Source organism: Ranitomeya imitator, chromosome 5 (genome assembly GCF_032444005.1).
Source record: "Ranitomeya imitator isolate aRanImi1 chromosome 5, aRanImi1.pri, whole genome shotgun sequence".
In the NCBI taxonomy this organism is placed as follows: Eukaryota; Metazoa; Chordata; class Amphibia; order Anura; family Dendrobatidae; genus Ranitomeya; species Ranitomeya imitator.
Genome location: NC_091286.1, coordinates 493,211,639 through 493,325,102, shown reverse-complemented (window position 1 = coordinate 493,325,102; position 113,464 = coordinate 493,211,639). Strand labels below are relative to the sequence as shown.

Below are 113,464 nucleotides of genomic sequence, written 5' to 3'. Positions count from 1 at the left end.
GACCGCCAGTACGGCGCCGTGCACTTCCTCTGTGCTTTCCTTACCAAAGCCTGGGTGGTTAGTGGCGTTCGTCAGTGCGGCACCGCATGCACTCTTGTGCCTTAAAATCGTTATCTAGTTTCCTTACACACCCAGTTGCGGTGTTATGCCAGCAAGGGTCTAATCGGACTTCAATCCTAGTTGGGGTTGAGTTCGCTGACTACTTGCTCGCGCTCTATGTGCGGTACCGCGGTCCTGTGACGCAACAGGATCGCTTCCTTCACGTTGGGTGAAGTTTAACCCACGTGTGTATACTTATCAGTACCGCCATATAGTCCGTCGTTACTTGGCAGCAGGTTCCATCTCTGCACGGTGGACCCCGGGCTGCGAACGCACCATACTCTATCTGTCTTAATATTTGGTGCGTTCCGCTAGCCCTAACAACATTTACCTTAGGATAGGTCATCAAGGTAATATCTGCAGGATTTTGGTGCCCTGCACCTCCAATAGTCATCTATTAGCAGCTTTGGGGTTGGTCCCATATAATCAGTGTACGGAGAAGAATACCGCAGCTCACTACATTGGTACAGTAAATCAGCTCCGATTGAAAATAATAGAATTGATATGTAGTACCTGGCACCGGTCAATGTTCATATCTGCCGACACCAGAGGTGATAGCAGCTCATCATGGGGATGGCGGTTCGGATCCCAGTCGATCTTATATATATGACATATCACAAGGATAGGTCTCTATCAGGAGTATAATATCACTGGAAAACCTCTTTAATCTAATTTTCATTGCTTTACCTTTTTTAACTTTCTACTTGGTCTGTTGATATGACTAGAGGAAATCAACAGTTGATATTTGTCTTCCTAAGGCTGGCTGATCCTTGAGAAATTGGAAGTGTCAGGTCATCACATACAGATATTGGAGACATCTCTTCTTGACCCAATTTTCAGGATTGCTGCCAGGATAGTCCAAAAATTATACCACATGTAACGAGATTGTGTGCTGTGGGACAATCACATGTGTGCTTCACCATAAATGAATTTTGAACATATTCATTAGACTTTATTTTTATAGTGACCTATTACTTTGCCTTATCTGTAGCAGTGGTTTCATGTTTTAGCCTTGGCTAAAGGATTTCCATGTTTTACGACAGAGAAATCCCTTCGAGTTAGAAATTACTTCAGCACACATTCATATCTGTCTGGCAGTAATGATCATGAGCTTCTGATTTTAAATTTGTTGACAATGAATTTTTAATAAACTCAGTAAAATTAACCAGTGCAGCCCAGGAGATCAGCTGTAGGCTAATGGGCTATAAGCAGCCCCTCTATATTTCTTTGGGGCCTAGGGAAGAATATCAGTGTTAAAGGAAGTCTCTTGGTTCTTGTTTATCTAGTCTATTAGACTAAGGAAAAGAAACATAGAAATGAAAACCAGCATCTTTTGCAGTATTAGTGGGCTTCTGCCAATGTAAACTGGCAATTTGGCTAGTATTAGAAAGCTCTCTGCATTTTTACATGACGAACTGCATGTCTCTTCACTACAGACGCTTTTTTATTAGGAATTTTGCACTGATGTTTTGTTGGCAGATCATGGCAACACAGTTTCCAATATACTCATATTAATAATAATTTCATTTTGTATTTCATAATCTATAATCTCTTTGCCACATGCGCCTTCATTTGGTGACACTTCGCTGTTTACCAGTACTGACATGGCTTGTAAATCGTATTTTACAATTTTTGACATGGGCCCACAAATTTTAAAATGTTAAGTGTATGACATCACACACACACACACACACACGCATATATATATCTACTATATGAAGCTGAATGTGTGTATGTCCGGGATTGCCATCTGCACCGTCGCAGCTACAGCCACAAAATTTTGCACAGTCACACGTCTGGACCCCGAGAGCGTCATAGGCTATGTTGTAAGGCGAAATTTTAACCCCGCGCGTTCCAATTCACCAAACAATTTTACCCCTATCTACATAATGGGGAAAAAAGTGAAAGGAAAAGTGTTGGAGGTGTCGAAGCTACAGCCACAAAATTTTGCACAGTCACACGTCTGGACCTCGAGAGCGTCATAGGCTATGTTATGAGGTGAAATTTTAACCCCGCGCTTTCCAATTCACCAAACAATTTTGCCCCTATCTACATAATGGGAAAAAATGAAAGGAAAAGTGTAGGAGGCAAATTGACAGCTGCCAGATGTGAACAAGGGGGACTTAAAGAATGAGAGCGATGGCGCCAAAGAGTATATACCGTACAGTTGCTAAGGTGGGGCCCCGATATGGGATACTCACCACACACGGGGATATGAACACACACAAAATGCGCCACACACTACCACGTGCTTGAACACATATTACCCTCAGCACACATTTCACCACAAATACACCAACCTCGCCACATAAAAGTTGAAACACAAAAGTCGCCACTCAAAACTCGCCACGCGCAGAACTCGCCACATGCAAAAACTAGGCTCTTGCAAAACCCGCCACAAGTGCAAAACTCACCTCATGGAAAACTCGCCACACGCAAAACTTGCACACGCGGAAAAATTGCCACATGCACAAAAGTTGCAACACATGCAAAAGTTGCCTCACACAAAACTTGCACATACTCAAAAGGCACCACACATAAAACTCGCCACGCGCAAAACTCACCATGCGCAAAACTTGCTGCACACAACTTGCTACACTAACCTGTCACATGCAACTCGACACACAAAAAGTTGCTACACGCATGTTGCCACACAAAACTCATCTCACAAAAGTCGCTACATGCATGTCGCCACACGCAACTCAACACACACAACTTGACAAACGAAACTCGCCCTAAAACACACACAAGTCTGGTATTATCCTTCAAAAATAAAAATCTGATTAATAAGCAGACAAACTACAACAACTGTACCATATAGGAAATACGGCAGCTGTCAGTCACATGACCTGTCTATTATGTGTATGTGTGAGCTAATATATACTGCCAGGGGGAGGGCTTCCTGTTGGCTGGGGATTTATCAGGCTGCCAATTTAGCTTACAAATACTGAGGTAAAAATACTGAGCAAAAAACGTCTGAACGAGGTCTAATACAGGAGGAGATGACACACAGGTATATACTATATACAGGGGAGATGACACACAGATATATACTATATACAGGAGAGATGACACACAGGTACATACAGTGGGGCAAAAAAGTATTTAGTCAGTCAGCAATAGTGCAAGTTCCACCACTTAAAAAGATGAGAGGCGTCTGTAATTTACATCATAGGTAGACCTCAACTATGGGAGACAAACTGAGAAAAAAAAATCCAGAAAATCACATTGTCTGTTTTTTTAACATTTTATTTGCATATTATGGTGGAAAATAAGTATTTGGTCAGAAACAAACAATCAAGATTTCTGGCTCTCACAGACCTGTAACTTCTTCTTTAAGAGTCTCCTCTTTCCTCCACTCATTACCTGTAGTAATGGCACCTGTTTAAACTTGTTATCAGTATAAAAAGACACCTGTGCACATCCTCAAACAGTCTAACTCCAAACTCCACTATGGTGAAGACCAAAGAGCTGTCAAAGGACACCAGAAACAAAATTGTAGCCCTGCACCAGGCTGGGAAGACTGAATCTGCAATAGCCAACCAGCCTGGAGTGAAGAAATCAACAGTGGGAGCAATAATTAGAAAATGGAAGACATACAAGACCACTGATAATCTCCCTCGATCTGGGGCTCCACACATAATCCCACCCCGTGGGGTCAGAATGATCGCAAGAACGGTGAGCAAAAATCCCAGAACCACGCGGGGGGACCTAGTGAATGAACTGCAGAGAGCTGGGACCAATGTAACAAGGCCTACCATAAGTAACACACTATGCCACCATGGACTCAGATCCTGCAGTGCCAGACGTGTCCCACTGCTTAAGCCAGTACATGTCTGGGCCCGTCTGAAGTTTGCTAGAGAGCATTTGGATGATCCAGAGGAGTTTTGGGAGAATGTCCTATGGTCTGATGAAACCAAACTGGAACTGTTTGGTAGAAACACAACTTGTCGTGTTTGGAGGAAAAAGAATACTGAGTTGCATCCATCAAACACCATACCTACTGTAAAGCATGGTGGTGGAAACATCATGCTTTGGGGCTGTTTCTCTGCAAAGGGGCCAGGATGACTGATCCGGGTACATGAAAGAATGAATGGGGCCATGTATCGTGAGATTTTGAGTGCAAACCTCCTTCCATCAGCAAGGGCATTGAAGATGAAACGTGGCTGGGTCTTTCAACATGACAATGATCCAAAGCACACTGCCAGGGCAACGAAGAAGTGGCTTCGTAAGAAGCATTTCAAGGTCCTGGAGTGGCCTAGCCAGTCTCCAGATCTCAACCCTATAGAAAACCTTTGGAGGGAGTTGAAAGTCCGTGTTGCCAAGCGAAAAGCCAAAAACATCACTGCTCTAGAGGAGATCTGCATGGAGGAATGGGCCAACATACCAACAACAGTGTGTGGCAACCTTGTGAAGACTTACAGAAAACGTTTGACCTCTGTCATTGCCAACAAAGGAAATATTACAAAGTATTGAGATGAAATTTTGTTTCTGACCAAATACTTATTTTCCACCATAATATGCAAATAAAATGTTAAAAAAACAGACAATGTGATTTTCTGGATTTTTTTTTTCTCAGTTTGTCTCCCATAGTTGAGGTCTACCAATGATGTAAATTACAGACGCCTCTCATCTTTTTAAGTGGTGGAACCTGCACTATTGCTGACTGACTAAATACTTTTTTGCCCCACTGTATATATATACAGGAAGATATGACATACAGGTATATGCTATATATAGAAGATGACATGTAGGTATATACTATATACAGGAGGAGATGACACACAGATATATACTATATACAGGAGAGATGACACACAGGTAGATACTATATACAGGAGGAGATGACATACAGGTATATGCTATATATAGAAGATGACATGCAGGTATATACTATATACAGGAGGAGATGACACACAGATATATACTATATACAGGGGAGATGACACACAGGTATATACTATATACAGGAGGAGATGACAGGTATATGCTATATATAGAAGATGACATGCAGGTATATACTATATACAGGAGATGACACACAGATATATACTATATAAAGGGGAGATGACACAGGTATATACTATATACAGGAGGAGATGACATACAGGTATATACTATATATAGAAGGAGATGACATTCAGGTATATACTATATATAGGGGAGATGACACACAGCAGGTATATACTATATGCAGGGGAGATGACATACAGGTATATACTATATACAGGAGATGACATACAGATGTATACTATATATAAGGGAGATGACAAACATGTATATACTGAGGTAATGAGGTGAAAATGAGAGGTGTGAGGTGAAAATGAAAAGGTGTGAGTGCAAAATGAGAGGATTGAGGAAAAATAGTGGAGTGATCAGAAAATGACAGATGTGAGGTTGAAATGACAAGTGTTAGGGGGGAATGAGAGGAGTGAGGGAGAAAATGAGAGGAGTGAGGGAGAAAATGAGAGATGTGAGGGGGAAAATGAGAGGCGTGATGGGAAAATAAGAGAAGTGAGGTGCTATAACTAACCACAGATATTTACTATGCCCAGGCAACGCCGGGCTCTTCAGCTAGTATATATATATATATATATATATATATATATATACACAGGGTGGTCCAAAAGTATGTGGACAGTATGTGTAATGGGGTTATGAAGGGGGAGATTTATCAAACATGTTTTTTGGGGTTCAAAGTTCTCACTACACATCTAGATAAGTTTCTTGGGGGTCTAGTTTCCAAAATGGGGTTGATTGTGAGGGGTTTCTACTGTTTAGGTACATCAGGGACTTTGCCAACGCAACATGATGCCCGCAGACCATTCCATCAAAGTCTGCATTCCAAAACGTCACTACTTCTCTTCCGAGCTCCAACGTGTGCCCAAACAGTAGTCCCCCCTTCCCCACATATGGGTTATTGGAGTACTCAGGACAAACTGGAAAACAACTTTTGGGATCCACTTTCTCCTTTGACCCTTGGGAAAATAAAAAAATTGTTGCTAAAAGATCATATTTGTGACTAAAAAGTTAAATGTTCATTTTTTTCTTCCATTTTGCTTTCTGCTGCTGTGAAACACCTGAAGGGTTAATAAACTTCTTGAATGTGGTTTTGAGCACCTTGAGGGGTGCAGTTTTTAGAATGGTGTCACTTTTGGGTATTTTCAGCCACATAGAACCCTAAAATTTACTTCAAATGTGATGTCCCTAAAAAATGGTTTTGTAAATTTTGTTGTAAAAATGAGAAATTGCTGGTCACATTTTAACCCTCCGGGCCCGTCTGAAGTTTGCTAGAGAGCATTTGGATGATCCAGAGGAGTTTTGGGAGAATGTCCTATGGTCTGATGAAACCAAACTGGAACTGTTAGGTAGAAACACAACTTGTCGTGTTTGGAGGAAAAAGAATACTGAGTTGCATCCATCAAACACCATACCTACTGTAAAGCATGGTGGTGGAAACATCATGCTTTGGGGCTGTTTCTCTGCAAAGGGGCCAGGACGACTGATCCGGGTACATGAAAGAATGAATGGGGCCATGTATCGTGAGATTTTGAGTGCAAACCTCCTTCCATCAGCAAGGGCATTGAAGATGAAACGTGGCTGGGCCTTTCAACATGACAATGATCCAAAGCAACGAAGGAGTGGCTTCGTAAGAAGCATTTCAAGGTCCTGGAGTGGCCTAGCCAGTCTCCAGATCTCAACCCTATAGAAAACCTTTGGAGGGAGTTGAAAGTCCGTGTTGCCAAGCGAAAAGCCAAAAACATCACTGCTCTAGAGGAGATCTGCATGGAGGAATGGGCCAACATACCAACAACAGTGTGTGGCAACCTTGTGAAGACTTACAGAAAACGTTTGACCTCTGTCATTGCCAACAAAGGATATATTACAAAGTATTGAGATGAAATTTTGTTTCTGACCAAATACTTATTTTCCACCATAATATGCAAATAAAATGTTAAAAAAACAGACAATGTGATTTTCTGGATTTTTTTTTCTCAGTTTGTCTCCCATAGTTGAGGTCTACCTATGATGTAAATTACAGACGCCTCTCATCTTTTTAAGTGGTGGAACTTGCACTATTGCTGACTGACTAAATACTTTTTTGCCCTACTGTATATACTAGATGGTGGCCCGATTCATGCACATCGGGTATTCTAGAATATGTATGTAGTTTACAGCCACGTAGTATGTAGCACAATCACGTAGTATATAGCACAGCCACGTAGTATATTGCCCAGCCACGTTTTATATTGCACAGCCACGTATATAGCACAGACACATAGTATATTGCACAGCCACGTATATAGCACAGCCACGTAGTATATTGCACAGCCACGTATATAACACAGCCACGTAGTACAGTATAAAGCACTGAGACGTAGTATATAACACAGCCCATGCAGTATATAACCCAGGCCACGTAGTATAGAGCACAGCGATGTAGTATATTGGCCAGCCACGTAATATATACCACAGCCATGTAGTTTATAGCACAGCCCATATAGTATATAGCACAGAGATGTAGTATATAACACAGCCCACGCAGTATGTAACACAGTCCACGCAGTATCTAACAGAGCCCACGTAGTATATAGCAATGTGGGCACCATATCCTTGTTTAAAAAAAAATTAAAATAAAAAATAGTTATATACTCACCTTCCGGAGCCCCCGGATCCAGCCGAGGCGTTTACCGATGCTCTTCGCGACACTCCGGTCCCAAGAGTGCATTGAGGTCTCGCGAGATGATGACGTAGCTCGCGAGACCGCTACATCATCATCTCGCGAGACCGCAGTGCATGGACCGGTGACTGGAACGTCGCGAGGAGTGGAAAAGGCCTCGGCTGGATCAAGGGGCCCACGGAAGGTGAGTATATAATGATTTTTAATTTTTTTAATTATTTTTAACATTAGATCTTTTTACTATTGATGCCGCATTGTTACATTTACAATGGTAACCACGGTAAACATCGGGTTACTAAGCGCGGCCCTGCGCTTAGTAACCCTATGTTTACCCTGGTTACCCGGGGACTTCGGCATCGTTGGTCGCTGGAGAGCTGTCGGTGTGACAGCTCTCCAGCAACCACACAACGACTAAACAGCGACGCTGCAGCGATCGGCATCGTTGTCTATATCGCTGCAGCGTCGCCTAATGTGACGGTACCTTTAATGCTCTGTCAGTGTTTGTTCTGACTCTACACTGTTATCGCAATACTTACATATGGCGATAACTAGGCAATCGGACAAGCACACAGTTCAGCAAAGTGAGAACTGTGATTAAGAGAGCTTCTCTGGAAGCTCCTGATTCTCAGTGTCATGGATTGTGATTATGCAGGACTGATGAGAGCTCTACCAAAAGCGGAGAGGGAGGTGATCAGCTAACTTTCGCTTAGAAATCCATGGGCTGGAGAGATCTGACTGGGATATTACAAGTTAGCTCCTCACCTAGAATGGAACTACTGCACACTTGGCCATGCACAGGTGGTTGAACTCCTTGGCAACAAGCTGTACACTATGTAAGACAAAAGCTCCCATTGCAGGAAAATGAAAGCAGAAAAGGCAAGTCAGTTACAAACTTGCTTATTTTCCTGCTGTCTAACCAAAAAAACAATTTAGTAACATAAAAATGCCCCTTTAACATATTGAAAACTGTTATTATTTTATTAAATTATGATAATCAAGGTACATTTTTACCCCAGTTGAGCTGGGTGCTGCCATTCTCCACAATTCCATTTATGTATTGATAATTTAATTTCTCTGGGAACACTTTTTTATTCTACCTCCATATTCTAACTTGTTTTGTGTATGAACTCTTGCACACTGTTAATTTAATTTCATATACATGTAGTCTAGATAAAGAATGTTTTGTAAACAAGTATTTGGATAATTAATTATAATCACTTATCACCATTGTATTACATAATATTCTTATAGGTGGGTGAGACTTTGGAGTAAGAATGAAAATCTTTTCTCTAGTTTGAGACAGCTGCTTCAAGAGGTTTTGCCTTTTTCTACGTGAAAACTATGACACTATATAGATTAATGTTGGCCTTTCTTGGCCCAACTCTTATTATAGTTTTATGAATATTTTCAGTCTTTCTCTGCACTCACTTTTTTAATTAACGATCGTATCTAGTACAAGGGTTCTACAATCCCCATTGACATAATGGCATGCCTATAGTGACTCCTATTGTAGAACGCATAGTAAGCGATATCTATTTTTTGTGAAGCAGGTCATCTGTAGGACTAGGAGAAGGCAGAGTAGTGAATAGAAGAGCAGGGAGGAGTGCATTAGCATAGCCTCAGATTTCATCTTAATTTGTATTACCTTTAAAAGACTTGCCCAATCATTGGATGTTGTCGTCCACTCTGTAATCCATTGGTTCAAATAAGTATGACGGAAGCAATCAAATACAATTACTTCTTGGTAAATTCCATGATGGATATTCCAATGTTCCTTTCAAAAACTGTATTCATGGTAAAAAGCAAAGACATAAGGTAAGACATACTGATGCTGCTGCTAAAGCCTTATTTTCTATCTAGTTTTCTAGTTTGTATGCTGTTGACTGATTTACAATTTGTTAGCAATAATATAGCATTGTAATAGACGCTGCTCTTGCTGCATCTAAAACGTCTTCATTTCACACAATGTAATCCGTGACCAGCAAGTCTGAGCACAGTATTCAATAAGAACACTCAGACCTTGACTGCAGGACTGGGAGATGTGAATACATCACAGGTTCTCCGACGGACACTCATCCTTGTGACTGATCTCAATAGAAGCACTCGTAGTACGTACACATGTACCATCATAGCATGTGTCTGAGCTACTATAGAATCCTTCCATTTATGAGTATCTCTTCACTAGGACATCGATTAGCTACGTCACCACAAAGATCTTCACTTCCGACTTTCTACATTAGAAATAATTATTTATCAAACGTGAATGGTGAACGCTTAACCTTTGATATGAAAAAATAAGTGTAAATTGCGCCAAGATAAAAAGTTATTACATAAGTGGGGCCTTTATAAGAAGTTACTAGAATCGTTGTGTTATATCGTACTTAGTAGGTAAAAAAAAGTAAGGGGATTGTAAGGATTTTGTCCAACCTGAAGACTGATACTGTATCAATAGCTCCTAAATATCTAATACGCTGTGAGAGTCATTATGCTAATTTTTCACATCCCGCATTCTATTAGCGTCTTAGTGACTTGGAGTCCCACAGGACCATACATGGTAGACCCGGCGTCCACAGACATTAACACTTGTCTATTATTTTAGCTCAGGTCTAGAAATTTTTATTACCTAGAAGTCACATGCAAAATTAACAAAGGAAATACAGTATTTAACAAGATTATTAGAAATATTTTGTTATTGTGATGATTGAAATGCGTTTTTACTGTAGGTTCAGATAAAAAAAAAAGGTTCAAAGTTTTTGACTGCAGATTTTTGAGGACATTATTATTATTTTAATACTGAAGTGAGCTGTGTAATATAAAGTCGGATGTGTTAATAAAGCCGTGCTTGTACTATTGCAGTACGTCGGCGCTTCCAAACAATAGCCTCTTTTTAATTTTCAGCTGGTATGTGCCTAGCGTTTTGGTAATGGACCGGCTGTGAGCAGCTTCTTTTAAACTGATACTTTGTCCTATTAAGTCTCAGAGTCCATAACCTTGGTAATTACCTGAGAAGCACATCATTTACAATGACAGGAATTGTTCTCAAGCCTTTCAGGGAGTTTGAAGAAAAAAAAAAGATGTACGGTAACTTCTAAAAGCAAAAAGTCAATGGGACAGGTTTCATTTTGTGATCCATCTGGGTCTTTAACTTTTGGAGAATGATACTCTACTGAACTGTTCTCAGATCCTGCTGACTTCTGAGTCACCCTGATCTCTGGAGAACGGACTGGCAGAGGCTTATCACAGCGTGTTCACTGCTGTAATATTGATCTGGAACACCATGCTTATTTGTTCATGTAAATGAAGGAACATTGTGTATCTTCAAAAGGACTGAAGTTCAAGAGTCTGTCATACCCAATGGATGTCTATTGGAAAATAAAGTTGTGCAGTTCTAATCATTGTAATATTTGTAGTAAAAGTACTTAACCTTCGTCAGGCTGCATAATTTTACAATGTTAACAGGCTGCAGAGGTACAATTGTACCTTCATATATATTTTATTGAAATTTGGCCAATATATTCTGGACCAAAACTGCAGAGATGTCACGAAATTTCAGCCCTCTACGGCTTTTCGAAAAAAAAAATTATTGCAATTTTAAAACGGAATAGTTACAATTGTACCTACTCAGCCGGACGAAGGTTAAAGACAACATTTCCGTCACCTAAGATAACATGTTATAACTTGGCTGGGGAAGGGGTATGTAGGCTACAATGGGTGAAGGTGTACAATAGAAGTAGTATACAATGAACATAGGAACATTGTTTTATTGTACTATCATAAGTCATCTCTAGCTTAAGAGCTAAAGACGTGTCATCGGACAGGAGTGTAGCGGGCTTCACACTGTTTCATTACTGAGGTATTATTGTATATGAAAATAAAGCTAGAAAGTTTTAACCTTGGCTCTGGATTATCTTTGATTTCACCCACCAGAGTGCAATCCATGCTGTGAGATGAGCTAGTGTTTTCTCTTCAGCTCAGCACTAAACAAATCAAAAATATATGGGCAATATACAAGCCCCAAAATAGACTGTAAAAATAATATTCATGATTAATAATAGGCTATGATACTATTAATTTTAAGTTTTTTTTATGCAATTATGAAATAATTATTTTTAGAAGAAATATCAACCTTTATCCTCTATTCATGGACATTTATAGAAATCAGTAAAAGGCTGCTGCTTATAAACTGCTGAAAGGCTATGAAGCCAATTGTTTTACATTATATTAGCTTTTGTTTTAGTGCCCTTTCTTTTACTATGACTAGTAATTGCCAAATATTTGAAAAAAAATATAACTGTAACAAAGCTGATATATATGTACTGAAAGAAGAAAAAAAATACTCCTGGTGTGTAGGAATGTCATAGTTTTCTTGATGTAAAAGATGTATTTGCTTTCAGACGTGCAGTAAGACTTACAGTATAGCATTTAGTTCATTATAATTGCTAGCTAGTATAATTGTGCTGCCAACATGGCCTGTAGCATGGTACTCAAATCACAAGCATTCCATTGAGTTACAATCCCTAATTAGGTTCACAAAATTGTTTTCCTTATCTAAAAAACATCAAAAATCCATAATACACCAATTGATCTAACCGTATGTTTTCAAAGTTCAGATGCAAATTGTCTCTTCAGAGAGGAAGAGGACTAGAACTCTAGTGCCACCTATTGGAAGTAGCAATCCTAACAGTCAATGTCGACCCTTTAACGAGCCTTGTCACATGACTTAGGATAATATACTTCTTGGATCCCGGTCAGACGCCTCTCAATCAGCCAAACCAGATCTCCACTTTGCACTGACGAGAGGCAGTACCCTGAAACACAGTGTCTGCAAATTGAGATTCTGGTTTGGCTATTCCTAAGTCATGTGTCAAGGCTCATTAAAGGGTCGACATTGACTGTTAGGATTGCTACTTCCAATAGGTGGCACTAGAGTTATAGTCCTCTTCCTCTCTGAAGAGACCATTTGCATATTTCTCAGAGGAGCATTGCGGCTTTAAGTCTCCTCACCTCGACATGCTTATCATGTTACTCTCCGCAAGGAGAAACGATACTTCTTGGATCAAAGTTCAGATGAAAACATGCGCACCCATAGGAAACCCGCGCAGGCAAGAAGAAAAATTGCAAACAGTATTAAGATGACACCACTGGGTAGATTGAAAACCCATGTGAAAGAAAGACATTTTAGAAACCTTTAGGGCTTGTGCATAGCATTCCATATTTTGACAGCTCTAAGGGCACGTTCACATGTTGCGTATTTGTTCAGTATTTTACATCAGCATTTGTAAACCAAAACCAGGAATGGTAAAAAATGCAAAAGTAGTGAACATTAAAGCGAACCTGTCAGCAGGAGTTTGCCAAGTAAACTACAGGCATGGCATTGTCAGGTTGGAAGTGTTAAACTGATTAAAATGATACCTCTGGTGAAGAAATCCGTCTTATGGTTCTTGTGTAATCAGTGTTAGAAGTTTTCAGTTAATGATATGCCTGTAATCTGGGGAGGGACTGTAAGCAGAGTCTTATCTTACTGCTCTAATCCAGAGAAACCAAGGAAAGACCTGCTCCGAAGCACAAACATGATGAGGAACATGTTTGTGCCTTGAGGCGGGCTTGTGGGCAGGCCTTTTCTTGGCCATACCAACCCTAACCCATCTCTTCAACCTATCACTAACAACTGGTGTCTTACCCTCATGCTTAAACATGCTTCGATCACACCCATCTTCAAAAAGACCTCCCTTGACCCATCCTCTGTGTCTAGCTATTGCCCCATATCACTTCTCCCTTTTGCCTCAAAACTACTGTAACACCATCTCTATGTGGAACTGTCCTCTCACATCTCCTCGTGCTCCCTCTTTGACCGCTTTCATTCTGGCTTCCGACTGCATCATTCAACTGAAACTGCACTGACTAAAGCCGCCAATGACCTAATAACCAATCCAAGCGACAATACCTTGTCTTCCTCCTGGATCTGTCTTGTGCCTTTGACACAGTGGTCCATTCTCTCTTACTGCAGATTCTCCCATGTCTTGGCATCACATACCTAGCCCTATCTTAGATTTCTTCACACCTAACAGACTGGACATTTAATGTCTTCAACTCATACACCACCTTTTCATCTCGCCCCCTATCTATCGTTGTTACCCAAGGTTCAGTTTTAGGATCCTGCTCTTCTTAATCTACACCTTCGGCCTATCATAGCTCATAGAGTCCCACGGTTTTCAGTATCATCTCTATGCTGATAACAAAACAGATCTACTTCTTTGGACCTGATATCACCTCTTTTCTAACCAAATCCCACAATTTCTGTCAGCTATTTCATCAAAATTTCTAAAACTTAACAAGGATAAACAGAATTAATCATTTTTCTCCCATCTCGCTCAACCCCCCAACAGACTTATCCATCAAAGTCAATGGCTTCTCACTCTCCCTAGTCCCATAAGCTTGTGCCTCGGGGTAACCCTTGACTCTAATCTCTCCTTCAAACCACATATCCTAGCCCTTTCTATTTCCTGCCAACTCCAACTTAAATCAAGAATCTGCAAAAACACTAGTACATGCCCTCATCATCTCCCACCTCGACTACTCAACTAGCAACCTCCTGCTCTGTTGCCTACCTTCCAACACTCTCACACCCCTCCAATTTATCCTAAACTCTGCTGCCTGGCTAATCCACCTGAACCTGAAGACGTACCTCTTTTGACAAGCCTATAACTTGCAGTAACCTTGTTCCACAATACTGCTGCATGACCAGCTCTACCCTCACCTCCTGTATACTACACCTAGGGCCACCTCCAGGTTTTTGTGGGCCCCGGGTCAAAGAGTCTCAGGGGGTCCCTTTAAAACATACCACTATTCATGATGCACATGTAAGAAGGAAAAGCGGGCTGTGGGTACCTGTACTGAGTCGGGACTGGAACTATCGAGGCTGCGTCCCATGTTGCCTGGGGGAAGGAATAGAGAACCGGACAGGTCACATGACCCAGGAAGAAGGTGTGTGTTTAAGCTGGAGACAGAGCAAAAAGCGCATGAAGTGATAGTTAATTTCCCACCGGCAAAGACTGAGGCAGACGGGGTGCGTGCGCAGTGTGCTCCGGTCCTCGGGGAGCAGAGTCGCAACGGGCTGCAGCTGACCTCCCGTGTGCATGGCATCGGAACTGTGAGCAGAGACAGGCCCGCAGGCTCAGTTAAGTTTAGGACCGTGCGTGTGCATTGAAGCGTGGGCTGTGTACAGGACTCAGCACTGTCGTCCCCCTTTCTGAACTTCATGTCAGACACTTCACCTGATACTGGGATTGTTGTAGCATCTGTGAATTTAACTGCACGAGGTCAAGGACTATGTGCCCAACGGGTGAGACCACCTGTTGCCGCCAGGAGCTGGACCATGAGCTGAGCATCCCCATCTGAGGATATTTTGTCTACTGTCACCAAGGAATACAACCCTCAGCTGGACATCTGCGGCTGAGGAGACCCCGGGCACGATAAGTTTGCTGAATTAACTGTTGCTAACTTTTTCTTGCTTTTTGTGACAATACCCTGTATCCATCCCCAGTTTAACTGTTTATCTCCCTGTGAGGAGTATTTTTACTATTAATTAAATTGTTAACCCTTGCTCTGCCTTCCTTGCATCACTGCATCCCGTAACCTGCTTACACACAGATACGGGAGTGAAATATAGCTATAGTACAATGACAAAGATTGCACTTACTTCTTACATTACATGAGTAATATCTATTATAAATTCTACAGTAGCTAAAAAAATGGCGAATCCTCACAGCGCACAGTGCGTGGCCTGAGGGGATTAGAGACTTTTCATTTTAGACCAGACAGTATAGTCCTCCATACAGTATTATGGTTACCATACAGTATTATGGTTACCACATAGTCTTCCATACAGTATTATGGGCATCACATAGTCCTCCATACAGTATTATGGGCACCACATAGTCCTCCATACAGTATAATTAGTCCGATATATTGCTTCATACAGAATAATAGGCCTCATATAATGCTCCATACAGAATAATGGGCCTAATATAATGCTCCATACAGAATAACGGGCCTCATATAATGCTCCATACAGAATAATGGACCCCATATCATGCTCCATACAGAATAATGGACCCCATGTAATACTCCATACAGAATGGGCCCCATATAATGCTCCATACATAATGTACCCCATATATTGCTCCATACAGTATGGGCCTTATATATTGCTCATGGACCCCATATAATGCTCATTGCAGAATAATGGACCCCATACTGTATAATGCTCCATACAGAATAATGGACCCCATATAGTGCTCCATACAGTTTAATGGACCCCATATAATGTTCCATACAGAATAATGGACCCCATATATTGTTCCATACTGTATGGGCCTCATAGATTGCTCCATACAGTATTGGCCCCATATATTGCTCCACACAGAAAAATGGACTCCATATAATGCTCCATACAGAATAATGGACCCCATGTAATGCTCCATACAGAATAATGGACCCCATATAATGCTCCATACAGAATGGGCCCCATATAATGCTCCATACAGAATGGACTCCATATATTGCTCCATACAGAATGGACCCCATATAATGCTCCATACAGTAATGGCTCCATATAATGCTCCATAAAGTATGAGCCCCATATAATGCTCCATACAGTATGAGCCCCATATAATGCTCCATACCGAATGGACCCTGTTATGATCCGGTGACCTTGGAGCTGCATGAGAACTTTCACTGGAGAAGGTGGCCCCTATACTGACCGCAATCCTGAACTTAACACCGCAACTAGAACTAGCCGTGGAGTGTACCTAACACACCTGTACCTAACACACCTAGATACCTCATCACAGCTGGAGGACTAAATACCCCTAAAGATGGAAATTGGAATACTATCTTGCTTCAGAGAAAATCCCCAAAAGATAGACAGCCCCCCACAAATATTGGCGGTGAGTCGGAGAGGAAAAAACATACACAGGCAGAAAAACAGGATTTAGCACAGGAGGCCACTCTAGCTAGATAGGACAGGATAGGACAGAGTTCTGTGCGGTCAGTACTAAAACCCTTCAAAACATCCACAGCAGAATATACAAAAAACTTCCTACATCTAACTAAAAGATGTAGGAGCGTAAATCTGCAACTCCAGTGAAACCTACAATCAGAGCAGGAATAAAACTGAAACAAGCACACAGCCGTGTGCCACAGATACAAAAACCAAAACACTTATCTTTGCTGAATTTGACAGCAAGCAGGAGAAGCCAGAAAGTGATCCAACACTTCACAAGGAACATTGACAACTGGAAAGGGCTAAAGGATCCTGCACACCTAAATATCCCAGTCAGAATTGTAATCATCCGATACACCTGGCCAGGACTGCGAGTCAAAGACAACAGCATTCCCACCTACAACCACTGGAGGGAACCCAAGAGCAGAATTCACAACAGGACCCAATGTATTTCTCCATACGGTATGGGACCAATATATTGCTCCACACATAAAAAATATGAAATACTCACCTCTCCTCACTGACCACAGGTTCAGACTCCTCAGCCTCACTGTCTTCCGGCTCTCTCCACTGTGACTGCTCAAAGCAGAGGGTGCACAGTAATGACTTAATCGGGCCCTCTGCCCTGAGACGTCACAGAGTCAGGAGACATGAAAGATACCGGAGCTGCGCAGGAAGAGGGAGAGGTGCAGGAACAGGGAGAGGTAAGTATTGCAAGTGGCGGAGCCGTGAGCAAGCTGGGAAGCCATTCATGGCTCCCCAGACTCACGGGTCCCATAGTGTACCGGTGTCATGCCCTCAACTGCAGGTCTGGTCTCTGCTGCGAAGGGACACCTTTCACGCAGCTCCATTGGTACTACTCACCCTGTCCGTGGCTCCAGACGATCAGCGGCTCCTTTCTCTGCTAAGAACCTGCATCCTCTTGGCAGGTCTCCTGGAAATGCTCTTCGGAGGCGCGCCCCGCTTCCTGCACATACTTAAAACAGCAGAGCACCTGTTCTCTATTAAGGCTCCCTGTGCTATGATGCTCTGTGCATAAAAGGCATCCTCCCATTATGGGAGGTGCCTGGGCGATGTGTTCATTCTGTTGTTTGTGGCCTTCTGCTCAGGCCACACTCTGCTGTGCTCTGCTCTGCAAAGTGTAGTTTGTTACTTTTGGTTTTCTAATCCCTCTGTCTCCTCAGTATCCTCTGCTTGCAGTTCCCTATTCTGGATCCTTCAGGACTCTCTGGTTTCCACTCCAGACTGACTAAGCTGCTCCTCACAGAACCTTCCAGATATTGCTGCCGGCTGGATCAGCCTTTCCAAAACTACACAGAGCTTCCAGGATTCTCTTCACTGTTAGAGCTTGAATACCACTCTCTTGTTATTACGGTCTGTATGGGTCGTCTCTCTGGTCACGGGTACTGCAGCATTTAGGCCATCTGGTGTTGTGATGTGGGAATCCCTGTATAGGGGTACACCTTGCCTGGTGCTCCACTACGTGGTTCAGTGTTGTGGCCCAGAGGGTTCTTCTCTCAGGCACCTCTTTCTGTTTGTTTAAGCTTCATTTAAATAAATAGCATTGCTTTTGGAAGCCATTCTCCTGTTTCTTGTGTACTGGGTATACAGCTACCACTGCTCCATCAGTGGTCTAGTGAGTCCACTATATTTCCCCACGCCCTGTGGGTGTAACAACTGGTCTCGCTGACAGAGAGTGGGACCCCTGTTTGATCAGGGTCCCGGCACTTGCCAGGGTTCGTAGAGTGGTGATGGCGGCCCTGTCCTCACCCATTCCTTTCAGATGTAGACTGTGAGCCGTCGCGGGCAGGGTCCTCTCTCCTCCTGTACCAGTCGGTGACTTCTTTTTTTTATTATGCATATCACTTTTCACATGTAAAGCGCCATGGAGTAAATGGTGCTAAAATTTAAAAAAATTAGGAAGTGGTGAAGTGTTTCTATTACTGTATTTTGTGGTTTATAAGACACTCCGGATTATAAGACGCATCCCAAATTTTGAGGAGAAAAATAGAAAAAAAAACTTTTTTTTAATAAAATGGTGGTGCTTCTTACAATCCAGGTGTCTTATTGCTTACCGGGGGGTGGTGGCTGCAGTGAAGCAGGGTCCCAGGGTTGCTGCTGGTGTTTGGTGGTGCAGGCCGCAGTGGAACTGGGTCCCAGTGTTGCTGCTGGAGGAGACAAGAGTGACGCTGCTGGTATCCGGTCGTGCGGGGGCTCTGCCAACATTTTGTGAAAGCCCAGAGCCCCTGAACTGTTTACTATGCAGTGGAATCCAGGAAAATGGCTGCTGGGGTGGTCCATGCGCAGATGGAGATCTTGGTGCCGAGATCTCCATCTGCACCTTTGCCGCATCTGCAGCAATTTTCCTGGAGACATTGCGTAGAGGCAGGCATGAATGGAGATATCGGCTTTCCTCCATCTGCGCCTAACCCTGGAAGAAGAATGGCAGCCGCAATATGCCACTGCTGCAGGGCTACTGCTTACCGCCGTACCACCACTGCTCGCCGCCGTAACATCACTGCAGGACTACTGCTTGCCACTGTACCACTGCCACACACCGCAGGACCACAGCACCGCCACCCCAACAGTCCCAGCTCCGGGCCCGCAGCATCGGTAAGAACAGTGTTCTGTGTATAAGACTCACCCCCATTTTCCCCGTAATTATGGGGATCATAAAAGTGCGTCTTATAATCCCAAAAATACGGTATACTTTTCCTCTGGTTTTGTTTTACAAATGCTGAGGTAAAATACTGACCAAACACTCAACCTGTGAACGTGGCCTTACAGCAGTCAAAATATGGAATGCCTTAACGAAATCCATGGAAATCAACAATCAATTTCTCTGTTTTTCTACAGAGAAATTACTTAGACAGTAAGGCTAGGTTCACATTACGTTATGCGAACCCGTTTAACGGACTTCGTTACACCGCGGCATAACACGGTGTAACGTAGTCCGTTAATGCCGCCATTGTTTGTAATGGCGAACGCATCGCTAGCGCATGCCCACATTGGGCGTGCGCTAGCGATGTGCCGTCATTTGAGTGACAGACCGCGAACGCGGGGATCTGCGCTAGTGGGATCGGCAAACGCGATCCCTTTTGGGACATTGCGTTAGCGCAGTCCGTAGCGCTATGCGCTAAACGGACTGCCCTAACGCAATGTGAACCTAGCCTTATACATAATTTATCATAAATTATATATAATTGATCTGAGAAAAGTTGAACTTGAAGGTCATGTGTCTGTTATCACCTAAATAACTATACAGCTAGGACACATAGCTTTTATGTAGCAGACCATGTAGAATTATGGCAACTATATATAATCCTAAAGGTCCTACAAATAATTATATAAATGGTTGATCTTTTACACTTGAGGTAACCAAATATTTGGTTCTTGTATAACTGGATGCTGATGACTTTTTCAGACTCTGATAGGAATCAAAGTGAAAAGAAATCTATTAGAAAGAAAAGGAAAAAAAATGATTGACACTGCTCTATAAAATGAGAGGAGACGTTTGCTGAAGGCAGGAATTATGGAACATAATTCACTGATACTGAAACATGCAGTGTTTCACCCATGGCTCTGATATGAAGCTAATGTTTTTCAATTTTGATACGTGAAATAGAATGATTATTTCTGCTCCCACTGGAATGAATACTGCATCTCAAAACTGAGCTAGGAAGGGTCACCGCATTCGCCTCTGCATTTTCGTACTGTGAGCGTCGTTCCATCTGGTTTCCATTTGCCATATTTGGATTATGCATCTTATGTTATTTCGACTATATTAAAGATTCTTAATAAAACAAAATGAATCATGTATGATGCATGACCCAAGCGTGAAAAATGTAAATTCTATTGCAAAACACATTTTGCATAAGAGGCTGCAAGAAATGCAGACGATACAGCAAGTGCTAATTTCATGAACACAGAAATAAATGTATTTGGACTGTTTTAAAAATGAAATGAGGAGCCATGGATATGGATCAGCGCTAGAACTATAAATAAGTGGGACATCATACTGAGGAGTTCAATATGTATAATGTAGAAGTAAGTCATTTGTAATATAAGAAAGATACAATGCAGCATAAAGTTTATACATTGTTTATGTCTTTAAATGTTTTTGATTTATATACAATAGTGTGTGTAGGTTTGTGAACCCTTCCGAATTTTACATACACTGTATGCAGAATTATTAGGCAAGTATTTTGACCATATCATCATTTTTATACATCTTATCCAACTTTAAGCTATATAAACTTGAATTCTTATTGGATGAAGCTGATCAGGTGATGTGTATTTTGGCAATAAGGGAGATGTGGTCTTAGGATACAACACTCTTTATCAAGGTGTGCAGAATTATTAGGCGCCTCCTCAGTCAAAATGGGCCAAAAAAGAGATTTAACGGAGTTTGAAACTTCAAAAATTGTTACGAGTCTTACAGAGCGATGCAGCACTTTTGAAATTGCTAAGATATTGGGTTGTGATCACAGAGTTATAAAATATTTTAGTGCAAATAGTCGACAGGTTCGCGAAAAAAACATGTTGAGATAAAGACGCACATTAATGGGATCCTATCACTATGAAGTGCAGTCCAAACTGAAGGCGCCATGTTAAAAAGCAGTAGGAGCTGAGTAGATCAAAATAATTTTGGGAGAAAATATTCAGCATAACCTGTGATTAAATCCTTTGATCTTTCTGAGAATTTCAATCCAGTGGGCCATGAGTGACAGCTATTTCTACATGCACTCTTATACAAAGAAAGCTGTCAGTCACTGCTGTCAGTCACTGATAGGACCATCCAGTGGATCGAAAATCCCAGAAAGAGTGGAGTATTTCATAATTAAGGCACAGGATATAGCGAATATTTTCTAACAAATTATTTACAGTGGGGGAAATAAGTATTTGATCCCTTGCGCTTCCTGTCTTAGCAGTGGACACTGCAAACTCCGGCACAGCGCGCTGCCACACGGATCTCCTCTATCCAGATGACCGATGAAGGTTAAGTATTGACCAAAACGTCTCATTTATTTCTGGAATTTCTTCACTCAATGAATAAGTTCTTGAACACACCCATACGAGTGCCAAGTATTTCTACATCACTGCCCACTGACAAAGACATGAACAGTCTATAATTTGCAGGGTAGGTTAATTTTAACATTGTGAGATAGAATATCAAAAATAGAATCCAGAAAAATCACTTTTTATAAATGATATAAATTTATTTTCATCTTGCCGTGAGAAATAAGTATTTGATCCCCTACCAAACATTAAAGTTCTGGCTCCTACAGACCAGTTAGACGCTCCTAATCAACTCACTCTCTGCATTAAAGACAGCTGTCTTACATCACCCTTTATAAAAGACTCCTGTCCACAGACTCAATCAGTCAGACTTTAACCTCTACAACATGGGCAAGACCAAAGAGCTTTATAAGGATGTCAGGGATAAGATCATAGATCTGCACAAAGCTGGAATGGGCTACAAAACCATAAGTAAGACACTGAGTGAGAAGGCAACAACTGTTGATGCAATAGTAAGAACATGGAAGAAATACAAAATGACTGTCAATTGACATCGATCTGGGGCACCATGCAAAATCTCACCTCGTGGGGCATTCTTGATCATGAGGAAGGTGAGAAATCAGCCTAAAACTACACAGGGGGAACAACTTGTTAATGATCTCAAGGCGGCTGGATTCACAGTCACGAAGAAAGCCAATGGTAAATGTGCCTGCTCAAGAAGGCACATGTGCAGGCCCATCTAAAGTTTGCCAATGAACACCTGGATGATTCTGTGAGTGATTGGGAGAATGTGCTGTGGTCAGATGAGACAAAAATTGTGGTATTTGGCATTAATTCAACTTGCCATGTTTGGAGGAAGAGAAGTGCTGCCTATGACCAAAAGAACACCATCCCCACTGTTAGTCATGGAGGTGGAAACATTATGTATTTGGGGGTGTTCAATGCTAATGGCACAGGATTACTTCACCACATCAAATGGAGAATGGATGGAGCCGTGTACCGTAAAATCCTGCGTGACAAAACCTTCCCTGAGCCAGGACATTAAAAATGGGTTGTGGCTGGGTCTTCCAGCTAGACAAGGACCCAAAACATACAGCCAAAGCAAAAAAAGAGTGGCTCAAAAAGAAGCACATTAAGGTTATGGAGTGGCCTACCCAGTCTCAAGACCTTAATCCCATAGAAAACTTATGGAGGGAGTTGAAGCTCCAAGTTGCCAATTGACAGCCTCAAAATCTTAATGATTTAGATATGATCTGCAAAGAGGAGTGGACCAAAATTCCTCCTGACGTGTGTGCAAACCTCATCATCAACTACAAAAAATATCTGACTGCTGTTCTTGCCAACAAGGCTTTTGCCACCAAGTATTAAGTCTTGTTTGCCAGAGGGATCAAATACTTATTTCTCACTGCAAAGTGCAAATAAATGTATATAATTTATAGAATGTGATTTTCTGGATTTTATTTTTGATATTCTATCTCTCAATGTTAAAATTAACCTACTCTTAAAATTATAGACTGTTCATGTCTTTGTCAGTTGACACACTTACAAAATCGGCAAGGGATTAAATATTTATTTCCTCCATTGTATCAATATACTCAGATTCTTCTGCTGTATAACATGGTACCTACAGATTGGATCGCATTTCTATGGTGACAGGTTCCATATAAAGCAATCCAAGTAGAAAAATTTACGGTTTTCATTTAGTTGCCCAATAATTTTGCACACATAGATATTCTTCTAAGAAAGACAAAACCGCACTTTTATGTTCTTAAATACTCATGTGTCTAACTTATTAACATTTGGATTTACCGACAGCACAATAGTTATTCAATAATAAAATTAATCCAACACAAATTGCCTAAGATTTGTGCCCACAGTGTATTTCTGCAGGAATTTGACCTACAATAATATTGGATTTTCACAAAAGTTCTAGAATTAGATAAAGAGAAGCAAATCAAACAAGAGTCAAAACTGTTAGATTTTTTTTTTTTTTTTTTAGGAAAATCATCCAATATCACATGTCCATGAGTGTCACAAGTAGGAGAACTTATAGGGTCAGCAGATACTTTGAAGGTGAAATTAAAGGCTGGTGTTTTCAATCAATGAGATAACACTCAAGTGTGATAGAGCAACCAATTTTATTTTAAGAACAGAGATCTATTGAAGTAGCATCTTCACAACACGTTTAGATCAAATGTATGCAGAAATAAGAACAATTCTGAATGGTTCATAAACTTTAATGTACTTAAAGCAGTTGTCTGGGCAAAATTAAAATGTTCACGGAGGTTTGGTAAATTCAAAAATAAGAAACTTACTGAAACTCAGTTCTTGGCACTTACTGTATCTGGAAACAGATTGAGTGACGGACCCTGGGACGCGGACTGCAGCGTTTCCGGGTCTGTCACTGCTAGCGCAGATAGATCATCTGCTCTCTCTATCTGCGCTAGCGCGATGACATATCGGCACTTGCGTTAACAGCAGCCCGTTAATGCATGTGTTGAACGGGCTGCTGTTAACGCAATGTGAACCCAGGCTAACTGACAGGGCTGGCTCAGCAGCCACAAATGAAGCAGGAAGCTCAGGCTTCCAGGGAGAGCCCAGGCAGGACTGCCTGAGGTAGGATGTGTGTCCCATCTGGGACAGAAGGGACCCTCATCTGGGGAATACATGTGTCCCTTTTGGGATGGAACAGACCTTAGGGTTTGGCAGTGAGTCCGTAATGGTGTGGGATGGCATTTTTTTGGAGGGCCGCACAGCCCTCGATGTGCACAACAGAGATAGCCTGACTGCCATTAGGTACCGTGATGAGATCCTCAGGCCCCTTGTGAGACCATATGCTGGTGCGGTTGGCCCTGGGTCCCTCCTAATGCAGGACAATGCCAGACTTCATGGGGCTAGAGTGTGTCAGCAGTTCCTGCAAGATGACGGCATTGAAGCTATGTAAAGGCCCGCCCGTTCCGCAGACCTGAATCCGATTGAACACATCTGGGACATCATGTCTCGCACCTTCCACCAATGTCACGTTGCACCACAGACTGCCCAGGAGTTTTCGGATGCTTTGGTCCAGGTCTGGGAGGAGATCCCTCAGGAGACCATCCGCCGCCTCATCAAGAGCATGCCCAGGCATTGTAGGGAGGTCATACAGGCACTTGGTGGCCACACACACTACTGAGCATAATTTCCTTGTCTTGATGCATTTCCACTGAAGTTGGATCAGCCTGTAATTTGATTTTCCACTTTTATTTTCATTCCAAATTCAAACCTTTATGGGATATTAATTTTGATTTCCATTGATGATTTTTGTGTGATTTTGCACATTCAACTTTGTACAGAACAAAGTATTCAGTGAGAATATTTCATTCATTCATTCAGATCTAGGATGTGTTATTTGAGATTTCCCTTTATTTTTTTGAGCAGTATATATATATATATATATATATATATATATATATATATATATATACTGTATATGAAATGCAATTATCAGTGTGCATGCGTTCATACACAAAACAAGTTAGAATCTATCTATCTATCTATCCATCCATCCATCCATCCATCCATCCATCCATCCATCCATCCATCCATCCATCCATCCATCCATCTATCTATCTTTATATACATACCTATACACACACATAATAAGAGCAGATACTGAGAATTGCACCATGTATACAGGGCAGTATATATATATATATATATATATAAGAAGTATACACAGCTCCACAATATATACTGTGCTAAGGATTAAAGAGCAGAGCTGTGTATATGGTATACTGTATAACGTAGAGATGAGACGGTGTATATAGTGTGGATTCCACAATATATACTATATACACAGCAACATACTATATAAACATATGTACGTTATATACTATATATATATATATATATATATATATATAATTAAAGAAGATTTGGCAGCACTACCATATATATGCACAACTCTACATTATACACTACATTAAGACAGCATTATACTATATACTATAATATATTATCACCTATACAATGTATATACAGCAGAGTCACAGTATCACCTATATACTGTAATGGATATTAACTGCTGTATATACATTATATAGGTGATACTGTGATTATACACAGATTTAGCATTCAGTATCACCTATACATTGTATACACAGCGGTCTACATACATTATACAGGTGGTACTGCAAGTGCTGTGTGTACAGAAAACAAAGTTTTCATATTGGGACTCACCCAGGTCCCTAAGATGGGGGGAGGATGAAGAGCTGAGGTGCATCCATTGCCGGCCAAGCACAGGAGCGGATCCTTGGCTGGGGCTGGTGGTGAGTACAGCAGGAGACAAAAAAAAGCTGCACTGACGCTGGTACCGACCAGTGTCAGACAGAAGAGCTCTGCATGCGCCATGGTAGCCCTTTCAAAGTTATGACTGAAGGCCCTGTGTGCGCTCACTCTCATACTTGCACGCACTGACAGAGGCCACAGCCACGTGCATGCGCAAGCTGATGAGGGCCTCCGTGGTGAGTATGTACGGACAAGTGCCACAGCGGCCCTTGTCAATGCGTGCAAGCAACAGAGCGCGTCCACATAGGGCCATTAGTAAGATGTGTTAAAGGATCAGTGGTACATTTTGTATTACAAAGCCGCCAGCCCACCGGGCATCTGCCTGGCTCGGCAGATTAGCAATCTGGGCCTGTCTGGTATTATGATCTAGTCATTTATTGATTTTGAAGATTTTAGGTTTCGGAATTCATGATGAACTGCCTAGCTAAGATACTAAGTGATTTAAAATAGAGAAGAAAGGCTCAAAGTGGTTTAATGGAAGGCAAGGTCATCTGAGTGGAGGTTCAGAAATGTGAAGCTAGGATATGTGGTCATCATTTCTAAGGAGGTAGTATAAGACTAAGTCTGCACTTGAGAGTAACATTGCTTATTTTACTTGCAGACTGGCACAAGTAAAATCCCCAGTGAAATAAGATAGCAGGCAAAAAGATGAGACTTTACAAACCTCCTGCAAATATTGCTGAATTTCTGACCTGCAGTGCTAATATTGCATGCAGTGTTGCATTGGGGTGACAAAGGCCCACCAGTAACCAATTCCAGGACCCCACTTTTCAGCTACATGCAGATGTGACATTAGCAACAATCACAAATTTATATAACAATGAGCTGGGTAGATTTTTACATGAATAATAAGCCGGCCTTATCTGTAAATAGTGATCCAAGTATATTGTGCCAAGTACTGCTCAAATAAGAGCGTGGTGGCACACTCTTATACAGAGGCCGACCAGAGGAATCTCCTATTCTCCTGTGGGCCAGTCCAAGCCTGGTTGCATGGTACAAATATATTGACCAAACAATAGGTTTCAAAGCTACAGTGTGAATGTCAAAGTCACATCTGATCTGAGTCCAAGTCTGTGTTGTTACATACAGATCTAAGATGATAATGTTTGGAAATCCTTAGTCTCCATAGTCTTCTTCTCTTAACTATGTAAAGCCAACAAATACACTTACATTCAGAAAAATCTTCACCCGCCTCTGTTCCCTATCTAACCTCTCTAACTCACCTCTTCCTCTTTCTGACCACAATCTACTCACATTCTCTTCCCTCTGCACTCCTTGTCTACAATCCCCACCCCACAAACTTGCACACCCTCGCAGAAATCTTAAACACCTTGAGCTACACTCACTCTCTGAATCCCTCCTCCCTCTCACAGATATGTTCCTTACACAATGCAGATGACGCTGCCACTCTATATAACACCACAATAGCTGTAGCTTTGGAATCTCTAGCCCCTCTCACACATACCAAAGCTCGCAAAATCAACAGACAGCCCTGGCACATCAGCCTGATCAAAGAACTGAGGCGAGCTTCGAGGGCTGCTGAGCGCAGATGGAAAAGATTCCACTCCAATGAGCCCTTCATCACATTCAAACAGTCCCTCGCTACTTTCAAGACCACACTCGCCACAGCAAAACAAAACTACTTCTCATCTCTCATATCCTCTCTGTCTCACAACCCTTAACAGTTATTCAACACCTTCAATTCTCTCCACCGTCCCCAGCACCTCCTCCCTCCCCACTCATCTCAGCTGAAGACTTTGCCTCATTTTTCAAGCAGAAGATTGAGAACATCAGAGACAATTTTAGTGAACAACCCCCAGAGACCTTTCTCCCAACTACCCAGCCCTCCACCTCCAAAACCCATCCCACTTCATCCCAAACCTCGCAACAGTCTTGATCCCAACCCTAACCCATCTCTTCAACCTATCACTAACAACTGGTGTTTTCCCCTCAAGCTTTAAACACGCCTCAATCACACCTATCCTCACAAAGCCCTTTCTTGACCCATCCTCTGTATCTAGCTATCGCCCTATATTACTTCTCCCCTATGCCTCAAAACTACTGGATCAACACGTCCATCTTGAACTGTCTTCCCATTTATCTTCCTGCTCCCTCTTTGACTGCTTACAATCAGGCTTCTGGTCACACCACTCCACTGAAACTGCCTTAACTAAGGTCACCAATGACCTATTAACCAAGAGCAAGTGACACTACTCTATCCTCCTCCTCCTGGACCTATCCTCTGCCTGTGACACAGTGGACCATTCCCTGTTGCTGCAGACCCTCTCGTCCCCTGGCATCACAGACTTGGCCCTATCCTGGATCTCGTCATACTTAACTGACCAGACATTCAGCGTCTCCCATTCACACACCACCTCCTCACCTCGCCCCCTATCTGTCGGAGTCCTGCAGGGTTCAGTTCTAGGGCCCCTGCTCTTCCCATCTACACCTTTGGCCTGGGACAGCTCATAGAATCTCACGGTTTTCAGTATCATCTCTATGCTGATGACACACAGATTTACATCTCTGGACCAGATATCACACCACCCTACTAACCAGAATCCCTCAATGTCTGTCTCTATTTCATCCTTCTTCTCCGCTAGATTTCTAAAACGTAACATGGACAAAACAGAATTCATCATCTTTTCCCCATCTCACTCGACCCCCCCCAACGAACCTATCCATTACAGTAAACGGCTGCCCACTCTCCCCAGTCCCACAAGCTTGCTGTCTTGGGGTAATCCTTGACACTGATCTCTCCTTCAAACCACATATCCAAGCCCTTTCCACTTCCTGCTGCCTTCAACTCAAAAAATTTCACGGATCCGTACATTCCTAAACCAAGAATCTGCAAAAACCCTAGTCCATGCTCTCATCATCTCCCACCTCGACTACTGTAACCTCCTGATCTGTGGCCTCCCCTCTAACACTCTCACACCCCTCCAATCTATTCTAAACTCTGCTGCCTGACTAATCCACCTGTCCCCAGCAATTCCCTGGCCTCTCCCCTCTGTCAATCCCTTCACTGGCTCCCCATTACCCAGAGACTCCAGTACAAAAGCCTAATCATGACATACAAAGCCATCCACAACCTGTCTCCTTCATACATCTGTGACCTCGCCTCCCGGTACATTCCTGCAACCTCCGATCCTCACAAGATCTCCTTCTCTACTCCCCTCTTATCTCCTCTTCCCACAATCGCATACAAGATTTCTCTCGCGCATCACCCATACTCTGGAACTCTCTACCACAAGACATCAGACTCTCGTCTACCATCGAAACCTTCAAAAAGAACCTGAAGACCCACCTCTTCCAACAAACCTACAACCTGCAGTAACCACCGATCGACCAAACCGCTGCACGACCAGCTCTACCCTCACCTACTGTATCCTCACCCATCCCTTGTAGATTGTGAGCCATCGTGGGCAGGGTCCTCTCTCCTCCTGTACCAGTTGTGACTTGTATTGTTCAAGATTATTGTACTTGTTTTTATTATGGTAACCCCTCCCCACATGTAAAGCTGCATGGAATAAATGGTGCTATAATAATAAATAATAATAATAAAAAACAATTGTTCCTTTATTTAAAATAAAGATCACACAAGAAAAATAAAATCAATTAAAAACTTATACTTGTTTGAACTTATTATCTGTATAAAAGACACTTGCCCACACAATCAATCACATTCAAACTTATCCACCAAGGCCAAGACCAAAGAGCTGTCTAAGGACAACAGGGACAAAATTGAAGACCTGCACAAAGCTTGTATGGGCTACAGGACAATAGGCAAGCAGCTTTGTGAGAAGGCAACAACTGTTGGCACAATTATTACAAAATGGAAGAAACACAAGATGAGTGTCAATCTTCCATCGGTCTGGGACGCCCTACAAGAACTTGCCTCGTGGAGTAAGGATAATTCTGAGAAAGGTTAGGAGTCAGCCAAGAACTACACAGGAAGACCTGAACTATGACCTTAAGAGAGCTGGGACCACAGTCTCAAAGATTACCGTTAGTAACAGACTATGTTGTCTTGGATTAAAATCCTGCATGGCACGCAAGGTACCCCTGCTCATGCCAGCACATGTCCAGGCTAGTTTGAAGTTAGCTAATAATCATCTGGATGATCCAGAGGAGGCATTAGGAGAAAGTCACGTGGTCAAATGAGACCAAAATAGAACCTTTTGATATTAAATCCACTCGCCGTGTTTGGAGGAAGAAAAAAGATGAGTACTGCCCCCAAAACACTGTTCCAACTAGGAAGCATGGTGGGAAACATCACACATTGGAGGGTGCTTTTCTGCAAAGGGGACAGGATGACTGCATTGTATTGAAGGGAGGATGGATGGGGTCATGTATCCCAAGATTTTGGCCAACAACTCCTTCCTTCAGTAAGAGCATTGAAGATGGGTCATGGCTGGGTTTTCCAGCATGAAAATGATCTGAAACACACAGCCAGGGCAACTAAGGAGTGTCTCCATAAGAAGCATTTCAAGGTCCTAGAGAGGCCTAGCAAGTTTCCAGACCCTAGCCCAATTGGGGGGAGCTGAAACTCAATGTTGCTCAGCAACAGCCTCGAAATCTGAAAGATCTGGAGAAAATCTGTATGGAGGACTGGGCCAAAATCTCTGCTGCATTGTGTGCAAACTTGGTGAAAAACTACAGTAAATGTCTGACCTCTGTAATTGCAATAAAAGGTTTCTGTACCAAATATTAAGTTCTGTTTTTGTATTGTATCAAATACTTATTTCATGCAATAGAATGCATGTGATTTTATGGATTTTTTTTTTTAAAGATTCTGTCTCTCACAGTTGAAGTGTAACTATGATAAAAATTACAGACCTCTCCATTCTTTGCAGGTGAGAAACTTGCAAAATCGTCAGTGTATCTAATACTTTCCCCACTGTATATGGAAGCAAAATAAGATGCAACAGTTGCAATAAAACTACCAATAATATTGATGACTACAGGGGTATATTTGCATACCCCTGCGGTGCGGCATCACCCTTTACTTGGGTGCTGTATTATTGGAGCCATGTGGGTATATAACAGATTTTTGTGACATAGTCTAAGTTGGATCTTTTGGTTAGATGGGACGTTTTACGGCAACTGTTACATCTACTTATTTTCCAGACATTGTATATCTCATGTTGATTTACCTGTTTACACTATATAGCAAAATAATTGCAGCAAATGTACCCCTGTGGCCATGTTTATTATCAATCCAGCAAGGTTTCCAGTATGGTCTTTTTCTATCCTGATATCCCCTGGTACTTTCATTGCCTCTTTATTCCATTTTCTATTTATTTGTTATATTTATTGTGTTCAAGTCTATTTATTAATAATAAATATGGTATTGATTTTATTGGCTTGCATTTTTTAATATTGGTGTTCTTCAGTCACACTCGGGCTCAGCATCTTGGAGCCAAAGTCTTATAGTCTCTTGGATATATAGTCATCTTACTACAATGTATTAGTACACATACTGTATAAACAGTCAATTGCATAAATAATATCAATTCTCTTTTCCCCCCTTACATGTTCTAATCTGTCTTTATAAACATGGCACAGAGGGCAGAACGAGGGCATTAGTAGTTGACGGTGTCGCCTGACTTTACATTATGCATTAGAAATGCTAAACCAAGAAAATGCTGATTTTGCCTGTGTTACATTTTTATGAAAATGTTCTTTCTACTCTTAACTGTTTGTATAAGGCTATGTGCCCACGTAGCAGAAAGTATGAAGAATTTCAGGAAAGCAGGAAATCCGCTTGCGTTTTTTGTGCGTTTAAACCATGTTTTTTGCATGTATGTGTCGAGTTTTTTTCTCGGTTTTATCGCGGATTTTTAGCGTTTTTTTCCAATGGTCCAAATACAATTCTATAGCGGCAAAACCGCCAATTTTCCGCAAAATTAATGAACATGCTGCGTTTTTTTTCCCGCAATACTTTTCCGCTGCGGAAAAAAACACAGCATGGGCACAAAAATTGAGGAATGCATTAAAATGATGAGATGCTTGATGTAAGCATTTTTTAAGCATTTCAGCAGCGGAAAACCGGTGCAAAAACGCTTAAAAAACGCTAAAAACCTGGAACGTGGGCACATAGCCTAAAGAGTATAATGTTGTCTTATTCATTATGTCAGGTGAGAAGGAAAAGTCATGTATTTTTTCTTGTCAAACCAACAATTGCACATTATTGTATATAGGATATAATGTATACAAATTCAGAACAAACCTTTTAAATATTATTGCTTACTATAAATGTTTATACTGAGATTTTCATGCCCTCCCATGTAGATAGTTTTCTTATCTTGTCTGCAGATTAGAAGCAGTCTTTCAGAGAGGGTTTAATGGTAGGATTCGGTACATTTTCAGCATTACTGTAATTCTAACTCGGGACATTTGTCAACGTCGGCCTAACTTCTTAGCACCATACATGCTGCAGTACAATAAGAGGCCTAGTTGGAAATGTCAGCCTGGAGATCACAGACAGGATCGGCATAAAGACCTTGCATATTGTATACACTTTTTAAATCTAGTTTCCATAATACCATATTGTTAAGAGAAACCCATAGAAATATTGCCACCTGGTATGAATAATGCATTTGTCTCTTTTTTTTGACAGATACAAAAATGGGACGCTTATCTTGGCCCACAGCTACTTTTATAACTGTCGTCGCTACTGTTTATTTGGAAGCAAAAACTACTCCGCCAGCAAAGTACACTAAAAAAGTCTATAATATTGAGATTGCCAATGCTTTTGAGACTTCATTTGCGCCACCAACAGAGGAGACTGTCTTCACCGAGTTATCTGAGACAAGTGACACCACCACTGAGCCGCCCACTTTACACCCTGATTTTAGAACTGCCACCACCCTATACCCTTTTGATAATTTTACTCTTGAAACAGCAGATTTCTTCTTTAACTGCTGTGATTGCTGTACACCTATGGCTGGACCAAAGGGGGAATCTGGACCCATGGGACTCCCAGGTAAACCAATCTATATGCAACTGAAAGCAAAGTATGGATTCCATTAATGCAGCACATGCCAATGAACATATACGAGTATGAGAACTGGTCTCAGGTATTAAAGACTATACCAAATAATTTAGTTCAATTAGTCCTTATTCCTTTACAAAAATAGAGTGAATAGCTCATGGTTGAGTTAAAAAGTTATCTTCATTTTAATTTCTCTCATTTAGCAATAGCACACGAGAAAATAATAAAGTTCTGTAATTGCGCATTTAGGATTTAGCAGAGATTGTTTCGTTCAAAGCGCAAGATTGCGAGTTAACATGCAAGATCTCGCACTTACTCTGTGAGAAGGGCAGCAGTGGACGGAAAAAATGAACATTTAACTTTTTTTGCAAACATTTGACTTCAGAACCGTTTTTTTTATTTTCACAAGTGCAAAAACAGAAATTTAACCATAAACTTTGTTGTGCAATTTCTCCTGAATACGCCGATACCCCATATGTGGGGGTAAACCACTTTTTGGGCGCACCACAGAGCTTGGAAGAGAAGGAGTGCCATTTGACTTTTTCAATGTCGAATTGGCTTGAATTGAGATCGGACGCCATGTCGCGTTTGGAGAGCCCCTGATGTGCCTAAACAGTGGAAACCCCCCACAAGTGACACCATTTTGGAAACTAGACCCCTTAAGGAACTTATCTAGATTTGTGGTGAGCACTTTGAACCCCCAAGTGCTTCAGAGAAGTTTATAACGTAGAGCTGTGAAAATAAAAAATCGCATTTGTTTACACAAAAATGATCTTTTTGCCCACAAATTCTTATTTTCACAAGGGTAACAGGAGAAATTAGACCACAAAAGTTGTTGTGCAATTTCTCCTGAGTACGTCAATACCCCATATGTGAGGGTAAACCACTGTTTGGGCGCACCGCAGAGCTTGGAAGATAAGGAGTGCCGTTTTACTTTTTCAATGTAGAATTGGCTGGAATTGAAATTGTACACCGTGTCGCGTTTGGAGAGCCCCTGATGAGGCTAAACAGTAGAAACCCCGCACAAGTGACCCCATTTTGGAAACTAGACCCCTTAAGGAACTTATCTAGATGTGTGGTGAGCACTTTAAACCCCCAAGTGCTTCACAGAAATTGATAAAGTAGAGCCGTGAAAATAAAAAATCCTTTTTTTTTTCCTCAAAAATGATTTTTTTAGCCTGCAATTTTTTATTTTCTCAAGGGTAACAGGAGACATTGGACTCCAAAATCTGTTGACCAGTTTGTCCTAAGTATGCTGATACCCCATATGTGGGGGGGGGCACTGTTTGGGCACCCATCGGGGCTCGGAAGAGAAGGAGCGCCGCTTGAAATGCAGACTTTGATGGGATGGTCTGCGGACGCCATAAACAGTGGAAACCCCCAAGTGACCCCATTTTGGAAATTATACCCCCCAAAGAGCTTATCTAGATGTGTGGTGAGCACTATGAACCCCCAACTTCTTCACATAAGTTTATAATGTAGAGCCATGAAAAAAAAATAATATTTTTTCCACAAAAATGATCTTTTCACCCCCAAATTTCACAAGGGTAACAGGATGTGAATACTTTTCTGCCCCATGATGACAGAAGTATTCTAGGAGTGATAGCTTTATTGGCTAATCAGAAAATAATATGTTTGCAAGCTTTCAGAGCACAGGGGCTCCTTCTTCAGGCAAGATTACAAATAGATTAATAAGAAAAATGCACAATATTTAAAGAATAGTACAGCAGGACATTTGTTAGGGGGTGGGAAGTGTGATGCCACTACTCGCTCAGCTCTATATCACTGCCCCGGTAGGCTTCCATAGGCATGATATGCACGTCCTTTGGCACCACCCTTTTCATCTCGGTCCCGTCCACTGGCTCAATCACGCCCTCTTATCTGAGTGATACTTGGCCTGGCTATTTGCTACCATTTCCTTGGTTATATCTATAAGCGATGTTACATATAATTTTTTGACCTATACTTCAGGTGAACCCTGTCTGTTTATTTATTTGTATTTTTCTTGTATATACTTTAGTTATTTTTGTACAGGTTGTACTTCCTTTTTGTTATTTCATTTCTTTTTTTATGTTGTAGCGACTGATGAAAGTCCCAAGGGACTGAAACGTTTCTTGTGCTACTAATAAATCGTTTTCACGGTTACAACTGTTTCTACGGTTACTGAAGTTGAGTGCTAGACTTTTATATTACACTCCTAGAAAACTTCTGTCATCATTGGGCAGAAAAGTATTCACATTGATTTTTCTGGCTAACATGGTATCACAATTCAATTTGTTATTGTACATCAAGGGTAACAGGAGAAATTGGACCTCAAAATTTATTGTGCAATTTATGCTGAGTAGGCTGATACCCCATATGTGGGAGGACCACTGTTTGGGCGCATGGCAGAGCTCGGAAGGGAAGGAGCGCCATTTTCGAATACAGACTTTGATAGAATGGTCTGCGGGCGTTATGTTGCTTTTGCAGAGCTCCTTTGAACTTTGAATGCCCAAGTGCTTCACAGAAGTTTATAATGCAGAGTCATGAAAATAAAAAATATTTTTTTTCCCACAAAAAAGATTTTTTAGCCCCCAAGATTTTGTTTTCACAAGGGTAACAAGAGAAATTGGACCCCAAAAGTTGTCCAATTTATCCTGAGTATGCTGGTACCCCATGTGTGGGGGGACCACTGTTTGGGCGCACGGCAGAGCTCGGAAGGGAAGGAGTGCCGTTTTGGAATGCAGACTTTGATAGAATGGTCTGCGGTCATTATGTTGCGTTTGCAGAGCCCCTGATGTACCTAAGCAGTAAAACCCCCCCCACAAGTGACCCCATTTTGGAAACTAGACCCCCCATGGAACTTATCTAGATGTGTCGTGAGAACTTTGAATACCCAAGTGCTTCACAGAAGTTTATCATGCAGAGTCTTGAAAATAAAAAATATTTTTTTTTCCACAAAAAAGATTTTTTAGCCCCCAAGTTTTATTTTCACAAGGGTAACAGGAGAAATTGGACCCAAAAGTTGTTGTCCAATTTATCCCGAGTACGCTGATGTCCCATATGTGGGGATAAACCAGTGTTTGGGCGCATGGCATAGCTCAGAAGGGAGGGAGCACCATTTGACTATTTGAGCGCAAAATTGGCTGTCGTGTTTGGAGACCCCCTGATGTACCTAAACAGTGGAAACCCCCCAATTCTAACTCCAACCCTAACCCCGACACACCCCTAACCCTAATCCCAACCTGATCCATAATCCTAATCACAACCCTAACGATAATCACAACCCCAACCCCAAAACAACCCTAATCTCAACCCTAAACATAACCCTAATCAAAACCCTAAATCCAAAACACCCCTAATCCTAATCTCAACCCTAACCTCAAACCTAATCCTAATCCCAATACACCCATAACCTTAATCCCAACCCTAACCTTAACCCTCAATCCCAAACCTAACCCTAATCCCAAACGTAACCCTAATGCCAACCCTAACCCTAATACCAACCCTAATCCAAACCCTAACTCTAATCCCAACTCTAACCCTAACTTTAGCAGCAACCCTAGCCCTAACTTTAGCCCCAACCCTAGCCCTAACTTTAGCCCCAACCCTAACCCTAGCCCTAACTCTAACTTTAGCCCCACCCCTAACCCTAGCCCTAACCCTACATTTAGCCCCAACCCTAACCCTAACCCTAGCCCTAACTTTAGCCCCAACCCTAACCCTAGCCCTAACCCTAGCCCAACCCTAACCCTAGCCCTATCTTTAGCCCCAACCCTAACCCTAACCCTAGCCCTAAGGCTACTTTCACACTTGCGTCATGTGGCATCCATCGCAATCTGTCGTTTTGGACAAAAAATGGATCCTGCAAATGTGCCTGCAGGATGCGTTTTTTGCCCATAGACTTATGTTGCCAATGGATCGTGACGGATGGCCACACGTCGTGTCCATCGTGCACTGGATCCGTTGTGTTTTGGCAGACCGTTGTCACGAAAAAAGTTCAATGTTACGGTTTTTTGTACGACGCGTCCGACATTTTCAACCGAGGAAGCGTGGCCATAACTCCACCCCCTCCTCCCCAGGACATAGACTGGGCAGCGGATGCGTTGAAAACCTGCATCCACTGCCCACATTGTGCACAATTTTTACAACATGCGTCGGTACGTTGGGCCGATGCATTGCGACGGCCCCATACCGACTCAAGTGTGAAAGAAGCCTAATCCTAGCCCTAACCCTAAACCTAGCCCTAACCCTAACCCTAAATTTAGCCCCAACCCTAACCCTAACCCTAAATTTAGCCTCAACCCTAACCCCAACCCTAACCCTAAATGTAGCCCCAACTCCTCTAGCTGCCGGCCGGCAGATCATGGCGGGTGCACTGCGTATGCGCCTGTCATTTTCTTACCAGATGAAGAAGCCGGCGGGCAGAAGGGGACGCAGCAGGACCCAGGGACACCGGTAAGTATAACAGGGTCCCCGAATCTCCCTATTTCTCTGTCCTCTGATGTGCGATCACATCAGAGGACAGAGAATGACACATCGCTTTTTTTTTTTCTTTTGTGGCCACCGGTAAACAGTTAACTACCGGTGATCACAAAACAGATGGCAGCCGAGACCCCAAAGATCTTCCGGGTGCCAGCCGGCGGGCGCACTGCGTATGTGCCCACCATTTTTTGTCCGGAACAAGATAGCAGCGCCCATCGGGAGCCACGAGGAGCACCGGGGGAGACAGGTGAGTATCGGGGGGCTATCGGGGACCCCATTTCTCTGTCCTCTGAGGTGCGATCACATCAGAGGACAGAGAAATTAAATGGGAAATCGCGGGGTTTTTTTGCGATCGTCGGTAAACGGTTAATTACCGGCGATCGCAACCCGGGGGTCGGTAACCCCCCCGAATCATGTTCTTTCGGGTCTGGGCTACCCCCGGCAACTGAGACCCCAGAGAAAATCTGACTCTGAGGGGCGCTATTCACTTTTTCCACAGCGCCGTTAATTAACGGCGCTGTGGTTTAAGTACCCTTAACTGATGCCGTTAAAAGGCGTATCAGTGGCGTTAAGGGGTTAAATTAAAAAGGCATCCATGAATTTGTGATTGTTACACTTTCAGAAATGCACATGCTGTAAGCACTACAGATGCTTTAACCCCTTAGCGACCGCCGATACGCCTTTTAACGGCGGCCGCTAAGGGTACTTAAACCACAGCGCCGTTAATTAATGGCGCTGTGGAAAAAGTAAATAGCGCCCCCCAGAGTCAGATTTTCTCTGGGGTCTCGGCTGCCGGGGGTAGCCGAGACCCCAGAGAACATGATTCGGGGGGTTTTTAACCCACCCCGCATTTGCGATCGCCGGTAATTAACCGTTTACCGGCGATCGCAAAAAAAAAAAAAAACGCGATCTCTTTTTAATTTCTCTATCCTCCGATGTGATCGCACATCGGAGGATAGAGAAAAGGGGTCCCAGGTAGCCCCCCAATACTTACCTATCTCCCCCGATGCTCCTCGTGGCTCCCGGTGGGCGCCGCCATCTTGAAAATGGCGGGCGCATGCGTAGTGCGCCCGCCGGCCGGCCCCGCAAGAATCTTTGGGGTCTCGGCTTCCGGGGGTAGCCGAGACCCCAAAGAGCATGATCGGGGGTTGGTTTTAGCGACCCCTGTTTTGCGATCGCCGGTAATTAACTGTTTACCGGCGACCGCAAAAAAAAAAAAAAAGCTAAGTGTAATTCTCTGTCCTCTGATGTGATCGCACATCAGAGGACAGAGAAATAGGGGGATTCGGGGACCCTGCCATACTCACCTGTGTCCCTGGATCCTCCTGCTGCTCCTCCTGGCCGCCGGCATCTTCTGGGCAAAAGAAAATGGCGGGCGCATGTGCAGTGCGCCCGCCATTAGGGTTGAGCGAAACGGGTCATTCATTTTCAAAAGTCGCCGACTTTTGGCAAAGTCGGGTTTCATGAAACCCGATCCGACCCCTATGCGGGGTCGGCCATGCGGTACGCGACTTTCGCGCCAAAGTCGCGTTTCAATGACGCGAAAAGTGCCATTTCTCAGCCAATGAAGGTAAACGCAGAGTGTGGGCAACATGATGACATAGGTCCTGGTCCCCACCATCTTAGAGAAGGGCATTGCAGTGATTGGCTTGCTGTCTGCGGCGTCACAGGGGCTATAAAGGGGTGTTCCCGCTGACCGCCATGTTACTGCTGCTGATCTGAGCTTAGGGAGAGGTTGCTGCCGCTTCGTCAGAAGCAGGGATAGCGTTAGGCAGGGTCCATTAACCACCAAACCGCTTGTGCTGTAGCGATTTGCACTGTCCAACACCACCTTCGGTGTGCAGGGACAGTGGAAGCTACATTTTTTTTTTTTTTCCTCAGCGCTGTAGCTCATTGGGCTGCCCTAGAAGGCTCCCTGATAGCTGCATTGCTGTGTGTACGCCGCTGTGCAAACCAACTGCTTTTTTCAAAGCACAAATCCTCTTGTTCCTTCCTTTCTGCACAGCTATCTTGTTTGTTTGTCCACACTTTTTATTTAATTTGTGCATCAGTCCACTCCTTATTGCTGCCTGCCATACCTGGCTGAGATTACTGCAGGGAGATAGTAATTGAAGGACAGTTCCTTTTTTTTTTTTTGTGGGAGATTAAGATTGGCATTTCTGCTAGAGTGCCATCCCTGTCTGTGCCATCTCTCACTCAGTGGGCCATAGAAAGCCTATTTATTTTTTTGCTTGATTTGGGTTCTAAAATCTACCTGAAAAAATCACTACATCAATCAATGGGAGAAAAATATTGGCCTCAGGGCTTGTGTGCCACTCCTGACTCCTGTGTGTGCCATCTCTCAGTCAGTGGGCCATAGAAAGCCTATTTATTTTTTTGCTTCATTTGGGTTCCAAAATCTACCTGAAAAAATCACTACATCAATCAGTGGGAGAAAAATATTGGCCTCAGGGCTTGTGTGCCTCTCCTGACTCCTGTGTGCATCATCACTCACTCAGTGGGCCATAGAAAGCCTATTTTTTTTTGTTGCTTTATTTGGGTTCTAAATTCTACCTGAAAAAATCAATAAATCAATCAGTGGGAGATTAATATTGGCCTTTGGGCTTGTGTGCCAGTCCTAAGCGTGCCATCTCTCTCACAAATAGTGGGCCATAGAAAGCCTATTTTTTTTTTTTGGGGGGGTTTTATAAATTCTACCTGAAAAAAAAAGGGAGATTAATATTGGCCTTTGGGCTTGTGTGCCAGTCCTAAGCGTGCCATCTCTCTCTCTCAGATAGTGGACCATAGAAAGCCTATTTATTATTTTTTTTATTGGGTTTATAAATTTTCCCTGAAAAAAAAAAAAAAAAGTGGGAGATTAATATTGGTCTCTGGGCTTGTGTGCCACTCCTGACTCCTGTGTGTGCCATCTCTCAGTCAGTGGGCCATAGAAAGCCTATTTTTTGTTTTATTTGTTTTCTAAATTCTCCCTGAAAAAATCATTTTATTTTATTTGGGTTCTAAATTCTTCCCGAAAAAATCATTTTTTTTTATTATTTTTTTTTTCTAAAGTCTCCCTGAAAAAAAAAAAAAAATCAAATCAGTGGGAGATTAATATTGCCCTTTCTGCTTGTGTGCCAGTCTTGACTCCTGGGTGTGCCATTTCTCTCTCTCTCTCTCTCCAATTGTGGGCCATAGAAAGCCTATTATTTTTTTAGCTTGATTTGGGTTCCAAAATCTACCTGAAAAAATCACTGCATCAATCATTGGGAGAACAATATTGGCCTCTGGGCTTGTGTGCCACTCCTGACTCCTGTGTGCATCATCTCTCACTCAGTGGGCCATAGAAAGCCTATTTTTTGTTTTATTTGTTTTCTAAATTCTCCCTGAAAAAAATCATTTTATTTTATTTGGTTTCTAAATTCTTCCTGAAAAAATCATTTTTTTTTATTATTTTTTTTTTCTAAAGTCTCCCTGATAAAAAAACAAAAAAAACAAATCAGTGGGAGATTAATATTGCCCTTTCTGCTTGTGTGCCAGTCTTGACTCCTGGGTGTGCCATCTCTCTGTCTCCAATTGTGGGCCATAGAAAGCCTATTATTTTTTTTGCTTGATTTGGGTTCCAAAATCTACCTGAAAAAATCACTAAATCAATCAGTGGGAGATAAATATTGGCCTCTGGGCTTGTGTGCCACTCCTGACTCCTGTGTGCGTCATCTCTCACTCAGTGGGCCATAGAAAGCCTATTTTTTGTTTTATTTGTTTTCTAAATTCTCCCTGAAGAAATCATTTTATTTTATTTGGTTTCTAAATTCTTCCTGAAAAAATCATTTTATTCTATTATTTTTTTTTTCTAAAGTCTCCCTGAAAAAAAAAAAAAATCAGTGGGAGATTAATATTGCCCTTTCTGCTTGTGTGCCAGTCTTGACTCCTGGGTGTGCCATCTCTCTCTCTCTCTCCAATTGTGGGCCATAGAAAGCCTATTATTTTTTTAGCTTCATTTGGGTTCCAAAATCTACCTGAAAAAATCACTACATCAATCATTGGGAGAACAATATTGGCCTCTGGGCTTGTGTGCCACTCCTGACTCCTGTGTGCGTCATCTCTCACTCAGTGGGCCATAGAAAGCCTATTTTTTGTTTTATTTGTTTTCTAAATTCTCCCTGAAAAAATCATTTTATTTTATTTGGTTTCTAAATTCTTCCTGAAAAAAATCATTTTATTCTATTATTTTTTTTTTCTAAAGTCTCCCTGAAAAAAAAAAAAATCAGTGGGAGATTAATATTGCCCTTTCTGCTTGTGTGCCAGTCTTGACTCCTGGGTGTGCCATCTCTCTCTCTCTCTCAAATTGTGGGCCATAGAAAGCCTATTATTTTTTTTGCTTGATTTGGGTTCCAAAATCTACCTGAAAAAATCACTGCATCAATCATTGGGAGAAAAATATTGGCCTCTGGGCTTGTCTGCCACTCCTGACTCCTGTGTGTGGCATCTCTCACTCAGTGGGGCATAGAAAGCCTTTTTTTATTTTTTTTTATTTGGTTTCTAAATTGTCATTGGAAAAATCATTTTATGTTATTTGGTTTCTAAATTCTTCCTGAAAAAATCATTTTATTTTATTTTGTTTCTAAAGTCTCCCTGAAAAAAAAAAATAAATAAAAAAAAACAGTGGGAGATTAATATTAACATTTGTGCTTCAGTGACAGTCCTGCGTGTGTGGTATCTCTCTCATTTGGTGCCACCAAAAACAGAGTGTGTAACATTGTGCCTGATTTTCGTTGTGGTCTCACCCACCTGTAAAGGGGTAGCTAAATCATACTGAAGTTATAGCTCACCGTGTAAGTTGTGTGACAGCAACAAATACCGTTAGTTTGGTTACGTTTTTAAAACAATGAGGAAGTCTGGTGGAAGAGGTCGTGGCCGGGGGCGTTCATTGTCAGCTGGTAATGAGGGTAGTGGTAGTGGTGGAGCATCAGGTGGTCGTGGGAAAAAAAATATTGCACCTAAGTCTGGAGCTGTGGAGCCAGGTTCGTCATCTGGCTACACAAGGCCTCGAACGCTCCCTTTTCTGGGAGTAGGAAAACCGCTTTTAAAGCCAGAGCAGCAAGAGCAAGTTTTGGCTTATCTTGCTGACTCAGCCTCTAGCTCTTTTGCCTCCTCTCGTGAAACTGGTAAATGTAAAAGCAGCGCGTCGTTAGTGGATGTTCACGGTCAGGGACAAGTCGCTTCCTTGTCCTCTTCAGCAAAAACAACAACAGAGAAGAATGCAGCAGGCGACACAACGGGTTACTCCATGGAGCTCTATACACATACCGTCCCTGGCTTAGAAAGTGAAGCAGTTAACAGTCCATGCCCATTACAAGTTGAATCTGACATGGAGTGCACTGATGCACAGCCACAGCCAGACTACTATGCTGGTCCTTTGACTCAGACCACAACATTGCCCTCGCAGGGTAATGATCAAGAATCAGACCCTGATGAGACTATGTTGCCCCATCACGAACGCTATACCACCGACCGACATGGTGACACAGACGAAGTTGCACACGAGCTACAAGAAGAGGTAATAGATGACCCAGTTCTTGACCCCGATTGGCAGCCATTGGGGGAACAGGGTGCAGGCGGCAGCAGTTCTGAAGCGGAGGAGGAGGGGCCGCAGCAGGCATCAACATCGCAACAGGTTCCATCTGCCGGGCCCGTATCTTGCCCAAAACGCGTGGCAAAGCCAAAACCTGTTGGAGGACAGCGTGGCCATCCGGTTAAAGCTCAGTCTGCAATGCCTGAAAAGGTATCCGATGCTAGAAAGAGTGCAGTCTGGCATTTTTTTAAACAACATCCAATTGATCAGCGCAAAGTCATCTGTCAAAAATGTTCACCTACCTTAAGCAGAGGGCAGAATCTGAAAAGTCTCAATACAAGTTGCATGCATAGACATTTAACCACCATGCATTTGCAAGCTTGGACTAACTACCAAACGTCCCTTAAGGTTGTAGCACCCTCGGCCAATGAAGCTAGTCATCAACGCAACATCCCTTCCGGCAGTGTAGGGCCACCATTTTCCGCACCACCTGCAGTATCTGTGCAGGTTTCTTTGCCAGGCCAAAGCAGTCAGGGTCAGGGAATCACCCGTTTCGTAGTAGGAAACACTGCATCTAGGGCACCGGCGGCAACAATACCATCTCCCACCGTCTCTCAGTCTGCCATGTCCACCGGCACCCCCGCTAGTTCCACGATCTCCAGCTCTCCAGTCCAGCTCACCCTACATGAGACTATGGTTAGAAAAAGGAAGTACTTAGCCTCGCATCCGCGTACACAGGGTTTTAACGCCCACATAGCTAGACTAATCTCGTTAGAGATGATGCCCTACCGGTTAGTTGAAAGCGAAGCTTTCAAAGCCCTGATGGACTATGCTGTACCACGCTACGAGCTACCCAGTCGACACTTTTTTTCCAGAAAAGCCATCCCAGCCCTCCACCAGCATGTTAAAGAGCGCATCGTCCATGCACTCAGGCAATCTGTGAGCACAAAGGTGCACCTGACAACAGATGCATGGACCAGTAGGCATGGCCAGTGACGTTACGCGTCCATCACGGCACACTGGGTGAATGTTGTGGATGTAGGGTCCACAGGGGACAGCAAGTTTGGGACAGTTCTGCCTAGCCCACGGTCTAGGAAACAGTTGGCTGTAGCCGTTCGCACCCCCTCGTCCTCCTCCTCGTCCTCCTGCAGAAGTGAGAGCTCGTCCACAGACCGCAGTCGCACAACCACTCCATCCGCAGCTGCCACTGTTGCACACCAGGTCTCCCAATATGGGGCAGCTACTGGCAAACGTCAGCAGGCTGTATTGGCTATGAAGTGTTTGGGCGACAACAGACACACCGCGGAAGTTCTGTCCGAGTTCTTGCAGAAAGAAACGCAGTCGTGGCTGGGCACTGTAGATCTTGAGGCAGGCAAGGTAGTGAGTGATAACGGAAGGAATTTCATGGCTGCCATCTCCCTTTCCCAACTGAAACACATTCCTTGCCTGGCTCACACCTTAAACCTGGTGGTGCAGTGCTTCCTGAAAAGTTATCCGGGGTTATCCGACCTGCTCCTCAAAGTGCGTGGACTTTGCTCACATATCCGCCGTTCGCCCGTACACTCCAGCCGTATGCAGACCTATCAGCGTTCTTTGAACCTTCCCCAGCATCGCCTAATCATAGATGTTGCAACAAGGTGGAACTCAACACTGCACATGCTTCAGAGACTGTGCGAACAGAGGCGGGCTGTTATGTTTTTGTGGGAGGATACACATACACGGGCAGGCAGTAGGATGGCAGACATGGAGTTGTCAGGTGTGCAGTGGTCGAAGATTCAAGACATGTGTCAAGTCCTTCAGTGTTTTGAGGAATGCACACGGCTGGTTAGTGCAGACAACGCCATAATAAGCATGAGCATCCCCCTAATGCGTCTGCTGATGCAAAGTTTGACGCACATAAAGGATCAGGCGTCTGCAGCTGAGGAAGAGGAAAGCCTTGATGACAGTCAGCCATTGTCTGGCCAGGGCAGTGTACAGGACGAGGTAGCGGGCAAAGAGGAGGAGGAGGACGAGGAGGATGATGGGGATGATTATATTTTTAATGAGGAAGCTTTTCCGGGGCCACTGGAAATTGGTGGCGCGGCAAGGCCGGGTTCCGGTTTTTGGAGGGACACAAGTGACGTGGATTTGCCTGAAACTGCCCCTCAACCAAGCACAACCGCAGATTTGAGAACTGGAACTTTGGCCCACATGGCGGATTATGCCTTACGTATCCTCAAAAGGGACACACGCATTACTAAAATGATGAACGATGACGATTACTGGTTGGCCTGCCTCCTTGATCCTCGCTATAAAGGCAAATTGCAAAATATAATGCCACATGAAAACTTGGAAATAATATTAGCAACCAAACAATCAACTCTTGTTGACCGTTTGCTTCTGGCATTCCCTGCACACAGCGCCCGTGATCGTTCTCACACGAGCTGCAGGGGCCAGCAGACCAGAGGTGTTAGAAGGGCAGAAATCAGAAGTGGCGTTGGCCAGAGGGGTTTTCTGACCAGGTTGTGGAGTGATTTTGCTATGACCGCAGACAGGACAGGTACTGCAGCATCAATTCAAAGTGACAGGAGACAACATTTGTCCAGTATGGTTACAAACTATTTTTCATCCCTTATCGACGTTCTCCCTCAACCGTCATTCCCATTTGATTACTGGGCATCCAAATTAGACACCTGGCCAGAATTGGCAGAATATGCATTGCAGGAGCTTGCTTGCCCGGCAGCTAGTGTCCTATCAGAAAGAGTATTCAGTGCTGCAGGTTCAATACTAACAGAAAAAAGGACTCGTCTGGCTACCCAAAATGTAGATGATCTAACCTTCATTAAAATGAACCACAACTGGATTTCGAAATCTTTTGCCCCACCTTGCCCGGCTGACACCTAGCTTTCCTATGAAAAGGTCTTGCCTGTGGACTATTCTGAATGACTTTTCCAATCTTGTAATTTTCTGCACCTGATTGTCCAGCATACGACATGTTTACACCTCACTAAATGGCCAAACTCCCCACACGGGGCCGTGGTATCGCCACTTGGCGCCAGCACCCGTGAGAGTGCTGTTTGTCTGAAGAGGTGGGTGTGCCCGCTTTTGGTCGACGGCACTGCCACTGGGTCCCTCATAGTACAATAAAGTGTCTCTGGCGGTGGTGGTGCGCACCCAACGTCAGACACACCGTTGTAATATGAGGGGCCCTGGGCCTGTACCGCCGCCCACAAGACAGTTCCCCCCCCCCAGCTCAAACAGTGCTCTACCACTTGCAAAATTATCTCTCACAGCTCCACCAATGTTTAGTCTATGCGCTGACATCCTTCAATGCCTGGCACTGACAATACCATTGTATTGACATTTTTGTTATGTTAGGCCTTCGAAGCCTGTCTGCGGTCCCTCCTTCCACTAGGCCTCCACTGACCATTGTACTGCTGCCCGTGTACCCCTGGAGCCAATTTTAAATTGCCAACAGCCCTATTTTTTTATGTTAGGCCTTCGAAGCCTGTCTGCGGTCCCTCCTTCCACTAGGCCTCCACTGACCATTGTACTGCTGCCCTTGTACCACTGGAACCAATTTTAAATTGCCAACAGCCCTATTTTTTTATGTTAGGCCTTCGAAGCCTGTCTGCAGTCCCTCCTTCTACTAGGCCTCCACTGACCATTGTACTGCTGCCCTTGTACCACTGGAACCAATTTTAAATTGCCAACAGCCCTATTTTTTTATGTTAGGCCTTCGAAGCCTGTCTGCGGTCCCTCCTTCCACTAGGCCTCCACTGACCATTGTACTGCTGCCCGTGTACCCCTGGAACCTATTTTAAATTGCCAACAGCCCTATTTTTTTATGTTAGGCCTTCGAAGCCTGTCTGCGGTCCCTCCTTCCACTAGGCCTCCACTGACCATTGTACTGCTGCCCTTGTACCCCTGGAACCGATTTTAAATTGCCAACAGCCCTATTTTTTTATGTTAGGCCTTCGAAGCCTGTCTGCGGTCCCTCCTTCCACTAGGCCTCCACTGACCACACCACTGCTGCCCGTGTACCCCTGGAACCAATTTAAAATTGCCGACAGCCAGCCCAATTTTATTATGTTAGGCCTTCGAAGCCTGTCTGCGGTCCGTTCTTTCTACTACTACTACACTGACCAGGCCACTGCTGCCCGTGTACCCCTGGAACCAATTTAAAATTGCCTACAGCCATCTGTTATTATGTTAGGCCTTCGATGCCTGTTTGCGGTCACTCCTTCCACTAGGCCTCCACTGACCACACCACTGCTGCCCGTGTACCCCTGGAACCAATTTAAAATTGCCTACAGCCAGCCCAATTTTTTTATTTTAGGCCTTCGATGCCTGTCTGCGGTCCGTTCTTTCTACTACTACTACACTGACCAGGCCACTGCTGCCCGTGTTCCCCTGGAACCAATTTAAAATTGCCTACAGCCATGTGTTATTATGTTAGGCCTTCGATGCCTGTCTGCGGTCACTCCTTCCACTAGGCCTCCACTGACCACACCACTGCTGCCCGTGTACCCCTGGAACCAATTTAAAATTGCCTACAGCCAGCCCAATTTTTTTATGTTAGGCCTTCGAAGCCTGTCTGCGGTCCGTTCTTTCTACTACTACTACACTGACCAGGCCACTGCTGCCCGTGTTCCCCTGGAACCAATTTAAAATTGCCTACAGCCATCTGTTATTATGTTAGGCCTTCGATGCCTGTTTGCGGTCACTCCATCCACTAGGCCTCCACTGACCACACCACTGCTGCCCGTGTACCCATGGAACCAATTTAAAATTGCCTACAGCCATCTGGTATTATGTTAGGCCTTCGATGCCTGTCTGCGGTCACTCCTTCCACTAGGCCTCCACTGACCACACCACTGCTGCCCGTGTACCCCTGGAACCAATTTAAAATTGCCTACAGCCATCTGTTATTATGTTAGGCCTTTGATGCCTGTCTGCGGTCACTCCTTCCACTAGGCCTCCACTGACCACACCACTGCTGCCCGTGTACCCCTGGAACCAATTTAAAATTGCCTACAGCCATCTGTTATTATGTTAGGCCTTCGAAGCCTGTCTGCGGTCCTTCCTTCCAATAGTTCTCCACTGACCAGACCAATGCTGGCCGTGTACCCCTGGAACCCAGCTGAAAGTGCATGTAGCCTCCTTTTTTTCTTTGTTTTATATTTAGAAAGCCCAGATGAACTACGCTGTGCAACGGTTCAAGCTACCCAGTCGACATTTCTTTTGCGAGAAAAGCCATCCCAGCCCTCCAGCGGCATGAAAAAGTCTGCATTGTCATAGCACTCAGGCAATCAAACAGTAGAAAGGTGCACCTGACAAGAGACGCATGGACCAGTAGGCATGTCCACAAAAAGTTACGTGTCCATTACGGCGCACTGGGTTAATGTGTTGGATGCATGGTCCACAGGGGACAGCCTACAAAGTCTGTCTGCAGTCCCTAATTCCAATTTTCCTCCGCTGACCACACCACTGCTGCCCGTGTACCCCTGGAACCAATTTTACAGTGTCTACAGCCTAATTTTGTTATGTTAGGCCTACTACGCCTGTCTGCGGTCCCTCCTTCCAATACTCGTCCACTGACCACACCACTGCTGCCTGTGGACCCCTGGAACCTATTTTTAATTGCATAGAGCATCCTTTTTTTAATAGTAGGCGTACAAAGTCTGTCTGCGGTCCACTATTGAAATTGTCCTCCACTGCCCAGAGCACTGCTGCTTGTGTACCCCTGTAACTTTTTTAAGCTGCAGTGAGCCATATTTTTGGTTTAAGTCCTACTACCTGTGTCTGTCTGCGCCACTCAATTCAGCTGTGTTCCTTTGAAAAAAGCTGAGCGTCAATAGTCTTGTTTTCAGCCTCTAGGAATTTTAAAACTGCATTGGGGGTACAACTTTGGTAGGGCCTACTAACGGTGTCTGCCTCCCCAAGGTGTGCCCCAGGTTTCCTCGCCATTGCTTCGATCTTAATGCTCTCGTTTAGTAGTTGTTGGAAACTACACTGCATTAGGCCTACAAATTGGGTATGGGGTGTAGAGAGATGGTGTGTTCCACTCCAAGGTGTTCCCCAGGTTTCCTCGCCAATGCTTCGATCTTCATGCTCTCGTTTAGTAGTTGTTGGAAACTACACTGCATTAGGCCTACAAATTGGGTATGGGGTGTAGAGAGATGGTGTGTTCCACTCCAAGGTGTTCCCCAGGTTTCCTCTCCATTGCTTCGATCTTCATGCTCTCGTTTAGTAGTTGTTGGAAACTACACTGCATTAGGCCTACAAATTGGGTATGGGGTGTAGAGAGATGGTGTGTTACACTCCAAGGTGTTCCCCAGGTTTCCTCTCCATTGCTTCGATCTTCATGCTCTCGTTTACTAGTTGTTGGAAACTACACTGCATTAGGCCTACAAATTGGGTATGGGGTGTAGAGAGATGGTGTGTTCCACTCCAAGGTGTTCCCCAGGTTTCCTCGCCAATGCTTCGATCTTCATGCTCTCGTTTAGTAGTTGTTGGAAACTACACTGCATTAGGCCTACAAATTGGGTATGGGGTGTAGAGAGATGGTGTGTTCCACTCCAAGGTGTTCCCCAGGTTTCCTCGCCAATGCTTCGATCTTCATGCTCTCGTTTAGTAGTTGTTGGAAACTACACTGCATTAGGCCTACAAATTGGGTATGGGGTGTAGAGAGATGGTGTGTTCCACTCCAAGGTGTTCTCCAGGTTGCCTTTCCTGAGCTTCGATCTTCCGGCTCTCGTTTAGTAGTTGTTGGAAACTACACTGCATTAGGCCTACAAATTGGGTATGGGGTGTAGAGAGATGGTGTGTTACACTCCGAGGTGTTCCCCAGGTTTCCTCTCCATTGCTTCGATCTTCATGCTCTCGTTTAGTAGTTGTTGGAAACTACGCTGCATTAGGCCTACAAATTGGGTATGGGGTGTAGAGAGATGGTGTGTTCCACTCCAAGGTGTTCTCCAGGTTGCCTTTCCTGAGCTTCGATCTTCCGGCTCTCGTTTAGTAGTTGTTGGAAACTACACTGCATTAGGCCTACAAATTGGGTATGGGGTGTAGAGAGATGGTGTGTTACACTCCAAGGTGTTCCCCAGGTTTCCTCTCCATTGCTTCGATCTTCATGCTCTCGTTTAGTAGTTGTTGGAAACTACGCTGCATTAGGCCTACAAATTGGGTATGGGGTGTAGAGAGATGGTGTGTTCCACTCCAAGGTGTTCTCCAGGTTGCCTTTCCTGAGCTTCGATCTTCCGGCTCTCGTTTAGTAGTTGTTGGAAACTACACTGCATTAGGCCTACAAATTGGGTATGGGGTGTAGAGAGATGGTGTGTTACACTCCAAGGTGTTCCCCAGGTTTCCTCTCCATTGCTTCGATCTTCATGCTCTTGTTTAGTAGTTGTTGGAAACTACGCTGCATTAGGCCTACAAATTGGGTATGGGGTGTAGAGAGATGGTGTGTTCCACTCCAAGGTGTTCTCCAGGTTGCCTTTCCTGAGCTTCGATCTTCTGGCTCTCGTTTAGTAGTTGTTGGAAACTACACTGCATTAGGCCTACAAATTGGGTATGGGGTGTAGAGAGATGGTGTGTTACACTCCAAGGTGTTCCCCAGGTTTCCTCTCCATTGCTTCGATCTTCATGCTCTCGTTTAGTAGTTGTTGGAAACTACGCTGCATTAGGCCTACAAATTGGGTATGGGGTGTAGAGAGATGGTGTGTTCCACTCCAAGGTGTTCTCCAGGTTGCCTTTCCTGAGCTTCGATCTTCTGGCTCTCATTTAGTAGTTGTTGGAAACTACGCTGCATTAGGCCTACAAATTGGGTATGGGGTGTAGAGAGATGGTGTGTTCCACTCCAAGGTGTTCCCCAGGTTTCCTCTCCATTGCTTCGATCTTCATGCTCTCGTTTAGTAGTTGTTGGAAACTACACTGCATTAGGCCTACAAATTGGGTATGGGGTGTAGAGAGATGGTGTGTTCCACTCCAAGGTGTTCCCCAGGTTTCCTGTCCATTGCTTCGATCTTCATGCTCTCGTTTAGTAGTTGTTGGAAACTACACTGCATTAGGCCTACAAATTGGGTATGGGGTGTAGAGAGATGGTGTGTTCCACTCCAAGGTGTTCCCCAGGTTTCGTCCACATTGCTTCGGTCTTCCGACTCTCGTTTAGTAGTTGTAGAAAACTACACTGCATTAGGCCTACAAATTGGGTATGGGGTGTAGAGAGACGGTGTGTTACACTCCAAGGTGTTCCCCAGGTTTCGTCCACATTGCTTCGATCTTCCGACTCTCGTTTAGTAGTTGTTGAAAACTACAATGCATTAGGCCTACAAATTGGGTATGGGGTGTAGAGAGATGGTGTGTTACACTCCAAGGTGTTCTCCAGGTTGCCTTTCCTGAACTTCTATCTTCAGGCTCTCATTAAATTGTGGTTAAATGGAACAACTGCATTTGGCGTACTAGTTGGTTTGGGGCCTACTATCGGTGTCTGCCACTCCTTGCTGTTCTCCTGGTTTCCTGTCATGAAATTCCATTTTCAGGCTCTCGTTAAGTAGTTGTTAATGTTAGACTGCATTTGGCCTACTAGTTGGGTTGGGGCCTACTATCGGTGTCTGCCACTCCTTGCTGTTCTCCTCCACTGAACAAAGCTGTGCCGCCTGTTTACTACGGTTGCCAATTTTGAACTGCATTTCGACTACTTACTGATTTGGGCCTACTCTCTGTGTCAGCCTCTCATTCCAGTTGTCCTCCACTGCAATGCCCCCTGGTTAGTCCTGTGTTACCAATTTTGAACTGCATTTAGCCAACTTTATTCTTTGGGCCTATATCTGTGTTTCCTCCTCATCCTGCCCATTGCCCAGCCAGTGATAGATGAGTCTGCTGGTACATTGACCCATAACGCAAAATTCCCCGTGCACGCTACACAGCAAGATTGTGACCCTGCTGAAAGTCAGGTTCCTCTTCCCGCATACCATACCACCTTACACGGGGACAAAGAGGAAGGTGCAGATGAAAGTGCAGGTTCCTTCATCAGGTGGGGGGAGGAATACTAGTTGGCGACGTCACTGGCACAGGGCCTCTCATAGTACGCAAAAGTGTTGCTGCCGGTGGGAGGCGCCCCCGCCGTGCAAACACACCGCTGTACTTTGAGGGGCCCTGTGCCAGTGCCAATGCCAACGAGTGGGCCCCCCCTGCTTGCTCAGGATCACAGCACTTGCAAAGTTGAAATACTTACCTCTCCCTGCTCCACTGTTCGTGACGTGGTCCAGATTGACTGGGCCCACTAATTACTTGAACCAGCCCTACCCCCCACAACTTTAGCCAAATGACCCCCAATTTCAAATGCCTTCCAATTATTATAAGCTAAATTACGATTGACAAGCTTCTGTAACAAGAATGGATGTTTTTGCCATTAAAATGGGCAGTGTAGGTGTTTTCCTGGCCTCCACTCACTGCCGACTATGCTCCCCCTTTGACTTGCATTGGGTTTCGTGTTTCGGGCGATACCCGACTTTTCGCCATAATCGGCCGATTCCACTCGACTCAACTTCTAAGATAGTCGGGTTTCGCGAAACACGACTCGACTCTAAAAAGGTCAAGGTCGCTCAACCCTACCCGCCATCTGTCTCCATCTGCCGGCCGGCAGGAGAAGAGCAGTTGGGGCTAAAATTAGGGTTAGGGTTAGGGGTATGGTTAGGGGTAGGGTTAGGGTTAGGGGTAGGGTTAGGGTTAGGGGTAGGGTTAGGGGTAGGGTTAGGGCTAGGTGTAGGGTTAGGGTTAGGGGTAGGGGTAGGGTTAGGGTTAGGGGTAGGGTTAGGGGTAGGGTTAGGGGTAGGGTTAGGGCTAGGGGTAGGGTTAGGGCTAGGGTTAGGGTTAGGGCTAGGGTTAGGGCTAGGGTTAGAGCTAGGGTTAGAGCTAGGGTTAGGGGTAGGGTTAGGGCTAGGGTTAGGGGTAGGGGTAGGGTTAGGGTTAGGGCTAAATTTAGGGTTAGGGTTGGGGCTAAATTTAGAGTTAGGGTTGGCGCTAAATTTAGGGTTAGGCTTCTTTCACACTTACGTCGGTATGGGGCCGTCGCAATGCATCGGCCCGACATACCGACGCACGTTGTGAAAATTGTGCACAACGTGGGCAGCGGATGTAGTTTTTCAACGCATCCGCTGCCCAATCTATGTCCTGGGGAGGAGGGGGCGGAGTTACGGCCACGCATGCGCGGTCAGAAATGGCGGATGCGACGTACAAAAAAACGTTACATTGAACTTTTTTTGTGCTGACGGTCCGCCAAAACACTGATCCAGTGCACTACGGACGCGACGTGTGGCCATCCATCACGATCCGTCGGCAATACAAGTCTATGGGCAAAAAACGCATCCTGCGGGCACATTTGCAGGATCCGTTTCTTGTCAAAAATAACGGATTGCGACGGATGCCAAACGATGCAAGTGTGAAAGTAGCCTTAGGGCTAGGGTTAGGGTTGGGGCTGAAGTTAGGGTTAGAGTTGGGATTAGGGTTAGGGTTTGGATTAGGGTTGGTATTAGGGTTAGGGTTGGCATTAGGGTTATGCTTGGGATTAGGGTTAGGTTTGGGATTAGGGTTAAGGTTAGGGTTGTGATTAGGGGTGTATTGGGATTAGGGTTAGGTTTGAGGTTAGTGTTGAGATTAGGATTAGGGGTGTGTTGGATTTAGGGTTTTGATTAGGGTTATGGTTAGGGTTGACATTAGGGTTGTTTTGGGGTAAGGGTTGGGATTATCGTTAGGGTTAGTGATTAGGATTATGGATCGGGTTGGGATTAGGGTTAGGGGTGTGTTGGAGTTGGGTTGGAGCTAGAATTGGGGGGTTTCCACTGTTTAGGTACATCAGGGGGTCTCCAAACACGACAGCCAATTTTGCGCTCAAAAAGTCAAATGGTGCTCCCTCCCTTCTGAGCTCTGCAGTGCGCCCAAACAGTGGGTTACCCCCACATATTTGGCATCAGCATACTCGGGATAAATTGGACAACAACTTCTGGGGTCCAATTTCTCTTGTTACCCTTGTGAAAATAAAAACTTGGGGGCTACAATATCTTTTTGTGAAAAAAAAAATATTTTTTATTTTCACGACTCTGCATTCTAAACTTCTGTGAAGCACTTGGGCATTCAAAGTTCTCACCACACATCTAGATAAGTTCCTTGGGGGGTATAGTTTCCAAAATGGGGTCACTTGTGGGGGGTTACTACAGTTTAGGTACATCAGGGGCTCTGAAATCGCAACATAATGCCCACAGACCATTCTATCAAAGTCTGCATTCCAAAAAGGCGCTCCTTCCCTTCCGAGCTCTGCCGTGCGCCCAAACAGTGGTTTACCCCCACATATGGGGCATCAGCATACTCAGGATAAATTGGACAACAACTTTAGTGGTCCAATTTCTCCTGTTACCCTTGTGAAAATAAAAACTTGGGGGCTACAATATCTTTTTTGTGAAAAAAAAAATATTTTTTATTTTCACGACTCTGCATTCTAAATTTCTGTGAAGCACTTGGGCATTCAAAGTTCTCACCACACATCTAGATAAGTTCCTTGGGGGGTCTAGTTTCCAAAATGGGGTCACTTGTGGGGGGTTACTACAGTTTAGGTACATCAGGGGCTCTGCAATCGCAACATAATGCCCACAGACCATTCTATCAAAGTCTGCTTTCCAAAAAGGCGCTCCTTCCCTTCCGAGCTCTGCCGTGCGCCCAAACAGTGGTTTACCCCCACATATGGTGCATCAGCGTACTCGGGATAAATTGTGCAACAACTATTGCAGTCCAATTTCTCCTGTTACCCTTGTGAAAATAAAAACTTGGGGGCTACAATATCTTTTTTGTGGAAAAAAAATTTTTTTTTATTTTCACGACTCTGCATTCTAAACTTCTGTGAAGCACTTGGGCATTCAAAGTTCTCACCACACATCTAGATAAGTTACTTGGGGGGTCTAGTTTCCAAAATGGGGTCACTTGTGGAGGGTTTCTACTGGTTAGGTACATCAGGGGCTCTGCAAACGCAACATAATGCCCGCAGACCATTCTATCAAAGTCTGCATTCCAAAACGGCGCTCCTTCCTTCCGAGCTCTGCTGTGCGCCCAAACAGTGGTTTACCCCCACATATGGGGTACCAGCATACTCAGGACAAATTGGACAATAACTTTTGGGGTCCAATTTTTCTTGTTACCCTTGTGAAAATAAAAACTTGGGGGCTAAAATATCTTTTTTGTGGAAAAATTTTTTTTTTTATTTTCACGACTCTGCATTATAAACTTCTGTGAAGCACTTGGGCATTAAAAGTTCTCACCACACATCTAGATAAGTTCCATGGGGGGTCTAGTTTCCAAAATTGGGTTACTTGTGGGGGATTTCTACTGTTTAGGCACATCAGGGGCTCTCCAAACGCGACATGGCGTCCAATCTCAATTCCAGCCAATTATACATTGAAAAAGTAAAACGGCACTTCTTCTCTTCCAAGCTCTGCGGTGCGCCCAAACAGTGGTTTACCCCCACATATTGGGTATCAGCGTACTCAGGAGAAATTGCACAAAAACTTTTGTGGTCTAATTTCTCCTGTTACCCTTGTGAAAATAAAAATTTGTGGGCAAAAAGATCATTTTTGTAGAAAAAATGCGATTTTTTTTTTCACGGCTCTACATTATAAACTTCTGTGAAGCACATGGGGGTTCAAAGTGCTCACCACACATCTAGATAAGTTCCTTAAGGGGTCTAGTTTTCAAAATGGGGTCACTTGTGAAGGGTTTCTACTGTTTAGGCACATCAGGGGCTCTCCAAACGCGACATGGCGTCCAATCTCAATTCCAGCCAATTCTACATTGAAAAAGTAAAACGGCACTCCTTCTCTTCCAAGCTCTGCGGTGCGCCCAAACAGTGGTTTACCCCCACATATTGGGTATCAGCGTACTCAGGAGAAATTGCACAACAACTTTTGTGGTCTAATTTCTCCTGTTACTCTTGTGAAAATAAGAATTTGTGGGCGAAAAGATCATTTTTGTGTAAACAAAAGCGATTTTTTATTTTCACGGCTCTAGGTTATAAACTTCTGAGAAGCACTTGGGGGTTCAAAGTGCTCACCACACATCTAGATAAGTTCCTTAAGGGGTCTAGTTTCCAAAATGGTGTCACTTGTGGGGGGTTTCCACTGTTTAGGCACATCAGGGGCTCTCTAAACGTGACATGGCGTCCGATCTCAATTCCAGCCAATTCTGCATTGAAAAAGTCAAACGGCGCTCCTTCACTTCTAAGTTCTGTGGTGCGCCCAAAAAGTGGTTTACCCCCACATATGGGGTATTGGCGTATTCAGGAGAAATTGCATAACAAAATTTATGGTTACATTTCTGTTTTTACACTTGTGAAAATAAAAAAAATGGTTCTGAATTAAGATGTTTGCAAAAAAAAGTTAAATGTTCATTTTTTCCTTCCACATTGTTTCAGTTCCTGTGAAGCACGTATAGGGTTAATAAACTTCTTGAATGTGGTTTTGAGAACCTTGAGGGGTGTAGTTTTTAGAATGGTGTCACACTTCATTATTTTCTGTCATATAGACCCCTCAAAATGACTTCAAATGTGATGTGGTCCCTAAAAAAAAATGGTGTTGTAAAAATGAGAAATTGCTGGGCAACTTTTAACCCTTATAACTCCCTAACAAAAAAAAAATTTGTTTCCAAAATTGTGCTGATGTAAAGTAGACATGTGGGAAATGTTATTTATTAACTATTTTTCGTGACATATCTCTCTGATTTAAGGGCATAAAAATACAAATTTTAAAAATTGCAAAATTTTAAAAATTTTCGCCAGATTTCTGTTTTTTTCATAAATAATCGCAAGTAATACTGAAGAAATGTTACCACTAACATGAAGTACAATATGTCATGAAAAAACAATCTCAGAATCAGCGGGATCCATTGAAGCGTTCCAGAGTTAACACCTCATAAAGTGACAGTGGTCAGAATTGCAAAAATTGGCCCAGTCATTAAGTACCAAATTGGCTCTGTCACTAAGGGGTTAAAATGGAAAGCGTAGCAGATAACAACCCTTTCTATCCATTTCCCATAACTATAATGTGAAAAAACAACAGCACAAGTTTCTGTTCTTTCTGCTATTCATTATTTTAATCTGAAAAAAAAATTCTGCTGACTATGTACTTTAGTCCGTATATAAAGAAATAGATAGCAGGTGGAATGGATGCAAAAAGAAGATATATTATGAAATAAACTGCTTCTAGCCCACCCGTAGCATAGAGCTATCTGGGTAGAACACATAGTACTCTGCGTTTCTGTTCTAAAATGGCAATACATTATAAGCACCTTGCATAAGATAGTGCAGGTGTAAGCAAAGAGAGCGGGCTGCAGACACAGACAGTAAGTAAAGAGAGCGGGCTGCAGACACAGACAGTAAGTAAAGAGAGCGGGCTGCAGACACAGACAGTAAGTAAAGAGAGCGGCTGCAGACACAGACAGTAAGTAAAGAGAGCGGCTGCAGACACAGACAGTAAGTAAAGAGAGCGGGCTGCAGACACAGACAGTAAGTAAAGAGAGCGGGCTGCAGACACAGACAGTAAGTAAAGAGAGCGGCTGCAGACACAGCCAGACTTCCCAGAGAGAAGATAAGCCTATTTTATTATTACCATGTTTACCTTCTTCATTTCTTAACACTCAGCGCTGAACCAGCGTTTGTGTGTATAGATTAGGAATGTGGCACCCCAGAGTCCGGTTGCCACGGTGACATTGCCTCCCTCTAAGGGGTGATGTCATGCCTGGAGGCAAGAAGGAAGGTAACACAGTGTACATGTCAATTCCTGCTCCAGGCCAGAAAGAGGAGCTTCCTTATAAATTCTGGCCAGCAGGTGGGGTTAGTGAGTCAGAAAGAAGTCAGCTGAGAGAGTAAACAGGAGAGTTGTCATGGAAATGGGAGCCAGCTGGAGCTGGTGACAGGACAGTGAGAGAGGAGAGTTGGTAGTTGGTCTGTGGAGAGGGAAGGGACAGGAGCAGAGAAAGGAGCTCAGGGGAGTAAAAACTGCATATAACTGACCCCAGAGTGGAGCGCTGATAAAAAGGTATGCCAGAGTCTTTGGCTGTGTGGGTGCTGTACGCCCTGACAGCCGAATCTGGAGGGCAGGGGACTGCAAGTTCCCTGGCTTCACCGAACACCTGAAGGCACGGTAGCAGACCAAGAGCCCGAGGCTGACAGTGAAAAGGACAGTGCCCGTGAAATAGGCTCATGCTGTCTGCCATGCAGGATAAAAATCATCATGCAGGAGAAGGCCGCAGCTTAGCTACAAGCAGCAGGGACCCTAAAAGAGAGCGCAGAAGGAAAGTCCCCAAACCCACCCGGCAGGGTGGATCCCCTGAAAGCCTCTAGGCAAGCTGGACCCAATCCTTCATCTGCGGCTTCGCTTTTAGGAGATCCATAGATCTGACAGTGGTCATAGTCAAAAATTTAAACTGTGAAAATTAGACGTGTATTTCCTATTTTCCTTACATAATTCTCTCTATAAAAAATGAATATCAAAGTTATATAAACATTAAACCCCATGTATCGCAAAAAAGGGGCAAAAATCATTTGAATATGCAAAGGAGAAAATATTTTTGGAGCGGTTAAAACGCATGTACAATAAAACCTGAAAAAGTGATTGATTCTTTGATGGATCAGAATAGCGATAAAAATGATATGCGAACACAACCGAACCAAGGTAAGTTCTTTTGAGTGTAAATAATCTTTGATATATTGCTTGATACATGCAGACCATCGTGTAGTCTCTGAGAAGACAAATGATTGTTAACCCTGGATTATTCACCATATAAACAAAAATGTAATGGTCTCTAAAAGAAAAACAATTCAATGACAAGTTAGCTCTGCTGCATGTGTATCTGTTCAGCAAAGATCTTCTAAAACCTTTGTACACATTCACTAATATGCTCCTTTTTCCTTTTGTCTAGTTCATATAATGAAAGAAGTGCATCTTCTAGTAGTCAAAATTAATATAAAGGTTGAATTGATTATTACAAAGATGAGCATTTTCTTGGTGAAATATTCTTCAGATTACTTATGATATATAATTACTTTTCACTTTTTTTTTATTGCTTATTGACTGATAATTCAGATTGTGTTTTGTTTTCCATTATTGCACTTGTTCTGAAACAAAAGAAGGAAAAATACTTATAGATTTTTATTGGATCCACAAATCACTAGGAGAGAACCAGCATTTGAAACACAGTGTTCTCCGACCAGGCAAGATTTGAAGTCTTGTATATCGTAAACTATAGGGCAGCCTAATAAAAGCAAAGACTCTGTTCTTTCAGTTTATTGAAAATTACAAGTCGCTTATTTGTTTTTTTTTATAACAGTTTTATAGGTTGTTACTTCTTTGGTTGTGAACTATTTATGGAGTAATATTGAGACCATTTAAAGTATTCTTCCACTATATAAAAGGTTGCGGGATCCCTCTTATATATTGGCTAGCTCTGTAAAATGGCTGTAATGTAGTATTGTATAGGCTTATTACTGAGCTTATTAGATTTGCAATGGGCTGAGTACATTTGTATTATTGGAAAGCTAAATTCCATACATGTGCCTGTACGAAACAAGTCTAGAAAAATGCTTAAAGATATATGTTGACTTTTTGTTAAAGTTTGCAGTTATAAAAAAATAAGCAAATTACTCTAAGCTATCCTTTTGTTGACAGCTATCTTTCTTGACTCCCCTATATACAAGGACTCTAGTCTCCCCAGACGTTTTTGTATTCTCTATGAGAAAGTCACTGCCCGAATTATTTGGCACTGGCATATCTCCCCTCTAGACAATTTGATCAGCAATTGAATTCCAACTGCCTGATCTATATATCCTTTGACATATCCTTTTGAGAGACCATCAAAACCTCTATTCACAGTGGATGGTCGTTCGCTCACACCAAAATTAGCTGAATTTAGCTGACTTTTATGTAATGTGGATGGTTGTCTTAATGATAGAATATAGCAGAGGACAAGACAGAGGAACCTAATCAACATCCGATTCCCAAAACTCACATGTTCTAGAGTATAGTAATGCAAGGTGAGAAAAATAAAAAATAGCTTTTAATCTAAGAGTATAAAATTACATATACAGTTGTGGCCAAAAGTATTGACATCCCTGCAATTCTGTCAGATAATACTCAGTTTCTTCCTGAAAATGATTGCAAACACAAATTCTTTGGTATTATTATCTTCATTTAATTTGTCTTAAATGAAAAAACACAAAAATAATTGTCCTAAATCCAAATTGGATATAATTCCACACCAAACATAAAAAAGTGGGGGTGGACAAAAGTATTGTCACTGTTCGAAAAATCATGTGATGCTTCTCTAACTTGTGTAATTAACAGCACCTGCAACTTACCTGTGGCACCTAACAGGTGTTGGCAATAACTAAATCACACTTGCAGCCAGTTGACATGGATTAAAGTTGACTTAACCTCTGTCCTGTGTCCTTGTGTGTACCATATTGAGCATGGAGAAAAGAAAGAAGACCAAAGAACTGTCTGAGGACCTGAGAAACCAAATTGCGAGGAAGCATGAGCAATCTCAAGGCTACAAGTCCATCTCCAAAGACCTGAATGTTCCTGTGTCTACCGTGCGCAGTGTCATCAAGAAGTTTATAGCCCATGGCACTGTGGCTAACCTCCCTAGATGTGGACAGAAAATAAAAATTGACAAGAGATTTAAATGCAAGATTGTGCAGATGTTGGATAAAGAACCTCGACTAACATCTAAACAAGTTCAAGCTACCCTGCAGTCCGAGGGTACAACACTATCAACCCGTACTATCCGTCAGCATCTAAATGAAAAGGGACTGTATGGTAGGAGACTCAGGAAGACCCCACTTCTTACCCCGAGACATAAAAAAGCCAGGCTGGAGTTTGCCAAAACTTACCTGAAAAAGCCTAAAACATAGTAACATAAACATAGTTAGTAAGGCCGAAAAAAGACATTTGTCCATCCAGTTCAGCCTATATTCCATCATAATAAATCCCCAGATCTACGTCCTTCTACAGAACCTAATAATTGTACGATACAATATTGTTCTGCTCCAGGAAGACATCCAGGCCTATCTTGAACCCCTCGACTGAGTTCGCCATCACCACCTCCTCAGGCAAGCAATTCCAGATTCTCACTGCCCTAACAGTAAAGAATCCTCTTCTATGTTGGTGCAAAAACCTTCTATCCTCCAGACGCAAAGAATGCCCCCTTGTGCCCGTCACCTTCCTTGGTATAAACAGATCCTCAGCGAGATATTTGTATTGTCCCCTTATATACTTATACATGGTTATTAGATCACCCCTCAGTCGTCTTTTTTCTAGACTAAACAATCCTAATTTCGCTAATCTATCTGGGTATTGTAGTTCTCCCATCCCCTTTATTACTTTTGTTGCCCTCCTTTGTACTCTCTCTAGTTCCATTATATCCTTCCTGAGCACCGGTGCCCAAAACTGGACACAGTACTCCATGTGCAGTCTAACTAGGGATTTGTACAGAGGCAGTATAATGCTCTCATCATGTGTATCCAGACCTCTCTTTATGCACCCCATGATCCTGTTTGCCTTGGCAGCTGCTGCCTGGCATGGGCTGCTCCAGGTAAGTTTATTCCTAAAACGTTTTGGAAGAATGTTCTCTGGTCAGATGAGACAAAAGTAGAGCTTTTTGGGCAAAGGAATCAACATAGAGTTTACAGGAGAAAAAAAGAGGCATTCAAAGAAGAGAACATGGTCCCTACAGTCAAATATGGCGGAGGTTCCCTGATGTTTTGGGGTTGTTTTGCTGCCTCTGACACTGGACTGCATGACCCTGTGCATGGCATTATGAAGTCCGAAGACTACCAACAAATTTTGCAGTATAATGTAGGGCCCAGTGTGAGACAGCTGGGTCTCCCTCAGAGGTCATGGGTCTTCCAGCAGGACAATGACCCAAAACACACTTCAAAAAGCACCAGAAAATGGTTTGAGAGAAAGCACTGGAGACTTCTAAGGTGGCCACTGGCCAGCAATGAGTCCAGACCTGAATCCCATAGAACACCTGTGGAGAGATCTAAAAATGGCAGTTTGGAGAAGGCACCCTTCAAATATCAGGGACCTGGAGCAGTTTGCCAAAGAAGAATGGTCTAAAATTCCAGCAGAGCATTGTAAGAAACTCATTGATGGTTACCGGAAGCGGTTGGTTGCAGTTATTTTGGCTAAAGGTTATGCAACCAAGTATTAGGCTGAGGGTGCCAATACTTTTGTCTGGCCCATTTTTGGAGTTTTGTGCGAAATGATCAATGTTTTGCCTTTTGCTTCATTCTCTTTTGTGTTTTTTCATTTAAGACAAATTAAATGAAGATAATAATACCAAAGAATGTGTGATTGCAATCATTTGCAGGAAGAAACTGAGTATTATCTGACAGAATTACAGGGGTGTCAATAATTTTGGCCACAACTTTAAGGTAATGTAAAAGGAGAACACCTTTGTTAATATAGGAAATATAAATGAATAGACAGCCACGGTGGTGGACAAGTCATTATTAGAGAAGATAGACCTGTGGGTTGAAACTCCACTACTCTGCCTAAGTGGTCACAAACAGAGCATTCAACGTATGGAGACAAATATCATTATAACACAGTGTCAAATGAAAAAAAAAAGGAAATCTATCATCCAAAATGTGTCATCCTTAGGGTGAGGTATAAGATACCTCATGCAGTATATCCAAGGACACAATCCTCATCTGGTCTGCAAATGGATAAAAGCAGGAACATTGACCCTGCTCGGCCCGGTAGGTCAATACTATAAACCCTAGAAGCGCCATAGCTCCTGCCCTTACAAGGGCAGTCCACAATTTTCCCTAACCTGGACTTGCCCTACATAGCCCTGCTTGCCTCCCAACGAATTTCTTCTTGTAGGTCTTCAGCGGAGGACATGTGGATGCATATGATAGGAAAAAGCTAAATGCCCTCTGCCCACCCTGCTAGTTGTCAGAATAGTGGGACTTATTGATACCTTTTATTGGGTAAATGATATAGGTGTTCTTGGTCCAAATGCAAGATGACAAATCTTTCATTTTTTTGGGTCCTTTCATTTAGCTCGTTTGGGTCCACCTATGTTTTGGGCACCAGGAGTGACTGCAACCCATGTACTCACTATAGTTACAGCCCTTCTGGCAGGGAATAAGCCTCTAATGGTGGAAGACAGGGAAGAACTAGCTAGCCACTCTGCAGTGGGTAAGGAAAGTATTCAGACCCCTTGAAATGTTTCACTCGTTGTTTAATTGCAGACATTCGGTAAATTCAAAAAAATGCATTTTTTTCTCATTAATTTACACTCTGCACCCCATCGTGACTGAAACCCCCCCAGAAATGTAGAAATGTTTGCATATTTATTAAAGAAGAAAAAATTAAATATCATATGGTAATAAGTATTCAGACCCTTTGTTCAGACACTCATATTTAAGTCACATGCTGTCCATTTCCTTGTTATCCTCCTTGAGATGGTTCTACTCCTTCATTGGAGTCCAGCTGTGTTTAATTAAACTGATAGGACTTGATTTGGAAAGGCACACACCTGCCTATATAACACCTCACAGCTCACAGTGCATGTCAGACCAAATGAGAATCATGAGGTCAAAGGAACTGGTCAAGGAGCTGAGAGACAGAATTGTGGCAATGCACAGATCTGGCCAAGGTTACAAAAGAATTTCTGCAGTACTCAAGGTTCCTAAGAGCACAGTGGACTCCATAATCCTTAAATGGAAGAAATTTGGGACCATCAGATGTCTTCCTACACCTGGCCGTCCAGCCAAACTGAGCAAGAAGAACCTTGCTGAGAGAGGTAAAGAAGAACCCCAAGATCATTCTGGCTGTGCTCCAGAGATGCAGTACGGAGATGGGAGAAAGTTACACAAAGTCAACTATCACTGGATCCCTGCTATGAGGTGGGTTTCAGCTGCAGGGACAGGACGACTGGTTGCCAGTGAAGAAAACATGAATGTGGCCAAGTACAGAGATATTCTGGATAAAACCTCTTCCAGAGTGCTCTGGACCCTAGACTTGGCTGAAGGTTCACCTTCCAACAAGACAATAACCCTAAGCACACAGCTAAAATAACAAAGGAATGCCTTCAGAACAACTCTGTGACCATTCTTGACTGCCCCAGCCAGAGCCTTGACCTAAACCCATTTGAGCATCTCTGGAGAGACCTGAAAATGGCTGTCCACCAACGTTCACCATCCAACCTGACAGAACTGGAGAGAATCTGCAAGGAAGAATGGCAGAGGATGCCCAAATCCAGGTGTGAAAAACTTGTTGCATCATTCCCAAGAAGACTCATGGCTGTATTAGCTTAAAAGGGTGCTTCTACTCAAGACTGAGCAAAGGGTCTGAAGACTTTTCTTTTTAAATAAATTTGCAAAACTTTCTACATTTCTGTTTCTTTTCAGTCAAGATGGGGTGCAGAGTGTACATTATTGAGAAAAAAATTAACTTTTTTGAATTTACCAAACGGCTGCAATGAAACAAAGAGTGACAAATTTAAAGGGGTATGAATATTTTCCGTACCCACTGTATACCATAAATGTGACCTGTGCATCTGTGTCAAAGCGGCAACTAACGTGCATCCTCAGCACGGCCCCATTCACCGTGAGATTACTCCTTTCAGCAGGCCGTGCCGCTGAACTTGATTCTATCTGTGCTCCTCTGTGTTGTTGCTGCTGCATGTGGAATCCATCTAGCATTGGGGGGGGGGGGAGGGGGGAGCATAGCTAGTCTCTACAGCAATTTAACCCTGTTGTGTACTGCAGATCTTTGGTTCCCCTGACCTATCTCTTGCTAGCAGGTCCTATTTTTGGCATCTACACCCACAGCTCCTTGCTTGATCGTGTTTCCTGCTCTGTAGGCCCATGTGCATGCATCCTACCTTATTCAGCTTCCCATTAAAGACCTGGCCTGTTTACCTGCTCTGCCTGATCTCTCCGCTCTTTAGCTCGGTTATGCTTTCTGATCCTGTGCTGACTGCCCATTCCTTGGACCATCTGACATTGCTTCTGCCTTGCCTCGGTGTACTATGCATTAGTGCCTCTGACCTTCCGGTCAGCTCATGCAGTCCCAGGTACTGTCCTGAAGCGGTACCTGGTGACTACTTGCGTTCAAGCCTAGCCTCACCATCAGAGGCTCTAATGAACACCAGTTAGTCATTTTATCACGCTGATCCAGGGTAAGCCCAGCCTGTGGCATAGTGGGTCCACACCCACCAGTGTTCCAATCTGCAGAGGAGTCCAATAGCATAGGAAATTCAATGACATCCTTAAAGTAGCAGCCTCTGACTGATTATTAGATTGAATGAAAGGATGCAAATAATACATTTCATGACTTACAATTACTACCGAATAGCTAGAGATTCTATGTGGAGAGCACTGGGCCCATATTCTGTTCTTACACAGAGGCCCTCTGCTATTTGTGTCATTGATAGAGCATATATCGTTTTGCACTTTATTGTGGGTTGTTCCTCCTGAAAGCATCACTCAGCAATATGACTTCAGATGACACCATTTATTTTCTGCCTGAATCTGGATGAATGAAAAATTCCTCCATATGCCTCTTTATAAAATTGAAGGTATGCAAAGGTACAATCACTAATGGCAGTGAATATACCATAGCTTTGCGTATACCCTAAATTAGAAATTCACCTAAAGCATACATTCCAAATTCTTCCTCTCTGCTAATGAGTGTAAGTATCACCGTTATTATTCCTATCTCAAGAAAAAAGGAACAGCTATGAGAATGTGGGCATTTACATTCTGCCGAGGGGCAACAGCATAGAGTGCTGAGGCGAGTTACAATACTAGCGTAGAGTGGCGGCCATCAAGTTGGCAGCTTCTACATCCATATTCCTAATTGCATAAGGATTAGGAATATATGAAATGTCATTATTAGTCGCACAATTACTGGAATTTGCTTAGTACAATTGACAAATTGCAATGCCGCAGCTGCATTTATTCTTGATCTTAACAAACCTTTTATCAATAAATGCAAAACTTTATTCAGAGGGGTTCTGAGAGGGGATTCTTCACAGTGACTGCTATTTGTTTCTTGATCTTGGAAGGTGATTTTTAACTATGAATTAATTTAATTACTCAGGATCAAATTACATTAACACAAATGACATTAACAGTGCCTGTGAACTGTCAGATGATTTTCTATCATTGAAAACCACTATGTTAATTTTAATCCAAGTGCGGCTTTTCATTCTATTGATAGAGTCAGCAAAATAAATTGCACTTTAATGAAAAAAAGAGGCTATCAGATATATTTAACACTCTATATTTTGCAGGTCCCAAAGGAGACACCGGGGACATAGGATTGCCAGGACATCATGGAGCCACCGGTCCCCCAGGCCCAAAGGGCTATAAAGGAGACAAAGGTGTATGAAAATTACTTTATATTGATTTAGCTCCAATTTAATGGAAGATAAAAATAGGATAAAAATTCAGGTTCTTGTAATATGACATGTTAGTAAACCACAAATTGCAACCTGCTTATCTTCCAACTAGCATCACTTTTTATAGTATACCTCTGGTAAAAAACAGTAAATTGAACAATGCTCTGGAACCTTTAAAAGATGTGAATATTTTGAGGGTCGGCATTTTTCATTAATATGCATGTATTTTTAGCTTGGTTTGTTTTTATTATATTTATCTTACTCACTTATATAGCACCATTAATTGCACAGCGCTTTACAGACATTATCAACACTGTCCCCATTGGAGCTCACAATCTAATTTCCCTATCAGTATGTCTTTGTAGTATGGGAGGAAACTGGAGAACCCGGAAGAAACCCACGCAAACACGGGGGACATACATCTTTGCAGATGTTGACCTTGGTGGAATTTGAACTCAGGACCCCAGCGTGGCAAAAGCAACGCTAAATTTGACAGTGAGCTCATCTAATGGCTAAAAGTTGTAAAAGCCCCCCATACACATTAAATGCATATTGGCTGATCCGCCAAGGTGCGATTAGTCGACTAACGGATGTTTCCGAAAAAAAGTGTGTGAAAACGCATAAGTGCTCAGCCGATCAGAGTGCTCATGTATTTCGTAGAGCTACTACTGAGTGAACATTCAGCTTAAAGCTATCTCTCATGGCCAGCTTAAATTGGACCTTTGACCTTATAAACTGTACCTTCCTGCACATAGTAGCAGGAATGTAGGTAACATTTTTTTCCTACTTTGCTAATTTTCATATAATTCAACAACACTTGTGTTAGGGCTAGCGGAACGCACCAAATAATGATACAGATAGAGTATGGTGCGTTCGCAGCCCGGGGTCCACCGTGCAGAGATGGAACCTGCTGCCAAGTAATGACGGACTATATGGCGGTACTCATAAGTATACACACGTGGGTTAGACTTCACCCAGCGTGAAGGAAGCGATCCTGTTGCGTCACAGGATCGCGGTACCGCACATAGAGCGCGAGCAAGTAGTCAGCGAACTCAACCCCAACTAGGATTGAAGTCCGATTAGACCCTTGCTGGCACAACACCGCAACTGGGTGTGTAAGGAAAATAACAATATTTAGGGCACAAGAGTGCATGCGGTGCCGCACTGATGAACGCCACTAACCACCCAGGCTTGGGTAAGGAAAGCACAGAGGAAGTGCACGGCACCGTACTGGCGGTCACAGCAACTGGACGCTGTAATGTGTGATTTGTGCTGTAGGATAAGTCGGGCGCTAGATAGCAACCATACACCTTCTGCGAACAGACATTCAATAGGGAAGGGGTATCCAAGGACGACTTGCACTCACAACAAACACACGTATGCAAATGTACACTAGCGCATGGCCGTGCGGTCATGCGCAGTTTATATAGTTGCAGCACAGGAAGTGGCCACAGAAACTTTGCCCTTCCAAGACCTGCCAAGAGGACCAATGGAATGTGCTGCAGAGCCTGAGCACATGACCCTCGATCTCCAACGGGAGATCTTGCCCTGGGCATGCTCAGTGTGTGCAGACAAGGACTTAGTCCCAGAGAAGTCTGCTCGCTGCTGACCAGCACTGGCTTTAATGGCAGAAGCTGAAGAAGCAGCAGTAACTCTCTGTACAGAGTGAGACTGAGCAAGACGCTGGGACCGACGTCCCTGCTGAGCAGACTCCACTGCGGCTGGATAAGAATGGGAGACCGCAGCGGAGATGGCTCGAGATTCCCCCTGTGCAGAAGCGGGAACTCGAGACCTAACATTACCCCCCCTCCTAGGGCCCCCCCTCCTTGGGCCTCGCTACGCTCGAAGGCAGCAATGAGCTGTGGGGCCCGAATGTTTTCAGCAGGCTTCCATGACCTGTCCTCTGGGCCATAACCCTTCCAATCCACCAGATAGAACTTTTTGCCGCGTACCACCTTACACCCCAAAATAGCGTTCACCTCGTAATCGTCCGTAGACGAACCAGATGTCCCGGCAGATGACTCGGAAAACCGGGACATGTATGCGGGTTTCAAGAGGGACACATGAAAGGTGTCGGTGATACCCAAGCGTGGAGGAAGAGCCAAACGGTAGACCACAGGATTAACCTGTTCGAGAACCTTGAAGGGACCCAAGTAGCGAGGAGCAAACTTAGTGGACTCAACTCGCAGCCTGATGTTACGGGCGGAGAGCCACACCAAGTCGCCAGGAGCAAAGGCCGGAGCGGGGCGCCGATGAACATCGGCGGAGGACCTCATTCTCTCCTTGAAGGCCCGAATGGCATCCTGCGTGCGGTCCCAAATGTCCCGTGCCTCCACAGCCCAGTCTGCCACCCTGGAGTCAGCAGAAGACACAGGCATGGGCACAGGAACACGCGGATGCTGGCCGTAATTTAGGAGGATTGGAGTCTGACCGGTGGAGTCGGCTACGGCATTGTTAAGTGCAAACTCTGCCCACGGTAGCAAGGATGCCCAGTCATCCTGCCTGGCAGAAACAAAATGTCGTAAATATGTGACCAAGGTCTGGTTGGCCCTCTCTACCAACCCATTCGTCTCGGATGATATGCCGAAGAGAGATTCAACTCAATACTGAGTAGACGACAAAACTCTCTCCAGAATCGAGACGCAAACTGGGGACCCCGGTCACTAACAATTTTGTCTGGCATACCGTGTAGGCGAAAGATATGCTTGACGAACAAGACAGCCAACGCCCGTGCAGAAGGTAGCCGTGGAAGAGGCACCAAGTGCACCATTTTGGAAAAATGGTCGGTGATCACCCAGATAATGGTGCAGTTACGAGACTTGGGCAAGCCCACCACAAAGTCCATCCCGACCATCTCCCAGGGCCTGTCCGCCACCGGCAGAGGATAAAGCAAACCAGCTGGCCGTTGCCAAGGAGTCTTGTTCTTGGCGCAAGAGACACACGCCCAAACATACTCTGCGACATCACGAGCCATATGCGGCCACCAGTATGTCCTCGCCAGTAACTCAGATGTCCTTTTGGTACCAAAATGTCCACCCACCCCGGACGAGTGTGCCCAAGAGAGAACCTCCGGTCGCAAACTGGATGGTACAAAAGTCTTGCCCGGAGGCACAGACTCTAGCGAAACCGGGGCCACAGTTCTCAAGCTCTCGGTGGGGACAATAAGCCGAGGCTCCTCCTCCTCCTCCGCAGATGACACAACGGAGCGAGAGAGAGCGCCGGCCCGAATGTTCTTCTCCCCAGAAAGAAAATGGAGGGTGAAATGAAACCGGGAGAAGAATAAGGACCATCTGGCCTGGCGAGAATTCAACCGCTGGGCTGTCTGCAGGTACACCAAATTTTTATGGTCTGTGAAGACTTGGAAGGGAAAACGTGCTCCCTCCAAGAGATGTCTCCACTCTGAGAAAGCCAACTTCATGGCTAGCAACTCCCTGTCCCCGATGGAATAATTCCTCTCTGCTGGTGAGAAGGTCTTGGAGAAAAAGAAGCAAGGATGCTTCCGACCTTGAGCATCCTTTTGGAAGAGGACTGCTCCAGCACCAACAGAAGAGGCATCCACCTCCATGATAAATGGCTTATCAACATCGGGGCGATGTAGGATGGGAGCGCTAGTGAAGTGTGACTTTATAGAGTTAAAGGCCTTGGAGACCTCCTCAGACCACAATTTGGGATTCGCCCCTTCTTGGTGAGGGCAACCAAGGGAGCTACCAAAGTTGAGAAGTGCAGAATGAACTGGCGATAATAATTAATGAACCCCATAAAGCGCTGCACCGCTTTAAGAGAATGGGGTTCCTGCCAGTCCATCACAGCCTGTAGTTTGGCAGGATCCATAGCCAATCCCTGGGCAGAGATGATGTAGCCTAGGAAAGGTAAGAACTCCTGCTCAAACATACACTTCTCCAACTTGGCATAGAGGGAGTTTGCCCGTAGGAGGTCAAAGACTTTGCAAACATCTCTCCGGTGGGAGTCAATATCTGGAGAGTAGATGAGAATATCATCCAGATAGACTACGACCGAGGTGGAAAGCATATCCCGGAAGATATCGTTCACAAAGTCTTGGAAAACGGCTGGGGCATTACAGAGCCCGAAGGGCATCACCAGATATTCATAGTGCCCATCCCTGGTGTTAAAAGCCGTCTTCCATTCGTCCCCCTCACGGATGCGAATCAGGTTGTAAGCACCTCGCAGATCTAGTTTAGTAAATACCCTTGCTCCCCGAAGCCTATCGAAGAGCTCAGATATCAAGGGCAAAGGATACTTATTTTTAACGGTGATGGCGTTAAAACCCCTGTAGTCTATGCATGGACGCAATTCCCCATTCTTCTTCTGCACGAAGAAGAACCCTGTCCCAGCAGGTGACACTGACTTCCTAATGAATCCTCTTGCCAGATTTTCCTGGATGTACTGTGACATTGCCTCCGTCTCCGGGAGAGATAGCGGATAGACTCGACCCCGGGGAGGCTCAGCACCAGGCAAGAGATCAATAGGACAGTCATAGGGGCGATGGGGCGGAAGGATCTCCGCCGCCTTTTTGGAGAACACGTCTGCATAAGACCAATACTGCTTGGGGAGAGAGGAAAGATCTGCGGGTACCTCTGTAGTAGCAACCTGAACGCACTCCCTCTGACACCTACCCCCACAAGATTCACCCCATCCCAGGATTCTGCCAGAGGACCACTCGATATGAGGAGAGTGGTACCGTAGCCAAGGTATTCCCAACAGGACCTCATCAATTCCCTCAGGAATGACGAGCAGAGATATAATCTCCTGATGAGATGGCGACATGGACAGAGTAAAAGGGATGGTCTGGTGTGTTATCTGTGAGGGCAGTGTCGACCCATTCACCACTCGTACCGTTACTGGTTGAGCTAGCATAACCAGGGGTATTGCGTGACGTTGGGCGAAGGCAGAAGACATAAAATTGCCCTCCGCCCCAGAATCCACGCAGAGCTCTACTGAGTGGGAGAATGAGCCTATAGTAATTGTCCCCTTAAAGGACAATTTAGAGGCAAACGTCGCCGTGTCTAGTGTACCTCCACCTACTACCACTAGACGCTGACGTTTCCTCGACCGCTGAGAACATCTGGTGGCTAGATGTCCTGACTGCTGGCAAACATGACAGACCTTGAGTGCACAAGCGGTCCATGACTTAGATCCCGCTTGTGACACTTCCCTGGCCTCATGTGACTCAGGAACCAGGACCGGAGATTCCAGAGGTTTGGCGAAGCTAGGAGCCAGCTGAAACCTCTGCCTACACTGGGCTCGCTCTAACCTCCGCTCGTTAAAACGGAGGTCAATTCGAGTGGAGACAGTTATTAACTCCTCCAGTGTGGCAGGAATCTCCCTAGTGGCCAGAGCGTCCTTAACGTGGTCAGCCAGGCCCCTCCAAAATATGGGGATAAGAGCTTTATCCGACCAATCCAGCTCAGAAGCTAAAGTGCAGAATTGGACGGCAAAATGACTGACCAAGGACTCACCCTGAGTTAATGCCAGCAGTTGGAGCGCAGTATCATGGGTGACTTGAGGTCCTAAAAAGACCTGTTTCAGAGTGCTCAGAAACAGCGGAGCACTCTGCACCACATGATCGCCACGCTCCCACAGCGGCGTAGCCCATTCCAATGCCCTGTCCGACAAGAGAGACACTATAAATCCCACCTTAGCCCGCTCTGTGGGAAAACGTGCAGCCAGGAGCTCGAGGTGAATAGAGCACTGACTCACAAATCCCCTACAAAATTTGCTATCGCCAGAAAATTTTTCTGGCAGCGGGAGGCGAGAAAATGTCGGAGCAGGGGTGGCAATGGACAGGGTTGCTGCAGCCACGCTAGCAGCCTGTACAGCAACTGCGGTAACATCCACAGCTGAGGTTGCGCTCTCAAGAGCCGCCAACCTACCCTCCAGCTGCTGGATATACTGCAAGGATTGCTGTTTGTCCGTCATTACTAGCCAGACCCTGGCGCTAGTGTAATGTTAGGGCTAGCGGAACGCACCAAATAATGAGACAGATAGAGTATGGTGCGTTCGCAGCCCGGGGTCCACCGTGCAGAGATGGAACCTGCTGCCAAGTAATGACGGACTATATGGCAGTACTCATAAGTATACACACGTGGGTTAGACTTCACCCAGCGTGAAGGAAGCGATCCTGTTGCGTCACAGGATCGCGGTACCGCACATAGAGCGCGAGCAAGTAGTCAGCGAACTCAACCCCAACTAGGATTGAAGTCCGATTAGACCCTTGCTGGCACAACACCGCAACTGGGTGTGTAAGGAAAATAACAATATTTAGGGCACAAGAGTGCATGCGGTGCCGCACTGACGAACGCCACTAACAACCCAGGCTTGGGTAAGGAAAGCACAGAGGAAGTGTACGGCGCCGTACTGGCGGTCACAGCAACTGGACGCTGTAATGTGTGATTTGTGCTGTAGGATAAGTCGGGCGCTAGATAGCAACCATACACCTTCCGCGAACAGACATTCAATAGGGAAGGGGTATCCAAGGACGACTTGCACTCACAACAAACACACGTATGCAAATGTACACTAGCGCATGGCCGTGCGGTCATGCGCAGTTTATATAGTTGCAGCACAGGAAGTGGCCACAGAAACTTTGCCCTTCCAAGACCTGCCAAGAGGACCAATGGAATGTGCTGCAGGGCCTGAGCACATGACCCTCGATCTCCAACGGGAGATCTTGCCCTGGGCATGCTCAGTGTGTGCAGACAAGGACTTAGTCCCAGAGAAGTCTGCTCGCTGCTGACCAGCACTGGCTTTAATGGCAGAAGCTGAAGAAGCAGCAGTAACTCTCTGTACAGAGTGAGACTGAGCAAGACGCTGGGACCGACGTCCCTGCTGAGCAGACTCCACTGCGGCTGGATTAGAATGGGAGACCGCAGCGGAGATGGCTCGAGATTCCCCCTGTTCAGAAGCGGGAACTCGAGACCTAACAACTTGTAATTTCTTTAAGCTTTGTGGGCGTGTCATTTCAACCCTCTATGATGCTGTCCAATCATAAAAAGGCAGTGCCATGTGGTGGAAAAAGTAGACGCCCACACTTGTGACTGAAATGAAATACCTATAGAGATGGTTAGGGCTCTGCCACTGTGATCACCCAAGACTTCATCTGACTCACATGTCCATGCCGATAACCAGAGGTGGACATGACATTGATGCACTTTGTTCAGTCGCACAGGGATCCAAGAGGTAAGGAGGACCACTACTACCTCCAAAACAGGTGGAATTGTGCGTTATGATGAGCTATTGGATTGCAAAGGGCCCATATATTGTTCTTGTAAAGATGTCCTTTTCTGTCTGCGTCCACTTCTGCTGACAAGCCTCCCTCCCTGCACGTAAAGCGCTGAGAGAGGAGGGGGACAGCAGCATCGGAGTGTTGGAGCAGCTGGAAGAGTGCCGGAGCAGCTGGAGACCGAGGACGGCACACGTACTCTGGGTATTACTGTGAGTATTCCCCTATACAAGTGAAATCCGCCATGATAGTAGCTATCCCAATAGTCAGGGTGATGTCTGTTGCATAGGGGAATAAAGCCTGGTGTGATTCTGCTGGCCTAGTTCTGGACAGTGTCATAGAGGGTGGAAAGTAATCGTCCGCAGAGCTGAAAGAAATGAAATTTTCTGATGAATGTTAAGAAAATGTAGCATATGTGGCGTCAGTAATTTTGGTGCCATGTATCTTTACAATGGAGTGAAGAAAAAAAATAATTTTTATCTACAGTCCTGCTAGTATGTGCAAGAATGGACAATTTATAATGTCACAATTTCTGAAAGGTCATCTTAACTCTTATCTCTGCCCTCATGAATGACCTTCTAAGATGATTATCTTGGTAGCAAAATCCCCAGTAAAGAAGACCTGTCACCAGGTCAAGAATGGCCAGGTTTTACTCATACTATTCCCGCTGCTCTCGAGTATTTTTTATTTTTTTTTAAATCCACCAAATGGTTTCAGAGGTATGGGCCTTTTTATTTAGCTCTAATCTTCTTTTCTTCACAAGGGGGAGGTAATAATGAAGAGCAGCCTAGAGACAAGCTCCCGAGAATCATAATTATTGGCTCTAAATAAAAAAGACCTGTGAACCTGTGCTGTATGACGGATTAGTGAAGGAAACAAAAAAATGAATTCTCAGGAGAGTATCAGGAATAAAACAAAAGTGGTCACATTCTTTAATACAGCTGCTATTAATCTGATTTACTGGGCAGGGAGAGTGTTCTGTGCTTATCCCTCCCAGTATCCCAGGCATTGCACTGCACAGTCTGAGAGAGCAGCCAAACTTCAGCGTGACGCAATATAAAAATATGATAAAGTACGTTCAGACTCAGACTAAACCTGGCATTAGGAAAAACACATCTACAGAACAAACTAAACAAGCACATTCTACAAAGACTATAATAACCACTGATCACATGATATAACAGTGTGGATAATTAAAGGGAAACTGTCATCTGATTCATGCTGCTCAAATTGTAGGCAGCATGAACCAGATCCTGAATGCACAATTGCGGCCAGGTACATTTTACTTTGAAATAATCATTTGAGAGCTAGAAAACGTTAAATATCCAGCTGATGGCCATAGCTGGAGACTTGACTTAACCTGGCCCTGCTCCATCTGGCGCCTCCCAGCAATGCTACAGGTGACTAACAGGTCTCTCGCCATTGGAGAGACCTGTTAATTCATTCTATGGGTGATGGGAAGAGCCAGTCTGGACCAGATTAGTTTAGTCTCCGGCTATAGTGCTTTAAATGATATTTTCTCTGACACGCCAGAGCACTTCAGAGTAAAATAAACCGGACTGCAATCATGCTGTCAGGTTTTAATTTATGCTGCCCTGTCATAGAACCTGAATCAGATGACTTGTTCCCTTTAAATGTCCTGCCAGTTTGTCCATCGACTATGAAAAGGGCCAGCTTCTACATCATTTTATTCCAAAATATTATATGTATTTGTTATTCCTTTACCAGGCAAAGGTCCATAATCTCAGTACTAGCTGTAAAAGAGAATTAAAGGGAGTCTGTCAGCCCAGAACAACTCTTCAAACTAACTACAAGCGCTCTGTGCATCATGGTGGGGCCAAACTTTAAAACACACCTTCCCATCTACTTGTTTTACCTCTCCTCCACCTCCACCCCCTATTTTTGATAGACAGCCCTGGTTTTATAGAGCCAGAGAAGGGCAGAGAAAGGGGAAAACAAGTAAATGGGAAGGTGCACTTAAATGTTTGGCCACGCCAATGTGGAACCGATTGCCTGTACATGCTTTGAACTGTCATTTTGTGCTGACAGACTACATTCACATTTCAAGTTAATGGAACTTATCTGCAATACCAAGGACAATCACTAATAAAAGTATAAAGTTATGCTATGTGGAGCAAGCAGAGGCGTAACTATCGTGGTCGGCCCTGCTACCGGGCCAGGCGGGTGAGGATCCCACCGACGCCAGCAAATATACTATATTATACTATGTAGAAGACTATGGGGTACATTATACTATATGGAGGACTATGGGATGTATTATACTATATGGAGAACTATGGGGACACATTACACTATATAGAGGACTATGGGGGGCACATTATACTATAGGAAGGACTATGAGAAGTGCATTATATTATATTTAGAATTATGAAGTTTGCATTATACTGTATGGTGGACTATTGGGGTGCATTATACTATATGGAGGACTACAGGGGCAGCATTATACTATAGGGAAGAGTATGAACTGTGCATTATACTATATGGAGAACTATGGGGAGTGAATTATACTTCTCCTATGGAGCTCCATGACATCTATGTACGCCCTTGATGAGTGTAATGTTTTCTTTTTTCTATACAATAAGAAACAGTGGCAGATACCGGGACGGGGCCCAGGATAAGGGACATGTATATATCCTCCATCCTAGTATATCAGGATATATATATATATACCAGGATGGGGGATGTGTATATATATATATATATATATATATATATATATATATATATAAATCAAGATGGGGGCCCCAATCCAAATTTTGCACCGGGGCACATTAGGCTCTAGTTACATCACTGGGAGCAGTATAACAATGAGTAGCATGGCAGGAACCCTACCTAGTGGTTCCTTCGGATGGCTAATTGGCAGAGAGCTGGATCCCCTACTGAAACAATATTGATGACCTAAGGAAATAACTGACCAAAGAAAAGAGTTGGTGTTTGCCTATTACAACCAATCAGTTTCCGGATTTGATCTTCCCAGTGCCAATTTTAAAATGATCTATTGAGTCTCATTTTTTCTTAAAACACTTCTACTACATGAGACTCCATCTTATTGTACTTGTACACTTTTGTCCTGATCTCCTATAATAACAGAAGATTTTCAGTAATATGTTAGTACACAGTGATATGTGCGGCCTGATCAGCTTACAGCTAGTCTTTGATATTGATAGTGTTATCCATAACTGTATTTTCCGTAGCGCTATAGTCATATTCCCCCTTATGCCGTCGTTGGGGGATAGAGTTCTCTGCTGTGTGACAATGTTAATGCAGATGTTTATATGTAGGTGAGAAAGGTGAACACGGTGACCAAGGAGCTGGTGGGATTCCCGGATTCCCAGGAAAGCCAGGAGAAGCAGGTAATGATAATGAATGATGCACAATTATGTTTGTAGGTTTCTCATTCTACATCTCTTGTAATGAAACTCTGCTCTGCTGACCTCTGTTCATATTGATTCTGCTGAAGGAGAAACAATCTCCTCTGAGATCTGTCAGATACATACATACTGCAGGTAGCAGACAGGCATACACTGATAGTCGCCTGTGTGACTGGAGAGCAAACATGTGCTTCAGCTTAAGAAATGCTGTTTAAATAATTGATTTAACCCATTAGCTGCCAGGGACGGCCCAAAACAGATTGCTACACTTCTTCCCTCCGGCTAAGAATGCGGTGTGTGTTTTCTTGATAACTGTATAGCAATTATAGAAACACAGATGCTGCTGGAGTCTGGTGCTAAATTTTGTGGTGTTTAAATACTTTTTAATTACTACAGTCCTACAGAATGAGCGCACTCATGACTGGTGGAACAGGACGCACTTAATAACATATGCGCTTCATTGCCAAGTGGAACATTCTAATTTGGGAAAGTTATGGTGAATCGATGGAATAAATTCTTGTTTAATGTTGCTAGGAAGAATTGCTTCAAGTTTATGTAGCTGTCGGAAGAAGAAGTAGGCGATGTGTAATTGTATCCAAGCCTTATCAATACAGGCAGAAAATAAGGTCTCTGCTTATCTTTTAATATGGACGACAATGACATCACTGAAAGCTAGTCCCCCAACGTGACCCACTGTAACCATGAGAGAATGATTTATGGCCGGTTTGTCTCGAATGTTGGTATTTTCCTAATGCAATCATTATGACTGAACTGATATCTTATTTCTTAACGGTGCTTCATATTTAAAGAGGATCTGTCACTTGCCATAAATACGTATATATATTGTTATTTTACTTTGTCTAAAGGCGGCTGTTCTTCTAAATCTGGAATCGTTTTTATTGTTCCTGCGTCGCTCTGTTTCTGAGACCTGGCCCTATATTTCTTGTATATAAATTTAGGGTGGATTCTTCAAGTCTTCTATTTGGGAATCTTCTTCTTACAACACCCTCTTGACTATTAAGATCAGCTTTGTATACAACAAGGAGGGTGCCGTATTGCAGGAATGGGGAGATATAGTAACACAAAAAAGCAGCCACAATGGCAGATTCAGGGGAAGAGAAGCATATAGACCAGGTTAAATAACATAAACGGCAAGTGAAATGTCCAATTTATATTACATCTTTTATAAATGGTTGGTGAATATTTATACCAACGAGTGGTCTTCTAAATGGTGGACCCTAAAGCCAGATGACAACAATTAGTTTTAACTGCTGTGGATAAGTGGTTTTGCTGTCTGTCAGCGACTCAGTAAATGAGAACGTCCAGAATGGGATTTAGACATTTAGTTACCAATTGATTTCTACGATGGATCGTCCAACCAGTGGAGCTGCAGCAGTTGGACCCTTGTGTCCGAGCTCTTCCAAGAGTACTGCTTTCTCACAACTTTCACAGGTGAGTAGCTACCGCAGGACAAAAACACGTTATATGGTTAGTACCCTATCTTGTGCTCGTTTGTCCTTCTAGCCTATAAGTAACAATTATTTTTTGCAAATTTTACAATCTTTTTTCTGATATTTTTAAGTCTATAAAGAATATATCAGGAAAATACCTTACATTCAGCTTCATATATTTAGAAAAAAATACACTGACCTCAAAAATATAATGGATATGCTAAAAACAAATAATCATGTTGTTTGACTTTTCAGTATTTTGCTGTAGACTTATGGTATTTATATTTTTACGTTTTTGATTCCTTTCACTCAAAAGAAGCAACTGAAAATGCTGTTTGGCATATGGGTGATACAAATATATTGGGGGAAATAGTGATACAGCTATGTTATACCTAGTACAGGTCCTGAAGGGTCTTGTATTGCCCCTTTGGGCTGTGAAGCATTCATAATAACTGGACATGAGTTATGGGTACAGCCTAGCCAAGCTTGATTGTATGTGTCATTAAAGGACTTTGATTAGAATGGAGAAAAGTTTGGATATACATGCTAGCCTCCATATTCAATCTGTGTATCTATGTACTGACCACCTCACTGGTGGATTGGAAGTTAGCAGACATCTGACCAAAGAGTTGAGTGCCGTACGTATTAGACATTTATGCACATTTTACCTACCTTGCAATCTTGCACGGGGGAAGCAGCATTATTTTTAGTTGCATGCTAAACACATTTTTCTGAGGGCTCTATAACATTATAATTTAGGTATTTTTAACTTTTTTTTTACTGCCTAAGTCCAACAATTTGTGGATGCCAGAATTGTTGATCTTTGCTCTTAGCTGTTAATACAGTTCAGTAACTGCTAATTACATATGTTCCATAAAGTCATTTAGTTCTTAAAACGATCTAATGATATACCTAACTCAGTGCACCTCCTGTGAATTTTCATTATTTTCATTGGAGTAGTAACCACCCATAACAATTTTGCAACTTTTTTAAAGATATGTATAAGACATGTTAATTGCTATAATTGAAAATCCTTTCTTTAGCACCTTAATACAGCATAACATTATTTTAAGTTTAGCAACTTATAAACTACTAGAGATGAAGATTATAACCTGTAGGCTTTTGTATCTTTTTTACACTCAATAAAACTTTAAGGGTGGATACACACACAGTTTTTTTTAATGGGAAATACGCGATATTGAAAAAAAGGATTGGGAAGCCTACACATGACGCCTACAGGATATAATGTCTGCCCATTCTAAATCCATAGGCATTAATGTGGCGTTGGTCTGCCCTTTACAGCTAAAACAGTTTCCACCTTTATTGAGGCTTTCTACAGGATTTTGGATTGTTTATGTAAGAATTTTTGTATATTCATCCAAAAGAACATTTGTGAGGTCATACAATGACGTAGGACAAGAGAGCCTTGCTACCAGTCTCCATTCTAGTTGATCCCAAAGGTTGAAGTTAGAGCTCTCTGCATGCTGGTTATGTTCTGCCACACCAAACCATACCGTTATAGACCTTGTTTTTTTGTATTAGTGCAGTCATGCTTGAACAGAAAAGGGCCTATTCCAAACTGTTTCTACAAAACTGGAAGCTACAATTGTCCACAAATTGTTAGTATACTGAATTAAGATTTCTCTTCACTGAAACTAATAGACCTAGGTAAACCCCTGAAAAACAACCCCATAGTATGATCACTCAACTACCAAACTTTACAATTGGCACAATGCAGCCAGGCAAGCAGCATTCTCCTAGCATAGAGCTGTCCCAGACTTGTCCATCAGCATGATTTATCATTGTACAGAACTTGTTTCCACTGCTCCAGAGTACAGTGGGGGTGCGCTTTACACCACTATATCCAATGCTTGGCATTGTGGTTGGAAAGTTTTCGTGCTGATGTTAATGACACAAAAGGTTTGGGACCCTGAGCTATTGAGTCTAAAGAACGTTGGCAACAAAAACAACTATGTGCCTTAACAATTGACTATTCTGCTTAGTGATCTTCATTTGCGACAGCTGCTGTGGTGCCTAAGTGCCTCTGCTTCCAATAATACCACTTACAACTGATCATGGAATATTTAGAAGGGAATACTTTTCCTGGCCTGACTTGTGGCAGGGGTAGCATCCTATTCCAGTGAGCTCTTTGGAACAACCCATTTTTTCACAAATGTTTGTAAGACTACACGGCTGGATTTTATACACCTGTATCAATGGGACTGAATGAAAAAAAAATGAATTACTTGATCAAAGGCAGAGAATGACTGTTCAAACCAAGTAAAAGCACTTGGTGCATCATGATGTGGGCAATCATTTTGTTACACCTTCCTATTTGCTTGTTTTTCATCTATCTCCACCTTTCTCTGGCCCTATAAAGCCAGAGCTGTCAATCAAAGAAGAGGAGGAAAAACAGGCAGGTGGGAAGGTGTAGTTAAATGGCAATAAGTTTAGCCAAGGTGTGACGATGCGGAATTGCCTCCGGGTAACGAGTAGTATAGTCTACTACTAATATGTGTTGGTGGCCATGAGCTGACTTTACAAAGGGTCCCACCAGATCTATAGTAATCCATTCAAAATGTATCTCTATAATAGGCAGAGGAACCAATGGACTATGGAAACTTATGGTGGGCGTGGTCAGGTGACACTCTGGGCATCACTTCCAATCCTCTGAACCTTGGCATAAATCCTGGTCCAAAAGAACTGTTGATGAATACGCTCTTGTGTCTTATTAACCTTAACCCCTAAGTGACTACCCAGCATGTGTTTGTGGGACATCTTGAGCACTACCCGGCCGTACGACTTGGGCACTATGAGCTATTCCACTCTTCGTCCCTGATTTTGTCACATCGATTCAGCAACTCCTGGTTGACCACCATATGCAGAAAAAACGCATCTTCCCCCGATTTTTGAGCCATCCCATTTACCTCTATCACCCTTTCCCTCTATCACCCATCCCAGGGTGGGATCCTAGAGCTGAGCTGTCCCAAACATTCCCCAGGAGACTTCCAGCTCCGGGATTGATGAGGTCTCCTCAACCTCTCCTGCTAACACCTCTAGTGGAAACCTATCTTTTTACACTCTTTCCCTATGAGGGTGACCCCTGCGACAGGTATCTCTGATCTTTGTGTTCCATGCCTGAACAGACCTTTACACTGGGAAGGTTTATTTTACACTCCCACAGGGACCAGAACAGGGGCATAACGACCCTTGTATATGATTCTCCTCACTGCCTCACAATATACACAAATGAACATCTATGTAATCTAAAGAGAAAATCTGTGAATCATCCCTTATCTAAACATTATGTTATGATTATGAAGCATGGGGTTATGCTCAAGGGCCCAAAACTGTGGGCAATATAAAAAATAGAAAAAAATGCCAAGTAGGCGAATATGTTAAACGTATGTCATGGGTGGAAAGCCGGTGAATTTTTGAATTAGACACATTAAAACCTAAAGTGTTAAGCAGCGAGATTGAGTTGTTTGCCTATCAGTGAATTATCCAAGGATCCAGGTGTGTCTGGATATAAGAGCTATATGAAGGATTAAGATCACCTAATGGATGTTTTCCTGAGGAAGGAAACCGTAGTTACCAAAACATGTTGGATTGACACCTAAATTGCTCCAGGATTTGTGGCAGTAATGTGACATCACACTTCGCTCTACTCCACTAGTTATCGATCTTCTTTGAGCTCCAATGATCAGCACTTCCCTCGGATGCGTACCATTGGCCGAGGTGCCACCATGGACTGGCACATTCAGATCCTGAACTGCTGTTTTGAGAACACTGCCACACCTCACAGTACAGACTACCTACCATACTTTTCAGACAGTAAGACGCGGTTTTTTCCCCCCAAATTTGGGGAGAAAATGGGGGTGTGTCTTATAGTCAGAATGTGCTTACCAGTAGTGTGGCGGCAGCAGGAGTCGGGCGACTCTGTGGAGGTTTGACCCTGCAGGGCAATGATCTCTTTCTAATTCCAGGCTGGTGCAGCAGTATTCAGTGGTGCTCGGTAGAGTGGGGGCTCCACCGACATTTTATGAAAGCCCGGAGCCCCCACACTTCCATTGCTGCAATGCTGTGGCCTCTGGGAAAATGGCGCATGCGCAGATTGAGATCTCGGCAAACATTTTTGAACTCCTATTGATATAGTAGTTAACATAGAAAGTTTTTTTTTATTGTACTAGCAGGATAAAGTTGTATATTGTTAATCTGTGACTTGCATTATACAGGGTTTATTTGCTTATATGGTTTGCAGAAATTCTATTGTCTATTTCCAATAGTTCGAAAATTTACCTTGGTAATATAATTATTCTGATTAGCAACAGGTGGATTTGTCACATATTTTCCTGCTTAAGCAATAGGGAGTTTATAGCGCCATTGTCGACAATACTACCATATATACTCTTGTATAAGCCGAGTTTTTCAGCACATTTTTTTGCAATGAAAATGCCCCCCTCAGCTTACACACGAGTCATTGTCCTAGAAAGACGGTGGGAGAGGGGGAGCGGCAGAGCAGTGGGTCACAGAGGCAGGAGCCGGCGGCTGCAGCTGTAACTGTGCCCACTAGTAATGAGAAATATCCACTGCGCTGGCAGTGAATATTCATTTCTCTTATAGCGTGCACAGTTACAGCCACAGCTGCCGGCTTCCAGCACACATCCTAATTACTTTCCCTGCAGACCCTCGCTGCATCTCCTTCTAGTGCCCGTCTTCCGGACGAGCAATTATGTGTCCCCTGCTCATTAAGGTAATGAATATTCACCCCTCTCCACTCCCACAGGCGTGGAGTAAATTTTCATTACTTTAATGAGTAGGGACACGTGATCGCTCAGCTGGAAGAGCTGCTGGCGCCGGAACAAGATGCAGCAAGGGTGCGCAGAGAAGGTAAGTAGGATGTGTTTTTTATAGAAACCATGCATACAAGGATAGGGGATAAGGAGCCATGCATACAAGGATGGGGATAAGGAGCCATTCATACAAAGAAGGGGAACCATGCATACAAGGATGGGTATTGAGAGCCATGCATACAAGGACAGGGATGGTGAGCCAAGCATACCAGGATAGGGATGGGGATAATGCATAACCCGGCTTATACTCAAGTCAATAAGTTTTCCCAGTTTTTCTTGGCAAAATTAGGTGCCTCGGCTTATACTCAGGTCAACTTATACTCGAGTATATACGGTATATTAATTTATAGGGGTTGTCCACTTTCTCTTTTTTAGTGCAACTTTCCACAAAAAGCCATAAAGTGGCTGCCATAGGAGCAACTTGTGACAGGACCTTCCCATCAGCCTGAGTTAATAGAAAATCAGCTTTCTCACGTGAGGCATTTTATAAATGAAGCAGAGTGATTGACTAGCCCAGTCATATGCTCCTCCACCAGCAATCCCCACCGGCATCCACTAAATGAACAGACGCGCTTGTCAATTTTTGAAGAGTGCACTAACAAGAGAAAGTGGCCAATTCGTTTAAACTTCTCCTTCCTGTCTAATCTGCTTCTGGAATCGATTGAAAAACTTATGTGCCAGAAGGAAAAGAATGCAGAGAATAAGGATATATGAAAGGATTTTACCAGTTATAAATGATTTAGCTATTGAACCCGTTCTATTCCCGGGTGGTGAGCATTTATATTGGTATATGGTCTCCATCCTGGTATGTGCTGCTTCCATCCTGCACCCTAATCTTGTCATGTTTTTTGTGCCTCCATCTTGTCATGTGCTTCTCTCTTCCTTTGCCCTCATCCTGTCATGTGCTTCCTTCCTGTGCCAAAATCCTGTCATGTGGTGCTCCAATACTGCGCACCAATCCTGTCATGTGGTGCTCCCATCCTGCACCCCCATTCTGGTATGTGCTGCCCCATCCTGAGCCCCCATTCTGCAATGTGCTGCTCCCATCCTGCGCCCCATTCTGTAATGTGCTGCCCCCATCCTGCATCCCCATTCTGTCATATGCTGCTCCCATCTTGTGCCCCATCTTGTCATGTGTTGCTCTCATCCTGTGCCCCTATCTTGTCATGGGCTGCTACCATATTGCACCACCATCCTGTCATGTGCTGCCCCCATCCTGTACCCCCATCCTGTCATGTGCTGCTCCCATCTTGCGTCCTCAATCTTGTCATGTGCTGCTCCTATCCTGTGCCCCATCCTATCATGTGCTGCTCCCATCCATATGCCCCGTATGCTACTCTATAAAGGTTGATGGTCCCCATTAGATGCTCCATAGCATAATATGACCCGTATGCTGCTCCATAAAGGTTGATGGCCCCCAAAAGATGCTCCATACCATAATATGCCCTGTATACTGCTCAATAAAGGTTGATGGCTCCCATAAGATGCTACATAGCATAATATGCCCCATATGCTGCTGCGATTAAAAAAAATGATATACTCACCTCTCGTTGCTGGGCGATGAGTGCCTGGGGCCTGAGCAGGCGGGGCAGCGGCACGCTATGGGGGTCAGGTTCCAGAGTTGCCACTGGCTCAGGCCCCCAGCACTTGCGATATTCACCTGTCCCTGTTCCACCGCCACGCGCCGCTCTGTCTTCCGGGTCCTCTGGCTGTGACTGTTCAGTCAAGGGGCGCGCACTAAACACGTCATCGCGCCCTCTGACCTGAACATCACAGCCAGAGGACGTGGAAGACAGAGCCCGGTGGTGGAATGGGGACAGGTGAATATCACATACTCAACCTCCTGGCACGTCCCTGCTTCTCCGTCGGAGATCGCGGTATGCGATCAGTTCTTACACATACCACAATCTCCTGGGCCACAATTCTCATCCCCGGATGCATCACTCTGTGGGGTCCAGACTACACAGGCGCTTGTGCAGTCTATAAAGGCTTCGGACAGAGTGACGCTCCCAGAGTTATATTATAGATATCGCAAAATGTTAGTGTGTCACAAAAAGTCAGGAAACCTGTAAAGCAGCTTACAGATTTTTTTCTATGGAGGAGCTGTAAGAAGAACTCTAATCCCAAAATATTTGGTAGATGCATTATTGGCCTAAGTGGCAAACATTTTATCAAATAGGGGCTCATTTATATACAGTATACTGCCTGCAAGATCTCCGAGTAAGAGGAATATTAGCTGTGCCATATCCATCAAAGTGCAGCATCAATGGGAACCCTACACAATAATTTGATAATGGCATGCCATTTGGCAGCACGCCTGTTTTAAAACTTTACCCCAATGTATATAACAATAGGATAGCACTTTATACTGACATATTGTAACATACTGTACATTTATAATTGTATTAACCTCATGGCCTCTTTAGCTGAGCAAGCACTCTGGAAATTCAGCAAGACCACCAGGGAAATAAAGGGTCTGTGAAATGGATCCAGAAAGATTATACCATTTGTTACATATCTATTAAGGTTACAGTTAGAAATAGAAGCCACAATTCCAGGGTGAACAGTCTTTCACTTCAGTCCAGATTTAAAGCATTACTGATAAATAGAATAAAATCAATATGGTATGTACTAGAAATGAAAAATGGCTGTGTCAATATGAGTATCATATTTATTATGATTTTAAATCAGGAAACCTACTTGTGGAGAGTGTCAAACCAGTCTAAGGAGACTTATAGAGCATGTAATACTGGAAAATTAAATATGCAAATATCCTCTTCAGAGAGAAAGAGTACAGGAACTCTAGTGCCACCTATTGGGGGTAGCAATCCTAAAAGTCCATATTGTCCCCTCAACAAGTTTTGACACCTGACTTACAGTGTGTGGTTTGACTTTTTATTCTATTTGGAGACCACATGTTTGGGGTGTTTGCCCTCAATGGGGCAAAGCTGGGGATCTGAATTGGATAAGTAATTTATAGAGACCCTTGTCAGATTCCTCTCTCTTAGCTAAATCAGACCTCCTGGTTTGTACTGATGAGGGTCAAACATCCTGAAACAAGTTTCTGCAAGTGCCTCTTGGATTTTTATGCTAAGCCATGTTGCAAGGCTCATTAAAGGATCAGCATTAACATTTAGGATTGTCAGCCCCAATAGGCATAACTAAAGTTCTAGTCCTCTTCACAAGGAGAAATGTTTTTCCTTAGACCCTCAGTTAATGGCTTCTCACTTAGCCAAATCAGGCCTCCTGTTTTGCAGTAATGTTGGGCACATACTGAAAACACGGGTATTACATACCTGGTAGTGTGTTTTTTCATGAGACATGACGGCACCATGAGAGAGGGGATCCGCCCATCAAGGACAGGAAACCTTCAAGATAAAAGGGGCGGCTCCTCTCTCCACATCAGTTGTTTTACAGAGTACGAGAGGAACTCCGCTGGTTAGTGTACACATAAATAACACATCCTATACGGTTCTATTCACCGATACCCCAGGGAGTGTATAATACAAATAATGCTAATAATGCACCCAACTAATGACGTGATCAAAAGGGTGGGAATATAAGGGTGCCGTCATGTCTCATGAAAAAACACATTACCAGGTATGTAATACCCGTGTTTTTCCATCATACATGACGGCACCACGAGAGAGTTACAGAGATTTGTATTCTCTTCTAGGGAGGGATCACTGCTTGTAACACTCTTCTCCCAAAAGTGAGATCAGAGGTAGCAGATAGGTCTAGTCTATAATGTTTAAAAAATGTAGACGGAGAGGACCAAGTGGCCGCCTTACAGATTTGGTCGATGGTAGCATCTGCTCTCTCCGCCCACGACGTCGCCATGGCCCTCGTGGAGTGGGCTTTCAGACCCTGTGGAACAACCCTGCCTGCACTACTATATGCTAGAATAATGGCCTCTCTCACCCATCTAGTTAGAGTCTGTTTTGAGGCTTTAAGGCCCTTCCTTGACCCCTGGAGCGAAACAAAGCCCTCTGTTTCTTCCAGGATTTAGTCACCTCTAGATACTGTAGAATACATCTCCTAACGTCTAGGCAATGGAGTCTCTCCTCTTTTTTGTTACTGGGATTGGGACAGAAAGAGGGTAGGGTTATATCCTGAGCTCTATGGAATCTCGATACCACTTTGGGGAGATATGCCGGATCTAATTTTAATACAACCCTATCGTCCATGAGTTGTGTGTAAGGGGGGTCAGCTGACAACGCGTGTAAATCCCCCACCCTATGGGCCGACGTAAGTGCCACTAACAAAGCTGTTTTTAATGTTAGTATTTTATCAGAAGTTGTATTTAACGGCTCAAAGGGGCTTTCCGTCAGGGCAGTTAACACTAGATTTAGATCCCATGGTGGAGGAGTAGGAGATGGGACAGAGTCAGCTCTACTACAGGCTCGGATAAACCTCACCACCCACCTATTACTTGCCAGGTCACAGTTGAATAGGGCTGCTAAGGCTGAAATGTGTACTTTGAGGGTACTAACAGCTAACCCCAGATCTAAGCCCTTCTGCAGGAACTCCAGTATTCCCACTATCGGGACCTCCTCTTCCCGTATTGGCCCTGAGCTGGACAGGAATTTCTTCCATATCCTCCCATAGATCTTGGTCGTTACTGGTTTTCTGCTGCTGAGCAAGGTGGATATTAACCCAGCTGAGAACCCTTCTTTCTCTAGTAACGACCGCTCAAATGCCAGGCTGTCAAATGAAGCCCGGAGTTCTGCGGGTGGTTGAAGGGACCCTGAGTTAGAAGGTCCTGGTCTTCCGGGAGAACCCACGGGTCCGTCACTGACATCACTCTCAGCCAGTAAAACCATGGTCTTTTCGGCCAGGAGGGCGCTATCACGATCACTCTGGCCTTGTCTTCCCTGATCTTCCTCAGAACCACTGGGATTAGACATATTGGTGGGAAGGCATACAGGAGTCCAGACGTCCATTCTATGCTGAAGGCGTCTACTGCCAACGGCCTGTCTGTAGGGTCCAGGGAGCAGAACTTTTGGACTTTGTTGACTTTTGAGGCAAAGAGGTCCACCCTGGGTTTTCCCCACATGTGCACTATCCGTTGAAAAACGGAATTTTTTAAGGACCATTCCCCTTGCCTCAAGTGGTTCCTGCTTAGAAAGTCTGCCTTTATGTTGTCCACACCTCGGATATGCATGGCCGATAATGACAGGAAGTGCCTTTCGGCTAGAGACATGAGTCTTGTGGTTATGTGCATCAGTGCCCGAGAGCGGGTGCCTCCCTGGTGGTTCACATATGCGACCGCTGTTCGGTTGTCCGATAGGACTCTCACATGATGCCCTGCCAAGTGTGGAGGTAATCTCTCTAGCGCCCTTTCTATTTCTAGGAGCTCCCACTCGTTTGAGGATAGATCTTTCTCCTCTTGAGCCCAGGGGTCTTGGACCCATAGTGTGTCTGAGTGAGCTCCCCATCCCCATGGACTGGCGTCCATTGTGATTACCATGGAGGCTGTGAATGTCCAGGGAACTCCTCTGGGGGATGACTCTATCTGTAACCACCATTTGAGAGATTGGAGCACAGAGAGTGGGAGAGTGAGCTTCTGCTCTAACTGTCCCTGAAGTTCTCGGTCGTTCTGCAGCACACACCATTGCAGTTCTCTTGCATGGAACTGGGCCCATTTTACTGCCGGTATGCAGGAGGTTAGGGAGCCCAACACCGACATGGCCCTTCTTAAAGTCATTTCCGTTTTTTTTTAATGTGGCCATAATCATCTGTTTGATCTTTTCTTCTTTTTCTACTGGGAGGCGACACTCCTGTGCCACGGAGTCTACCGTTATCCCCAGGAAATTCTGGATCATTGCCGGCTCTAGCTTGGACTTCTTCAGATTTAGTTGCCATCCCAGTGTCTGAAGAGTGTCCATCACTATCCTGACCTGCTCCTGACAGTGAGAAAAGTTCTTTCCCACTATCAGGAAGTCGTCCAAATAGGGAATTATTAGAGTGTCTTTTTCCATGAGATGTGCTGTGACCTCTGCAATCAGCTTCGTAAATACGCGTGGGGCGGTTGCTATCCCAAAGGGCAGAGCCCTGTACTGGAAGTGACACAGCTGGGACCCCATCTGAACTGCCACTCTGAGGAACTGACGATCTTGTTGTCTGATTGGGACGTGATAATAAGCGTCCTTGAGGTCGAGGACGGACATGTAGCATTGGGGATAGAGAAGTTTCACCGCCGATTTTATGGTTTCTATCTTGAATGATGGTACTACAAGAAATTTGTTGAGGCCTTTTAGATTTATAATTGTCCTCCAAGAGTTGTCCGGTTTTTTTTATGAGAAAAAGAGGGGAATAAAATCCTTCCCTCCTTTCGTCTATAGGAACTTCTTCCAAGACGTGCTTGTCTAGGAGTGATGTTACTTCCCCCTCCAGACTGTCTTGCTTCTCTTGGGAGGACTGTACCGGGGTCTGCATATACCTTCTTGGAGGCCAGTGGTGAAACTTTAGTCTTAGGCCTGATCCTACGATCTGCCGGATCCATATGCTGGAGGAGATCCTCTCCCAGGCTGGAAGGAAGTGAGAGAGCCTCCCTCCCACCTGAGAAGGACCGTCACTGGGAGGGTTTTTTGGTGTCTCTGGGGGACTTGCCGAAATAGAAGCCCTTTCCTCCCCTGGGTCGCTTGTCCAGGTTGCTTCTGTCTCGGTCCCTGTTCTGCTGTCTTCGGAATCTTTGGCCTCTCCGAAAGGAGCGACGAAAGGGCTGAAACGGCTGTCTTGGAAAGTTCTTCTTTTTATCACCGGCCTTCTCCAGTACCTCATCTAATGCCAGTCCGAACAGGAAGTTTCCCTCACAAGGCAAAGAACAAAGCTTCATTTTGGCCTGAGTGTCCCCTGGCCAGCATTTAAGCCATACGGCACGGCGTCCAGTGTTAGCTAACGCTGCTGATTTTGCTGCCAGCCTAGCAGAGTCTGCTGATGCTTCAGCCAGAAACATAGCCACTGCCCTCATAGTTGGAAGTGACTTTAGAATAGCTTCCCTGGGAGCTTTTTGCTCCACCTGTTCCTCCAGGTTGTCTATCCAGATCTTAAGGGATCTGGCGACACAAGTGGCCGCGATAGCTGGCCTTAGTGCTCCCGCTGAGGCTTCCCAAGCTGTCTTCAGGGAACTGTCCACCTTCCTGTCCAGAGGTTCTTTTAGAGAACCTAGGTCCTCGAACGGCAGGGAAGACTTCCTGGCCACTTTTGAGACCGCCACATCGATTTTTGGGGCTCTGTCCCAAGATGAGGATGCTTCCTCTTCAAAGGGATACCTTCTTTTTAGGGAGGTATTTATTTGGGACCTCTTTTCCGGCCTTTGCCATTCCCTTTTGATTAGTTCTTGAATTTGATCGTTAACAGGGAATGATCTCCGTTTCTTCTTTTGTAGGCCTCTGAACATGAGTTCTTGGGCTGTCTTTTTGGCCTTCTCCTCTACCAGCCCCATGGTAGAGCGAACAGCTTTAATAAGTTTATCTGTAGCCTCTGCTGGAAAGGTGTCTTCCTCCTCAGAGCTACTATCAGAACAGCGGGCCGTATCAGAATCCTGCTCTGACCCCGAGGAATCCCTTTGGGATGCTATAGAGGGGCTGGATCCGTCCCTAGATCTGGCATCTGTGTCAGGTGTCTGTAATGCTCTTACGGACTTAGAGACTTCGGACTGGATCAGAGATCTTAGGCTATCCGTAAAGGAGGGTGTTTCCTCCGCCACAGTCTGGTTAATACAGTCCTGACACAGTCTTTTACCCCAAGATGACATTAAAGGCTTTTTACATAAGGGACATTCTCTATTTTTAGTCTTCGCCTTATACTTTTTGGGGACCTCCTATACTCCACCCCGCAATGTATGTAAGAAAAGAGGGGAGAGACGGAGATAAGAGAAGAGAAAAGAACAGACATTAGCGTACTGGACTTTCTCGTAGTTCACTCACCACTCGGACGTTTTCAAAGTACGGGTACCGGATCCGGAGGTTGGCTGGTTTTCTCCGTGTCTCCCAATGAGACTAGGGACCCCTCCTTGTTTCGCCGATCCGTCCGTATACTGTCCGAGCGGCTTTTGCTGCTGACATGGCGGGTCTGGCTCTTTTCGCTTGAGCGAAACCGCCTCTCCTGCACCTCTTGCTGTGGTATCAAATGCTCTGGCGAGAAACTCTCCATTATACACACCAGCACACAAGAGTAGTCACCTTCAGCCTGCCTGGCTTTAGTGACACATGGCAGCACTTCTAGCTCGTTTAAATAGAGTCCCTTTTTTTTTTTTTTTTTTTTTAAAGGAACCACCTGGTTGATCCTGCCTTACTGGTCGCTTCAGTGATCAGGTGTACCATCGCACCTGTCATGAATGATTACCTGGCTGATCGTGCCTGCACCACTTCCGGTGCTCCTATATGCAATCAATCACCTGGTTGATCCTGCCATCGCTAGCGCAACGCCTGCGCTGTAAAAACATGCCCAAGCGCGCACCTGGCAACCACATCCGGTGCGCGCTTTAATATCCACCATTTACCTGGTTGATCCTGCCTCTGTCAGAGCAGCGCGTGCGCACCCGGCCTCACTACTGATGCGCGCTGCTGTACTATGCTCCAGGCGCGCATCCGGTCACCACTTCCGGTGCGCGCCGCCTTTTTGGGTCCCCCCGGAGCCATGCTCCTGCACGAGGGTTCCCGCTGCCGCCGGCTTCAGCGCCTGTGCGCGCTTTACCTCCAGGCGCGCACCCGGCTCTGCTTGCGGTGCGTGCCGAAGAATCTGACCCCCCCCTGCTGCGCACATACCTCCCCGGATACCTGGTGTCAGCTGGAGGGAGGCTTCCGGGAGTATCCACGCCACAACGTCAGGCAGCGCCTCTTCACTCTGCTTCAAACCTCTGCCTCAGGTACCGTCAAGGAGGAGGGGGAAGGGGGGAGACCTGCACTCGACAGGGAGGGCCACCAAACCTCCGAGGAGCTTACCTCGCCCGGGCACCGATGTGCCTCACGGGCTGCATGGCCACCTTTGGTCAACGGGGGGGCACCATAAAGTGACCCCCGTGGACAGGCAGGATTTCCGCTCGACAGGGGGGAACGCGCCTGGGGGCCCCGTGGAGTATCTTCACCCGGGCGTTCGCCTCGCGGGCTGTGGCCATGCTTCGCTCAGGGGGGGCATGATATACATTGACCCCCGAGGCGACTACGGGTACCTGGTGACGGGTGCAGCAGACAGCGTCCGCCCAAATCCACCCCACCCAGGCCCCGGCATCCTCTTCTGTCTTCAGATCACTTCCATCTTGAGGGTTCCCCGTCAAGGACAGGAAACCAACTGATGTGGAGAGAGGAGCCGCCCCTTTTATCTTGAAGGTTTCCTGTCCTTGATGGGCGGATCCCCTCTCTCCTGGTGCCGTCATGTATTATGGAAAAAAGATGTGTCTGTAAACTAAATGTCTGGTTTGGCTGTTTATCTTAAGTCACATAGCAAAGTTCCTTAAAGCATTAATATTGACTTTTAGGATTGCTACCCACAATAGGTGGAACTAGAGTTTCAGTCCACTTCCTCTCTGAAGAGGATACGTGCAAATCAGGTAAGACATGGGGCTTACTGCCTATTCTTATTGATTTACCCAAAAGCACAAGTATTTATTTGATATTTCCCATCTATTGAACTTCATAGTAATAAAACAATTAACATTAGCTTTTTGATTTTTTTAGGTGAGATTGGACCTAAAGGCGAAAAAGGAAACCTTGGACTTGCTGGTATGAAAGGACAAAAAGGAAACAAAGGCGACATATGTGAAAATGGCACAAAAGGGGACAGAGGAGAAAAAGGAGAGCAGGGCTTAAATGGCATTGACGGGGAAAAGGGAGACAGGGGTGAAATGGGGGATATAGGTGAGAAGGGTAATCATGGAGAAACAGGAGAAAAAGGAGAAATAGGGGAAACTGGAGAAAGGGGCTTAAAAGGAGACAAAGGCATTAAGGGTGATGCTGGGCTAAATGGCATGAATGGTTTTCAAGGAGAAATTGGAGAAAAGGGAGAACTAGGACAAAAGGGGGATAAAGGTGAAATTGGCCCTCCTGGTTTAATAGGCTCGCCAGGTCCAAAGGGAAATTTTGGCTTGAAAGGGGTTAGAGGCCTACCAGGGAAAAAAGGATCCAGAGGCCTCAAAGGATCTAAAGGAGAAAATCATAAACCCACAAGATCTGCTTTCACTGTAGGTCTATCAAAACCTTTCCCTGCCCCTAACGCTCCAGTTAAGTTTGATAGAATATTGTACAATGAACAAGATGAATACAACCCTACAACTGGTAAATTTAACTGTACAGTCTCTGGAACCTATGTGTTTGCATTCCACGTGACGGTCAGGGGACGGCCAGCGAGGATTAGTATTGTTGCCCAAAATAAAAAGATGTTTAAGAGCCGTGAAACACTCTATGGCCAGGAGATAGACCAGGCCTCAGCGATGCTGGTCCTGAAGTTAAATGTTGGGGACCAGGTTTGGTTAGAGGTTTCCCGAGATTGGAATGGTATTTATGTGAGTAATGATGATGACAGCATATTTACAGGATTTCTGCTATATCCAGATGACACTGTTGAAACACAATTAACATAATCTGATTAAACATTATCAGAATAAGAATTATAATCAGGCGCATGTTCTTGGATACATTTTAGTTTCATTTAATTTAAATAATTTCCTAATATCTAAATTTAACGTTGATTTCTTATGACCCAATAATTAATTATGGAAATTCAAAACATTCCCTTCTCTGTATTAGGGATACAAATCTTAAGCATCCATTGAATCATCAACATATATCCTGTGCGCTTTTCAGTTTTATTTTCCAATCAAGTAAATCTGCTGTGAATAGAACAAATGTATAGCTGTAAATATATTTTCTCAATTTCTCAAATTCTATATACAACTAAATATATTGGAACAATAAAGTATTGGAAAGAAGTGTAAGAACATTTGTCATTCATTACCAATTAAAATATTAATGAATTATTATCACTTACTATCAACTCATATAGCACCTGTGTGTTGTATAAAGGGCTTTTTGCCATTTATAAAGGGGGAGATTCTCATGCTACTAAATTATAATGGACATAACATAGGTCGCCAGCACCCAGGGCAATGAAAGCATTTTACCACATTACCACTCTGCGAGTCCCTTCTACTAGTCCTGTATTTTAACTCCTTATTCGCCAAGGACAAGTATTGTAAAGTACAAATGTAATTAAGAGAAGGCTAAGCTAGCTCACATTTCTGTACTTTGTTTGTCTGCTCTTTTCAGAGAAAGCAACAAAATTAATGTGCAACTGTATCAATTTGTATCAGTTATGTAAATGGAAGCAGCGAGCCCAATTATTATAGAGTCCATTTGGGTTCCTTTTTATGCCAGTCTTTAGAATGGATAAAACAGTTCTACATGAGGGTCTTTTTTTCAGTTCTAAAAACAAACACAAAATGGAATCCAGAAGGAAAGATGGGCCACTTCTACTTTCATTATGAACAGATCATTTTTGCACATAAATATCATTTGTCTCTTCCTCTATGTTGAACAGACAAATAGATTATCAGCTCTGCCTCCTGCCCAACACCTATCTACCCATATTTCTAACCAGCCTGTCTGCATATGTTGCTATACTAAGACAAGCGAATATTGGCTGCATTTGATGCTAATTCTCAGTGTGCCTTGGGTTTATTACCACGACTGAGTATAGTGCCTTGGCGGATTATAATGAGGGCAGTCTGGGCTTCTGCCCGGGCCTGAGGCTCTGGTGGGACCCATGACCAAATTGTCCTCATTATGATATTTTTTGCACCACCATAGATGACGCTTATTGCCAGTAGGGAAGGTGCCTGTGTCTCTGCTGCCGGCAATAGAGAGACGGAGCGTAGCTGCAACCCATCGCCTTCTCTATGACTCAGCCAGGACAAATATGTCATTGTGTGGTTGTGCTGTTTACCATGTTAGCGTGAAGAAGAGTAAGGAGCAGAGCTGCAAAAGATCGTCAAGGGAGGTGAGTTATTCATGCATCGGGGTGGGGATGCCTGAGAGCACAGTATGTTATAATGAATTGGGATGGGTGAGAGCATAGCATATTATGGATTGGGGTGGGGGATAGGTGAGAATATTTTACATTAAATGAATTTAGGGCGAGGGTGTAAAAGAGGAAATTGCATACTGAACTGGGGGTATGAAATTACAATGAATTTAGGCGTATTTTGTTATAATTAATTGGTTGGTATGTAGTTTTAAGTTTAGGGTATGTAAGTAGAATCAGTTGGGAGACGACATGTAATTATAATGAATTTGGGGGCATGAGGAGCTCAGTGGGGGGTTGAAGAAACAGGAGAGTGACTGGTAATAAATTGGTGGAAAGAGCACAGGGCCTAATTCATTTATATTTTTATTGGGTGGGGAAAAGTGACTACTTATTTGGAAAGCCATACAGTTTGGTTGATTTATTTGTGCATTTTTTGTAATATTACATTACTCTGTTTTATTGATTTGATTGTTATATTCAACCCTGTATGTCTTACTTGATTAGATTGGGTATTGGCACTGTACCTTGTATCACACCCATTGTTTCTATTATATCTTGTATATGTCCTCACCTCATGTCCTAATGATTACATAGATAATTATAGTTAGTGGGGGGCACAGTGGTGGTTTATTTATTTATACTTTGAATGGTGGGTTGCACAATGGATAAATATATGTTAATGGTGGGTGCATGTCTGCATTCATCAGTGTGGGGGATTCTTTTTTCAGGAAACAAATATATACAGTATATATATATCAGCTTTAGGATCTTGACAAGAAGGTTTGGCAAGAAAGAGAAGAAACAAAGAAAATGTCTGTAATCAGACAAGACACCAGCCGTAAGTTACTGACTGCAAATATTTATTCATGGCAGACCATAATCATTGTCCTCGGCACTGTGAATCCTGTTTACAGAGGACGATGATCTTTGTGCTGCACAAAAATTCATTTCACCTAATGAATAAGAGCTTTGCTTATTCATCGGGTGATCGGCAGCCTGTTCACACTGAAAGGATATATCATAAGAATGCTTCATAAATGATTACGACTATCTTTCAGTGCAAATGCAGCTTTATTTGCGGAGAATTGATGAGAGTAATACTTTTACGTGTAAAATATACTCCCTTATTATGTAAGGTGCCGACCCTTAAGGTACCTTCACATTAAGCGACGCTGCAGCGATACCGACAACGATCCGGATCGCTGCAGCGTCGCTGTTTGGTCGCTGGAGAGCTGTCACACAGACCGCTCTCCAGCGACCAACGATGTCGGTAACCAGGGTAAACATCGGGTAACTAAGCGCAGGGCCGCGCTTAGTAACCCGATGTTTACCCTGGTTACCATCCTAAAAGTAAAAAAAACAAACACTACATACTTACCTACCGCTGTCTGTCCTCCAGCGCTGTGCTCTGCTCTCCTCCTGTACTGTCTGTGTGAGCACAGCGGCCGGAAAGCAGAGCGGTGACGTCACCGCTCTGCTTTCCGGCTGACCGACGCTCACAGCCAGTACAGGAGGAGAGCAGAGCACAGCGCCGGGGACAGACAGCGGTAGGTAAGTATGTACTGTTTGTTTTTTTTTACTTTTAGGATGGTAACCAGGGTAAACATCGGGTTACTAAACGCGGCCCTGCGCTTAGTTACCCGATGTTTACCCTGGTTACCAGTGAACACATCGCTGGATCGGTGTCACACACGCCGATCCAGCGATGTCAGCAGGAGTCCAGCGACGAAATAAAGTTCTGGACTTTATTCAGCGACCAACGATCTCCCAGCAGGGGCCTGATCGTTGGTCGCTGTCACACATAACGATTTCATTAACGATATCGTTGCTACGTCACAAAAAGCAGCGATATCGTTAACAATATCGTTATGTGTGAAGGTACCTTTAGTTTTTAAGTTATTTTCTTGTTATGTTCAGTGCTGTACAAAATAGAAAAATTGTTCCCCTTTTAGCTTCCCCTCTTATTATGTACAGCCTTGTCCCTTGTTACATAATATCCTCTATTATTATGTTTAGCGCTATATGTAAGGGGAAACATTTTCTGACTACAGATGTGCACAAGACCACCTATGTGTTCATCACATGACCTGTCACATGACTTCCCAATAATAATGTGACATGTCACATGATACATCAGATGCTGGGAGGCCATAATACTCTAAAGTGCCCAGGGCCCTGGCAACCCTTAATCCACCCCTGGTGCCTACTCCAGTGTGCCCTGTGAATAGTGCCCGCTTCCCCATTCAATATTGTTTACTGTCTTCAGCTTTATGCCCAAATACATCCTGCCATTGTTGATCGAATATTGGCCTAAATCTGGTTGAAACGTTTTTGAACAACTCAAACTTGCGCAACATTTTTCCAACTTTTGGTATTGTTATGCCAGACTGCCAACTTTTTGAAAAGTACATGGGGCTCTCAAGGCTGATCAAGTGCACTCAAGAAATTCATCATAATTTAGGTAACATAAGTGACCGAAATGATGAAAAAAAATGTATGCCAGATCCTTGGTGGCATACATATATCGTAGTGGTGCATGGCAGTTGAAAGATGCATCAAATTCAGGCTCACGCCTCTTAATATATTAACACATCTTACCCCAGCGTTCCCTTCATTAAGACAGGTATAGAAAATGCCAGTCTTAAATCAGGGTTTTAGTCTTAATTCACTAAATAGGCAGCCGCACAGGAAAGCACAGTAGTCGAGAAGATTTTGTCATGCTGCTGCATTCTGCATAGGCAGAAACTGAAATTTTAAAGAGCTCAGAATAATCATTTCACTGAGCGCTTTTTTATTTCAGTAGCTCCCTGCGCTACTGAGCGCTGCATAGGCTTTGGGTTGGCAATGAGTGGCTGCCTAAATGTGAATGAAGATAGAGCTTGCTGGTGGCCAGGCACTCACTGTTCATGTATGCTATTAAAGAGAACCTGTCACCTGAATTTGGCGGGACAGGTTTGCGGTCATATGGGCGGGGTTTTTTGGTGTTTGATTCACCCTTTCCTTACCCGCTGGCTGCATAGTTCATGCTGTTCATGCTGTTCATGCTGTGTCCTCCAAAGTACACACCTGCGCAAGGCGCAAGATTGCCTTGTGCAGGCGTGTACTACGGGGGACACAGCATGAACTTCAACCCAATATTGCGGCCTGCATGCAGCCAGCGGGTAAGGAAAGGGTGACTCAAACACCCAAAAACCCCACCCATATGACCGCAAACCTGTCCCGCCAAATTCAGGTGACAGGTTCCCTTTAGTAGGAGGAGAGCTTGCTGGTCTCTCAGTGAGGATTTCTGTTATGTTTGCTAATGACAGGTGTTATGAAGGCAATCCAGAAACACAGTGTGCTTAGCGATCAGAGCGCACACAGCGATCTGACAAATACCCAAAAATACAAGAACGAGCTCTGAGACGTGGAAACTCTGTAGACTGCACACCTGATCCTATCCTAAACACAACTAAAAGCGGCTGTGGATTGCGCCTAACAACTACCTAGGCAACTCGGCACAGCCTAAGAAACTAGCTAGCCTGAAGATAGAAAAATAGGCCTGACTTGCCCCAGAGAAATTCCCCAAAGGAAAAGGCAGCCCCCCACATATAATGACTGTGAGTAAGATGAAAAGACAAAACGTAGGGATGAAATAGATTCAGCAAAGTGGGGCTCGATATTCTAGGACAGAGCGAGGACAGTAAAGCGAACTTTGCAGTCTACAAAAAACCCTAAAGCAAAACCACGCAAAGGGGCAAAAAAAACCCCACCGTGCCGAACTAACGGCACGGCGGTACACCCTTTGCGTCTCAGAGCTTCCAGCAAAACAAAAGACAAGCTGGAGAGAAGAAAAGCAACAAAAAAGCAAAAAGCACTTAGCTATACAGAGCAGCAGGTCACAGGAACAATCAGGAGAAGCTCAGATCCAACACTGAAACATTGACAAGGAGCAAGGATAGCAGCATCAGGCGGAGTTAAGTAATGAAGCAGTTAACGAGCTCACCAGAACACCTGAGGGAGGAAGCTCAGAAGCTGCAGTACCACTTGTGACCACAGGAGTGAATTCAGCCACAGAATTCACAACAGTACCCCCCCCTTGAGGAGGGGTCACCGAACCCTCACCAGAGCCCCCAGGCCGACCAGGATGAGCCGCATGAAAGGCACGAACAAGATCGGAAGCATGAACATCAGAGGCAAAAACCCAGGAATTATCCTCCTGAGCATAACCCTTCCATTTAACCAGATACTGGAGTTTCCGTCTAGAAACACGAGAATCCAAAATCTTCTCCACAATATACTCCAATTCCCCCTCCACCAAAACCAGGGCAGGAGGCTCAACAGATGGAACCATAGGTGCCACGTATCTCCGCAACAACGACCTATGGAATACATTATGTATGGAAAAGGAGTCTGGGATGGTCAAACGAAAAGACACAGGATTGAGAACCTCAGAAATCCTATACGGACCAATAAAACGAGGTTTAAATTTAGGAGAGGAAACCTTCATAGGAATATGACGAGAAGATAACCAAACCAGATCCCCAACACGAAGTCGGGGACCCACACGGCGTCTGCGATTAGCGAAAAGTTGAGCTTTCTCCTGGGACAAGATCAAATTGTCCACTACCTGAGTCCAGATCTGCTGCAACCTATCCACCACAGAATCCACACCAGGACAGTCCGAAGACTCAACCTGTCCTGAAGAGAAACGAGGATGGAACCCAGAATTGCAAAAAAATGGAGAAACCAAGGTAGCCGAGCTGGCCCGATTATTAAGGGCGAACTCAGCCAACGGCAAAAAGGACACCCAATCATCCTGGTCTGCAGAAACAAAACATCTCAGATATGTTTCCAAGGTCTGATTGGGTCGTTCGGTCTGGCCATTAGTCTGAGGATGGAAAGCCGAGGAAAAGGATAGGTCAATGCCCATCCTACCACAAAAGGCTCGCCAAAACCTTGAAACAAACTGGGAACCTCTGTCAGAAACAATATTCTCAGGAATGCCATGCAACCGAACCACATGCTGAAAGAACAAAGGTACCAAATCAGAGGAGGAAGGCAATTTAGCCAAGGGCACCAGATGGACCATTTTAGAAAAGCGATCACAGACCACCCAAATGACTGACATCTTTTGAGAAACGGGAAGGTCAGAAATGAAATCCATCGAAATATGTGTCCAAGGCCTCTTTGGGACCGGCAAGGGCAAAAGCAACCCACTGGCACGAGAACAGCAGGGCTTAGCCCTAGCACAAATCCCACAGGACTGCACAAAAGTACGTACATCCCGTGACAGAGATGGCCACCAGAAGGATCTAGCCACTAACTCTCTGGTACCAAAGATTCCAGGATGACCAGCCAACACCGAACAATGAAGTTCAGAGATAAGTTTATTAGTCCACCTATCAGGGACGAACAGTTTCTCTGCTGGACAACGATCAGGTTTATTCGCCTGAAATTTTTGCAGCACCCGCCGCAAATCAGGGGAGATGGCAGACACAATGACTCCTTCCTTGAGGATACCCGCTGGCTCAGATAAACCCGGAGAGTCGGGCACAAAACTCCTAGACAGAGCATCCGCCTTCACATTTTTAGAGCCCGGAAGGTACGAAATCACAAAGTCGAAGCGGGCAAAAAATAACGACCAACGGGCCTGTCTAGGATTCAAGCGCTTGGCAGACTCGAGATAAGTCAAGTTCTTATGATCAGTCAATACCACCACGCGATGCTTAGCTCCTTCAAGCCAATGACGCCACTCCTCGAATGCCCACTTCATGGCCAGCAACTCTCGATTGCCCACATCATAATTACGCTCAGCGGGCGAAAACTTCCTGGAAAAGAAAGCACATGGTTTCATCACTGAGCAATCAGAACCTCTCTGTGACAAAACCGCCCCTGCTCCAATCTCAGAAGCATCAACCTCGACCTGGAACTGAAGAGAAACATCTGGCTGACACAACACAGGGGCAGAACAAAAACGACGCTTCAATTCCTGAAAAGCTTCCACAGCAGCAGAAGACCAATTAACCAAATCAGAACCCTTCTTGGTCAAATCGGTCAATGGTTTGGCAATGCTAGAAAAATTACAGATGAAGCGACGATAAAAATTAGCAAAGCCCAGGAACTTTTGCAGACTTTTCAGAGATGTCGGCTGAATCCAATCCTGGATGGCTTGGACCTTAACTGGATCCATCTCGATAGTAGAAGGGGTAAAGATGAACCCCAAAAATGAAACTTTCTGCACACCGAAGAGACACTTTGATCCCTTCACAAACAAAGAGTTAGCACGCAGGACCTGAAAAACCATTCTGACCTGCTTCACATGAGACTCCCAATCATCTGAGAAGATCAAAATGTCATCCAAGTAAACAATCAGGAATTTATCCAGATACTCACGGAAGATGTCATGCATAAAAGACTGAAACACAGATGGAGCATTGGCAAGTCCGAACGGCATCACTAGATACTCAAAATGACCCTCGGGCGTATTGAATGCAGTTTTCCATTCATCTCCTTGCCTGATTCTCACCAGATTATACGCACCACGAAGATCTATCTTAGTGAACCAACTAGCCCCCTTAATCCGAGCAAACAAGTCAGATAACAATGGCAAGGGATACTGAAATTTAACAGTGATCTTATTAAGAAGGCGGTAATCAATACACGGTCTCAGCGAACCATCCTTCTTGGCTACAAAGAAGAACCCTGCTCCCAGTGGTGATGACGATGGGCGAATATGTCCCTTCTCCAGGGATTCCTTCACATAACTGCGCATAGCGGCGTGTTCGGGCACGGATAAATTAAATAATCGACCTTTAGGGAATTTACTACCAGGAATCAAATTGATAGCACAATCACAATCCCTATGCGGAGGTAGAGCATCGGACTTGGGCTCTTCAAATACATCCTGATAATCAGACAAGAACTCTGGGACCTCAGAAGGGGTGGATGACGAAATCGACAAAAATGGAACATCACCATGTACCCCCTGACAACCCCAGCTGGATACCGACATGGAATTCCAATCCAATACTGGATTATGGGTTTGTAGCCATGGCAACCCCAACACGACCACATCATGCAGATTATGCAACACCAGAAAGCGAATAACTTCCTGATGTGCAGGAGCCATGCACATGGTCAGCTGGGCCCAGTATTGAGGTTTATTCTTGGCCAAAGGTGTAGCATCAATTCCTCTCAATGGAATAGGACACCGCAAAGGCTCCAAGAAAAACCCACAACGTTTAGCATAATCCAAATCCATCAGATTCAGGGCAGCGCCCGAATCCACAAACGCCATGACAGAAAACGACGACAAAGAGCATATCAAGGTAATGGACAGAAGGAATTTGGACTGTACAGTACCAATGACGGCAGACCTAGCGGACCGCTTAGTGCGCTTAGGACAATCAGAAATAGCATGAGTGGAATCACCACAGTAGAAACACAGACCATTCAGACGTCTGTATTCCTGCCGTTCAACTCTAGTCATAGTCCTATCGCACTGCATAGGCTCAGGTTTAACCTCAGGCAGTACCGCCAAATGGTGCACAGATTTACGCTCGCGCAAGCGTCGACCGATCTGAATGGCCAAAGACAAAGACTCATTCAAACCAGCAGGCATAGGAAATCCCACCATGACATCATTAAGAGCCTCAGAGAGACCCTTTCTGAACAAAGCTGCCAGCGCAGATTCATTCCACTGAGTGAGTACTGACCATTTCCTAAATTTCTGACAATATACTTCTATATCATCCTGACCCTGGCACAAAGCCAGCAAATTTTTCTCAGCCTGATCCACTGAATTAGGCTCATCGTACAGCAATCCGAGCGCCAGGAAAAACGCATCGACACTACTCAATGCAGGGTCTCCTGGCGCAAGAGAAAATGCCCAGTCTTGAGGGTCGCCGCGCAAAAAAGAAATAATAATCAAAACCTGTTGAATAGGATTACCAGAAGAATGAGGTTTCAAGGCCAGAAATAGCTTACAATTATTTTTGAAACTTAGAAACTTAGTTCTATCTCCAAAAAACAAATCAGGAATAGGAATTCTTGGTTCTAACATAGATTTCTGATCAATAGTATCTTGAATTTTTTGTACATTTATAACGAGATTATCCATTGAAGAGCACAGACCCTGAATATCCATGTCCACACCTGTGTCCAGAATCACCCAAATGTCTAGGGGAAAAAAAAAAAAGTGAACACAGAGCAGAAAAAAAAAAAAAATGATGTCAGAACTTTTTCTTTCCCTCTATTGAGAATCATTAGTAGGCTCCTTGTACTGTTATGTTTGCTAATGACAGGTGTTATGAAGGCAATCCAGAAACACAGTGTGCTTAGCGATCAGAGCGCACACAGTGATCTGACAAATACCCAAAAATACAAGAACGAGCTCTGAGACGTGGAAACTCTGTAGACTGCACACCTGATCCTATCCTAAACACAACTAAAAGCGGCTGTGGATTGCGCCTAACAACTACCTAGGCAACTCGGCACAGCCTAAGAAACTAGCTAGCCTGAAGATAGAAAAATAGGCCTGACTTGCCCCAGAGAAATTCCCCAAAGGAAAAGGCAGCCCCCCACATATAATGACTGTGAGTAAGATGAAAAGACAAAACGTAGGGATGAAATAGATTCAGCAAAGTGGGGCCCGATATTCCAGGACAGAGCGAGGACAGTAAAGCGAACTTTGCAGTCTACAAAAAACCCTAAAGCAAAACCATGCAAAGGGGCAAAAAAAAAACCACCGTGCCGAACTAACGGCACGGCGGTACACCCTTTGCGTCTCAGAGCTTCCAGCAAAACAAAAGACAAGCTGGACAGAAAAAAAGCAACAAAAAAGCAAAAAGCACTTAGCTATACAGAGCAGCAGGTCACAGGAACAATCAGGAGAAGCTCAGATCCAACACTGAAACATTGACAAGGAGCAAGGATAGCAGCATCAGGCGGAGTTAAGTAATGAAGCAGTTAACGAGCTCACCAGAACACCTGAGGGAGGAAGCTCAGAAGCTGCAGTACCACTTGTGACCACAGGAGTGAATTCAGCCACAGAATTCACAACAGATTTCCTAGGGAATGGTTCTGCTATTCTGGATCACATTGACCATGGATGGGGCAGCAATATATTGTGTCTGTCATGCTGCTGCAATGCAGGTAGGTGCAGGCTTCACTAGATGGCAGTAGATATGAAGCAGGTCTGCAGCTAACAGAGCTAACCTGCAATGCAACCGTGAGGCTAACACAGGTGGCAGCAAAATAGTCAAAACAAGCAGGGTCAAATCCTAGACTGTAGCGCAGTACCAAAGGAAAAAGCAAACTCGAGGAAAGAGACAAGCCAGGGGGTCAGTAACAGTCAGGAGCAGATAAGCCAAAAGACAAATGACAGAAACAGGTCAGGATACACGCCATGTCAAACCTGGTAGTCTTCACACTAAAGGTAAACACTGAGTCAAGATGGTAACAGGGGAAAACAGACACACGGGTTCAGACAGCAAACGCAGCAGGACAAATCAGAGCAATCAGAGTCAGCTTAGAGCAGTTTACTAGGCAGAAACTATATCTGACATGATCTGCAGGACACAACGGGGCTAAATAGCAAACGTGAGACCAGACTGAGGCTGAGAAAAGTTAATCCCTGACATGATCAGACCGGGAAAAGGGAAGGGAAGACAATACTCAAAACCCAGTCTGGATGATGACAGCGCCTAAATGAACAGTGTGTTTGCTCACCCATACTACATCACTGACTACCCCCATTGTGTAGTTGCTCTTATGTGAACTGTTGCTTTTAGGGTAAATGCAGGAACCTAAAAAGGAATATTGCCATATAGTGACTCAGAGTGTTTAGGTTTCCTTAATATGGATCTGAGTTGCCACCAGGGCCGTGGGGTACCCGATACCGGGTCTGGTATTCACAGGGAGATGTCACGGTGGCGACCCGGTCCATGAACCTGGGCAACCATGTAAAAGGGGGTTTTGAATAAAGTTTATGTTCGTGATGCCACCTGCGGTATTTGGTCATTGAGGACCGACGCTGCTTTAAGGGGTCCTCTGGGGTGATGTTATGGCAGCTAGATGGTATAACTTCCCACAGGTGAAGTATATCCCCAGGGCTCCCGGTGTGTAGATGGAAGATGGTGCGAGGTGCAGTAAGGACGAGAACACAGGTTAGTAGTCTCTTTACCTGGTTTACTGAAGACTTCAGGCAGCCATAGTCCAGGGTATCAGATCACAGGGCAGGCAGAGTCCGGCTGGCTTAGAAGCGAATCCAGAGTTACCCTTTACCAGGTGGAGTGAAAAGCCTTCCTCTAGCTCAGTGGTGTTGTAGTCCCTTACTGCCTATGGCTTCAGATAAGGTCCTTACAGTTCTTCTCTCTGTCCCCCATATAGGATAGGACAATACCTGTATGACAGGTAACTTGAGCCTTTTTACAGGGACTCTATCACGCCCCGGGCTCTATGTGTTACTGTGTCTTAAGGTGGGTGTGGCGGACAGGTAACTTGCAGTTCAGCTGTCCTGCCGGTCTCTGCTGTAAGTCGTAGAGTTCCTTACAACCTCGGAGTTCCGGCTACCCGTTATCTGTGCCTCAGAGGGAGGCAGTTCATTCGCAGCTGGTCTCCCCTGATATCACTCTCCTGTGCTTCGCTCTCCTGCACACTTTCCACATGCTGTCCTTTCCTTCTTAATTCTCTTTCTTTAGGAGCTGTAGCGACTCTGGCTACATGGCTCCTTCAGTCCTTCTGACACTCTATGTCTGACTGCTTCCTCCTCTGTCCTCAGGCAGAATCTGAATCTCTAACTTCCCTCCAAAACACAATATATATGCACTAGATGGTGGCCTGATTCTAACGCGTCGGGAATTCTAGAATATGCATGTCCACCTAGTATATTGCACAGCCCACATAGTATATTGCCCAGTCACGTAGTATATTTTCCAGCCACGTAGTATATTGCCCAGTCACGTATTATATTGCCCAGTGATGTAGTATATTGCTCAGACACGTAGTATATTGCCCAGCTACGTAATATACTTCCCAGTTATGTAGTATACAGCACAGAGCCACGTAGTATATTGCAAAGCGAAGTAGTATACAGCACAGAGCCACGTAGTATATTGGCCAGTCACGTAGTATATTTCCCAGTGACGTAGTATACTTCCCAGTTATGTAGTATACAGCACAGAGCCACGTAGTATATTGCCCAGTGACATAGTATATTTCCCAGTGACATAGTATACTTCCCAGTTATGTAGTATACAGCACAGAGCCACGTAGTATATTGCAAAGCGAAGTAGTATACAGCACAGAGCCACATAGTATATTGGCCAGTCACATAGTATATTGCGCAGCTACGTAGTATATTGCCCAGCCAGGTTTGTCACAGGTTAAAAAATAAAAAATAAAGATATACTCACCTTTCCGAGGGAGCCCTTGTAGTCCACGGCAGCTTCCGGTCCCAGGGTTGGTATGAGCGCAGGACCTGTGATGACATCGCGGTCACATGACCGTGACATCATGGCAGGTCTTTGTAGCGCAGGCGCGCAGGGCCTGTGATGACGTCGCGGTCACATGACCATGACGTCATGGCAGGTCCTTCTCGCGCAGGCGCGCAGGGCCTGTGATGACGTCGCGGTCACATGAGCATCACATCATGGCAGGTCCTTCTGCCACCGGAACCTGCAACGGAAGATGGCGCAAGCAGCTACGGAGGGTGAGTATAGCAGCTTTTTTTTTTTTTAATTATTTTTAACATTACATTTTTTACTATTGATGCCGCATAGGCAGCGTCAATAGTAAAAAGTTGGGGACACACAGGGTAATAGCGGCAGTAACGGAGTGCGTTACTCGCGGCATAACGCGGTCCGTTACCGCCGGCATTAACCCTGTGTTAGCAGTGACTGGAGGGGAGTATGCGGGCGACAGGCACTGACTGCGGGGAGTAAGGAGCGACCATTTTCTTCCGGACTGTGCCCATCGCTGATTGGTCGCGGCAGCCATGACAGGTATCTGGCAAGACCAAACAGCGAATGAATAACCGTGACAGAAGGACAGACAGACAGAAGTGACCCTTAGACAATTATATAGTAGATATGCAGGGGAGTCACCTAGAAATAGGATCAAAAGCTCTCCCTTGTGGCCTGGAGTGTTAACAAGTTGTGTGTATGGTGATTACCTGATAAAAGATATCCTTCATTGCTTCCAAACGTAACATCACTCTCCCCATAAGGAAAGCAATGTTACTGTGATGACCAGGACCCTGCGTGCATGGCCATGCTATGCTGGCCCAAAGCTTTTGTAGGCTTGGCTGCATCCACTGTTGTGCTTTGAGGTGGAGAAAGTACATTCTTTCATATACTGTACATATCCATCAGTCGTACCACCAAAATAAGGTTTTGTTCACATGGTGTTTTTGCTATGTGAAATTCAAAGTGGAATTTGAGGCAGCCATTGAAGTGGATCCATGCTTAAGAAGGCAACAAAACTCCATATGAACATATTTGATTTATTTTCTAGACAAAATAAGCATCTTATTACCTTTAGGCGTAATGCAGCATTAATATGAAGGAAAAATAAGACCAAATATGTCCTCTAGTCCTCAAAAATAAAAGCCTTCATACTTTCTTATAAATACTGAAATATAAATGTGATTCTTTCTGATCCCAATTCATCTTTGACATGGTAGCAATGTTTATCCAGAGGGGTGTATATATACAGTTGTGCTCAAAAGTTTACATACCCCGGCAGAATTTTTACTTTCTCGGCCCTTTTTCAGAGAATATGAATAATAACACCAAAACTTTTTCTCCACTCACGGTTAGTGGTTGGGTGAAGCCATTTATTGTCAAACTACTGTGTTTTCTCTTTTTAAATAATAATGACAAGCCAAAACATCCAAATAACCCTGATCAAAAGTTCACATACTCCATTTCTTAATACCATGTATTGCCCCTTCTAACATCAATGACAGCCTGAAGTCTTTTGTGGTAGTTGTGGATGAGGTACTTTTTTAACTGTAGTAAAATGCACTCCCCATGGTCCTTGATATAGTATAATGCAGACCCCTCAGAGTATAATGCAGCCCACCTCATAGAGTATAATGCAGCCCCCTCAGAGTATACTGCAGCCCCCTCAGAGTATAACGCAGCTCCCCTCAGAGTATAATGCAGCTCCCCTCAGAGTATACTGCAGCCCACCTCATAGAGTATAACGCATCCCCCTCAGAGTATACTGCAGCCCCCTCAGAGTATAATGCAGCCCATCATAGTATAATGCAGCCCCCCCAGAGTATACTGCAGCCCCCTCAGAGTATAATGCAGCCTCCTCAGAGTGTAATGCAGCCCCATCATAGTATAATGCAGCCCGCTCAGAGTATACTGCAGCCCCGCTCAGAGTAAAATATAGTCCCCTCATAGAGCATAATGCAGCCCCTCTCAGAGTATAAAGCAGCCCCTTCAGAGTATAATGCAGCCCTACACACAGTATAATGCAGCCCCCACACAGTATAATTCAGCCCCCCAACACACACACAGTATAATGTAGCCCCCCCACACAGTATAATGCAGCCTCTTAAGAGTATAATGCAGCTCCTAAGAGTATAATGCCTGAAACAACCCTGATGGCATCACTACATGGCCTCCCAGCCCCAACCAGCCTTATACTTACTCACTGCTCCAGGCCATGCTGTGAGTTCTGCCTGCTGCCAGCTCCATGTTGTGTACCGCATGTCTCCTGTCTGCTCTTTGCATACTTCCTGGCTGTGTGCATAGGGCATCACCGCCGGCACTTCCTGAGTCTTATGGAGATGGTGTGCACCTTCCTATGGTGTCCCCAGCCAATTGCCATGAAGCCTCATGTACTTAAGACATCCCCACCCCTAGCTTGGGGCCTGAGCAATGTACTCTGTAAGTCTGTACTTTGTTGCTGAGTTGGCAGGTCCTGTCCTGTCTCTGCCTTCTCTGGGGGCTGCATACCCAGACCTGTTACTGTGCTTTGTATGTTTTGTTTCTGCCTCCCTGAGGGCTACATACTGAGCCCTGTGTCCTTGTCCAGTATTTGCTCCCGTGTCTGTTCTTGTCTGTACTGTATCCTACTCTTGCATCTTATCCTCTTCCTGTACCTGACCTAGTCTGAACTGAAGTCTTATACCTGTGTCTACTTGTAACCTTGTCTGTAGCCTTCTCTACCCTGCTGGGTGTATCCTTGTGCTCCGCTTTCTGTGTTTGCTCTGTTCTGCTCGCCGCACCCTGCAGGTTTGCTCTGCTCTCCTCTCTGTTCCGCTCCTTGCGGCTCCATTCTGCTCTTGGCTTCACTTAGCACCCAGCTCCGCTCACTTGTGGTTCCGTCTTGCTCTCGCTCTGTGCTCTGTGATTTCGTCCTGCTTTCACTCTGCACTCTGTGGTTCCATTCTACTCTTGCTCTGCGCAGTGCAGTTCCATCCTGCTCTCGCTCCGCTCCTTGCGGTTTTACCTTGCTCTGCTCCTTGTGGTTGTATCTTGCTCCACTCCATGTGGTTCTGCCTGGCTCTGCTCCTTGCAGCTCTGCCCTGCTCCGCTCCTTGCAGATCTGCCTTGCTCTGCTCCTTGCGGATCTGCCCTGCTCTGCTCCTTGCGGCTCTGCCCTGCTCCCCTCCTTGCGGCTCTGCCCTGCTCCGCTCTTTGCGGATCTGCCCTGCTCTGCTCCTTGCGGCTCTGCTCTGCCCTGCTCCTTGCGGTTCCATCCTGCTCCGCTCCTTGTGGTTCTGCTCCGCTTTCGCTCCACACCTCGCGGGTCTTGCAGTCTTAACAGGTCTCCACCTGTTCCCATATATCACTCATGCCACTTCATGTTCCTGTCCTCCCTGAATCTGTCCCTTCTCCTCCAGTGTGAACTGGTCCCTACCAGACTCTATATACTACGCATACCTGTCTATGTTCCTGTCTTACCTGTACCGGTTCCAGTCTTGTTAGCTGTGCCCAACTGCCAGTGTCTCAGCTGTGCCCGCTTGCCTTCCAGTGTCTCAGCCGTGCCCGCCTGCCTGCCAGTGTCTCAGCTGTGCCCACCTGCCTGCCAGTGTCTCAGCTGTGTCATCCTGCCTGTCAGTGTTCCGTTCCCCAGTGGGATCAGCAGCCACAGCCAGATTTCACCCTGGAGGGGTACCTGGCATGTACCTGCCGCACAAGCCTGACCTCACCATCAGAGGCTCCAGTAAACACCAAGGAAGCTGCTTAGTCATGCCCCTTAAAGGGAAGTCTGGTTTGTGGCACAGTGGGGCCACACCCCCACATGCTCACACCAACTAGTCTGGGCGCAAACGTTACAGTTTGCTCAGGCCATGGTCCATGCTAAGTCCCATGGGCCATCACTCTCTGAGCAAGAAGAACTCCTTCCTTGCCAGTTTGAGCAACCAACATTTTTTTTCACCCCATCAGAAATCCTGACCATCGATGCACCAGCTCAAATCATAGTCTCCGATGAGATATTTAATCAGCATTGTGCTTATGAGAAACTCCTTCTGATGCCTCCGCCAAGATACTATGGGGATCCAGAGGAGTACATGGAGCTCCTGGAGCATTGCTTACTGTATTTTAAATGGAATGCTTAAGATTTTCCCTGTGATTCTTATTGTCCTGCCTAGCAGGAGATGCTTTGAGATGAATCAACCACTTCTGACAAGCAAGGGATCCTATCCTCTCTGACCTTGAGGCCTTCCTGTTGGCCTTCATTGGAGCCTTCAGTGTGCCTAAACCAGTTCCTCCTGCAAAGTCTTCCCACTCTAGGTCACAGAGGCGGTCCAGACGGGCAAAACCCGTGAGAAAGCTGCCACATATGTCCACAACCGTTCAAAACCTATCTGTTCCTCAACCAGTTAAAGCAGCTACCCAAGCTAAACCCAAGAAGACTGATAAGAATGGACTGGTAGAGCAGCAGCCCAAATCCAGTCATAAGAAGGGAATGCAGTATCACTGCGGTTATGAGGAACATCCTGATTAACTCTGTCCTGAGAAGCCTTTACTCCAGAACCTTGGGTCTGTAGGAGAGGCTGCCCTTGGTGTGAGTACTGATAGAGTTGATAACTGTGCACACAACTAGAAAGGATGACTTTCATCATAGATAATATTGGTGGAGACGTTACAGCCTGTACTTCAGTGGAGTCAGGTGCGACGTGCCTCAGTGGCGTGTGTGGACGCGGCATACTGCCAGTGTCTCAGCCATGTCCGCCTTCCTGCCAGTGTCTCAGCCGTGCCCGCCTGCTTGTCAGTGTTTGGTTCCCCAGTGGGATCAGCGGCCATAGCCAGACTCCACCCTGGAGTGGTAACTGGCAGCTACCTGCCGCACAAGCCTGACCTCACCATCAGAGGCTCCAGTGTACACCAAGGATACTGCTTAGTCATGTCCCTTCCAGGGAAGTCTGGTTTGCAGCACAGTGGGGCCACACCCCCGCATGCTCGCACCAACCAGTCTGGGTGCGAGCGTTACAATGCCGCCCCACACACACAGTATAATGTAGCCTCCCAGAGTATAAAGCAGCCCCCTCAGAGTATAATTCAGCCCCCCACAAACATACACAAGATAGAGTGCAGTCCCCCCCACACAGTATAATGCAGTGACCCACACATAGTATAATGTAGTCCCCCATACACAGCACAATGCAGCCCCCACACACAGTACAATGCAGCCTCTCCATACACATATGCACACAGTATAATGCAGTCCCCCTACACAAAGTATAGTGCAGCCCCCACACACAGTATAGTACAACCCCCACACAGTATAGTGCAGCCCCCACACACAGTATAATGCAGCCCCATCACACACAGTATTTTGCAGTCCTCCCTCACACAGTAAAGTGCAACAGACACACATAACACAGTATAGTGCAGTCCCCCCAAACACAGAGTATCATGCAGCAGACACACACACACACACATAATACTTACCTCTCCTCCTCATTCCCCCACTGCTCTGGCTTCTGCAGAGAGTCTCATTATCTCATCAGCTCCACTGCTTGCACATGATGAGTCAGAGGCAGATGGGGAGTGATGAGAGAGGGAGCGTCTCCTCCTTCACTGCTTTAAACTGTATCGGCATCTATGATGCCATAGCATTAGCAGCACAGAAACAAAGAGAGAGGGGAGCGCACATGAATGGTATCAGCTGAGAAAAGAATGCAGAAAGGTCAAAGACCTACTCACCGCAGACAGTTATGCTGGACAAGCATAACAATGTCGAATAGCTCAGAAGGATTCCTGATCCTGTACAACAGATGAATAGCAGCTCCCAGACCTCAACACGGAAGGCGCAGTGCAATGATGGACGGTTGAAGTCCGGATATGTGCTGGCGTGCAGGAGACTCCGAGTGCTGCGTCCCACGTGATCAATGATCTGCCGGTCACGTGGTGGAAGGTCCTGGAGCAATGAAGGGTAATTTGGCTTGTCAAATGCAGCTCCCACTGCAATCCCTCAAGGAGGGAGCAGCAATACAAATAAAAGAATATAGTGGTCTAGATGGAGCGCTGATGACAGAGGCCACCGAAGGACAGATTTAGAAATTTAAAATCTTTAATCACAAAGCGTTTCAACAGCCAATCGCTGTCTTCTTCAGGTGACAATTTCTAAATCTGTCCTTCGCTGCCGTCTGTCATCAGCGCTCCATCTAGACCGCTATATTCTTTTATTTGCTATTAGCAGCACGTCACTGGCTGGGGGTCCCTGGAGGAGCAGGGGCCCTAGGCAGCTGCCTGGTCTGCCTGCTCCTAACGCCGGCCCTGTACATTACCCAGGCATAAAAAAGGAATAAATTGAAAGAAGACAAGTATTAGGTACACTCTACCATTTAATTTGTGTTACTTTAGTCTCTCTTGTGGTTTTAAGACAAAATAATTTCCAAAGAAAATGCAAAAAACAAAGCAGCAGAGACACACCTATATAACATGCAATAATCAAGAACAAAAATGTCTAAA

At 44.5% G+C, this 113,464-nt stretch overlaps 1 protein-coding gene across 1 annotated transcript; it reads left to right on the top strand.

Moving 5' to 3' along the window:
* Nucleotides 1-9,527: 9,527 nt before the first annotated feature.
* On the top strand, nt 9,528-94,453 carry OTOL1 (otolin 1). Its single transcript, XM_069727399.1, has 5 exons — nt 9,528-9,595; nt 32,752-33,117; nt 66,476-66,565; nt 77,126-77,197; nt 93,200-94,453. Exons 2-5 carry the CDS (start codon nt 32,760-32,762, stop codon nt 94,099-94,101), a joined length of 1,422 nt encoding a protein of 473 aa, XP_069583500.1. The 5' UTR covers nt 9,528-9,595; nt 32,752-32,759; the 3' UTR covers nt 94,102-94,453.
* Nucleotides 94,454-113,464: the final 19,011 nt, after the last annotated feature.

Excerpts from the sequence above, each read along its gene's own strand:
- OTOL1 (XM_069727399.1), top strand. The coding sequence starts at position 32,760 with ATGGGACGCTTATCTTGGCCCACAGCTACTTTTATAACTGTCGTCGCT. Across the intron at positions 33,118-66,475 it reads TGGACCCATGGGACTCCCAG|GTCCCAAAGGAGACACCGGG; the intron begins GTAAACCAATCT and ends TATATTTTGCAG. Across the intron at positions 77,198-93,199 it reads AGGAAAGCCAGGAGAAGCAG|GTGAGATTGGACCTAAAGGC; the intron begins GTAATGATAATG and ends TGATTTTTTTAG.